Raw genomic sequence first — 137,937 nt, forward strand, 5'->3', positions numbered from 1 at the left:
AGAATGGCCAGACAATAGGAGTGAAACCTCACTGTAATAGAATGAAAACAGGATTTTGAGAAAAATTGGACACATTTAGTTTGCCTGTGCAAATGAAGTAACAGGAACATAGGACTAAAATCAGGCCACAAAGTTAATGGGAACAAGGCTTAGACTGCGTTAAAGAAAATACTGATTACAGCCAACATTCAAATACTGAAAAACAAAATAGATAACTTGTTCTGCCATTAGGCTTAACACTGTTGTGAGCTCTGAATTGCTACAACAACATTTATATGGATCTATTTACTATCTAGACAGCCATAAAACATTTTTACACCATATTTTGCTGAGTAACACAGTTTAGATTATTTACATTTTCAAAAAGATACTGAAATTTTATGTGTTCTGCTAGAGAAAGTCAGGGTAGGCTTTTCAGAACTCTTTTGTCCCAACAACGCTGAAAATACTTATTTGACAGAGATTCTGAAAATCAAGCATCTTCAGTCAGCAGCCTGACATATGAATTACCTCAAATTAGTTGCTCCTTTGAAGTATGAGATTTTTGTTTGTTTGTTTGTTTTAGTTTGTTTAATTTTTTTTTCCTGTTTTCTTCTGTGCCTTCTTTAAAAAACTGAAGACTTCATGATTGGGCAACTGGCAGAACAGAGAAGAATCTTATTCTTCTGAACACTTCGGAATAATATTATCATGTAAGTTAATACAAGCATTTCTTGTATGATCTTTACCACACTGTCGGTATTTAGAAGGTCACAATACAGCTCTTTGATAATAAAAAATGCAGTTCCTTCTGTGACAGCTGGGATATTTCCTATGTATTATGCCCCATACCGTACTTGCATGACAGGTTGAAATTAGCGAAGATTTTTGCTCTCAAAATCATCAGGTAATGCAAATAAATACTGCTAGAAATAGCATGCAATTCTGAATTTGCAGAATAAAATATGTATTTAAGAACAATGTATGATTAACAACCTAGAGCCATAACAATGTGCATAAAAGACGAGATTAGGGTTGCACCTACAAAAGTACTTACTGCAGCTGATTATTGCTTGGATACGCAATAATCAATTTTTCTAATTTTTTTATGTCAAAATTTTATTTTGTCATTTGGAATAAAAATAAGTGCTTATCTTATCACATTTATTCACGTTAAAATAAGATTTAGGATTGGAAGATACACATAAATACACATATATACACACAGATCTCATAGATACATATAAATACTTAAAAATGAGATATGATACATTATAGGAATAATTTGTTTTTATTCACTACAGGTTATTAAAAAAAGAAGTCATCTCACTAAAGCTGATTTCAAAGCACTATTCGCATAGATTGCTGCAGAAGAAGTCACAAATGACATGATATACAGAAGAACAGACACTAAATTACATTCTCTTTGGCCGAAAAGCGTCACCATTTAATTTACTCAAAGCAGTTTTAAGTCCACTGACACTGAGACACAAATTGCGCTTTAATAAAGTATTTTCTGCTCCCAGGAATATAGATGTTCTAGAAAAAGAAGTGTGAGCATGAGTATAAGTGTTAGATTCAGCTATGAGAATGCAAGTATGCACAATGAGTGATATAAGGTGAGTCAGGGTATTCAAATACTACTTAGATTGATTTATAGCCAGGCAGCATACCAGTAATTTCAATGAACACGCAGTGGAAGCTACATGGGCATAATACTGTTGAAAATGAGGCCTTCTATCTCCACCTTATCACCCAGAAACTGAACTTGGTTGACTTATCTATGCCCATATTGTCTCTTATTTATTCTTTTATTCATATAATTTTCATGTAAAATTTGTAGCAGACAGGAATGTACTCTTTTGAAATAGCCAGCAAATGCCAGACCCTGAAATGCAATCACTCAATTCCAGTTCTTTAGTAACATAGAAATACATTGCCCATTTTAAATATGTAATTAAAATAGCAACATTTATAGTTTTCATAGGTCGTCTTTCTACTTCTCACTGTGTTTGCAGACTATAAAGCCTTTTCCTAAGTACAATGGGAGTTTTCTGGCAAAAGCACGAGAAACTCCCACTCTTTAACTGGTGTCTCCATATGGCCTTATTTTTCATCCTTTAAAATAATATTACTACTAAAGTGGATGGAAGAGTTTCTGTGCAGACTTGTGATTAAGCTAGAAAGTGGTGACTGCCACCGTGTCCAGGACTAGGCTGTTAAAATCTCGCACTCTGCAGTAAGAAAGAATATTCTTGTTGTTCTTCAGAATGAACAAGTTTGGTAATTCTTCTAAAAGCACTGGCATAATTCACATTTAAGATCCTTTCCCTTATTGACACGATTCACATTTAAGCGTCTCTCCCTCATTGCAGGCTGCCTCCAAAACCTGCCTGAAGTCAGAAAAACAGTATCTGGAGGCGTTCCTCCACCTCTGGATGCCCAGGTATGTGGTCTAGTTGCCTCCCCCACGTATCCATACAGCTGAGATGACACATGGGCCCGAGGAACGTGGCAGTGCAGCCCAGCACCAAACCTGCATGGTGCATTGAAGTGAGTCCACAGAGTTTAGAAACAGGTTCAGGTACTCATGGAAATGTAGTCATCCCGTCTAACTAGCTTGTGTTTGTTGTGATTGAATCCCAAAGGCAACACAGCATGGCTCCTTTCCATCAGCTGGTAGAGCTTGCAGGGAGCATGTATCTTGGTCGTGCTGATGTGCAGTGTGTACGCACAGTGACTGGTCCAGCCTGCACAGAAGCATCATTATGTTTGGATCACACTGCTCATGTTGTTTACCCTTTTGCTGGCAGAGCCTAACAATTGTTCTGCTACCTCCAGTGATGGTGACTCAACCACCTCCCTGGGCAGCCTCTGCCAGTGCCCAATGACCCTTTCTGTGAAAAATTTCTTCCTGATGTCCAGCCTGAACCTCCTCTGGTGCAGCTTGAGGCCATTCCCCCTTGTCCTGTCCCCTGTCATTTGGGAGAAGAGGCCAGCTCCCTCCTCTCCACAACCTCCTTTCAGGTAGTTGTAGAGAGCAATAAGGTCTCCCCTCAGCCTCCTCTTCTCCAGACTAAACAACCCCAGCTCCCTCAACCTCTCCTCATAAGTCTTGTTCTCCAGCCCCCTCACCAGCTTCATTGCTCTTCTCTGGACACGCTCCAGAGCCTCAACATCCTTCTTGTGGTGAGGGGCCCAGAACTGAACACAGTATTCGAGGTGGGGTCTCACCAGTGCCGAGTACAGGGGGAGAATCACCTCCCTGGACCTGCTGGTCACACCGTTTCTGATACCAGACAAGATGCAGGCTTGTATCACGCCAGCAGCATGGAGCGGGCAGGTTTTAGACCTGCTTCTCAAGACATTCTTGACACTGCGAACGCGTCTCGGGAATCTCGACCGCTACCACTTTACTCCCTCCTCCGCCCGCCCGCCACTCCTCCCCTCCGGGAGAGAACGACCCCGGGGCTGCACCGGGTCCGCTGCGCGGCGAGCAGGGGGCGGGGCTCCCCGCGCTGACGTCACGGCGCCCCCTCCCGGCAGCCCTCGCCCAGCGTTGGGTGCGAGCCGCGCATCGCCCTCGGGCTCCGCTCCGCTGCAGCGCTCGCCATGTCGGTAGCCGGGCTCAAGAAGCAGTTCCACAAGGCGACACAGGTACCGCGGCTCTGCACGGCGAAGGGGGGGGAAGCGGCGCCGGGCTGCGCGCTAGCGGCGCTCGCTCCGGGGTGCCGGGCTGTGGCCGGCGGTGGGGAGTGCGCCCGTCTGCGCGGCTCTGCGCCGGGGTGCGTAGTGCACGGGGTTGTGCGAGTGTGTGTAGTGCATGGGTTTGCGCGGCTGTGCGCCGGTGTGCATGGCTGTGCATGGGTGTGCATAGTGCACGGGTGTGCGTGAGTGTGCATAGTGCGCGGCTGTGCACAGTGTGCATGGTGCGTGGGTGTGCGTGTGTGTAGTGCGTGAGTGTGCATAGTGCATGCGTGTGCATGAGCGTGCACAGGTGTACAGGGGTGTGCATAGTGCATGCGTGTGCATGACTGTGTATGGCTGTGCGTAGTGCACGTGTGTGCATGGCTGTGTGTGGGGGTGTGTTGTGTACGGGTGTGCATGGCTGTGCGTAGTGCATGGGTGTGCGTGAGTGTGCACAGGTGTGCATGACTGTACAGATGTGCGTAGTGCCCAGGTGTGCATGGATGTGCATGAGCATGCGTGAGTTTGCACGGGTGTATGACATGAGTGGGTTTGCTCTGGTGCTGTGCATTGGTGTGTGTGGTGCATGAGTGTGCGCCGGTGACCACGAGACACAGGTGTGTGTGATGTAGGGGTGCTTCACAGGGGCAGGAGCATGCGTGGTGTGTAAATGATGCCCAGTCGTGGGTGGGTCTGCACGAGTGTCCACCAGTTTGCAGGATTGCATGAATGCATGCGCTGTGTGGTGCAGGCATGCATGGGGCCAGGGGTGGCTGTCCGTCTTCATTCCCCCTTCTCTCGGTTCCCCCTCTCTGGGTCCCCGGCTGTGGCTGCCGGACAGGGGCTTCCAGAGTATGGGGAACACTGTGGACACGCAGGGGGCTTCCAAACAGTGCGGGTGACTGCTGAGACAGATACCCGCTGTGGGACTTTATTTAACGTTTGCTAGACCCCGTGTTTCCATTGGTGGTTCCTTAGCTTGGCTTTATAAATGCGCAATGGACTTTTTTTTTTTTTTAATTCTTTTGTTTGTTTGTTTTCTGGTTCCAGAATACAGCTGAAATCTGAATAATGAGGTTTGATCCTGTTGCTTTAGGCATAGTGTGATATTGCAGGAAGGTCAGGATGGATGTTTAACCAAGCTTTCAGTTGTTTTGTAATACAAAATCTGTGTGTTATGCTCCAGGAGGGTACAGTTTCTGAATCCAGTTCCAACTCAGCGTGCTTTGGGGTTAAATCTAAACTGCTTTCATGGAAATCAGGGGAATTTCTTTGTATTTACAAACATATGACCAAGACTGGTGTAATGTGCCTTTTCTTTTTCATTTGCAACTAAATGCAAAATCTGCAGTTATTCCCTACTTGTCGTCATTGCAGGCATCTCCAGGTAACAGTTACTGTAAGCGATTAGTAGCTGCAGGCGTGCAATGTACATCGGCCTTTATGCTTTCCATCACCTGTTTTTTTCCCTTTCTCATCCATCTCATCTCTTTCATCTCATCTCTTATTGCACTGCAGGGACATGTCTGAAAGAATGATCCCTTATGTAAGAGTTCATCCAAATTCTGATTCTCAGTGCCTTGCGGTTACATCAATACCTGTTATGACTCTGAATGCAATGGGATACATCAAGTCCTGCAAGGGCCCATTCAGGCATCAGATGACATTGTGTCTCACCTTTCATACCACATTGTGCTGCATCGTTGGTAAAACAAGTTACAGAGAAATCTGCTGTACTCATGACAGACGTGGTAAGGAGAAGTTAAGGGTGTCTGAGCCCATCCTGCAGCCACCGTCTGCTGCTGCAGCTTTGTTATATCTCTCACTGCTACCTATGGTGCTATCAGAAGCTCAGAAATCATCATTGCTGCAGTGGGTGCTGGTACTGAAAATAAGAATTATGTTGTCTGTGTCATCTTTATTTAAGAAATAGGCAAGCTGTAGTTCACTTTCTAATAATAGAAGTCTCAGTTCTCCGTTATTGCAAGTTAATGAGTATGTCTTTGTAGCAGTAAAGGTAAACATCTTTTGTGGAGGGAGCGTGGTGTGAAAGGTCTGTGCATACTGTTCTGTCCTTCAGATGACACTTTCACACTCATTGTCAGCAATACTGAATTTAGAAGGAAGGATTTTAGCTGACTGGAAACAAATGTTAAGTTCCTAGTGCCAGATTTAGCAGCCTGACATCAGATGACCCAGGGATTTTTGGGCCCAGCCTTAACTTTCGTAGATTGTATGCAGGCCGCAAAGACACATTCATGTATGAAAATGACTCACAAGTAGGTTTCACCACTGGTCTGCTTATGGGCTTGTTTTCAGTATGAGTGAGAAATCTAGGACTTAGTCGTGCCAGCCTCACTCTAGGGAGTAATCATTTTGACTGGGGATTAATCCCCAGGTGAAATGTGGATTGATGTTGCCAGAATAAATGAAGCTTCCTGGACTGGACGAAGCAAATTGGAAGTTTTAAAAATTCTGAATTATTTCTTTGGTTCTTATTCATGTGACAACTTATGATATGGTATTGTAATAGATTCCTAAATTGTAACAGAAATAATTTCAAGTTACTTCTCAGATTGCTGTGTTTCGTAACCTAGTTTAGCTGTATGAAGTCTTGAAGTCTCTGGCATAGTTTCTCTCTATCTGTAATGCTAGTGTTCTTGTTGTATCATTAGTATTCTTTGTAAACAGAGAGATTATGATTATGAGCATGCAATATTGTTAATACAAAATACAGTTCTAGTTAGAAGCATAAAGATTTGTGGCACAATTTAGATGTTGTAAAAAGTTTTTCTTTTATCCAGAAGAAGTCTGCTTTCCATAGCAGACATCCAAGTCTGGATTGTTTTATACAATTTAAGGTTTTGTTTCCATTCATCATTTTTTGACTTGCAAAGCGTCAAACTAACCTGCATGACATACTGTCATTGTGTTTTTTACTAGAAGTCACGATGAAGAACTTAGTGCCTGTCAAATTCCGTGTACAAACTGCCACAGCAGTGTATCATTGAAAAGTATAAGGAAACTTTGCTCCTTCTAGAATGAATGGAGTGTTCACCCCTTTGCCTTTCAGAAAAACTTTTTAACGGTTTTACCATCTGTGCAGCAACACAAAGTTTAGAAGAAATATTTCTGAGTTTGTAAAAAGAGTGAGCCTGGCAGTTGTGACATTTATGCAGTATTACAAGAGGATAGGTTGACAAGTAGGGAGCAGGTTAGATTATGGAGCAGGTTAGATTATTTGTTTACTGCTGTTACTCACAGAGCACCCGAGAAAAGAATTAACCCCATTTGAATGTTAATCATGCTGCTGCAAATTCATCAGACATCTTGGAGCTAAGAAGATTGCTCCAAAGAGTGTTTTGCCAGGAATGGGCAACTCAGTGATGTGCCACCAAATGATCCCTTTTAATTTAAGCATGCACACTCATCTACTGTTATTGCTTTGACTATTGCTTCCTGCAGGTTTGTGTATAGTTTTAAAACCACGAGAATAATTTTGGGTGATGCAGATTTGACAGTCTTGGGCATTTGAACAGTTATTTTAAAATAGCCGGAGCTTTGTTTCCACATGACTGGATTCATTGCATAATATGGCTCTTGTGAGGCACAGTCAAAACTAAGCTTTCAGAAAGTAATAATTTCACAAGGGAAGAAATGAACAAAAATGGTGGGAATGGCTGTATCCGAGGTTACCCTGGGAACTACTGAATAGACGTAACTGGCATTTAAAAAGCAGTCTGAATGTGGTGATTTGAAGCAAAAGATATGTAATATGATTTATTTTCTACCACTGTATTCTGGTTTTATCATACAACATGATTTAATTTGTCTTAACACCAGGACTGAAGTCACCAGTTTATACAGTTTTATAGAAATGGAGGTTTAATGCTGAAAGAAACAGATGAAGAAACTACTTCCACTTCACTCATAGTTGTTAGTCGCATGTCATGTACCCTGACTTTTAGGTGGAAAGTACCATGCTTCACTCTTTAACAAGATAGCCCGTGATGTGCATAGTAGGAGATTTACCCTAGTGCTTAATAAGAAGGAAATGAGACTCCTGACTTGTTTTGCTATTACTACCCATGTAGCACAAAGTCCTGTGGGCTTTGTAGGGATTCTGCATTGATTCAATCTGTTTACTTAGGGTCATTTGCAAAAAAGAATACAGTAGGGTTGAGGCAGAGTTTGAAAACACTTATAGTCTATTTTGAAAGCGTCCTGAAATAGTGTCTGCTTATTAGTATGGGTCCAGCAAACCTTCTGAGTGTGCAGCCCCATAAACTTGTGAGCAATTCCATTGAGATCGGTGGGAATATGATTATGATTTACATTGTGGTTATCTAGCTGAAAGTTTTTTAAATTCCTTGGTCAGAGGTGTGTAAGTTATTTTTCACTGAAATGGGTAAAGCAATCCTCTTTTATACACAATATGTTTTCTACACTTGCTAAACTCTCAAACTGCAACTAACCAATTGTTACCATTCCTTTCATATTGATAGAGGATGTGGCCAGTGATGTGTTGATATCAATATTTTACTAAATACCTGTTAAGCCCTATTTTCATAATATGTTCCTGACCGTCCTGCAGTGTTGCATGGGACCTGGTCATGCTGGTACCTAGGCTTTTCCAGCTAGCTGTGATTGAAGCTTGACACACACTTTGGGTCCGCTCATATCCTTCTGTGTTTCCTCTACGCCTTACCCAAAAAGTTATAGTCAGTTCCTATGTATGTAAGGGTATGTGTGTGAGCTGCTCTGGGAAGTTGGACAATGCTATATTTTTCCTAATGTGGCTTCTGCACTGTGTGTTGCTTATGTTGGTCTTACAGAGATCCCTACTCCTGTGGAAACTTGTGAGCAGGTGGAAGAAAGAGGAAAGAGCTGTTTGCAGGGTGGTATAGCTCTGAGGATAGCGCCCAAACTGGCTATTAGAAACATCACTTCAAGAGCCATGTGCCATTGGCATTCTGTTGGTTTCTGTCAGCATGGAGTGGTACATTGTGAGGCAAAGGAAAGTGAGCAAATTTTTGATCTGGGAATAAAGGCTCGTTTTACAAAAAAATATTTACTTAGCTGCGGAGGGGATTATTTCCACAGCAGGTAGGGAAATTCCTTCTGTGTGTGCAGTTTAGCTTGATTGCCAGACACAGTATTCACATTTAGCACTGTTCCCACGTGTCCTTTTATTGATATTACATAATTGAAAGGGTGAAAAATTGACCTTAATCTAAATTGCCCTTTTGTTGGGTACTGTGTAGCCCTTCCGAGATGTTGATGGTTTAAACAGTCTGCGCCAGTTTCTAATCCTGTTTCTAAATCTAATTGCTGCTTTGTGTACAAAAAAGATAATGACTTGTTTTTGGGGGAGGATTTCTCAAGCATCTGTCACTGCAGTATCTTTCCACCTGATATATACAGTTTCCATTTTTGTATATGCATGTATATTGAAAGCTGGAGCACTCATAGACACCAGTCTGCATTTTTTTTCTCCCAACGATCTGTGGAGGCGGAGAATATATGTGGATGTTATGTGCAAAACACAGCCTGTATCAGATTTTTGTTTGTATCTTGACTTCCATCTTCTTTAATACTGGAAGTATTATGCAGCAAGGAAGAACTAGCTGCTCTTGGTCATCCATGCAAAACTGTGTCTTTGAGATTTAAATATGCCCTCATGACTCGCATGCTGATTAATATCACGCTTCATAAAAGTGTTGAAGCAGCATAAACAGGTTTAACCAAAGCAGATTTTGCAGAGGTTACTGTGCGGAAGTCCCTGTAGTTCTATGTCATTGTCAAGTACAAGTGAAAGGCAGGTGCTGGAGTAGTCTTACGTATTTGTTCTTAAGGGTGGAGGGTTGAGGAACTTGAACACTGACTGTAATGACCTAGTAGTGTGCCAGCGAAGTGTTTGACTTTTAAAAGCTCACTAGGAGGGAATGGGTTGAAAATCTGCTTTGCAGGCCACAAGGACCTGTTGCCACTCTGTGACTACATCTGTAGAGAAAGGCACTTGGTGGGAAGTGCCCAGATGAAGCAGGCCTATGGCCCTCTTCTCAGTGAAGGTCTCTGTTACCTTCAGGGGCAGCCAAGGCATCCTTCCAACAACTTTTTTGTCTGGAACTAAACAATCTTGCTTTGTGCTGGTTTCTGGCATCTTTTGTGACTCTGGCCCTCTTTTGTATTTCACTTAGCGGTCACTGATGGGCAATGGTGGTGCCAATCCTCTGTTCAGTGTATGGAGGTATGAGGTATGCAGATGAAAGAAAACTGAGCTACAACATGGTGTTATTGTGGTGATTTTTGCCACAGCAGAATTACCTAGCCTTCTGGGCTTATCTAATCCTGCACTTAATCTTGGAGACAAAATAGTAGCTTTTTTAAACCTGAGGTTATAGGATGTGTCACAAGAATCCATCCAACCTGTCATAGAAGTGATAGGAATTAAAATAACTATTTTTTTCTCGTGAAGTGGAGAAAAAGGATGGAGATTTCTATTTACTGGCTAATTTTTTTCACAAGCTTTCCCTTTATGGAGGCTCTATAGACCTGCATGGTAGAAAATTAAAAATAAGAAGTGGCCATTTGAAGTTCAGCATAATTTCAATTTGTCTGTCGATGGAAATGACTATGGCAGACCTGGACAGAATGATTCATGGATATGTAGTTGTAATTGATGTAGTACTGATGACGCTTTTGTGCCCATGATGGAAGCCATAGCTATAGAACTAAATAGTGTTTTTTATAAAATTCCTATTATGTAGATTGAATTGGGGCTGAAGTAGTTATTGCAGCATCACATGGGTCACACTTAGGGGCAGACATGCCCTTCTTTCCCCGTTACCATGTCATTTGATCCCAGCAAAGGGGATGCTGAGACTGCAGCAGTGTAGCCTTGCTAGTGGCAGCTTGTAAAGGTGGCTTGGTGTGATAGCAGAGGGCCTCCTGAAAGAACAAGAAATTCAGCCTCTGTTTTGGTTAAAAGGCCTGGCACCAGAGATGGTGAAATGAATTCACATCATTTTCAGAATAGATAAAGGCCAGTAGCTGGGTTCATTGTCAGCAAAACAGCAGTTATCACACTGATATAATGTGCATTGAGCTGTGTTTTGGTAGTATGTCCCTTGCGTTTGTTATCATATTGTCAAATCAGGATACTGTACTGAATCCACTTTAAGCAGTAGTTCTAAAATTAAAAAAAAATGTTGGCTTTTAACCCCTTTTTCCCCTTACTTTGATGGCAGAAATGTGCTTCACACTGTTAAAAAGTTTACATGCTGCTCTGCCTTCTTAATCTTTTGGTGGATTTCAGTTTGAATTTTTAATGATTTGTCTTATTTACTTATCTATCAATATTATTTTTTTGATTGCCTAAATTACCATTCGTGTTGGCTGCAGAAGTATTGAAATGTGAAAACAGTTTGTCTAAACATTTTGTAATAGGGCTTTTTCACCTTTGTATTAAGATATTTGGTCAGTGTTGTGCAGTAAAACTGAGCATAGTATTGTAGAGTATCCTAAAGTATCCTAGAGCACTGGGAATCCCTTCTGTTCTGCTTCTGTGGGAAAGACTGCTACAACAAAATAGAATGAAAACAACATGTTACAAAAGAGGTGAAATTTTGGGGTTTTTTTTTTCCTAGAAAGAAAATTCTCCTGAAAATTATTCTTGATTTCATGTCTTATGACTTTCAGTAGAATAATAGAACTTGCTCTTTTAAGCAGCTCCAACCCATTAGATATTTTTGCTGACTTCTTTTCCAATCTGCACAGTTTTCATCGTTCAAGGTATGTGCCAAAATTTCTTTTTCATGCAAAATTGCTCTAGATGCAGCGAGTCAGTTAATAATTCATAAGGTATAAATTTCAAAAATAGTATTTGTCTCTCTAGAGATGAGTCACTCAAAGCTTGGAAAAGTCTGTCTTGGAAAGTTATGGCATCATAATCTAAAAGCTAAATTTTCAGTACTGCAATTTCACAAGTATAATTCTACAATGGATGGATTTCTTTCTGCCAGTAGAAGACGGTCTTTTCAACTTAATTGATTTTGTTTGGAAATAGATCTGAGGACAGCAGGCTAAATCCCGTCCTTCCATTGGAATGAAGGTGTTTGCTAAAACTGGCCAAGGCATTAAGTATGCCTTGTTGGTGTACTTTTTTTTAACTAATGCACCAGTGGAGTTTGTGTTTCACTAGGAGTTCTATCTTTGGCATCACAAGAGTTTGTTAAACCTGTGTTTTGCTCCACTTCAAGTGAAAGGAGATTTCAGTTCTTAGGAGCAGGTCTTAATACATTGGTTTTAATTCTTTTGGTTGCCTCATCTCGTTCCTTGCGTTGGCCAGGACTGCCTGGAATTTGATTTTACTTTCCACTGTTATGAATGGAAGTAAGAACTTTTAAAACAGAGCTGAGACATGAGGAAGATTCAGTGATACACAGATATTTTTAGGAATCAAAATGGTTGAATGTGGAAAAATACCTTGATGTGCAGAATAACGACACATGTACATGGTTTCCTGATAAGACTCCATCATTCAAGGAGCATTCCTCTAACACTGAGCAACTGAAGTTTATCTCTCAGGAAGGATGGCTGGATCTTATGGTATGCCTGTTATATATGGTCTAAATTTGTTTTTTAAAACATGACAAGATTGCTCTGAGGCTGGTGAGGAAATTTCCCTCATTTTCCACAGAAGTGCTGAAAAACATCTTACTACCTGTGAGGCAAAATCATGTGCATTTCTGGAGGAGAGGAAGACTTAGTTGCTGAAGGCAGAGGTAAGCTTAGATAAATAATATTGATCTTTAACTTTTTTTATACAGGAATTAAAATTCTTCTTTCAATTTTCTTTGGTTATCTTCGCCAATGTAAACTGCTACAAAAAGGGCACATGGCAACAAAAGTTATGCTTTGTATGGTAGGAATGTGAATCTCTTACTAAAGTAAGAGCCACAAATACCTGATATCAAAAGACATGTAACATCTTCATCATTCTTGCAATGTTGTAATTAAAAATAATTTAAGTGAGGTGATTTAGGACCTGTGATTTTCACAAATGTTACATCCCTCCTGACGGATCAGGTTAGGCATGTTTCAGATGCATTTTGATGGCCAAAAGACCTGTAATGCTTGAAATGGACTGTAGAACTACTAGTGTTCCCTGGAGAGTATTCTGGTTTCTATTTAACTGTAAAGATGGTTAGAGGTAAGGTACCTGAAAAGAAGATTAATGAGTTTGAAAGATTGAGAATGTCTTCCACAGAAATCCTTGAAAATTGAGCAGGGACAGATTCAGTGCTCCAGTAATATGGATAACTCTAACTAGGGGCAGAAGAAATGACAGACATTGGTGGATAAAGCCAGCACTTGCTGTTTCCTGCTTCATTAGCATACTGTGGCCAGGTTCCTCAGTTCCTGATCTGGACACTGTGATACTGTGTATTGTTCCAGCCCAGGAGAAGACAACCAGAGTTCATAGAATTCATACAGCCTAAATTACACCAGTGGGTAAGGGAGATTGGCATGGATTTGATGGTGTTGACGGTATGGGTGGAATCAAATGTGAATAAAGATGGAATAAGTCAACATTGTTTCTAAGACAAGGACCCCATCTGTTGCACATATCCTGTCTCTTGGGGACAAAGAATAAGGAAAAGGAAGTACTTTTCTGCTGCTCTGATTTGGGGATAGTCTTTTAACCAAAACTACTGGAAAATAAGCTTTCTATGTCTCAGATGCTTGCTCCTTCTCTTAGGGGGAGAAAGGTTTCCTAGGTTTTGATCAGCAAAGTGTGGGCCTCAAATCTTTGACTCACTCAAACAGCTCAGTGAAGTTCAGAACTGTCCTGGGCGGAAGGTGAGCTCTGTGTTAGCCTATTCCTGCAACGCTGTGATGTCTGTGCTAGGTCCTGAGCTGCTATCAGTGACTGAAAGTACTGGGCTAGGTTGCAAAGGCAAAACGCAGTAACAGATTTACCAGCTGTATAGGTGATGGCTTTTCATGATTAAAGGCAAGATTGCCCCAGTTTGTCTTCAGTCTCCGTAACCCTGATGTAGAGGGAAGACTTTTACTTTAATGTGAGAAAGCAGACTAGGATAAGAGTCTTAGTATCTTTAGAAAAGGAACTATCCTTCTGCGCTGTGCTGCTCAGTGCTTAGCATTAAGTGACTAAATCGTATATCCTCCTCCATATCACCATCAATCTCTGGAAATACGTGTGTTTGTGGTGCTTAAGGTCTAGAAAGCCTTAGCTCCTGGACCTGAAGTTTTGACTGTTGTATTTCTTGATGCAAATCTGGCCAATGGAGCAGATAAGCATGCTTGGGTTGAACTTTTGACTGGGGCCTGCTAGTACCACTGCATAATCCATTTTAATAATAAAATAGGTTCCTGAGGAAAAATAAACCAAACAAACAACAAACAAATTGGAATAGAGATGGACTTGAATATCTCTTAGACTATAGATGAAAATTCAGTCATGTCTAAGGGCTACCCTTACTCTCATTTCTGTTGCTGTAATTTTGGCTCTGGTAGGTTAATTGCTGATTTACTCCTCTAATCTTGAGAACAAGATTAGTTCCCAGATCATACATTAAAATCAGCTATATGTGATTTCTAGCACCTTTTATAAAAAGCAGGCGGTCTTCCTGAGTGAATTTGGAAGATACTCTAGAACATACAGGCATGGTGCTGTTATATCTTGTTCACTTGTATTCTGTGAAGGACTTATTCTGTCTCTTCTTGCACAGGAAGAAACTATATATGAAAATTTGATGAAGCTGCAATAAAACAGATTATTCTAGTTCCATATTTTTCTCATTTGTATTTTCAGATTAACTATACCTGAGTCCAGAGAAACTTCTAAATCCAGAAGATTTTAAAGAGATTCGCTGCTGTACACTTTTTTTTTTCTGATTTCCTCCTAGTATGTCTTTCAAACCTTTGTAAAATATTATTACTGAGAATTGAATTTTCTTTAAATGCTATATTCATTTCCTGGCAATAAAATTAAATTTTAGAAGGTAAATTAAGCAGCTGCAGGAGAAGCCATGCTTATCAAATGAGCTTTTTTTGTTAAAAGAGAATGAAGACCAGATCAGAGTAGCAACCTTGTGGATGGCCGAGCCAGAAGTGATACCTGCTTGAATCTTAGGGCTTTTGAGAGCATGTGAAGGAGCTGGTAGCAGAGAGCCAGCAAGAGAGAAGAGTGGGACCAGTTGTTGGCTTTGTGTACTGTGTTTTAGGATTTTTATTAGCACTACACTGAGGACTTAGTAGAAGAGCATATGAGGAAGGTTATGACTCAGTGTTTTTTTCTGTTCTCTAATGCGATGTCATGCAAGTAGTTATGGTGCGACAGCACACTGTCGGTATCACTGCAGAAGTCAGCAGCTGGTTACGGTGTCCATTTTCTGCCTAAAGTCCGCACTGTTCCCTTTGAACGTGACTGGGTTTTTGGTTAGAGGTTTAAGATTTGCAGTATTGAAAATTAGTGATGTGAATAACGTGGATGAACTAATGCCAACTTTCTCCTTAGTATTCCCAGGTGAGAGCTAAGCGTGCTTTGTTGTGTTGTTGCCCCATTTTTGCTTGCATGGGCTTACCCTGGAGGTTACCTTCTATATGCCGAAGAAGGAAGCAATAACTATTTCTGGCTGCCCTGTACTAAGGTGTAGGGAAGCCTTTTGGGAAAGATATAGAGACTCAGTCCTATCCTGTCCTAAATGAACCTAGCTCCCTGACAAAAAAGTCTAGGGATGGACTGGGGGGAGAAGGTGGAGATGATTATGGGGGTGGTGTTGCAGGGGGAGAAATCAAAGCATAGTTACAGGAATTTTGTTTCCTGTTGCAATCTTTCCCAACCTGTGCCAACAGGAAAAGCTCTGCACTGCACTCTTCTGGAATGATTTCTTTTCCCACATCTCTGCTGCAAAATCACTGAGAGGGAGCAAAAAGTGACTTTTACCTCTTTTTCAGTGCTCTCCTTTGACATCTGAGGAATTTCTGGCTGGGTTAGTGGGCTTAGTTTCCTCTGCACCATCTCAGTGTAGCCAGGGAGTCGAGACTTAAGCAATTAATTCGTTGTGACTATGATTGTGACTGCTTGGCTCTACTGAAATAGTGAGTTGGGTTTGCAGGCTGGAAAAATTTGGGTTAGTTCTGATACCTTGTTTATTCTTAAAAAACAAGAGTGCTGCTTTTAACTGTGACTCTAAATTACAAAACACCATAGTATGTCTCTTAAATATAATATTTAAAAGGTAGACAAATTAATGCACAAAAGCACAAAGTGTTCTTGTAATATCAAAGCTTTTGCAACCAAGCAGTGCATAAACAAGGCTTTCAAATTTTTTCCTGGAATTTTGTCTCCTACTGAGACTTCTTGTGAATGAACAATGGCGGTGAGGTGACCTGGTTGCTGTTAGGAGACATTCATTAGTATGTGTGCTATATGTCTTTACTCAGCAGCAAGAAAATATTCTGCAGACTAAATTCTGCTGATTTGGGGTATTTTGCTGATTTTATTTTAAGTGTTCAGAGGTCATATTTAACAAAGATTTTTTTTTTTTTTAGCAAGCATTTTTCAGAATATAATCCCAAACATTACAGAATCAAAATGTTTTAAAAAAGCAATGATGCTGTCCCCTTTTTCTTCTTTTCTGAATTGTCTTTACTGCAGGATTTAAGTTTTCAGTTCTTTTGAGAGTAAGAGATGATGTTTTCTTATAACCATATAAGACTTCAGAGTATTGAGGGAAAAACAACATATAGCAGAAGACATATGACAGCTATTGCAAAGACCTGGCAATAGTTCCTCTGAGCTATTGCAACTTACCTCCTCTGGGAGCTGTTCCAGTTTAAAATGTATGCCGTATCTTTGATAGATGCATGGTTGTGCCCCTCCTTCTTGCTTTCTTTCAGGTTTAGTGTTTTAGCAGCTGACCTGAACTTCTGAGGCTATGTATACGTTGGAAAGTCATACAGTACAAAAGGCATGGGTTTGTGAAACAAAAAAAATTGGCACAGAGAATGCAGTGTTCCCTGCTGGAGATTTATTATTTATTTATAGTTTAATTTTTGGACTAACTCTATTCTTGTCCTGTGGACTGAATGCCTGCTAGTGATTGTAGTACATCAGATAAGCCCTTGGAGAGAAATTTGTGCTTCCGTTTCATTCAAAAGTAATTCAGTTCACATGTTACAAGACCACTCTGCAGTCAGAATCATAGTGGAGTGAGTGGGAATGACTATGAGATTTATTTTAATAATTTAACTTCTGATCTACACTGAAATGCTAGTGCACCTGTGATCTGGAAAACATACTTGGTAGCTACTAGGCATTTATCTTTTCAATTTATTAGCGTTACTTAAAATGCTTTCACAAGCCAAATGCTTGTGTAAACTGCAGGAAATAATCCAAGTCCAGGAGTGGTTTTCTATGTAATGTGAATATTTGAAGTCTTGTTTTCGCATAGCTGTGAAAAGCTCTCTGTTCAGCTGATGGGTTGACTTGAGCTTTAAATTTAGTAAATTGCTTGGCTACTACTAACTTCCTTTGCAAGCAATGGTGTAAGTTGATACAAGAAGAAAAGCAGCATAATCCACTGGGAAAATAATACAATAATATAGATAGAGAGGGCTGTATTTTAAGGAACCATGTGATGATATTGAACAGATGTAGCAGAGCAGGTTTCTTTACCTTGAGTGCATTTTAAAGAACTAGATTGTATCTTCTGAGGAAAGAGACCGTTGACTCCTGAGAAGCAGTGTATCTCACAGCGATCTCTGGTGCTCTGGGTAATATTGCCATGTTGCCATTAAGGAACTCAAAGCTGAGGTAGTGGATGCCACGCTACAGCACCAATTGTTCACACAGAATCACAGAATGGTTAGAGTTGCAAGGGACCTTAAGAATCATTAGTTCCAAGCCCCATGCAGGGACACCTTCCATTCAGTCAGGTTTCTCCAAGCCTCATCCAACCTGGTGGCCTTGAACACCTCCAGGTATTGCACATCCATGCAAACCCAGGAGGCTGGTTAGGAACCTTTTCTGTGCTCTGTTGTGAGCTAAGATACCTGCCTTAATTGCCTTAGGAGGGAAAGGATCCTTAACCACTGTTTTTCTGTTCACCCATATAAAAGCTGGACAGTAACTAAGGGATTCCCACTGGCAGTGCAAGCTTTGCTGGGAATTCCTGTCCTTGTTCTGCATCACTTCTGTCTCACCAATATAACAAAGATGTGACACTGAAAGAAAAGCAGCAAGCTAGGGAGGAAACTGAATTCTTGATCTCTTGGTATGCCAGCAAGGATGGCTGTTGGAAATGTGGCCCAAAGGGCAAATGTCTCTTTGTCCTTATTTATCTCTCTGTTTATCTGTGGTGGGTGCCATTGCTCTTATGCAACCAGAGCCCAGTGAGTAGAGTGATCTTGCCTTATGCTGGTCTTGCTGCAGAGGTGTGCTGTGCAATTCCCAACTTGCTAAATTGCCCAGATGTAAAGTGCTGATGAGTAATGGTACTGAAATACCTGTCTCTTGTCAGTGATATGAAATATGTTGTTTTAAAACAACGTTTTTCAGCTGGAGATAGACCTAACTACTGTCCATGAGACGCCAGCTGAGATTTTGCTGTTGATCAAATATTTAGTGGGGCTGGAAGACCTGATGGATTTAATCTACACTCAATATGCAAAGCCTCTTGAAGGAATTGGAACATCTTGAGTGAGTATAGGAGGTCCTTGGACTCTGCATTCCTCTGAAGAGTCAAGAGCTTGATGCCTTCTGGCTTCTGGTGATGTAATCTTTCCAGATACTTCCAGTCAAGCAGTGCACTTCATCAGAGCCGCATGGCATTCATTTTAGCTACCTTCCCATCTTTCATTTGCACTGTAGCTAATTTGTTGTGTGTGGTTGGAGAAAGATGGAGACATCCTGTGCGGTTACATTATTTTTAAGTCCTTATATTTGATTTCCTTGTAGAGTTGAAGATTCAGATGAAGAGAGTTTATTTGGAGATGTAACTTTTCCGCATTGAGAATAAGTTGATCATAATTCATAATCTTTGTAAAATTTGGGCTGTCTGGCTACACTTTCTGAAAGTTCTCACAGAAGATTGACATTTCCCATGAATAATACTTTAATTTATCAAGGAATTTATAGTTTTGTTCATATGGGTGGTGAGAACCATTCTCTTTTTAAACAGCGTAGCTCCTATTTAATCATATTTTGCTCAAGACGTCGAGGTTAAAACATATTCCACACATACACTCCCTGAATTTGTTTTTATGTGTGGACTTTCTTAGCTTGCTAGACATATAGATGGAGCAGACTTGGCCCTGAGATGTACAAATGTGGCTTTCATGTTTAAAAACAGAGAAAATAGTACTTTAGGGTGTCTTCTGTTTTGTCCATGCCAAAGCTACATGTCAGCCAGCAAGCAAGCTGTGTTCTTGATGAAAGAGTGGGAGATGCTTCAGAGCACTGCTAGATGTGTTTGTTAGCTGTGGGGCTTGGAGAAACCCTAAGTAGTGAGGCTGTGGTTTACAGTATTGGATACAATGAAAAGAACGAATTGTTCCTCGGTATGTAACCTTTTGAGCCAATTTTGCACTATAAAGAGGACTATGACCTCTCACAGAAATGAAGTTGTGGAAAGGCTGTGAGGTATTTTCTGTATGTCTATGCTGGCTGTAGCAGCTCAAGAGCAGAAGTCCTATTGTTATGTAAGCAAAGCAGTGTCAATCTGTGCAATTTTAACCATTGTACCTGCTCACAAGTATATTGTTCCTTGACTTGTGGATTTCAAAAGGTTTGAAAAGTAGCTAGTGAGAGAGCAGTTTGAACAAACTTAGTATTGTGTGTTTAGATCATGCAATTTTGGAGAGCTATTTCTTTTTTGATTATGAATTGTGTTGTGGATTTAAAGAAGATTAAATGATTTTTAGTGTCAGAACTTATTCTAACGCATGCAAGGTCTAAATGGTACTCTGGAAATAATTTTGAGACCAAAAAAAGCCGAAATTCAGGAGGAAAAAAATCATTACCTTTTCCTTTTTTTTTAGAGCACCATCAGCATTGAACTCTACAGAAGTTAAAGGAAAAAAATCCCTTAAAACCCCAGTAATGGTTTTCTACAGTGTCTCAAATGGATTAAAAAGAGACACTCCTACTGCCAGTTCCATGAATAGTGTTAGAACTATGCTGCTTTCTTGCTGTTATCTTCTGTATCTGTGCTCCTTAGAGATAGGTTTTATTAGGTTTCAATTTTTTGGCTTTTGTACTTTCATTGAGACATGAGAATGGAATGGTCATGCCAACACATAGGTAGCTAACACTTCGCATGGATCACTTAGATATCTTGTGTTTGGTTTAGTCTGTATTTGCTATTGATAGTAGCGGTTCACAGAACTCAGTATGCATTGAAGTCTGAAAATATTGGTAAGTGGGGTGAAGAAACCATTAACACTACTCTGATTCCTTTTCGTTGTGTGATGAGACATTTATATCCCTATGAGAAAATGGTACAATGTGTAGGAGTAACTACAGCAAACACATTATTGTACTATATCTCTCATTATGTATCTCCTTGGTTCTGCAGAGTCGTTATGATCTATGTCATCTTGCTTGGTAACAGTATAGGTGTGGGAACAATGCCAAGTATATGGAAGATTAATTGGGACTAAGATAAAGCATGAAGCTGGTACCAAGCATATTAGAATAAACATTATTTAAAATAGCAGGTGTTCTGAACTAGACACACAGGATGATGCATCTTGAATGTGTTAGAAGGCCAGGCTGGAAAAAAAAACGCCTGGGCATAAGTGAATTGGAGATAAGGCTGAGAACAGTCATGAGAGTGTGTAATAGACAAAACCAAAACCATCCTGTTCGTCTGAAAGTCGGAGAACCGAGGAACTTTATAAAGATCTGCCTGAATAAGAGAAGCAAATGGTAGTAGTAGTACTTTCTTAATGTGACTTCTGTATGCCATGCTGATTAAAAGAATATAGTTAAAGAATGCTGCGAGGTCTGTGTCTCCTTCAGCACCGCATATACAGATGTCAAACTTTTAAAGGCTACATGGATCTCTGAAGTTTTCAGGAAGCACTTTTTGTTGCAAAATACGTTCATGTAAAGTAGATAGATAGGGATTTTAAAAAATCTTTCTAAATCAAATGTTAGCTCTGTGGTGTACTTTAGTATTATACTGCAGAATGGATACTTATCTGTACTTACGCAAATAGTCTTCATGAGAGCTCTATCCCTTCTGTTTAGTTGTGGTTTCTAGGGCTATTGTAATTTTCTGTGCCTAAGACTTAGTAGAATCACTAAGTAGCATTGCAAGTGATCTTGGTTCCTTAATATGAACTAATCACTTGCAAGGAATTTTCCAAGCAGTGGACTTCAACCTGAATAACTTGCATTGTACTCTTTCAGTGGATTGTTCAAAGTAGCTTCACACAGCAGAAGTCCAGGAGGGCATGGGTTTAGGTAACAACACAGATATTCCTTAGACCTCAGAGTGCTATAGCTCATGCTGCAAAAAACTAAGTATAGGTGTATCCCAGTGGCATCCTCCATATGCACCCAATCCTCTGCCTGTGTCCTGGCTGCTTTGATGACAAAACCAGACAAAAACAGAGTGTGACAGACACATCCTTTATGCACCTTCCCAGACATTAACTTGGCATACACAGTTTTACAGCTCTATTGCTTGAGTCACATCATCAAAAGTGGCTGTGCTACTGAGTCTAACCGAGCTATGTCTATTTTCAGATGCCTTGGCAGTTTACTGTTTTAGGGTGGTGCGATATGTGCCAATTAGTCTTCCTCTGTTCTCATCCTGGTCCTCTCTTTAGGAGCTATGAAGCTCTTAGGATCCATGTAAATAGATTACTTGTACTTGCTTTTTTTACGCTACAGGTATGTGGTTTTATAGGAGCTCTTCTGCCCACATAACCCTCATCTTCCCTGCTAATTTCACCTCTGCATACTCTGTGGAAAGGCCTGTGAGTCACTCTCTGCTTCTCCGCATTTGGAGATAGCTTTAAAATTCTTGAATCCAATTAGAGCCCTCCTGTAGCACGCAAGCCTTAATCATTGCATGTTCGTCTGCTTTACTCGTCTTTGTGGAACTAGCAGTGAAATTACTGCAATGCATCCCCTATTCACTGCACTGTATATGATTATGTATCAAGCACTCCCTGCCACAAGGATGTGCACATAATACTCAGACAAAGGAGATACGTGCATTTGTGTATGTATTAATTTTTTTTCATGTGTCAGCATAAGAGATATTTAGATGTATACATCCTACCCCTGGTAACCTTCAATACCTCTTTGCACTGACTTTAGAATGAAGCGGAGATCAAAGAAAATGGCAAGCTACTGCTGCCATCTGACCAGTGCAAAATAACTAAAAATTATGCTTCTGTTTTATATGTGTCTGCTGCAAACACAGGAAAAGGACAAAATGTGGATACTAGCAGAAAAGACATTAGGAAGCTTTCTGGAGCAGTCTTAAGGAGAGCATTATCATGTTACAAATTAAGGCACGAAAGTGGCTTCCAAAGTGGTGATTAATATTTTATGTTGTATATCCCAGTTGCAAATTAATAAGACAAACAGTATTATTTTGATATATAGCATAGTCAGCTGCAAATGTTTAAAAATCATGAGGTGGGCCATTATGATACTGAGAGGCTGGATGAAAAACATGAGTATAAAAAAATACTTCCGGACTGGTTTTGTATTGTTCTTGATTTGAAGCTTTCAGTGTTGATGTTTCCAAACCTTCCAACAAGTGCAGGCACTCAAAAGAGTACCTGAGGTGGGGCCACACCAGTGCTGTCTAGAGTGGGCCAATTGCCTCTCTCAGATGGCTAGTGATGCTGTGCTTGATGTATCCTGGGACACGACCCGTTTGACTGCCAGGACACACTGCTGACTCATATTGAACTTATTGTCAACCCAAACCCCCACATCTCTTTCTGCAGGGCTGTCTCTAGCCTCTTGTCCCCGAGTTTGTAAATATAAGCAGGATTACCCTGTCCCAGATACAGAATCTTGAACATGCTTTTATTGAATTTTGTATGATTGGTGATTTCCCAGCTCTCTAGTCTAGCCGGATCTCTCTGCCCTCAAGGGAGTCCACAGGTCCTCCTAATTTAGTATCATAGGCAAACTTAATGTAAATTCAATTCATAGAATCATATAATAGTTAGGGTTGGAAGGGACCTTAAAGATCATCTAGTTCCAACCCCCCCTGCAATGGGCAGGGACGTCCCACTAAATCAGGCTGCCCAAGGTCCCATCCAACCTGGCCTTGAACATCTCTAGGGATGGGGCTGCCACAGCTTCCCTGGGCAACCTTTGCCAGTGTCTCACTACTCTCATGGTGAAGAAATTCTTCCTAATATCCAGTCTAAATCTGTCCCTCTCCTGTTTATACCCGTTCCCCCTGATCCTATCCCCACAAGCCTTTATGAAAAGCCCCTCTCCAGCTTTCTTGTAGCCCCTTCAGGTACTGGACGGTCACTATAAGGTCTCCTCAGAGCCTTCTCTCCTCCAGGCTGAACAACCCCAACGCTCTCAGCCTGTCCTCATAGGGAAGGTGCTCCAGCCCTCCGATCATATTTGTAGCCTCCTCTGGACCTGTTCCAACAGCTCCATATCCTTCTTATGTTGAGGATTCCAGAACTGGACACAATATTCCAGATGAGGTCTCAATTCTTGCATCCAGATAATTTATAAAAACATTAAAGAGCACTGGCCCAAAAATTGAGCCCTGGGAAACCCCACTGGTGGCTGGCCACCAGCCTGGTGTGACCTTATTTACTATGTAACTCGTTGAGTCCCACTTGTCAGGCAGTTGCTCACCCAGCTTATTATGGACTTGTCTAGCTGTATGCTGGCCGTTTTGTCCAGAAGAATTCTGAGAGACAGTATCAAAATCATGGATAATGATGATTTAATTAAGTACTAAACATCCTCTCCATTGCATAATATATTTTTAACTATTTATGCTAACATCAAAAAATGTGAAGCCAATCCTTAAGACTGTCAACAAAATTATTCTTGAGTCCCTGTTAAAGTTTGCTTTAAATCTCAGCTCCTCCAGTTCTATTTTGTGAGTTGTTTTCCCATGCATAGAACTGCAGAGATGACTCACCTGCACAGAATGATGTCTTGACCACAGTGGAGTAGTTTTATAAAACCAGCAGGATTGCTGCTTGGTTCTTCTGCACTGAGTAGAGGGAGTCAGCTACAGGGAAATTTAAAAAAAAAAATGAGCCCTGCGTGTAAGAGACTCTGCCTCTAAGGTGTTGTTCAGTGGCAGTGGAAAAGGAAGGCTCTAGCTAAATGAGGATCACCATGCTAATGTCGAAATATTAGTATATCATCCTGGGAAATACCCCTGATTAAGAATACCATTGTGATTAAAGCCACTATGAAGCCCATACAAGTAAAAGAAACTATAGAAGGAAAAAATTGCTTTGCCACTTACCTGCAAATGGCTGCTTTTGGCAGAGATCTGGCAGAGTCAGTTCCCAGCCAACACTTAGATGTCAGGGCAAGCATGCAGTCACCTGAAGTGATGGTTGAGAAAAAGGAAAATGGGAGGATGCTCACGTAGTGCCGCTCATGCTGGACAAGGAGCCTGAAGCAATGAGTTATGGCTAGCTTGAAGATAGACTAGACTGCAGAATGCTGCTCAAGGCTACAGTGTGTACATAAGTCATGGAGATGAACCCAGATGTGGAGCCTGGTCGTCAGGCACTGTGCAGATAATGAAAATGTTGTGCTTCCCCAATCATTCAGTTGTGCTTTCAAATTTTTTATGTAGGCTCAAGATTTTGTTTAAGGCTAGGAAGGCAGATTTTGATATGTTGAAGTAAATGCGAATTTGTGACATAGGTATTTATACTTAACATATCAAACATTTTTGTATAGATAATTTCTTTAGCTTAATGAATTTCAACTACAGAAGATATATGGAAATCTCACGCTCTAAAAATCCTAGTAATTACTATTACCTTATTTTAATTTGTTATAGAGTTTTTGTTCTGTGTGTTTTGGGAAAGGAAATAGATTATTTTTCTGCTTCCAGTTCTGCACAGTCATTTTCTTTGAAATTGAATTCTCAAATAAGTGGTTCTTCCTTGAGCTACTTTTGTTATGTTGGAGAATATTGAAAACACAAAATACTGCAAAAGTTTGGTGAGGACATGAAAAAATATACCCAGTGATAATGCCAGCTGCTGTGGTGATAGTGGGAAGAGCTGTGTGTGATTCTGAGGAAAGAGCTAAGTCAAACTGAGAGGTTTTATGGCACCTTCTTTCACTAGGAAACAAAAACTGAAGAATAGTTAAGGCCCAGTTAGGCTTGTGATTTATTTAAAGCACAGATAAGTGCATGGGTGTAAGTATTCTCTATATGGCTAAATGAAATGTAAGAAAATAATTTGTGACTCTGTGTCTTGCAAGACACTCTTTGCTTACTGACTTTCCACCCTGATCCTCATTGACAAATTCCAAGTGGAGTGTTTCTTGTTTTTGCTGGTGAGGCATTAGTTGATTTGCCCTACAGAGGTGGTTCTTGCTAATGAGTAATCACATGATAAAGGAGCAATTCTTTAACATGAGCTATAGAATGGAGCAGTTTTTGCTGAGAACTACAAATTTTCACAAATTTTTTGTCAAGTGTTGATACACTGCAACATTTATCTGTGGGATGTAGAGGTTCTAGACAGAAAAATCCTTATAGACATTTGATTGGGGCACAGAAGTTTCAGTTTATGTTTGGAAACATTTTTTTAAGCCAGGGCTTCATTGATTGCTGTTCTTTCTTAAGCTGCTCCAGTTTTTTAGAGTAGAAGAAGTTGTTTAGAAGTGAATTGTCTTTCTCAAATCAAAGAAAGACATCTAGTGACACTGCAAACCACAGCCTACGTGTAAGCAAGTAGAGTGTAGTGTTGTAAGAGCATTTCTGTCCTTCCTTTCATAATGGCAGAGAGGATCACATCCCCTGAAGCTCTGATGTTGCCTGAGTGATCAAAGTCAGTTTTGATTCAGAAGGCTGAGTGAGCGACCCCTCAGCATCAGAGATGCAAATAGTAGCAGTAGTAGCTGTTTTAGGGGCCAGGGGAAAGGAGGCGGCTTCAGTGGAGTATCACTCTGGAAAACACTGTGTTTAGGAGACTAAAAAAACGTCGATGAAGATGAGTGCAACAGTGAGGCTTAGTGAGCAGGACTGGTAGATGCAATCTCACTGGCATTCTAAACCAAGTCAAGTATTTATTATCGTTCTTCTTAGGACATCCTGTAGGAGCTCTCTAGTTGTACAAATATGAGAACTGGGGATTTAATTTTCCTAAGAAGTGGATATTGTAAGTCCTTTCATATAAATAATGGCTTTTATATAGGAACAGAGAAAATGACCTCTTGAAAATTGAATTTTCCATTGTAAGCTGTCTGAAAGGGAAAACCACAAACATTCAAACCACAAATGCTGGGATTAAAGACCACACGTTTTTAGAGCTGGTCTGAGGGACAAAAAATGCTGATGCATTTCCAGATGGAGTGTAGTCTTTATTGGAAGTGCTGACATACCACAATAATCCCCTTCATGTTCACACAAGTAACTTTAGGAAATGGTGGTGGTGGTTAATGATTAGTTAAGGAATTACTTGTGAATGGTAATACAGAAATACTTTTGACTGTACATTCCAAATTGTACCAACAGTTGTTCTTTCAGTCTTGTTTTGTGCTAACAGACCCAGACCGTCTTTATGATGCGATGGTGGCTAAAGTTCTGACACATTTCAGGCACTGATATATTCAGTGATGCTCATTATGAAAGTGCCACAGCACAACTCAACCATAGTAACTGTTGAATGTTTTTAGTCTGCAGCATGTACAAATTCAACTTAATTTAGCAAATAATTGTAAACTTCTTTTGAATGCTAATTTCTGCAGAATCTAGGAATATTGTCTGATTAAGACAGAAAGAGAATTTGGAAGTTCAACAGCATCAGTAAAATAGTGACTTTGTAACTTAAGTTTATATATAAACATTTGAGATTTTGATAATGTTAAAAATATCCAAATATCAGTATTCTTGCTTCAGATTTAAGTACTTGCAAAGTCAAGTGTATACGTTACCAGTGAACTAAGGATTAAATGGCTTCTGATTTATTGAAGTCCATAGGTAGGTGAAAAGAAAGAAAGTTTACTCCATTTATCAAGGGAACTTTCAAATGAGATAGTAAAAATAAGTACATTGTCGTAGCCAGACCAAAGGCCTGGCACTGTGGTGCCACTTCTAGCATCTTGTCTCACTAGGAAGGACGTGGAACTCTGATGTGATAGGAAAGGGAAGAGGCTGTTCTCAGTGTTCGTGATATATATATTAATTTAGTTACCTGTGTAGACTGTTGCCAGAAGTTCCAAGAAAATTGAGTTCACAGAGAACAGCCTGTTCTCTGCTTTGTTACCATGCAGCAGCTGGTTTAGGAGCGAGCTGAAAGCATCGATGCCTTGCACACATCTCTCAGGATTTCTCTGCTGAAAGACTACAGGGATGGTTGAGGCAAGTTGGATGATTTCAGTCATAAAGGTGCCTCTGTCATTCTAGATCCTGCTGTCTCTATTCGACAGAGGTAAGTTGTCATTAGGACTTATCGGAAATTCATAATGAGTGTTAGGCTGCTGACTTGAATTTTAAGCTGCAGACGAATTGAAGTGCTAGAACACAGCAGTGAGAATTTCTCACTTGTGGAAATCCTGTACTTGTACACACTGTGCAAGGCACCAAACAGGTTTTTGTAGATGGCCCCTAGAAAGCTGCACATTTGGCTTAGTATGATGTCTTAGGATAATTCAGAGTTAAGCTGTGGTTCAACAACCATCAATTCTGGAAGATCCTTTCTGTAACTGGTGGGGAAAATGTCATTTGTCTTCAGTAGCGATGAGATCAGTCTTAGACCAAGTGTAGACTGGTGAGAAATGAAGGAGTTTTTATTTCATTACCAACTTCCTTCAGTGTCTCATGCCATGGTCTCTCTGTCTCTTGTAACTTGAGAGCCTGGTAGCACAGACACACAGTGTGGAAATCTGGATATCCACTGGAAGTGCTGGAAAATGCCTTAGGGACGAAGTTATTTGACTGGCATTTTATTACATTAAAAATGTGTCGTATTTTGCACATTCTCTGTGCTGACTAGAAGACTAGCTAGTGCTTTGAATAGTGATGTGGATTGAGGCTTATTGAGGGGAACAGTGACATCAGTGTGTTTTGTTCAATGTTATTTTCTATATAAACCTCACGGTATTCCGAAGAAATAAAAAGTTAGCAACATTTGCTGTTCAAGCATGCCATTTTTAGGGTACAGAGAGCACAGCTACAATTTCTTATGCTTGCTGTTCCTCTACTTTCTCACTATTTATAGCTTGGAAGCAGAAGCACTTGGAAATTTGCAATCAGATAAACACTTGTTCCTACCAAGGAAAAACTAGATCTCCTTAACACTTTTCCTGTCTTTTACAGTTCTGGCTATAAATGAATGAACTGCACATTCAAGACCATCTTGACATGAAAAGTTCACTTTTCATTGTAAAGTAATCAGTTAATTTTTGTGTGCATATAGATGGAGGAAAACTTGTTACAGTCTCAGACAGACCTTAGCTCTAGCTCCTGCTTAACAGATGGTTGCTATTGTGACTGACTGCTGGGTGCTAAATGAGGAACATCCATGACTACAAGTGCAAGATGGTTCAGGTTAATCTTGGATCCAGAGGCTTCCTGGCTGGGGTTGTGGTTGACCTGCTGCAGAGGATAGGAAGGATCTGTCATTAGTTGACCAGAGCTGAATAATTCTGTCCATTTTGTCAATAAAATCTTTCTCTTTTCATCAGTGGTTGATTTAAACATGAATAAACCCTCAGACAATGGCAGCAGAAAAAAATCCCTGTTGTTTTTCTAAGAGACACAAGTCACTCAATTCCCAATGAGCTGTATTTAGAACACATTTCTGTTGTAAAGGATTTTCCCCTGTCTTTGTCTCCAAATAATCAAATACGCTGTTGAGGCTGAGTCAGTAGGACTAATTACCAACTTCTCTCCTGCTAGGAGTTAAAGCAACTATGTGGAACTCTTCTAAAATTATTCTTCATAAAACAACATTGGTTCTTTGCTTCAGTCTGGTTCTGGGGTATAGATCAGCATGTCAGCATAAGTTTCAGCAGTTGTTAAGAAAATGTTAAAAGATGGCACCTTTGAAACATGCAACACCTGTGCCTGTATGCAGTTTATCGCTTGTGTCTTGGACTGGAAGCATCCCCTTTGCCTGTGTTTAGTGTGGTTTGGGGTGGCTCAGGGCAGAGGCTTATCATTGGGAAGTGCCACTGTGTCTTCCTGTGTGAGAGCAGTGTGCCCTGGGAGCTGTTGAGTCAGACCTTGAGCCCTGGGCAGGCAGCGGGGAGCTGATTAGTAAATTCAGTGTAGCTTTAGGTCAGGCCCTCTCTTAATAAATTCTAGTTACCATCAATTATAAGCACTGAGGGGGGCGGTGAGCAAGGGGGCAGTGCTTTACCCCATGTCTGGCCTTTTCCAATTGATTTAAGAGTATTACAGTGGTTACGTAACAGCAATATAGCAATGTCCCAGGAGGCATGGGCAGCAGATCACGTGCCGGAGGTCACCCGATTAGAGAAATTATGGGTTATGAGTCCTTGTCAGATAGTTTTGCCCCTATCCTTCTGAACCGGTTTATTGCCAGCTCGTGAAGCAGTGCACAAGCTACTTTTATGCTCTGCTAGGAAGTAAAACTGTATTTAGTCATGGGGTATGATAAGCTGTATACGGCTTATGCATAGGTTACGTAATGTCCTGCGAACACAGACTAGGGGCTCAGTTGGTCTTGGGCTGGCTGTGCTGTGCTTGTACTGTGGCGCTACTGTCATGACCTATATTTATCCATTTATTTAGAAACAGCTCTTCCATTCCATGTGGCCTTTTATAAAGGATGTTAAGGACAGCTTTTAAGAAGCCAAGGCGTCTAAAATAAAGTCCAGGGTTTTGTGTTATTATTTTTTCTTTACAGTGTGGCATACATGAAAAGTTTCCACTGTCTTGAATTTAGTTACTGAAACGATACTTTGAAATAGTTTTTGTCAATGTTTTGCTGTTTCTAAAATTTCATGTACCTTGGTGAAACCCAGATTTTGTCTGAAATGTCTCTAATTCTGTTTTCTTAAATACTAAATGCTAATAGTTTATATTGTAATTTAGAAGTATTTAAGGGCATTGTTACTAAAGGCTGACATGATATTCTAAAAATGAAGACTCTTTAATTCATGAATGTTTGATTAAAAGTCATCATTAAATTTTAACCCTGTAAGGAGTTTAAAACTATTTTCTTTGTGCTTTATGAGCACTGGTGTTTGATGTTCTAAAAGTCCTTTTAATAATAGTGAATTTGAATTGAGTAGTACTCCAGGTGTTTGTGAACTTTGTGTTTCTTCTGCTGTTTGTGTACCTTATTTCTCTTATTAAGCACTGGGGCTTTTTTTTTAAGGCAACTTCAGTATTTCAGTGTTCAAAGGCTGCTAACAGGACTTGCTCTTAATTAAAAGAGCGTAACAATAGAGGTTGAAAGAGTCTCACAAGGGGATATTATACTGCTTGGATGTTGCTTAAAGACATCTTTCCTACAAGAAAATTTACATGAAAACTTTTTTTTCTACATATTTATTTGTCCAAGTTGGTATATGTTGGCTTATGATAGTAGACCTGCTTGCAAAATGCTGTGTTACTCACAACTATAGCATCCTATGATGTAGTGCTACTGTAATGATAGTACAAAGCAAGGAACTACGTTTGAGCTTATCAGCCGTGACAACATCCCTTTAAATCTGCAGGCTCTTGCTATTCCCTTGAGTAATTTCTCCTGGTTCCTAATCTACTAGAAAATGGTGCTTCAGAGACACATTATAATACCAGTGTGAATACTGTGAAAGATCAAGGAGTCTGAGAATATACTACAGTAAAACAACCAGTTAACCGGTAGTCAGCAAGTTACCAGTGCACAGCAAATGTTGCTTTCTCCTAGGATTATTTCCATTGCAATCATAAGCCAGGACAGAGTTGTGGCCCTCTTATAACTACTTATCAATGGTGAATAATGTTCCAAAAGCTTTCAGATCTTGTAGAAATTCTTTTCATAGTGTTTTAACTGATGAATTTCTGTGGCTGTAATACTAATGTGCATTGGGAAAGGACAATATTTAGATGGATGTGGATTACTTATCTTTGAAGGCTTACCTGTGAGCTTTCACAGATGTGAATTTAACTGCTTATTTAGATCATGAATAAACTTGCTTCTGTATGGAAGAGGAAGCCTCTACGTTGAAAAGCTTCTGTTGTGCAGATGCTGCTAAATATACTGTGTTTCCAGGGAAATGCCTCTAGAACTTAAAACATGAAAAATTAAGAACTTAAGAAAAATTAAGTTCTTAAGAATTAAGAACTTTTACTTATGGTAAAAAATTTTTATCATACTGCAGTTTAAATGATTCTCAGTTTCAGATGCAGAACCTTTTAATATTAGAAAGATTACTTTTTCCATTTCTTAATATTGGAAACTTTGCAAGTCACAATTGCACTACAGTTGTATTCTATCTTGTCATAGGTGGACATAGGGCACTCTGATTCATAAGATACTGACCTGTTGCTTCGAATGCAAATCATCAGTGTACAATTATTGAGATACATAGTTTATGGATAAGATATACCAAAAGTAACTGTCATGACTACATGAAGAAATAAAAGATAAGTAAGTAGTGAAGATATGAAAACTCTGAAAGAAGTTCAAGTTGTCACAAAACTGTCTGTCCATATTGGGAAATATGTCATCACTTAGATGTTGATCTAGCAAGGAAATTTTTCAAGGCAAGATTCAGGTTTCAGTCAAAAATATATAGTAGTATAGGTGCCCCATTTCTGTGTGAAACTAGAGCTTTAGCTTTTGAATAGTTTTAGTCAGTCACTCCAAAATTGGTTACTATGTTCTACAAATAAATAAATAAATAAATAAAATGGCAGTAAAGCGTTTGTATACTCTTGCAACAGTATTGGTCTTTTTCCTCTCTCTGCCTTGTCAAGAGTTTTTGAGGAGTTATCTTTGATTGGATGATCCTTGATAAATTAAAACATCTAGTAAAGTCATGTGTTAGGCATGTGGGAAATGTTTTGAGTTAAATGCGAGTAATCGATAAACACATTTCACCATAGGCTTTATTTAAGTATTTCAGCAGAATATGATAGCCAGTTCTTAGATGGAAGAACAAGAAAAATCACTAAAATCAGAAATTGCCAAGTGATTACTTTATACTAAAAATTAGATAGAGATTTTGATTTTAAGCCTATATGGTATCATGTAAAACCCTTGGATTTGTACTTTGAACAAAGATTTCTCCAAATATCCCATAAAGAATATGGAACGTGATCTTTTAGTGCCTTTGCGCAAGTCAATGTATAACCAGTTGAGATTTCTGACAGGAAAGGAGTAGATAGAAATTGAAAATGAGACAGCTGGAAAATGGAAATATATAGACTGAGATGTTACACCCACTTTCAAGTAACCTTGCTGTTTCCTACTAAAGTGCATTTATGAGCTAAATAAGAAAAAAATTGTACCATCATCTCTTAACAACATTCCCTTCCCAAACACCTTTCCCCAAATGCAAAGATTTTAGGCATAAAGTGGAAAATCAGTTATGGAGTAAAACATAGGAGATGTATGCAAAGTGTTCTCGCAAAAGTTGAAAATGTCTAATTCCTATGCTTTTAATCTCTTTAATGTATTTTAATCTGGACTGTTAAGAACAGTAGTTATTCTTGAGAAAGAATTGTTATTGTTTAATAATTAATTTTGGGGGAGGGGTGTGTCTGGAAATATTCCTTAATGTCCTAAATAGGAAAAAGCTGGACATAGCAACAATATTCGTTAATAGCAGCAGTGCTAGCTTACAGCAGCCTGACAGCAGTTATCTTCTTGAGTGAATGAGTAATCTGCAACCTAAACTGAACCCAGCTGTCTTAGCATGTTATTTAACTGCTGCAGCTTCTGCAATAAGCATGTGTTCCACAGAAGCTTCCTGGAGATTATCCATGCCAGTGAACAGGAAATTGTAAAACTCTGATATGTACCTAGCAGTACTGGAAAAATTCATTTGTAGTCTGATGATCTGGGCCACATACATAAAGTTGATTCAAATGTCTTCTAATTTTGATGTTAGTAATGACGTCTGATTAGTGATTACTTTGAGTTAGTGGTAGTCTTACTCTTCCACTCTCCTATATAATTTCCAGCTGGCATATGAATCACGGCCCCAAGAAGATGTTTCCCCTCTCATTTTCTTGGATTCTGAGTTGATTTTCATCTTAGTTAAAACCGTAGCTGAAGGAGATGTTAGGAGAAGAAAGAAGACCCATCCAGTCTTGTCAATTCATGATAATACAGCCTTCTGCTTTCTACCATGATGATGGCTGGCATTCTTTACTTGGTGAGAATACATAATGCGCTTGTGGCTTGTATGTATCTCTTGTCCAGACACAAACAACTGCATCCAAAAAAGATTATTTTTATTTTTTTGCAACATTTGGATAGGCTTTTTAAAGGGGTTGTGGGTGTTCTTGTTTTTTTTTTTTTTCCTACTGCAGGTTCAGTGATATTCACTGGAAGTTAATGTGTAGACCATGCAAAACCCATCTTCAGTGGAGCTGATACATGGAAGTAAACAAGGAAGTTTAACAAGTTTTCAGTAAAGCTCCATTTCTACTTATGGTTTTTATTTTTCATAAAAAACTGAACTTTCAGGTGAATTTTCATGAGAATTGTCAGCTCTTTAATTAAAATTTTAACTTCTTTTATTAAATTTTAAAAAAATACAAATAGAAAAAAATTTCTCTGCTTGGGAGATATTTTTCAGTTGTATTTTTCCCTTTACAGGCTAATCTCTCAAGGTCTGTAGATATATGAAAAGGGGTAGAGTCTGGTATGCTCTGATTAACTTTGCTTATAAAGCCTTCCAGGAAAGGATGGGCTGTAGGAGGTTCACTGATTGTAATTATGAAGGGCACCATAATACATTCTCCAAGTCATGTTTTTCTACCCAGCAAAAGGTGGAACATGGGTGAAGATCTGTATTTTCGCTATCTTTGGTTTGATGCTATTAAGAGCATCTTAAGATGAATATCAGACAATAAAACTAGCTTCATTCAGCAAATCTACTAGTACTATTGAATGTAAGATAGATGAAAATGATACCTTGAAAAACTTGTGTGTAAATGTTGCTTCTTAGTGAAGTCTTATGAAATATTACTAATGAAATTAGTCAAAGTACTAATGAAATGTTTTAGTATCTTTTTGTGAAGTAAATCTCGATGCCTTTTTTTTGGTCTTTACATAAGAAATAAATCCATTGGCTTCAGTAAAACCTTACCTGAGTACTAACTGAGCAGAACTGAGGACAATTTATTCAATTGAGGATGGGCAGCTCTGAGTTTAAATCAACTGGTGAAGCGGTGGTGACTCCACTTCTGTGACATAATATTTTACCTGTATTTTCTTTTTCTCCCTGATGATCTGTTTCTGAACATATGAAGACAGGGAAATAATGTTCCTGTCAGCTGTGCTTTCCTACAACATAATAGCTGCTAAAATAGTATGTCCTTTAGATGACTTTCAGTGGCTGCCATCCTATTATTTCTGCACTTATCTTCACAGAGTTAACCCTCTTTGTGTAAGTAGGAACAGAGACTGAAAAAAGCACTCACTAGCCCCTTTTTTTTTTCAGGTGGTTTTAATTATACCAGCAGAAGTCTCGAAGTCAGTTTGTGTTATTGTCGTCTCACTGTCTCCATTCTTAGTTCAGCTGTATTCCCATGCTTGGAAATGTATTCAGTTGTTGGAGCTTGAGTATTTTGAGGGAGTGTGGTGTTATTTTGAGGACAGGATTATTTAAAGTGCCCAGATTTCAGTGATTTGAATGCTACAAGCTACCTATCTCTGTTGCTTTATGCAGATGTATGTAACAAAAAAACCCAGGTAATGAGAAAAAAATTGCTTAACACTTAATATCAGAATTTGTTAATGGCATGCTGCTGACTTTTATGTCCAAGAGCAAACCAAATCATCTGGTTTTTCCCTCTGTTTTCCCACTTGGAAAATGAGTGGGATGTTCATACTGGAATTTGATTTGCACTGATACTTAGATGTCTTCCACCGTGCCCACAAAATGAGTCCTTTACTGCTTTCTGGAAAGAAAAAGTTAGGTAGAAGAAACACTAATGAAATTGCTGATTAATGTGGCAATACTGTGAAACCACCAGAGTGCATGCAGTAAGGAGTATCTGTTATGCGTTGATTACATTCTTATACTGCTAAGTGTATTCTGAGCTTCCCTATCACTCCAGTGAACTATAGAAGAACCTTTTGGTGTTTTTACACAGAATTGTAAAGTTTTGTGATTTTATTCAAGGGTTTATGAAGGCAACTCTTTTGCACAAGCTTTTTATTCAAACTTGAATTGTAGTTGAAAAGCAAGACAAGAAGTACACATTTTAGTTGCAGTAGTGTGGCATTTATGGACACATAGCATCCTAGCATGATCTTCTTATATAGTAATGTTTAGGCCTCTGCGAAGTTTGGACTTTCTGCCATCTAAGGACTTGGCAAAATGTTTATTTTAAATTAAGGACAAGGAGGAACAAATTTAAAACATTGTGGACACTCTAGAACAGATCTCTGTGCTCTAGAGTAAGAATCCTGTTGCTATAGTTATTCTATTAAACTGTATTGCGGCTTACCATACTTCTAAGTAATACCAGAGGATCCGTCATTTTTTATGTAATGGCTAGGTTTTCTGGCGGACTAAAACAAAATGCATTTTTGAGAGGCTTAAAGTTTTACCAAGCAAAATAAGAATGTGATACAAAGGAAGTTATATGGAATTTACTGCTTGCCTGATTGCATATTTCAGCAAATGCAAAATATAATAAAACGTCGGAACTCACAATAAATTATCTCACTACAAACTGTCAAGTTTCTTCTTGGCTGCCAAATTAAGCAGTAACAGCTGCTAGCTGAGAGGTGTATAGGTCTGCAGTCATGTGCTCTTAAGGAGTCATTCTGATTATGCCTACCTTTGTGTTACCTAAAAGAAGTATCTCACCTAGTTATTGCTATATATGACATTTATCTGCTAGATAAATTGCTAGAAAATATGTTATCATGGCCCCTTAGCAATGAATCTTTGTAAGTTATTATATTTGTCATTGCAATGGTAGATGCTTCTGACTTTTTCTCAGAGGGTAAAAATTGTGCTTCTGAACTGCTTACAGGAGCACACCGTCTGTGTAAGCCTCAAGTTTGAGGAAAAATTGAGGTTTTTATTGAAATATGAGAGTTACATAGTGCTTTATAATGTAAATCCAATGTGAACTGGAATGGTAGATAGGCTAGAAGAGCAATATGTTCTGATATTAAGGAATAAGAGCAGAAGAAAAAGTCACAATCACCCCTCCAGTTCTTCCCAATCTGTTTGGATACATTTACACTCGTATTGGACAGCAAGTCATCACTACTTGTGTGTGGACTCATGTAACTTTTTCTTTCTCCAGACTGAAGAAGAATCAGCCAAAGTTCCCTGTCACTTGACTTCAAATAATTCTGCAGGCTAGTCTTATTTTCTTTGACTTGAAGAGCTTTGTGGTCAGGCATTGATGGCAATCAAAAGCAGTAATGAAATAGCTGCCTGATATTTTAATTTCAGGCACATCAGGGAAAGTAGATAATTAATTTGTGAACTATTTTTATTCCTGCATAGGTTTAGCATTCTCTGAGTCTAGGGGAAAGTCTTGAAACATGGTCAATGCCCAAGCGGAGACTGGTGATGAGTGGCATCCCTCAGGGGCTGGTATTGGGACAGGTGTTGTTTAACATCTTTTTGCAGACATTGACAGCAGGATTTGAGGATACCCTCAGCAAGTTTGCTGATAGCATCAGGCTGTGTGGCACAGTCAGCAAGCTGGAAGGAAGAAATGCCATCCAGGAGGGCCTTGACAGACGTGAGAGGTGGGCCTGTGTTAACCTCGCCAAGCACAAATACAGGCTGGATGGAGAATGGATTTAGAGTAGCCCTGAAGAGAAGAACTTGGAGTGCTGGTGGGTGAAAAGCTCAACTTGCACCCCAGAAATCCAACCATATGCTAGAGTCCATCAAAAGAAGTTTGACCAGCAGGTCGAGGGAGGTGATTCTGTCCCTCTGTTTGGCTCTGGTAAGACCTCACTGGGGGTACTGTGTACAGTTCTGGAGTCTTCAGCAAGGGAAATACGTGGATCTCTTAGGGCACATCCAGAGGAAGGTCATATAGATGATCAGTGGTCCGAAGCACTTCCTTATCAGAACAGGCTGAGAGAGTTTGGCTTGTTTAGCCTAGAGAAGACCATATAGCAGCCTTCTGGTAATTAGAGGAGGCCAACAGGAAAGATGGGGAGGAACTCTATCTGGCAATTTAGTGATAAGACAAGGTGTAATAATTTTTAGATTAGATATTGGGAAGAAGTTTTTTACAGTGAAGATGGTGAGGCACTGGCACAGGTTGCCCAGGGAAGCTGTGGGTGCTCCATCTCTGGAGGTGTTCAAGGCTAGGCTGGATGAGGGTTTGGGCAACCTGATGTAGTGGAAGATGTCCCTGCCCATCACAGGGGGGCTGGAACTAAATGATCTTTAAAGTCCCTTCCAACATAAACTATTCTATGAAATTCTCTGTATATTAACAAAGTTTTGTACAGGTACTGCATTTCAGTGTTAGAAGATGCTTACCGTGCAGTTGTGAGTTTTACTTTGGAAGGTAGCTAAAATTGCATTTTGTGAGGGTTTTCTGTTTTTGGCTTCCTAAATGCAATGATTTTTTTACTTAACGTCAGCCTTCAAACTTGACTTGAGAAATAAAAAATGAGGCAGAATCTTTTCTCCAGTGAAAATGATAATAATATATGTTTATCAGGCCATTTGTCCTTACAGCTTGATATAAAAGTAGATTTAGCTGAAATCTGTCTGAAATTCCAAACTTCACATGCTAAAGAATCCTACTCAGCTTATCCCTTGGCCAGAACGCATCCAGACTTCTAGTGGCTTTTAAAATCACTTGTTGACTTTAGTTCTGTTTCTATGGGTAACCAGCTGAATTGTAACCTTCGGTCAATTTAGTAGCTGAGAACCTTGCTTTTGCTTCAGAAGAATTGAGATTAAGAAACTTGATGTTCATCTCTCTGAAGCAGTCAATGCTTCATGACTACCAGCGGTAAGAAGACCTGAACTCATACTCACTTTAGGATCGTCATCTCTTGCAGTGGACTCATTGTACTAGACCTTACAACATTGAGCAAATGGGAGATTTTTTCTGGAGATTTCCAAGATTCAACTTCTGTGTCTCCTATTTTCCTTAACAGTCTTTCACTTATTAAAATGGAGATGTTACACCTTATTCCTGAAGAAGATCTAGCAAAGGAGTAAGTGATCTTTTCAGTGACTGGGAATGTGGCTGAGGTGTAAAGTTCCCCTATCTCGTATTGTATTTGGAAGCTTTTTGTCCAGGGACTGATTGAAAGGGCAGAGTCAAGATTTGTGGCATCTCTTGCATAAATAATTTTACTGCCATATCATTTTCACTATACCTAAGTGTTATTTAATGCTAACCAAGACTCTCCAAATAGCCTTCAATGTTAGTGTTTTAATGAAAACTTAACTGAAACCACAGAATTATGCAGTTACTGAAGGTATTTTTCTCTACTCCTTTCCCATAACTGTTCTCCAAGGGCTTGGAAAACTGCTAATAGAACAAAACCCTGGCTGCGGATGGAAGGTGAAACTCGAAGAAAAACAAACAAGACTGAAAATTGAGCTTGTTCTGATGCATGTGTGTATTAGTGAAACTTTAAATGGACTCCAGATGAGTGGGTTGGTACATTTTCCTTTTCAGCAAAACATGAACAGTTCCTTCCATAGGACACTAGGTCCTGCTGGCATCTGTAGGAGCAAAGCAGGTTTTAGCAATAATTACAGCAAGAAAAGGATAAAAAAAAAAAAGGAAGTCTAGTGTTTTTGCTTCCTCACAAGGTGTTTAAATGCTTACTGTGTTCTTGACCAGCTGGTTACCATTAACTGTGTGTGTTTAGAGCAATCGGTTCAAACAGGTTTTGGAGACATCTGCTGCAGTATTGAAGGAGGGGAGTGGGACTCAGAGGGAAATCAGTTTACAGAATATGCATTGATGTATGCAGATATCATGGCCAAAATGGCACCTGTCTGTCAAATACAGTCAACCAAGTAGTTTTATGTATCTTTTCCTGTGCTCTTTATTATGCTGCTACAGCTGGGCCCCACAAAGCAGAACTCAGCAGCTGTTTGTCTTTTTTGTTTGAGAGGAATGTGTGTAGCAAGGCATCTGTTAAGTCTAACTATACCCACATTTTGCTCTACATTAAGAAGTTGCCCATAATTTCCACAGCTTCCATGAATATTTGTGGATGCAGAGTTCTTCTAGAAATCACATGCAATTATTGTTCTAAAAACTGGGAGACTGAGAGATTTAGCTGAACAAATCCTTTCTCGCACAGCAATAGCACTTTTCACCTACAGTGCCTCCTGTGGAAGTCTCAAAGATTTTTATCTGTTTTTTACAGATGAGGAAACTGAGGCAACAGAATAGGCAATTTACTTGGGTTGATTATCAAGAGAGCTCTCCTGTGAAAGTATATTTGAACGGGATGTACATTTTACATTAGTGAAATTGAAGTGTGTTTTGTTATTGCCTTCGGTGGGGGAGTGGATCACGCAGGAATTTTGGACACAGCATTACTCAGATCGGTTTATATGCAAGTAGAAAAAATCACCCCTTAGCACAGTTTGCTTGGCAAATGCTAGTGATATGCAGGCATAGATCTTTCTTACAGAGTTACTATTCTTACAGCTTCATCTGTAGAATAAAAAAGCAGGATAAGTCCATGACATACAGATTGCTAGCATGTTATTTTTACCCTCCTAGACTTGTGGAGCCCTCAACAGAGAAAAAGATGTTGCTATTAATGTTTCAGCCTTCAGTTTTAAGAGACTATATGTTGAGAAAGAGAGGGCAAAGAGGTACTCTTACTAATTCCTAGTTTTGTTAAAAAGTTGTATAGTTGTATATATACGACATTTTTGTAGTATAGTCGTGATCACGTAGATACGTGCACATTTATTGCTGTTTCAGTTAAGCTGCATAGACTTAACACCAGGCAGGATCACTCTTAGCTAAAGTTTTATTTATAAGGCTGAGTGTGCAGGATAAAATCTCTTTATAGAGGAATGGGGCAGACACGTAAGAATGATAGCAGAGGTTTGATTATCTCACGGCTACTTACATCTTTATTATTCAAAATCTCTGGTAAACTACTGAAATGCACTTGTTTTCAAGTGCAGGTAAGCAGATGCTGCATGTAAGTTAACAGCTCCTGTTGAGAATGTCAGTCTGCTACTTAAACTCTGCATTAGTTTTCACATTTGTTTCATTTAGTTGCTCAGTGGATATAATTCTCGTCAGTATCTTGCAGGAAGGCAGTGTGCTTTGTGTAACTCCAAATCTGTGACAGGCCCAGAACAGTGAACCTTCACATGCAGGTATCTCCCTATCTGGTTTAAGAAAGTGAGTCTGCAAGTGCTTGACCTTATATTTGATTATTCACGTATCATCCATAATGATTGGAAGCAATAAATCATCTCCAGCTCTGATGAGGTCCTTTATAATACTTGTAGATTAAGAAGCAGGTTCCTATCCTAAAACTCTCTAAAAATAACCATTCAACAAGTGACAGAGGGACCTCAGTCTCTTTTTTTTCTCTTTATGATCATCAGCTGTATCAGTGAATTTGATATAAACTAATAGGTAGCGCTGAAAACTCATTAAGAAATCAGTCTTTTGAAAACTGAGCATGAGTGATGTTTCCCCCTTCAGAGCTTTCTTTGTCCCACTTGTACATAGCAATGACGACCACAATCCTAGGAGGTACCCTGTGACGGAGACACAATGCTGTGTAATTAAAGACTGTCTAGATTTCTTCAGATGGCAGACCAGTATCAGCACTTGTCAGCAGAAGCTAATTTATTTTTACTGTTTTTTTTAAAGACACTGAATATTCCCAAACAAGTCTGTCAAGTAACATTACCACATGGAATGTTGCAGGAGTGTGGTGTGTAGCTAATGTTATGCAGATAGGGAGCCTTGAAAAGTATTTAATTTCTTTTGAAGCTGTCTTTAGGGGAAAGATTGCATCTGTTTCATTTCAAGGAAGAACTAAAATGTGTTTTCTGAAAAACATTGGGGTCTAGCAAGTGGTGCTTTTTCACCTCCTGCTCTCATGTTGTGTGTCTTCAGAAGTGAGCGTTTTTGCTCCAGTACACTGTGTTTTGATAGCAATACTCCAGAATAAAAGAAGAATTTAACGTTTATGTGGGAAATTTTAAAAGTGTGTTTGGCCTGATCCTTTAAATGCAAGTGAACAGGTATAGAAAGACCATCTGCTATTATGCTGTATGCATAATACAGCATTGTTTATATGCATCATATGATTAAGGATCACATTTTTATTCTTTTTTGTTTTTTTTTATGATTATAAAGCAGAGGAGTGCACTGTATCGCATGTTATTTTTTAAGTCAATTGTATTTGAACTTCCAGCACTGGCTTCCATTACTGCTGACTGCTGTGGTGGATGGCATTTTTCCTTATGGAACCACTAAGGAAGAGTTACTAAGTGGTAGGTAACTTCATACTTGGTCATTAATCCTTCAAGGAGAAGGTGATGACCTGAGATATCCTTTTCTTCAAGCTCCTCAAGACATCTTTAGGAGCTAAATCACAACAGTCTAAGGTCCCTCTGCAGCCACAAGTCACAGTGCCCTGGACCTTCAGGTTGCAGATGCATGGCCACAAAACATTTCAATATCTATTTCTAATTACTGACCGTGTGAGAACTCAGCTGAAGGGTAGTCAGCGTCCTTGAAGCTGGCTTTTGATTTAAATGTGGAGGACAGCGGTTTGTCTGGTCTGCAGGTTGCTAGATCCTGGCTGGCAGCCTACCTGCTCCTGGCAACGAGTGCCAGCTGCTGCCCTGCTTTGCTTTAGGCTGGCATTTTTCCTTTAATGAGGAAAAGGACTGTGGCCAAAACTATCTTTCTCTGAAACAGTTTGACCTAAGTTGTGTTCTTGGGCATTTCTAATGGAAAATACTGTAGTAGTGTACATAGCATGAAAATACACACTTCGTGGACTAAGTGCTGACCTGTGCACAGCTTTACAGCTATAGTGGCAGGTATAAATTGGCACATTTTTTTTATACTGATGGGTTACATCTAGAAAGAAAAACTGTTGTTGCTGGTGCCTCCTCTTCAGGATTTTCATGCCTAGTAACTGCCAAACACCTCATATCTGTTATGTGATTCTACATATCTGAGTTAGCTTCTGGGTCCCAAAGATGTGCATTTGGCTGTGAGTGCTTTTTTCATGTATACTGGTAGTATCCTGAGAATCCCAATTTCACTGTGTTAATATGTTCTTAACAGCTTTAAAAAGCAGCCAAATTTAATACTGCAGTAGCACATTTGGGATAAAACCTAGTACCTCATATAGCACCTTGCAGTAGCACCAAGCCAGATGTCTAATAGGGCTTTGTAATGCAGATCCTCTTATTAGAACCAGGTGAAGCTGCATAGTCAGATTGCAAGTGCCAAAGGTAACTGCAGTAAAGGCAAATACAAACACCAGAAGTCTTGAGTCCCTATCTCAGTATTCTCATAGAGTCTCCAGACCCACTTTCTCTGGTGTCCTCTTCCTTCTGTAATCTATTCCTCACTTTCTGTGTTGTATGTTCTTAGAGAGAAATGCTTAAGATCAATTTTGTGCCCTTTCTCTAGTATCACTGGGTATTTTACACTGTTGTGAGTAGCAATGGCAAATGGTCATTCAATGTAATGGTTTATCACCAGTTTCTTCCCCTGAAAATCAGTCATGGAAGTGGGGAAACTGTTATGGTCTTTAGAGCATGTTTCAATTAATACAGGTCTCTGAAGGTTAAAGGCATTGTCTTGGATTTTATCTGAAAGAATATGGAACTGAGGTAGATGTTGAAAATAGGCGTCAATCACTTACCGTAGTGTACTCAATTTTTGCACAGGCATTTTAGTAAAAACATGCAATATTCAATTTTTATTAAGCAGTATCCATTTTCAGATACAGATGGGACACGCAACTATGTAAGTCTGTTGTGCCAGCTTCTCTGTCTGCCAGGAGCAGGTCAGTGTAAGGCAATGTCCTGCTTGCTGCCATATCAGTCAGATAATGAGTCTATTTGTAATAAACCAAACACAAGTTTATGTATACATTGAATTTGTTAAGAGACAGTTTGGCTTAGCCATTGATTGTCTCTTTTTAAAAATACTAATCTTCTTTTTATATTGATATTAACAAAAATTGTTCTTCAAATAATTAGTTATAGCCCAAAGATTGCTTAGAAAATATCACTCTCAATCTGCAGAGGAACAACAGAGTCTTGTTCAGCTATTGTAAGTTTTTGTGTTGAACTTCCATTAAACCTCCATTAAGTAATAATTATCCTTATAAGTATGGTTTAAATATAATATTTGTAACTAAGTTGGTTGAAAATCTGCACAGCCGTTAATCCTTTTTCTGCTGGCCACATCTTCAGCAAGTTGAGAGAGGGCCAGCTTCAGCAAGGAACAAAAACAAGTGCAGCAGTGACCATGCTAAACAAAAAGTGGTTTAGTTCTCTCAAGCTGATAGATTTCAGCTGTTATGGAAATGGTGTAGCTTAATTGATATTGCTGGAGATAATATTCTCACTGAACTTCAGCTGGGAATTGAACACTCAGATTCTAAAACTTCTCTTCACTGACTGTATACCCTATCAATACATTAAAAGGAGGGAATGTGAATTGACAGAAAAGTTGAAGGTAGATTAGGGTCAAGTCCTAGGGTGGAGTAGCGTACATCATTGCCGTATTGAGCAGCAAACTTTTATGTACATCATTAAAAAGTAATAAAGGCTCTGAAGTTGGCAGTTTCAGTTGGGAGAAATCCCAATGACTCAGCTTGGTTAAGAACTGAGTCCTTATGCTCAAAATAAAATACTTGCAGTCCTTGAAGTGGAAGCAACATAGTTGTAGAAAAATAATCAGACTTCTATTTTTTTTTTTAACTTTTGTCCTTTAGATTTATTTCAGTCATGATTTTATGGCTCTTAGTAAGACAGACTTTCAAAAATTCATAGTCTCCCTGTGGCATAAAAAAAAAAATAAAGATTAGTCAAATGTGCTTGCAAATGTTGTTACTACAACCAGATAATACAGTGACAACTACTTTAAGCATGATAATTTTTCAAATTTTTGTGCATTTTATTGAAAATGGACTTTACCCTGTGTTCCACCATGCTTTTAGGAATGTTGCCTTTTAAAGATAATAAGGAGTGGTTTTGCTAGATGTATGGAAAAGCAACCTTACGGGGGTTTTTAATCTTTTCTATAGTATGATTGGCCCCAGGAGAGCTCTTTGTGATCAGCACAGAACATCAGATACAGTACTCAAAACAGTTATGTGCTGCATGTTTGTATCTCTCACAACAGTGTGAGCAAGTGGACTAATAAGATGACTACAGTGGTGCAGTTCATATATTAGTTATGTAATAACCCTTATTTCTTTACAGATCTCGGACAGAATCATGTTTTACTATATGTTTGGCTTAACACCTTCAGGACTTATCGGTAACTTCTGTATTTGAAGACAATGCTTCTCTGATGTACTTTAGCATATAGTATGTGAGCATGTGAAAGATGAGCGTGAACTGCATTCTGTTTTACATTAAAGGGTGATACATATCTCCTATTTTGCTTTTGAAGTGTAGCAGATGTGACTGCAATGTTTCTTTCCATTTAGCGTTGACAGAGCTGTAAGTCTGTGACACTCTGCATCTAAATCTATGTGTGATATAGCTATCACTTCTAATACTAAGTTTTGTCAAGAGAACCAGCTTTTGGTGTGTTTTTTGCTGAAACGCTTCTGATGATAAAATTGTATTATTAATATTTTCAGTCCCAAGGCTGTCCCTTTGCCTTCAAAGTCAAACCCAGCTTTGCCAGCATAAAAGAAACCTCTCTCATGTACTACAAAAAACATGAGTTTGGAGGGCAAAAGTGGAGAAAAGATAAGTACAGGCGTATATTGAAATCCTGTACTTTGTGATGGTAAAGGTTTCGTGATTCCTTAAAAGGAATAGCCTAGTCTTTTAGGAACTGTTATTTTCAACTAATTGAGTGAAATAAAATTCACTGACATTTTTCTTGGTATTACAGAATGGCTCAGAAAGCTCATTAAATAGCCTATAACCAATGCTAAGGTACAACCGTCGAAAAAAACCTGCTCATAATAAGCTATATTTACTGACAAGAAGTCAGTGTAGTTCTCTGATAATGGTTCTAAATGTGATAATGCTAAATATCCTGTAATTCTTAAAGGAGAGTGGATTTTCCATTTTTTTATTATGTTTTTTAACTGTTTTGTGGTTTTTTGTGTTTGTATTTAAGGGTTTTTGTGTTTTAACTTATTTTGTTACTTTGAAAGAATTTGCTGTATTTTAACTCTTATCTGAAATCTTTTCAACTTCTACCTCATTGAATACTTATGACAAAGCCACACAGAAAATTTAAGTGACAGATGATTTATTAACAGCAGGTAATGACCTATATTTAAAAACTGCTAAACTTTTTTCATGGCAAAGGTGATAATCTTGAAGTTGTATATTGTTACAGAGATTTGCAATGTGCTGCAGACAGCAATCCCATGTAAATCGCATTATCCATTGTGAAACATTCAGGCAAAATTGTCTGTGAAAATGATTTCCTTTTAATCGCAATTTGATAGAAAAAAGATTGAACATTTCTTATAAAGTAAGGCTAACTGAAAATGAAAATTTACTTTGGGTTGTCCCTGCCTGCTTTCTTACAGTTTTGGAAATACAAAGTATCCATCCTTGGACAATTTTTGCTTCAGAGACTCCCAGTGCCTACCTAAACTCTTTACTTTGTAACTGCGTGTGCAGCACTGCACTACATAGGAAATGCATCACAGATTCACACCTGGGATATTAATTTTCAGCCTTGGTGGCCCAGATTCTGTTTTCACCATTTACTGAGCTCTAGAGTAAGAGCTGTCATAGCTTACTGAGTTCTATGTATTTCTTTAGAGAAACTATTTTCTTGCAAGACACGTGACTCCTATGAACCATGAAAAGTTGTGAGGAAGATCAGAGACCTCCATCACTGATAATCTCATACGACAACAATTTAGTCTTAAAGCTAATTCAAAACTTTAGCAGAAGAGAGGGAACAGAGCTGACCTGCTGCTCCTGGTAAGGAGCTCATAAATTGTATTCTGTGTAACTACCGCTTTGGGGGGTCCCTCTGAGCCTTGCAAATAATGAATTGCCATAGTGAAGCTGAAAAATAGCAGACCCTTAAATCACTGTCTCAGGACTTTCCTGCCAAACAGACACCTCAGCTTGCAAGGTGCCTCAACTCCAGAATTAATTAAAGTGTTTTTCTCAGTGCTGTGTTAGAAAGGCTATGAAAAAGCAGATAGTTCTTGCAGAAAATAAAGCAGAATTTAAAGCCTAGTCAGGGCTGAGAATCCAGTGTCACCATTATTAAAGTCAGAAAGTTTTTGTAAGATGAGAACAAGGTTCTATAGCTTCCTGAAGCAAAATTCTGTTTGGTATAAAGAAAAGAGGATTTAAGACTAAAAGTGTACACTATAAAGAAGCAAAAAAAAAGACTTGTGTGTCTTGGTTTTTGTGTCATCAGCTGTCACAGTGGGTCTCTATGCGCAGAGGACTTGCTGCATAGAATGTGATCATGAAAGTTATTTCTTTCTGCAGGTAGTGGTAGGAACAAATTTTGAGTTGGGTTTTTTTTTTTATTTCCTGCTGTAAGGAAGCACAGGGATTCTAATTCCTACATTGCTGCAAAAGAATGTGAAATAATATAAGCTGTGTACAGGGAACAAAATGGGAAGTCCATCCTTTAATTTGAAGCACTGCTTACATATTTGAAGAAATTGCTTCAGAAAAGCAGTGTTAAAAGACAATCTTTGGATTCTATGAAACAACAAATGGATGTACTACAAACCAATTAAGGTAACCAAGGATAACATAAGATCTGTGAATATATTTTTACATGATTTGTTGAAGTCATTAAGTGAGCTGTCTGAAGATGGTTAAGTAACTCAGCACTGGTAATAAGGTTAACAGTTTGATCTTTAAGTCACCAGCTTGTATCAAGATGAGTTATGTAGGTGGAGCTAAAAGTAATGATGTTCTTGCTGTGCTGCAAAGCATTCTGTTATCTCGCTTATCCTTATTCAGCGAAATGATAAAACAAAACTGGCCACAAACAGGGAATTAATTAGCCTTTTAACTTCCAGGCATGTTGTGAACACAGAGTGAGATAGCAGCTTATAAACAAGCTTCTGCTGTTAACTGTCTGGATATATCTAGACTGTTGAAGGGATTTGTCCTCCCTGAAAAAAAACAGTCTCTGCAACAGTTTATCTGATTCTTTGATCAAAAAGAACAAAGTATTATTTCTAATGGGCCCGTTTGATGTTATGCTTGAGATTGTGTGCTCCGATGTGTCAATAATGTTAGAATGCAATGCATGGGTTTGCCTGTGCAGTGTTAGAAATGGCATCTGGTAATGTAGTCTAATTTCCTGCTGCATTTGGTATTTGTGACATTTGGATTTGTTTATTAGTGTACAATTATATCAAAACCCTGATTGAAAACCTAGAGAACAAGAGTGCTGTTTCTCAAGTTATGTTCCCAGTGGGCCAATTGCATAGATTGAAATTACTTGTTAGTAAACTTGGCTTTTTTCCAACAATATTCCTTGTAGATTCAAGGTTTATTTGATATCCGAGTGGATTGGTTTTGGCAGGTATTCTCATGTTTTGTTTACACTATTCAGAATATGTTCTCTTTTGCATTTTCTACATAGACATTCTGATGTTTCTAGTTTTTGATAGAATTGACCCTGGCTGAATTAATTGGTATGTGAGGCAGCATTTGCTAGACTTTATCAGGGAAGTGTAAAGAACTGTACTAATTATTTTTGTTTCAGCAATCTGCTTTCACAAGACAATTAGTTTCACATTCCTTTTACTCCATTAAGTTACACTGTTTTAACTTTTGGAGAGGAATCCTGCAGTGTTCATTCAGCTGTAAAGATTTTTAGGGTCTTGTTCATGGGAACAGCAAATTTGGGGATTTGGGGATCAGAAATCCCAGACAGAATTTTCAGTTCTATAGAAAATATTCTTGTAACTAGAGAATTAATTCCCATTATTTAATTTAGGAATATGATCCCCCGAATATAATTTAGGAAAATTAATCCAACTTGTATGTTTAGTTACCTAAATACCCAAACAAGTTTTAACCTTAATTTCTATTAAAAAAATCTATAAAAATTAGTTCAGTACTCCTGAAACTGAAGCTATTCAGCTTTGAGTAAAGAGATACCATTAGAGACTTGCTGAGTAGTAGGGAATTGGTACCAAATGCCAACATGAGAGAACTATGAGTTGTGACCTTCTGGTAGCGTTGGTAGATATGATCTGCGGAGGCATTACATCATTTTGTTACAAAGGCATTTTTTTCACCTGTCAGGAGGTAAAGGGATGTTTATTGTTCCCTGCACTTTTCCATCAATCTTTTGCATTTGTGTGGGGAAGTGGAACTGTGATGTTTACTTCAGAACTGAAGCATGGTAGGTTAACAAACTAGCCCAGAGTTTGTAGGTGTTTTCTGCAGGGCATTTTATGCAATATGTCCTGCATGTGGGGTGTGGATCATGGTAGTAAGACCTGTTGTGTAGGTGATGCTTTGGACCTACTTAGTGGGCTGGCAGTCAGCTGACACTGGCTGGAACACTGGCATCATCTAAAGTTTTTTTCTGACATACTCTAGGATTGAAGATACTCCAGAAACAATAGTGGAGTTGTGACATTTCAAGTATGTCATGGAGAGAAATGTATGGAAGTGGTTTTTTACTAGTAACTTTGAGTTGGCATTTTTTCAGTTTTACTTAGAAGCTGTGTACTGCCTTTTTCATCTGGGAGGAAGTATGTGTATTCTGATGAGCAGGTGTTGAACTGGTAGTCTGCCTGGAAAGTTTCTGATCACAATAAACACAAAACCCTAGCGAGAATCGGGAGAGGGTCAGACTGGGCAAAGGAACCCCTGCAACCTAGTGTGAAGTACACTGAATCATGGATCTGTCATCAAAACCCACCAAATAAAATCAAAGACCATTAGAGGTGAATAGTTGGAGCATTGTACTTAGTTCAAAAGCTAAGACGTTTTAAGGAAAAAAACTCTTACCCCACTAACTAATTAAGGGAGGTCCACTTTGTTTGAACTGAAAAGTAGTTTTTGGGGGGAACTGTACTGTTTGGGGGGAGCTCTTGCACAACTTAGTCCATTATTGATCTGTATTCCTTCAAAAGATACATTTTTTTTCTCTCACCCAGGGGCTTTCCATGCATTTAGTGCAAGAATAACAAGTATGAACATAATAACTCCTTTTGCAGGAAGTCTATGAAACAAAACTGATCAGTGTGTTGCTGAGACCACTGCCAAGTGCTTAGCTGAAGGTGTAACCGCAGATATTGCAATGCTCTTCCAGGTCAGGTCTTGCAAAGATTCAGGTTTGCTTTTGTTACCAGAAAGATCTTTTCCACCACAAAAATAAACACAGCAAACATTTTAGGTAGTGAAGAAAAGCTCAATGGATGGTATAAAAAATCAGTTTGTACTATTTCAGCTTCCAGGGGTTACTGTAAATTTCATTTCATGCCTAAAGGAAAGATGTGTTATCTAATGGTTAATTTGAGTTTGCTCCCTGTGCAACTATAGGAAATATTTTGGTAATGTCTCTTCACAAAATCCTAACGTTAGTACTGCAGAAAGACAGTATTATAATCATGCACATCTTTTTTTGCTGTTATACAGCCAGCCAGTGCACAGGGGGATTAATTTGAAGCAGAAACAGATGCTAAATCCATTCAGGATATTGAATATTTGCTTGGGATGTAATCCTTGCTCTGTGCTTTTAGAAAGTGCATGGATAAGGAAAATGTTTTGGGCCTGTGTGAGACTGAGGAAAAATAATAACTTAAAACTAGTTTCAGGTGGTTATTAAAGAGAGGGGGAAAATTAGTTTTATTACTGTCTTTGCTCCTTTTACATCCAAGTTGAAAAAATACCTGCTTATCTAATAAATACTCTGTTGTATGTGACCATTGTAGTAGCACAAAAGGATCCTGTTCCCTGTCTGGAGCTCTAGGGTTATTTTTCAATAAAAATACTTATTCCTGGGTCTGCAGCAGCATATCGCTTTCTTATTTAGTTTCTATTTAACACAGTTATTTTAATTCAGCTGGTGCCTATTTGGAGACCTTAACTCAATCACAAAGTGAAAACCGGAGTGTGGAGCACACGAAGGATTCAGTGGTGCAGAAGACTCTCCCATAAAAAGTAAGAGCAACTCATCTTCCTGTTGGCAGGTCATGTATTTGATACTTCAGGTCTCAGAGCAGGTTGCTTAAACCTAGTGCTGTCTTTCAGTTAGCCAAATTCAAGTCAATCCTTTCTCACTACCCAAGGCATTATGATGCCTGTTATGGATGTGGATTCAGCTCAGTATTGAACCATATGTGGAGTATAGACCATCATTTTATAAAGAAAGGTAAAAATCACCCTAAGAAGAAAGCAATCTAATCTGTTTCAAATAAAAGTACTAGAAATGTTCCCTCCTGCCCAGCTTAGCTGAAATGTAGACCACAGAATACAGATAATTGTGCATAGTCTCTTAATGTATTAGAGATTTTGCTGGTATAATATCCTTACCTGAAAACCACCTGATGGTCTCTTGCTCCCTGAATGGTTTGTGCCTCTTGCACCTTTAAGACTACTTTCTGCTTTTTTCTACCTCTTTTTCTCTTTCTCCTCCTATTCTCTTCCCTTCCCTTTTTTGAAAGGGCTTCCAGGCAGGAAAACCGTAGCAATGTCTGGCAGGTCAGCTTTTACTAACAGTGACCTGAAAAATCTCTGAGTCTTCGGGCTTTCAGATCACACCAGCTGTGCTACGTCAAGGGCGCTGAAAGTAGTAATCATTACATGTGAAGTCTTTTCAATCTTATAACACTAGAGAGCAATGTCATAGCACTTAGCAATGGTTGATAGTGCTAGATCATGAGCAGCAGCAGCAGCCTCTACATCTACATTAATGCATGCCAGCCATTCTGGGAGCATTTCTAGGCAGAGATTATTAACTCTGGATAATTATTTCATTATATGAGCAAGAGGTCTCTAAAAGTAAGCTTCAAACCAAACACATTTTTCTTTTTAGGGTTGTACCAGATGTGAAATTAAGCATTGAAGTAGCAGTATAGTGTGCACACATGGACTCTGCGGAAGGTGAAAGCAGGGAGAATTATTTTTATGCACAAAATCTGCAGATGCTCTTTAATTGTCCTTTACAGAATGACATTTAAGCATCTACTACTGTTTTAAATTTTTTGTTTTAGAGCTACTCTCTGAGAAGTTTTTATATAGCCCTTACAAAAGTTCTAAAAACCCTTTCAGTTTAGTAATGTTAGGTGTTAGCACCATGATGAACTTGCAATAAATCGGTGGCATGTCCAAGAAGAAAAGAAGCCACCACCATCTGTAATGAGGCAAGAGCTGTGTCCTAGTTATGAAATACAGCTCAAAGAAAGCATTCACTGATTCATAGCTCTACCACAATTCATGTAGCCTATATAGGTGAAGCTAAACTGGGTACAAAGGAACATCTTAAAATTTTTCAAAGGAAGGATTAGCCTAACTCAGGGATAGTACCTTGCAAAATGAAGCCGGAGCATGACTGTTCATGCTGAACAGTCTACAGACAAATGTAACTTTTAACTAGTAGCTGCAGCAGACAATAGCATGGTATGTTCTGTGTCTTTAAAATAATTAATGTAGAGCTTCACATAATGGTGACATTCTCCATGAAAATAAGGTTTTCTGTATTATCATCTTGACTATCAAACAGTAGTTATGAGTTATCCCTGTTGTTGGCATTAGCTAGCTAAATTGACAGCAGCAGTTACAGACTGTACACCCTTATTATGTTACTTAAAATTTAATCAGCGTAGAGTTATTTGAAGTAACTGTCTGTAACACAGCTGCCTGGTAATGGTGCCCCTGTAAAGAACAGAGGATCTCAAGAGAATCTCAATGTAAAAAGAAGAGGAAAATATTCTACTGGAAGCTTTATTTTATTTTATTTTTAAATTTTTAAGAATATATGTTGTGAATATACATTGAACATATTTTTCATCTCAAAGTGTAAATAGGTATCCCAAATAAAAGAAGAAACACACTATAAATACCTACATATTTTCTGAAGGAAAGTAGTGGTATTCCGCTTTCTCTGACACACTAATGTACTGATAGGTGAAGTAATGTTCCCAAAACAAGGCAGCACTGATTACTGGCTGAGACTTGAAACAAGTATTCAGATTTTTCATAGCCACTTTATAGTAACTTTCCTGAATTTCCTCTAGTTGCACATCACATGTTTAACGCAAACAACTGTGGTGGCATAATATTGTTAACTAAGGTTCCTGGTTGCAATCACATTTGTTGCCTCAGATCTAGGTAACATTTTCAAATGTAACATTTATGTGTTTGCATGTTAATTTAACCTTCCTTTCCTATGAAAGTTCTCTATTGAGTTCTGGTTCAGTAAAAAGCTTTCTCTCGTGTGTCTTTGTGACTCTATTTTTGGTGCAAATCATGTGTAAAAATGATCAAACTGTGCCTTCAAAAAATCTGCGGGTTTCACTTGATTGTTTCCTTTTGTCTCATCAGAACAGCAAATTGAATACTTTATGTGCAGGAGCTTCAGTGTTTATGATTTTTGTTTCTTTAGTGTCACTGCTGCTGCACGTAGATTGTTCATGTGTAGTTACTAAAACATAGCAATAGCTGGGATCACTGGCAGATAGTTTATCTTCTTTTTACAGATATTAAAGGGAGAAAGCACTGTGAGAGGGTGAGAGAGAAGTGTCTGCAGTACAGAGAAGCTGCATTTGAAGAATGGAAGTCCAAGCATTTGTAATGGCTGAGAAGAGCACTGTGTAACCTCTGGAGAGTAAAAAAGCAGCAGAGAAAACTTAAGGGGACAAATAGAGTGCAATGGCCGTTGGATTATTATTTTACTGTAGGCTAGTGGTAAAACATGGCCAGATAAGGAAACTGTCCGTAGCTGAAAATTTTTAGGTATGGATGGTGTTGAATGTCAGATACTCTTATAGTACCTTCTATCTTGCATCTTCTACAGAGACACCTTTTAAAAATACCCTGTGTCTCCTAGTTGAAGGAAGAAGAGGTCAGGCAGCAATTACTTCAATGGTGGAGAAGTTTGTGCACACAACCCATAGAATCATAGAATCACCAGGTTGGAAAAGACCTCTTGGATCATCGAGTCCAACCATTCCTATCTGCCACTAAACAGAGGTCTCCGAGGACCTCATCTACCCATCTTCTAAATGCCTCCAGGGATGGGGACTCAACCACCTCCCTGAGCAGCCTCTGCCAGTGCCCACTGACCCTTTCTGTGAAAAAAAATTTCCTGATATCCACTCTGAATCTTCCCTGGCGATGCTTGAGGTCATTCCCCCTTGTCCTGTCCCCTGTCACTTGGGAGAAGAGGCCAGCACCCTCGTCTCCACAACCTCCTTTCAGGTAGCTGTAGAGAGCAATAAGGTCTCCCCTCAGCCTCCTCTTGTGCAGGCTAAAAAACCCCAGCTCTCCCAGCTGCTCCTTGTAAGACTTGTTCTCCAGCCCCCTCACCAGCTTTGTTGCTCTTCTCTGGACACGCTCCAGAGCCTCAGCATCCTTCTTGTGGTGAGGGGTCCAGAACTGAACACAGTACTCAAGGTGCGGTCTCACCAGTGCTGAGTACAGAGGGAGAATAACCTCCCTGGACCTGCTGGTCACACCGTTTCTGATACAAGCCAAGATGCCATTGGCCTTCTTGGCCACCTGGGCACACTGCTGGCTTATGTTCAGTCAGCTGTCAATCAACACCCCGAGGTCCTTTTCCTCCAGCCAGCTTTCCAGCCACTCTTCCCTAGTCTGTAACACTGCACAAGGTTGTTGTGCCCGAAGTGCAGGACCCCTTTGGCCTTGTTAGACCTCATGCCCAGTGGTCCAGGCTGTTCAGATCCCTTTGCAGATCCTCCCTACCCTCCAGCAGATCCACACTTCCTCCCAGCTTAGTGTCATCTGCAAACCTGTTGAAGGTGCACTCAGTACCTTCACCCAGGTCAAGATACTGAACAAGACTGGACCCAGTACTGGGTCCTGGGGGACACCACTTGTGACTGTCCTCCAGCTGGAGTTAACTCCATTTACCTCTTTGGGGCCGGCCATCCAACCAGTTTTCCACCCAGGAGAGTGTGTGCACCTGTCCAGGCCAGAGGCAGACAGTTTCCTAAGCAGAATGCTGTGAGAAACTGTGTCAAAGGCTTTGCTGAAGTCCAAGAAGACTACATCCACAGCTTTTTCCCCTTCCAGTAGGTGGGTCACTTCAATGAGGTAATGAGGCACATAGAAATGAAAATGAAGCGTAAGAGCAGGATGTCTAAATACCAAACTTTCACTGGCTGACTTAGGCCTTAAAAAACCTTAAAAATATGACTTGGGGTGAAACTCAGCAATCCTATGCACTGCATTGGAATGTTTGTCTAATATCTCTATAAAGCAGCAAAACCTGTCTGAAAACTCTTTACCATTTGCTGTACTGGGAAGACAGAGAGAAAATGATCGTTCTGCAGTGAATAATTGGCACTTATTTTATGCTTTATAAAAGCTGATGATTTAAAAGTAAAACCTTTTATTAGATGCAGCAGGCTACCATGAAGTAATTCAAGCATCTTATTACAGTGCAGTTGAAATATGTAGTTTGTAACTTGTGTTTACATTTAAAAGAAAGGAAGATGCGTTGTGCCATAGCAGAAGCAGAATCATTATGTGATGAGCGCTAGAATGCCATTACCTGAGTAAGCACAGACGATTGTCTGACTTCTCAAGAGCTGTAGATGGATGGATTTTAAATGAGTAATTAAATTAAGAAATGCTGTATAATTAAGTTCACAGATCATGAAGAATTTTCCTTGCTATTTTTGCTGTGCAAAGAAATTACTTTTCTCTTCTGTATTTAGTTATTATAGCTCTTTCTGGTACCTTTTGAAGTGGGAATAGCCCAATGAAACCTCACTGATGCCATGGTAAAGAAAACCCAGCCTGGTGTTTTTTCATTTACATATATGGAGGGAATCACACGTTCTGCTTTTGTAATGTTACCTTCTACCTTTCTTACCTGTACTTTGTAACCTGTTCTTATTAACTGCTGACTTAGTTCTCAGTGCTGTCAATATCATTATAGAAAAGGTGTTGACGAACCAACTTGTCACCAACCTCCAGAACAAGGTATCTTCCACAGGGTCTGTTAAAACGTACCAAGAAACCCTGTAAGGTACAGGTTCATCAAATAAGGAAGAACGTTATTTTATTGCCCTGTGCAGGTTTTCAAGACTACAGAAATTTTCCTAACCTTCATAACACTGAAAGCAGTTCTTGAGGTAGCAAAGAGTTTTTGTGGAAAGATGCTGAGGGTGGCCTGCATAAATATTTACTGTTCTGTTCATGAAAATTTCTCCTGCAAACTGGATGATCTTAATCTCTCATTTTAGAACTCTTCTACTTTGTGTGAAATCCTTCTCCTCCCCTTCCCTTACCTCCAAATGTTAATTTGGCCAAGCATATTTTTCTTTGCTGAATGTGAGGCTGAGGATGTGAGATGTCAGAAATGTACATTTTTGTCTCTTTTGTAAAAGAGACTCTCTCAGTAAGGTTAGTTGTTATGTCCAGTTTTGAACAGAATTTCTATCATGGCATGGAGAAAACTTTCCTATGCCATAGTAAAACTGGTAGAATCTGCCAGGTTTTTTTTTTTTAAAAAAAAAAAAAAAGTATTTTTGGCCAAATGGCATTCTCTCTCAAACTGTTAAGAAATTCCTAAACATCTCTAAATTGACTCTATAGTGTACGAGCAGTTACTATTTCTGGTTATGATTCACATGCCCTAAACTGTAAAAATATTTCTGCAGTTATTAATGCTATGTATTTTGTGCACTCTCAGCTATCTTTACAGAGGGCATCTGAATGGTCAGAAGCTGTTACATCGAAGAGATTCCAGGGAAGAACAAGACATTATCATGCTGTTTCATTTCAGCTGTTTAAACAGAGCTTGGATCAGTCATCTCCTTGATTGTCTTACATGAGATGCCCAGTGTCATAATAGCTTCAGTTTTATTGCTTTTGTCTGCAGTTTGCAGGAGGCTATGAAGCTCATGTGTAATGAGGAATGTGAGAGGGTTGTGGGTTTCAGACATTTCCTTGGACAGTTTGATGCTGGAAAAGTGTTGTTGCATTTTGCCTGTAAAAATGAAGGTATACGTCTCCTCAGCAGTAGTGCCTAGGGAATGTCAAGCCTATAGTCGTGGTAGGTTGAACTAGCATGATGATGTATACTTTGCATAAAAATAGTTTCAGACTTAACCAGGCACACTTACAGCTCAAATATGCAAGAGAGAGAGAAGTTGAGGAGAAAGTAGATAACTACTCTTTGCACAATGAACAGTGATATAGAAACATTAACAGTCTTATTTCAAAAAATGTCTAGCTCTGTCAGCTTGTGTGGTCAGTACATCTGGTCCCAATCCTGCAGTCTTTTAGAGGTAAAAATTCTCTAAATTTTTTTTGTCAGGACAGCAAAATTGAGACTTCTGGTTTGTGTTTTGTTTATTCTTCAGGCTTCAAATTTTATGATAATCCTAAAGCTTGTTGTTGATAAGGTATTAAGGGCATAATGTCCTGATTTAAAAATGTTTTTTTTTTACTCATACTCCCACAATGTAAGAGGAGGAAACACTCATTGGGAATTCTAATTGCTCATTTTGCTCTGTTTCACAGAAGCATCTTCATATGTTAAAGTGAGATGGAAAAAAATGAGCTTCACAAAACAACATTATACAGCAAATAAGAATAAGAAATTTATCTGTTACTCCTAAAGATAAGTACAATGTATGTTATAAGAGCAAAATACATGCCCTTTTTTCATTACTCACAGTAATTCTTTCTTCAGTTCCTCAGTAATTTTAAGCAGCGTTATCCCTTAGAGTGGCTGTGCTGTGGTAAGATAAGCTTGAGAATGAAATGCGAACTGTAGAGCAGCAAAGGCTTCAAACTCCCCTACTTTATGCTAAATAAAATAGGTCATCAGTCATAAGAGTGGAATGTACTGCCAGGTTATCTCAGCAAACGACTCCAGTTGTACTGATGCTGAAACTGTAAAAAGTCTGGGTGGTTTGTGGTAGAATTGATGCATGACCAGATTTTAGCGTGTCATGCGGTTATTGGAAATGAAAGTAAATGGTTGCATGGCCATCTGGTCACAAGAGCATGTTATGATTTTTCTGACAGCTCCGCCACTAGACACTGACTCGTGTTTGTGGTGAAAAGCAGGAGATATTATACCACTGAGGGTAGCCTTTCTGCCCTTAGAAATAAGAATTTGGCCTGTGCATTTTGACGTCTTCAAAAGCAGATGCTGTTGGCCTTCGTTCTCCTAATTGCTCCCACATGCTAAGCACTATCAGATAGTGGCTGTACCAGTTTCTTACTGAACATTTCTGTGGTGCAGTCTTCTCCAGGCTTGTATTTCTCCGTCAATGCTAAGACCACAGCTTGCTTTCCCGGGTGGCTCTTTTGAAAGTTCTAACACAGACAGGATTCGACGTGTCACGGCCTGTCATATTATGGACCATGTACTGCTAATAGAGAGTCTAATGCTTGAAGAGGTAGAAGTGGGTAATAACTCTTGAGAGCACTAATAGTGTATGTTCTCATACAATTTGTTTAATCTGATTTGTCAGATTGCGTATACTAATTATTTTCATAGTGCTGCTTGAATGTGGCATTCTTTTGGCTTTTAAAAGTGTGGCTATATTTGAATGTCAAGTAACGTGTGATAGGGCAAGAGGAAGTGGCCTCAAGTTGTACCAGGAGAGGTTTAGACTGGATATTAGAAAAAATTTCTTTACCAGAAAGCATTGGAAGCATTGGAAGCGTTGGAACAGGCTGCCCGGGGAAGTGGTGGGGTGTCCTTCCCTGGAGGTGTTCAAAAGACCAGTAGATGTGGCAGTCTGGGACATGGCTTAGTAGGGATTGTCTTGTTGGGTTGATGATTGGACTGGGTGATCTTAGAGGACTTCCAACCTTAGCGAGTCAGTGATTCTATGGTTCTGTTTATATATTTATGTTATGTATAGTTACATATATATGGTTGGAGTGAAGGGTGACGGCAGCAGTTTAAAACCCAGAGTAACTGCCATTTCAGCATAGTCACTGAGGCGAAAGGCTCTGGAGAGTACTGTCACACCAGGGAACCCTTCCTGAAGGTGTCAAAATCACAACCAGAACTGTGAGGGAGTTTTAGAAACCCAGGAGGAGGGAGAGTGCCCCAGCATCCCCCCTGTTTAGTGCAGGTGAAACGTGTGCTCTTGCTGAGCTCTCACTCCGTGCTGACACATCGAAGGCAGCGTGATGGGTGCCGGGGCCAGTCCCCCTGCCCTACAAGAGCCACCCTATGGGAGCATGGTGAACAGGTTCAGGCTAACAGGGGTATGGCTTGTCGGAAGGGTATGGCGAGACAGTTTGCGAGGCAGTTTGAGCAGGCAGGGCGAATGCAGGGGGAGCACAGTCTCTGGGCTCAGGACGTAAGTTCAGTTGGTGAGAGGGGGCCCAGCCATGGTATCCACCCAGTGGGAAGCTGCATCCTCTGCACCTACCAGGACAGGTGCATCAGCTCAAACGGAACTCCCAGGAAAACAAGCAACCATCCAGGTCTCTGGCTGCAGGAAGTGTCACCAGCTTGCACTGGAAACAAGAGGGCAGCAGCATCTTCTCAGCCTGGTGGCAGAGCTGTGAGAGGGAGTAAACAGGCTGAGGAGCGTCAGGTAGTCTGAGCAAGAGATAGACTGGTGGAACCACACCATGAGCTGTCTGAAACGTGGACAAATGCAACCAGCTGAAAAAGCCCCTTATTAAAGGGTTTCAGTATCCTCCCCCCACTAGGATGTAGGCAGGGGCTTAAAGAGAAGTAGTGAGTGGAAACAAGTCCACAGATGGGGCAGCAAGTGAAACCCCTCCTTGCCCCCACCTCCCCAGGTGCCTCTGCACAATAGATACGAGGCTTTAACTGTGGAGGACCAATCAGTGGACAATGTGGAAGCGCAAGAGCGCTCAGTCCCCCAGTGTGGGAAATTGGACAGGGAAGGGAAGAGACCAGCATGGCTGAGTCGAGGAGTGGAGACCAGGGGTGTAAAGCCCCTCCCACTGCTGGGGATGATCAGGTTTGTCACACGCGAGGAACCTGAACATATATAAGTCTACGGGACCGATGAGATGAATTCCAGGGTCCTGAGGGAATTGGCCAATGTGGTAGCCAAGCCACTCTGCATGATATTTGAAAAGTTATGGCAGTCAGGAGAAGTCCCTGGTGCTGGAAGAAGGGTAGTGTTGTGTTCTTTTTTAGAAAGGGTAGAAAAGTTGACCCTGGGAACTACCGACCTGTCAGACTCACCTCACAAGGGTTACTTTTTACCTCAGACAAAGTACACTGCTAAGCAGCTTCAAGGCAGAGTAAGACTGAAATATTTAGTAGCATTTCTGTCTCCCTGTTTCTTTTACAACCAACTACAAGTCCAACTTATTCTTGCCCTCAACCCTCCACAGGGTAAAATCGCTTGTTTATAATGAACACTTTAGTGGCACAGTTGTCTGCGCAGTGGACAGTAACTCTGAACACATGGGTCATTAGGCTAATTAGGCTCACTAACTGATTACATCAAGAGGCTACTGCTGTATTTTTATTTGCGGTTGTGATGTTTGAATTTAGACATTTGAAAATCTCACCTATCTGCATATCTTGTTATATTTTTGCTATTACACCAAGCAGAATAACTTGTAAATTTTGTATTGAATATTAATATACTACTATATATAATTAGCAGATAGACATAGAGGATCATACATGGTTTAATATCCCATGCAGACTGCAAGGTATTTGTGTCCTAAAATTCACTGCCAGTATGGAAAATATGGGGAGGAGGAAAGGAAGAAAAAGCGTTACTTTCTGCTGTAAAGTGATTGTCTTTAAAAACATTTTCCATTACGTTATTTCAAATGAAAGGAAAAATCCTACACATTTACAGGCTTTATTTTACATATCCCTTATATCCCATTCTGTAAAGTACATGGATACCTTTTGACAAATGTGGTACCCCTGGGATACAATCTAGCATAAAACATATCAGCATCTGGTCATTGTGCTGTGCAGTGTGCTCCTACACAGTACAGCATCAGGCTAAGTGGTGCTGTCCTTTTTTCTTGTATCTGCATATGTTTCATCCAGTCCTAACTCATCCAGTCTCTTTTCGCTTCTCTTTTTTTAATTTGCATACATCTCAGAAGCACAAAATGGCACACCACCCTGTCAGTCAATAGAGGGTGTCACCTCAGAAATAACCGGAGTTGTCCGGTTGTCTGAGGGTAATTGCTGTACTGTGGTGCTCTCCTACCCCTAATAGCAGGCAAGTGCTTTGACTCATATTGCTCTCAAACAGTGAGTGTGAGGTGCAGGACGTGAGAAGGAAAGAGCATTGAGATTAATTTATGTAGTACTCACGTAAGGAAGTTAAAGCTTCAGCCATTTCTAAATGTGCTGATATCAAACTGAAAATGGTGGATGACTTTGGAGTGCTCTATATGTAGTTAATAAATTATCAACACTGCCAACAGCATAAGGAATTATACAGAAAGTTTGGACATGGACTTCATGCTGCACAGACTGCAACCTTTTAGACATTGTGGCTGTAGGAACACCAGAACTAAAATGTACATCAGTACCAGCAGCATCTTATATACATTCTTTCCCTCACAAATTCCCTTTAACATCTTGTCTTTAGCAGATAACAACTAATTCAGTGGCACATTCTAGCAAATGCACTTTCAAATGTAGAAGGAATGAGTTCACAGTAGCACCGATTGCACAGCTGTTAAATCAATGAATAATATTCAAGCCATGTTTTGTTCTCTTGGCCTCTAGAAGATTCTGAATGTATCTAGCATGCTCACATTTCCAGATGTTAAGGACAAGGTTGACTTTCATCCAGCAGAAGGCACATAGACTGGCATACATTATGTAGAGTTATAAAATATGGCTTAAATGGATTTAATTGCTGTAAATTTCTTATGCTGTTATTTATTTTTTGGAGGGGCCTGAGTATGTCCTATTTATTTCTGCTAAAATTCAATTCCTTCCTGTACTGAGAGAAAGAAATTTCAAGACTCCCAAAGCTTTAATACTCTAGAACTTAGTAACTAGTTAATTTGCGTAACAAAGTCATGTATGCTGCTTTACCAGTCATCGTTGCATCACTGTTTGCATACTGCTAATCAGGTATTTGGACTCCATATTCCATGGAGATCCTAGGAATGGATCAGCAGACTGTGCCCTAGCACTCATCACCTGCTATACCTGCACATGAAATATTTCAGTGTTTTTCAAAGTTGATGTTTAGTGCGCGCGAGTTAGTTGGATCAGTAGCCGAGACTAAACATGATTTTTCAAAAGGAGCGAATGTGTGCTCTGCCTGGCAGCTTAAACCACTGCTACAGAAAACACAGTTTTGTGCTGAAATGGAGCAGGTAAGCTTAAGCAGCACAGTGAAGTGGTTTAAGAAACCATATGATGGTTTAAGCCACCTATCACCTGTACACAGATTGAGTCTGCTATGTGATGAAGCATGCATGTGCCAAGTGTAGCAGTGGGAGGGAAGAGATCATGTTTTCTGCTGAACTTAGAAGCTGTGTGGACAGAGCAAGTGTGTGATAATGTATGTAGTGGACATCATAAAATGGATCATGATCCATAAACATGCTGTACCTGTGCTCCTGATTAGGATGCTAACTGGATGGATAGATGTGCTGTGTTCTCTCCTTCTTTTTTGCTCTGAGTACTGTCATACTCCTCTGCATATGGTTTTAAGATCCAACACTCACCTGCATAAAAGTGCAGCAACAAAATTTAAGGCTGCAATTCTATCTAGAGGAAGCATTTTTCTCTTAAGGCTTCTAATAATTGCTTTGAAAACATGAGAGAAATATGGAGATTTGAGTGAATGTATAATCTCAGAGCTTACACTCTCCTTCTAAAATATAAACCCATTATTTATTTATGGTTACAGAGCATAATAGGTTAGGAGGTGGCAACTGATGGTGTTCCAGATGGGCAGACTGGTGCCGTGCACCTCTCTAGGCAAAAATATGAAAAGGCGCCATAGAGTCAATGGTCTTCTATTAGCTTTGCTCCTCCCTCAGACTTTCCTTATCCCCACTCAGCTGAGTGATCCGCTTACACTGAAGAAACACTTAGGCCATTACCAAATTTTTTGGCAGTCTTGGAAATAGAGCACAGATGTCCTCTTTTCTCTGTGGCAGCGCAGTGTAGGGCAAGCCTCCCACTACTGCTGCTTGGAGAACTTGTAAGGATTGTGGGTTTGAATCCAGATCTCTTTGCAGAGGAATTAAAAACTTGCGAGCATTTTATTGCACACAGGTCCGCTAAAGAGGTCATGGTACTGCTGTCAACTGAAGTAGAAATACTGTGTCAGAGTAGATAACATACATAAATAGATTATCTGCTCCTTTTCTGTACTGAAAAAAAAGGCAGAGATTGGCACGTCTTCTCAATGCCAATTTCTTTTCTGTTTCTCATACTGGTAGCCCGCAGACAGAGTGTGTTAAAAAAGCACACAGTGTTCTTACTGTCCTCAGCTCTCTCGCGGCTTTTGAGCTTTTGCCAGCTTCTCTTTGCCAGCTCCTGAGGCCACTCTAAACTGCAAAGATGCTGGGGTTGTGACCAGCTTTCTCGCTGAAACTTTGCAGAGAAGTGTGTGGTTAATAAACTAGTGAAACTTCAGTGATACTTAACTGCCTGAAATGGATTCTCTTGGATATCATGGATGCATTGCAGTGTTTCAGCTGTCAGTAGACCTCTGTAACTGGAATCTGTAATATTGATTTGAATTTTTGTTTGCCCTAGGGTACTGCTTACCTCATCTGTTGTGATGGGTGCCTCTGTGCAAGGGCTTTCCATACAAAGATACAACACAGGACACTAGTACACCAGCACTTCCTCAGCAGTTCTTTTCCTGTTCTCACCCTGCTTTATTTCACTTACCAGTGGACAGCCTCCAATGTAATGCAGTGGCATTGCAGCAAAGGCTCTGCAGTACCTCGTGTCAGTGCAGAAGCTTGCGGCATACTTTCATATTGTGCGCTAGTGCTGAGTGTGAATGACTCTTGATGTGATGCTGGAGTTGCAGGAATTCTGCAGTGCGATCCCTGCTAGCAGTCATAAAGCAAACTGCTAGCTCAGATTGGTCAAAGAAGGGCTTGATCCTCTTCCCTCTCCTTTGGCAGCTTTAGCTGAAAAAAACCCAAAACCAAACCACAAATTAGTGATAGATTCTAAAAGAGGAGAGTAGGAGCACAGGACAGGTTCACAATGCTTATTTCTTATTCTACAACAATGCTAGATGTTTGGATCCTGATCTCTTTTTATCCTTCTTGGAGAGAAATAATTCCACTGATCCATTTAGCTTTTTCTCTAGACCATCACTGGTGTTACTGAACATCCTATCCCACAAAGAATTTCCTTCATGGCTTGGTAGGCTTTAGCAACGGCTTGTCTTTAGCATTGCTAGTCCTGTGTCTTATGATGTCACGTCTGTAGCCAATTTCTTTGGCTTTTTGACCTGCCTTCAGACTGCTAGTGGGACTTGTAACAGTGGTAGGGCTATGGGCCGTACTACTAGCAGCTGTGAGGACCAGCAAGGCCAAGCTACTGTATATATAGAGATGCTTTTTATATACTGGGAGATGCTTTTTTAGAGATGAAGCCTTGTAGAGGCTAGTTGTAGTCTTCCCTTTTCTCCTCGAGTTTCCAAAATTCAGTTCACTTCTTGATCAGTAGTGCACTTTATTGTTGACATTCTGCATCCAACAGCAGCGTCAAGGGAACTTGTAAGGGAGGATAAACCTACCCAGCCTGCGGCTGGTATGGTACTGTAGTGGGAACAGGCCAGAGAACAAAGATTTCTATCAGGGAGAGAGTTATTTCAGTGCTGTCAGGGGAAGGAGTATACTATTTCCTGATTAATATATCTGCTGAGTGACAGGAGGGAAAGGAAAAATAATCTCAGGTGTGTCTGGCAGATGCTTACCTTAACTACATCGTGAACGCTTCTGTAAAATATACATCTGATGACAAGCAAAACCAGATGCAAATTAAGGCTCACAATTTTCATGTGTGGTAGGCAAGCGTACTCATTTTGCCAAAGAGAAAGCAAAGCTTCAGTGACATCATCAAAGTCTCAGTGCAAACAGGAGATAAACAATGAAGATCCCTTGAGATTCTTGGATCTCTCAGTTTTTCCCTTTTACCTTTCACACTCTCTTCGTGACCTTTTGTTCTCTGGTAGCAGTGGAATTACTGTGCTCCCCAATTCTGCAAGAGAACGATCTGCTGATGAAGCCCAGCTGGCGTTGTGGACTGCCCTTGTAGTTGTACCATTTGAGGAAGAAACTTTACTAATGAAATGTAAACAGGCATTACTGTAGCTTACATTGAGCTGGGATCCTATTTTCATTTTACTGCTGAAGCAGCTTGTTTTGCACTCTCATGCCATGTCCTATTGACAATCCCTATTTTGCACAGGTGTATACAGATTGAAAGAAAAATAAAATTAAATTAAAATCATATTAAGTGCAAGGGAGAGCATGATAAGTTTTCTTGTCTTGTGAAATCTTTTGTGTTTAATGAAAGTATAAGTTTTACTCAGTTTCTGTAACCAGTGAGTGCCATGTAAGTATAAGGCTAATCAGACGCTTCTGATTTCTGGTGAGATTTATCACATCTGTTGAGTTTCCTGAAGATTTCCAAGACTAATAATATTGGATCGTTTGGGTTGTAATCAGAGCTTGTTGCATCTGGATGGCTCTTCTGGAAAAGCTTGAGCAAGATCACTCTACCTCAGCTGAAATCAGATGTTAATTTCCTTTCCAGTACAAGATAAGGTACTGCTATTTTCTTTACATTTCTGAAGACAAACTCTCATCAGACTAATCTGGAAGAGGTCCTTCTTTTCTTTTATATTCTAATGTCAATTGAAGAAAGAAGAGAAGTCTAAAATATAGCTAATTTACATATATGTTTTAGGTGGTTGTTTTATTTTAATTCCTATTCTAATTTATCCAAAATCACCAGAAAAATCTCCTCTCTTGCTTGCTGTTATTGCTGAGAGTGTAATTTGCCACAAGGAGGTATGCTTTAGTAGCTGCAGAGAACCAGAGCCATGACCATGAAAATGAATTGCACGTCATGTGTTTTCTGTGGTGACAAATACGAGACTGTAAATGCCAAACCCTGCAGGATGAGAGAGACAGAAAGATTAGCCTGCAAGTGGCAGTTTTGTCTTCTTCTAGCATGTGAAGTGACAAAATTTTAAAAAAAATCTTGATTAGAGACTGTGCTTTTTATAAATGTTCTTTTTCAGATGTTTTCTCTTCCTGAAGAGCCTACAGTGTTGACAAATCTTCACCATGTGTAGACAGAGTTCTTCCCATTAAAATGTGTATTTCTCAGTACTTTCATCTGCAAGTCAGCTGTGTCTTCTTTGTGTTTGCAAAGTTAACAGAGCATCACTGCCTTTGAGAGCGTGTTTGAAAATCTTTAATGAACCAGAAGATAATTCTGTTATTGTACTTGCATAGTGACAGGCAAAAGTCAGAAAGGCAAAAACTGCATGAAAGTACTATAAAAACCTGTGGAACACCAAAGAAGGTATCAGGAAAGATAATTCAATAGGGTGATTTGCATTTAACAAGCGCGAACTACAGAGAGTATTATTTTTCTCTGTTGTGAATTTATAAGTCCCATTCGTTACTGTTTCCTGTAGCTTTCAAATTAGTAAAGTTTTTGTTCTTACCACCCTGTCCATTGTGTGGCAATTTGATAGGACTGTAGCATCAACAGCCTTCCTTTTCAGGACTGAGAAGTTCTATCACAGGAACTGAACTATGTAGTAGATAAGGAACAATATGTAAGAACTATCTCCAAAATACCTGAATGGGAAGACTAGTTGAGGATGGCAGTATTGATAAAAGAAGTAGATCAGAGTTTGCAGTATGCTTTGAGTAAAATTGTTGCTGTGCTCCATATTTGGAGCTGTGAATTCGTGCTGTAGAGAAACCGTTACCTCCTCAGTGTGGTGTGACTGCTTTCAAAACAAGTGGTTCAGTTTGCATCGTGGGCAAAGGCAGTATATTGTGGTGATAATCTAGTCAAAGCTGGCTTTCTATTCCTATATAGAAGCAAAGCTGCTTTTTATACATGCTGCTAAACTATTATTTGAGCTGCAGACTTCAGGGAGTACTGTGGTAGGTTAATGCTAATCTTGCCGCATTTTCAAGTTTGGGTAGTGGCGTAACATGCTAGGCTTTCTGGTAGCAGTTATTTGAACTGTGAATTGTTCAGAGCCACTTTAGTATGATGCAGTGTCATGGTACTGAAGAACATAATTCTTATGGAATAGCTATCTAATGCACATTTGATCTAGATTTATATCTTGTCACTCGTGAGAGATGACAGAATAAGATTCATATGACCGTTACTAAAAGGACTGCTGTATGGGATATTGTACAAATGATCCATCACTGTATTCTGTAAAAGGCAACTGGAATTTTCAGCATGTTCATAGTGACTGCACAAGCATTTTCTTATTCTGTGTGGCATGCTGCATCATGACACAGTAACACAAAAACCAGTTAAATTGCACAACTATGTGAAAAATTGGACAAATGCCTCGAGAACTAAGACCCAGTAAGTTTCGTTGTTTCACGTGAAATCTATCGGGCAAACCACATTCCTGTCACTATGGCTGTCCAGATCCTGTCAACATTTACCCAAAAAATGCCTTTTTAATATTATCTGCCTGTAAAAAAAACCAAGTTTACTTTTCCCCCTAAGTGTAGGATTTATGTCACTTTTGTTGTCCCTGCTGAAACCATTCTGGACAGCAGAAGTTAAGTTAATGTTCTGCCTGAGTGGAAATGGGATCTTTATAATATAAATTGGAATTTGCTCTGAGGCACATAGCACTTGTTTTCAGTGTCTGTAATTTAAGTTCTCAACTTTGACTGCTGAGTGGCTGTGGCCTTCAAGAAAATAAATGTTATTTGAACTTTCCAAGTGTGATTTTGGTTCAACTGCTTTTTTCCTGTGGTCTGTCAGTGCTTTTCTAAAACAGACTTTTGTCTGGATGAGGGAGGTAAAGGTACTTCCTTGAAGGACTGTGATGTCTATACCCTGAAAGAGGAGTCACCCATCTCCAGAACAGCTGAAGACTTCACAGCTTATTTCACCTTTCACTGTGTTGTCTGTAACAGTACTTTACCAGGAGCTTTACAAATTAATTTTCTGCTTGGTACATTCTATCACTTTTTGTATTGATGGTGATTGTGAGGCTTATGTTGACACAATGACCAAAAATTGAAAGCATACTTTGAAGAAAGGGAAGACCTGCTGTTTTGGTCTGCAGTGATCACTGCAACAGACTACAGAGCTGTACTATTGAGAGTGTCATACTTTCCTCAGCTAGAGTAATGATGAATATGAACAGAAGGAGCAATTGCTATGGTTTGTAGATGTGAGATGGGATCTTTAGGGAATCCATGAGGATGAAAAGACATGTTTTTGCAAATCCTCATCAATTATGAAAATACCTCAAAGTGATGAAAAGGTAAAGCTACAGCTAGAAAGGGCTGGAACATTAATTGCCTTTGGGTACTTTGTATTCTTAGAGTTGAACTCAAGTTATTCAAAATACGTTTTGAATATTTTAGTACTGGCATATTTGCATACTGTTGTTTTCAGGAATTCAAAATTTTAATGGTAAAAAGCTGTGCAGATTTTGCCATATCATCAGTAGTGGGAGGTCACTTTGCAGAAGATTCATAGCACCTTTTAAAATGTTGAATCTATCCTTTGTCCACTGCAGAATTGTTCCTAACAATGCTGAGTTTGAAATCTTTCGGGATTTTGTGGTGCTTCAATCATCTCTGTAAGGCACAAGTTCAGTATCACAGACCACAAAAACTCATCTGCATTCAAATTACTGGCAAGAGAGTGTCTGCATGGATTTGCACATCTCTTTTGTATAGGGAAGGAGGGCTACGTAAAATTCTTTGGTTTTTTCTGGATGTTTCGTAGTATTGATGTCTCATTAATGTGTCATTTGGTCACTAAATTGCAAGGACCTGACAAAAGACAAACAGAGCTGATAGCCATTTCCTATTGCACAGGTAATTATAGCCTGCATTATTAAGTGCTTGGCCATGCTGCACTTGCAGCTTTGTTGGAGTAAACTGGAGTGAATTTGAAATTAATCAAGTGCCTGGATTTTATTAATCACATTTGAGTGATTGGGTCTGTGTCTTCTTTCTCTTAATATTAAAAGAAAGCTGTAGAAGTGTTAACACAGTGCTTGAAACAAGTGCATTGTTTCTTTCATTTCTCTGTGTTTATTACAGGAGTCACTTCACTGAAATCAGTAGTTATACTTAGTTAAAACAGTCTAAAGATGATTCAGAGACACATAGGAAAGTTTGTTAAAATAAATGGCGTTCAGTTAAAAAACCTAAAAATGGATGGAAAACAGAAAGGTGCGTGTCTTTTGAATTTCTTGTGACAAACACCAGCCCAGTGAAAGATTAGTATACTGACTGAATCAAGGATGTCTTACTTAGTTGTGAAGTTACACCAGTAAAACACTTTGTGACTGACAATGCAATTGCTAAAATCCATTTTGAATGGTGTTGCATAGCAGTTACCATTCAAAGCTGTTACTGTCACTTTTACTATCAGTGAAGGGAAACTCAGTTCAATATATTCCATTGAATCAGGGAAATAAAATGGTAGCAGAAAATCATTTTCTATTTAGTTTTCAAAGTGATTATTTTGTAAAAAACAGAGTATTTGCTGAAGTTACGACACCAAAGTTCCGTTTCATTCTTTCCAATAGATCTGCCAACTGATTATTTTATATATGACTTGTGAACCTCAAGCTCTTTTATGGTGTGAATGTAGGTGGTTTTAAACTATCTATCTATCTATCTATCTATCTATCTATCTATCTATCTATCTACTTACCTCCTTACCTACCCACCCACCCACCTATCACTTTTACGTATAAACTGGATTTTTAATGGTAAAGGCCTGGTTGTGGCTTGAATCAGTATGTTTCTGAGATTTCATAGGCATGGGTGCCTATTGCCTTCTGGGTGGCTAAAGTCAGGCCTTGCGACCTTCTTTTTGCTCTTTATTTAAGCATGATTATGTTCTTTGGTGTTGCGTTGATACACATTGGACAAAGTAGCTGGGGCCATTTTTCATCACTGATGAGAAATTTTTTTAGTGCCTTGGTTCCTTCCTCAGTTCGTTATAAAAAGTAACTTCCTTTTTCATTAGTACACATGACCATGGATTTTTCTGCCTACTGAATACAGATCTATGTTTGTTGATTAATTTCTTGATAAGTTCCAAGATACAGACATTCATTCAGTAGAGAAATAGAGGTATAGTGTTTCACAGACGTGATAGTGTGTAAGTCTGGCACCAGCAGAAGATTGAGTGTCTGAGACTTAAGCTGTTATATATTATTTTCTGATTGTTTAAATTGAAGTGTGTTTGAAATAAGTTTTTTAGACAGAAAATACATCTGAATATTGTACTGACTTACAGGAAAAAAACCCCAAACATTTCTCCAGGAAATCATGGTGACTAAATTTTTTGTTATTGCTGAATCTGTTTGTTGTTCCTTTTTTAACTGCAGAAAGTGAGTGAAAAAGTCGGAGGTGCAGAAGGAACCAAGCTAGATGATGACTTCAAAGAAATGGAACGAGTAAGTCTAAATACAGATGCATATATTCTTTATTACCATTCATTTTTCCTTTCTAGGATAGGAATTTCAAAGCTTTTCTCCCTGAATCACTTGAATAATTCTGAAAAACTTAACTTTTATTCAGCAGGACCGAGCTTTCAGTTTCTTATGGTTTTCTAACCAAGGCATACATAATATATGGCCAATATGATATATGCCAGTATTTCATTCAGAGAATGAGGCTACAAATTAGTTTCATTTGTCTCTGAAAAGAATCACACAATCATAGAATACCAGGTTGGAAGGGATCTAAAGGATCATCTGGTCCAAACCCTCTTGGCAAAAGCACAGTCTAGATGGTCTAGCACCCTGTCCAGCTGAATCTTAGAAGTGTCTAATGTTGAGGAATCCACCACTTCCCTAGGGAGGTTATTTCATTGGTCAGTTGTTCTGATTGTGACATTTTTTTCTCTTGTGTCCAGTTGAAATCTCCCCAGGAATAACTTGTACCCATTACCCCTCATCTTTTCCATGTGACTCTTTGTAAAAGGGGAGTCTCCATCTTCTTTGTAACCACCTTTTAAATAATGAAACATGGTGCTAATGTCTCCCCTAAGCCTTCTTATCTCAAGCCTGAACAAACCCAGTTCTCTCAGCCTTTCCTCATATGGCAGGCTTCCCAGTCCTTTGATTATCTTTGTAGCCCTTCTCTGGACCCTCTCCAGCCTGTCCACATCATTTTTGCATAGCAGAGACCAAAACGGAAAACAGTATTCCAGGTGTGGGCTGACAAGAGCTGAGTACAGGGGGATCTCTTCTTATGTCTGCCCTCAGGTGGTGCCCTTGTTGATGCAACCTAGCATCCTATTGACTTTCTGTGTTGCAGCAGCACACCATCTGCTCCTAATAAGCTTCTTGGACACCCAGGTGCCTTTCCACAGAGCTGCTCTCCAGCTGGATAGGTCCCAGCCTGTTCTGTTCTGCTGGGTTATTTTTTCCTGGGTGCAAAACCTTACACTTGTCTGGATTGAATTTCACAAGGAATTTCTTGTTAGCCCCAATTCCGGCTGACCCAGGTCTCCCTGAAGATCTTTCACCTCCAGAGTATCCACTTCCCCACCCAGTTTAGTATCATCAGCAAATTCATTGGGATGGACTTGATCCCATCATCCGTGTATGGAGTTACTACACAGCATTGAGACCAGTATCGATCCATGGGGGACCCCACTTGTGACAGGTTGCCAGTTTGAAAAGCAGGAATTTACCACCACTCTCTGGGTGCAGCCTCTCAGCCAGTTTTCACACTCCATATAGAGCACTTGTCTCAATTGTAATACATCTGTTTCTGTAGGAGGTGGCCATGGGAAACTAGCAAAAGCCTTGGAGAAATCCAGCTTGATGATGTCCACTGCTCACCCAACATCAGCTGAGCAGGTTTTTTTGTCATAAAAGATGATCAGGTTTGTCAAGCATAGTTTGCCCTTGGTAAATCTGTGCTGGCTGTTCCCAATCACATACTTCATTTGACTTGTGAGAGTCCCCAGGAGGATTCATTCTGTAACCTTGCCAGGGACTGAGGTAAGACTGGTGAGCCTGTAATTTCCTGGATCCTTCTTGTAGTTAGGGGTGACATGAGCCTTCCCTCAGTTTTCTGATACATCCCTTAATCTCCACGACTTCTCAAAGACTATGGGCAGCAGTCTCACAATGACATCAACCAGCCCCTTTTACAGCCTCAGATGGATAACCTAGGGGCCCATTGATTTGTAAGGGTCAAGCTCACGGAGTAGTTCAGATATCCAATCTTCCTTCACTGACAGTGGGTCTATGTTTGCATCAACCTGGCTTTCTGTTCCCAGGGCCTGAGGCCAAACTGTGCTGGTAAAGACAGAGGTGAAGAAAGTATTGAGAGCCTCTGCCTTTTCTGTTTCTGACTAATTCACGTCTCCTGTTTAACAGAGGTCTGTGTTTTCCTTCTGTTTCTGTTTGTTGTTCATGTACCTGAAGAACCTTTTCTTGTACTTTCTGACACCTCTGAGCAATTTCTATTCAACCTGAGATTTTCTTTTCTAACTGCATCTCTGCACACCCTGGCAATGCCCTTGTAGTTCTCAATGGGTATTCATCCACTTTTCCATCTCTTGTATGGTTCTTTTTTGGTTTTGAGCAGACTCAGAAGCTCCCAATTAAGCCAAGAGGGTCTCTTGCTCCTCCTACTTCCCTTACCTGTAAAGAGATGAACTGTGTTTGTGCTTCCAGGAAAGCATGCTTGAAAAAGTCACAGCACTTGCTAGGACTCAGAAGCTCCCAATTAAGCCAAGAGGGTCTCTTGCTCCACCTACTTCCCTTACCTGTAAAGAGATGAACTGTGTTTGTGCTTCCAGGAAAGCATGCTTGAAAAAGTCACAGCACTTGCTAGGTCCTTTATCCTCCATGGAAGCTTCCCATGGAATCCCTCCCAGCTGAGTTCTGATTGAGCTGAACTTTGCTCTTCTGAAATCTAAAACCTTTATCTTAATACTAACCTTCAGTGTGCTCAATAGGGTGCTGAGCTCCACACTACTGTTATCTCTGCAGCAAAGGCTGTCACTAACGGAGACATTAAAACAGCAGAAGTCTGCATACAAGGTGGTAATTTCAATGGCAACTGAAGTTTCAATGGCAATTGGGTGCCTGTGATTCTCAGCTGCTTGAGGATCAGTCAGGAGTGCAAGAGCTATCCTGCTGAAGGGGCTTAGCAGTGAACTGGAATAGCAATTCATGTGTTCAAAGATCTTGTTAGGCAATCTCCAGTGGCAAAGGCTGGCAGTGGTAGAACTGCGTGTTTCTGTGGAGGGTGAAAAAAAAGCTAATATTTCCATTGGAAAGATCAGTAGGGGCAGGGTTATTTCTGCCTTCTGGTACTGACAAATCTTGTAACACAAGCTGCTGCTAGGTCATTTGTAGGATGCTTATCTGCTGTTTAACTCTGATCAAGAGAAACAGAAGCTACTTGTCTGTCCATTTGTATAGTGAGATGGGGAAAAAGCTTTGGCTGAAGAGTAAAGGAAAAGGGCATATCCTTTGTACTTCTTACAATGAAAGTACTGCAGAGTTGGTGTCTGTCTTTCTTCCCAGCTCCTCTTTGAATGTATAGTAAGTATAGGCACTGCTGTCAAAACGGGAAGCGGTTAATGAATATTCAAAAAACTGATGCAAGGTTTGCACTGGAAAATAGGACATTGCAGCAGCAAGGAGTGAGTCCCATGTAGTGCTTGTGGTTGGCATGAGTTGGCAGCCCAGGAGGTAAGAGCACTAAGACTTGAGAAGAGAAAAGAGTAAACACATCAATTGCCTTCATGCTCTGTTCCTGGACCCACGTTCCTTGCCAGCTTTTCTGCAGGTAGTGGACACACTCCTTCTGCCTATCTATCCCCGGCCTTCTGTTTCATTGCCCCTACTCTCCTTTGCAGCTTTCTATCCATTTCTGGGCTCCCAATCAGGCATCTCAGGTACTTATTCACCCAGGGCTGGCAGACCTCCTCTGCTTGTTTGTGTAAAGCACAGGGCAAGACCTGGCAGATGGCTGTGGCAACAGGAAACAGAAGAGAGGTCAGTCACAGTGGGCTACAACCAACCTGTCTCGGGTGTTCTTTTTTAAAATAGGAACTTGTTATTATGGTAAAGGAGTTCACTCAGTGGGACACAAGCTACCCTGCAGAGAAATGCAGTGTGTCATCATAAATGCAGAGTACAGGACAGGTTACATGGATTCCCAAATCTGCCAAAGCAGCATTTTTTTCTTTGACATCTGACTCTGAAAGGGAGAATAGTTGCATACTTAGCTATATACAGCTTTTGAAGCTTATAAGAGTACTTCTTCAGAAAGGAAGAATTCCTGTTACAGGAGAAGAAGGTAATGCTGTTCAGTTCTAGGTATTTTAAATTCCTAAATGTAAAATAATTATTCATGGAGTCAGCTAGGGGACATAAATGGTCAGTGCGTCCACGCTGATAGGTTTGTTGAAATTAGAAACTGATAGCTAGTCTTCCTTACCCCACTTTTACCAGACCTTGCTCTGAAAGAGGTAGGCAGCCCATTCACCATATCACCATATCACTGGTGGCTGGTGTTGATTGATACCTGCTTTCCCCTTATTTTACCAGCTATTAGGTAAAATAGATCTCCACCTATTAGGAGATCAAAGGTGGCTAATTCTTCAAATATATTTCAGTGACAGTTCTATCAAAAATTTTCCCTATCGTGGACGCTTCCCAGGGTGATGTAAAGCATCAACACAGTACAATGAGTCATATCAAATTTGTAACATATGCCGAGGTACTTTGTACTAATGGCCTCACTTGAGAATGGGTCTGCTGTAAACTGAAACAGTGGACTCACACTTTGGTACTTTTTCAGGTATTAACACCATTCTGGTACCAGAGCTGTTCTTAGGGACACAAAAAATAAAGTTAGAGGAAGAGTCAAAAGAATTTATAAGAACACAAAGAAAAGGGGAAAACGTCTTCCTTTTGTCTAATCTTTTTTTCGTGTTTCTTTTTGTTTAACTCTCTTGTTCTTTAGAAAGTGGATGTTACCAGCAGGGCAGTTGTGGAAATAATGGCAAAGACCATAGAGTATCTTCAGCCCAATCCAGGTAATGTAATTTCACAGTCGCATATTACTTGCACAGTAGAGCACTTTTTTAGAATACTCTTTCTCACCAATAAATATAGTCATATAGTCTTAACAGTTTTCATCCTCACTGGCATAAAAATTAACACAGAATCAGTGAAATTACCATGAAGTAAAAGACAGAGATAAGTACAGGCTTCCGTGTTAGGCTGTCAGGAGGAATAGATACTGGCTTTGGGAAGCTGGTTTTACTTCCATGTGTTCTTGCTTTTGGTAAGGGGACAGCATATGCCTAGAAACCAGCTGTATTTACTTGCAGGGATCTGAATGTCATCACTGTGAGCATGGGGAACCCCCTGGGAGTTGGAGATGACTGTGACTCCCCATAGGTGGCAGAGCAGGGCCTGGGAGACAGGGCCCATCCCAATCCTTCAGCCAGGAGCAGGACAGACACAGGGCACTAGGGCAGCAGCAGCCCTGGGCATCACACACCTCCCTGGTTATGGGGATGGGGTCCAAGGCCAGGTAATCAGCCCATGGGTGGAGATCAGGATCAAGCATGGCGAGGCAGTCTGCATGAGATATCTCTCTTCTGCAGTCCCAGTTATTCACCTTGTGTGAGGGAAAAGGACCAGGCAGTCCTTGCAGACCATAGGAAGGAAGACAAAGTTCTGAAGCAACTTCCTCCAGGGCATACAATGAGATGTAACAACACCTTTCACCTGGTCCTCTAGTGGTTTCCCATTAGAGTTACTACAAAAGGGAGGGTGCGGAAGGGCTGTTGATGTTCAATGGGAGAAAAGTGCAGATGAATAGACATAATCAGAGATGACTAAATTGAACCTTGAAAATAGAAGTAAATGGTTGGTTCAATGGGGAGATGAAAGAAAGGTTTTATGATTGCACTGATGGAGAGCTGCATGTTCCTCTCTTGCCAAAATAGCTTCACAAAGAGGAGTGATCTAGAGCTGTTACAATCAAGTAAACCATTAAATTCCAGTACTTGAAGATTTCTGTTTTGATCTAGGAACATAAGGGGTTTGAGACTAGCGTAAGTCAATGCCAGCATCACCAATGGGGTCAACAGAGTTATGCTTGTGCAAAATTAGCATGAAGGTAAAATGAGGCCCTCTACCTACCATAAGTATCTTAGAGGTTTATGGAAGTACAGACCAAATTCCCTCATTCAGTAAGAGGAATTTCTTTCCTAATATCTGGAAACAAATTTGAAATGGTGTGAAATATTTTAACTGCAGTGTGACAGGATGAAGGACTGGTGCTGGTATGGCTTGATTTGTGGTATTTTTCTGTTTAGACTACAGAGGAAAGGATGATAGTTTGATGATTGTGCCAGTGGATTGAAAAAAGCGAAGAATAATATTTACAGGTTCAAGTACTGCCAGAGAGAAAATTATGATGACTAGAATGGTTTCTATGTCAACAGATGAAATACTGGTGGAGTCCACAGCTTCATTACTCATCCTCAACAAGTGCTCTGCAGGAAAAGCAATAGGATTGACAAACATTATGAAGCTAGTGATGGAATTGTTAACTACTGTCAGCTGCTGTTGTGCAACATTGTATAGACTAAGTAATAAACCCTGGCTGTTTAGTTTCTCACTAGTTGTGTTCCTGACACATCTGAGTGATTACTATTGCTGTGAATCATGAAGGAGGCTCCCAGCAACAGCAGAGAACAAAATTTCTGGAAGTTGCTAAGGGTGTGATCTCAGGCACTTCAAGCTATGTAAGTTTGCAATGCTGGAAGAAAGAGCAGTTTCCATACTCTTAGCTACACATCCCTTCATCTGCTTGTGGCAAGGATCAGAAAATTAAAATTGTAATAGGCAGGAGAAAGACTTACTTTCTTGCATATCAAATGTGATCACATTATTCATTCCACAGTAGCAGATGGAGTGAGAGGAAAGGAAGACTGACTTTTTTCAGCTATCATCTGATCTTAGATTGTTTCGTGCCAATTGCAGTAGGGCTTGCTATAGTGAGAAGAGTTGCATAGAAAAATAATTTTTTTCAATAAAATAAAAAATTTACTCTTCAAAATTATCCCTACAACTATATTACTGTTAACTTGGGGCACAAAAAGATGCCAATTTCCACTATTTACCCTTTGCTTTCTCGTTTTCATAAAAAATAGAAACATTACATTGGGAAGAGGGGGGAAATTTAATTAAAAAAAAGTATCTTTAACAGCAATAGTTAACAGAAGATTTTCTTTAAAAGTTTAGCTGGCTTATAATAGGAAGAAGAGAGTTTCAAATGTAACACACAGTCCTTGATGAGTCATATGTGCCCTGTAAACATCAATATGCCTGAATACCATAGCACTGCAGTGCTAGAGATCAGTTGGCTTTGTGGTGTTTTGAGGGATCAATAAATGAAGTATGTAGCATTGTCTAACTTCATTAAACATGCTGGAAGGAAAAAGGAAATTTAAAAAAGAAAAAATGCTGGAAGGAAAAAGGAAAATTAAAAAAGAAGAAAAGAAAAAAGGGAAAAGGAAAGGGAAGGGAAAAGGACGTTAAAGCGAAGGCGAATTTACTGAAAGAGATGTTGGGCTGAAGTTAGTGTGAATGAAAAAGACAGTTTTGTAGACTTCCCAGTTACAAGAAAAATAGCGAAGAATGGCTGAAAATAACTAAAATTGAACATAATGAAGTCTCAGAGATTTTCCATGTAGATATATACATGACCATAATTTCAGGAATACCAGGTGCAGTATGAACGAGACTGAAAGTACAAAGAATGAGCAATTGAGCCTACTGCCCAAGTTTCCTTCAGACTCTTGGTAGTATAAGAATGATTTTCCATAGCTTTGTAGACGTTTAATATTAAGGTGAATCATTAGTCACACCATGAAAGTCAGTGTAAAAGAGAGGGAGTGCAACTGAGAGAAGAATCAAGCATTGAGGTCACTTCCATGTGGTGTTTTGAACATTTCTGCCTGCCCTTGCTCAGAGTGAAACACAACTTAGAGAAGAAAGCATGTGGAACCAGCATAATAAAGCAATAGAAATGAAAGGGCTCAGGGTGGGGTTTTGAGACTGACTGAGCATAAACTTACCTCTGCTTCCTTGGAAGCTACTGGAATCAGCTTTAGAAGAAGTAAAGTGAAATGAGACCACCAGTAGATGTATTCTAAGATTTCCTAATAAACCAGAATTCTGATTTAATCGTTATTGAGTGATTAGATCATTAAAGCATAAATTTTTCATGCTTACCTTTTTTCTCTTCATGATTTATTTCTCGCCCTTCTCTTATTGTTCTTTTATCTTTTGCTTTCTTCTCCAGAATATAGCCACTTAATTTTTTTTATATTTCCTCTTGTATTTTTTTATTTCTGAAAATACTCCCATTTGTTCCTCTTTTAATCCAGCTTGCTGACTCCATTTCCCCGACAGATTTTGTTTGTGCCTTAGTTTCTTCTGTGCTTCTGTATTTTCACATTGTCACCATCATTTCAAAGCCATTTTTAAAGGCCAGACACTTCATTAAAATGCAGGTTTTTATACTGAACAGTCAGCCAGTCTGCTGGCTGTAGTTTTGTAGTGGGTAGAAACAGAAGGCATTAAGAAATTCAGATGCTGAAAAGCGTGATTTGGTGGCCCTCAAGGGTAGTGAGAAAGCTCACAAAAACATGATTTCTATATGTTAAAAATATGTTATCTTTTCATAGCTGCTTCTCAGGCAAAATAAGTACTGTAACACTTGCCTGATCTTCCTCTGTTTCTGTACCACTGCCCATAAATACATTGTAAGTCACAAAGTGAAACATATTCAAGAACAAGAACCAGCTCTTGATACACACTTTCAACAATAAATTAAAAGGAAAACACTTGCTGACTTCAGCCTGCTGATGGTTTGTTTTGTTGCAGAAATGTGTGAAAGGTTGAGTTGTGACCAGTGAAATGGTCACACAACAGTGTAAGCTACTAATGTTTTGTAAACAGAAATGTTAACTTGAAAAACCAGCAAAGTCATGCCTTTGCAGGGGGAAGGTAGAGGCATTCATAGCTGCCCTCCTGTAGCGCACACAGTAATGTAGGTACTGGTACCCACTGAATCAGCCTTGCTCACAGTAGGATTTAGTTGGCAAAATTTAAATTCAGGTGCTGTTGTTAATCAATTCACCCTCTGCAGGCCATTCCTATTCTGTACTTGCAAAAATTCACTAAAGAACAAATCAAACAAATAAGTTCATTTGTGTTTACTGTCTTTTCTGATATCAGTTATGATAATTGTGTGCTTTTCCTGATCTGCAGTAGTGTATCTGAAATAAAATGCAAGCTGAAGTACAGTTGAAAACCATATTGAAGTAGGAGTTTTCCCAAATCTCTATAAAAAGCAAAAAGTGTTATGTTTTGGGACATAGGTTTTATTTAATACTCTATAATAGAAACACTTTAAAAAACTTAAAACATGCAGGGCACCGCAGTTTAATCTTGAGTTTACCTAGTCTAGACTTTTCCTTGAGAGGAGGGCTATCTCAGTCTGGTATCCATCTGGTACCCGAAGATTTTAAGGTTAAGAATTTGGAGATAGCTAAATGATTTTCCTACCTGAGTTGTACATGTCAATCATGCTATCTTGGGAGTGTTCCTGGGCTCTCTTCTGTCCAAGTCACTTCAAGGGAAGCTTTTATATTCAGGACAGAGCCTCCTCTCTGGCCTACCGGCAGAATTAAAAAAGTCAAGTGACCAACAGTATTTCATTGGTTTGCTCTAAAAATAATTTATGAAAACTAGGTCCTAGTTCTAAACTTAGATAATGTTCTTCAAATACATTTTATGTAGCTCAGGTAAATGTAAAGAATGTGTGTGTGGTCAAACTGTTGCATGTTTGTAACCTCTCTCACTTGCCTGCTTCAGCTTCCAGAGCTAAACTCAGCATGATCAACACTATGTCAAAAATTCGAGGCCAGGAAAAGGGACCAGGTTACCCTCAGGCTGAAGCCTTGCTGGCAGATGCAATGCTGAAATTTGGCCGAGAACTTGGAGAAGAATGCAACTTTGGTAACTTACTTCTTTATTAGAATGCTTTAAAAATGGTTGTAAAATTTAATATAACTTTATTATTAAAGTGTTGCAGTCTTATTAAGGAAGAACTTCTGCAAGAAGCATCAGAGTTTTGCTTCATCAGACTTATCCTTTAGGGTTTGTCTAGTCCTGTTGAGTGTCTTTTGCATATTTGGACTAGAGATATTTTTTTCTGCTTAAAGTAAACTTGTTTCCATTTGAACCCATAGCCATATAAGCTTTAGGCTCTTTATCATAGATTATGTTACTGGGGATGTGTTGGGATGAAAGATGTACATGTTCAGAAATTGTATTATTGTCTTTGTGTATGTATGATAAAGCTCTTTTGCCCTCAGAATCCTCATAATAAATGTTACTGTCTTTGCTACAGGCAAGAGATAAAGACTAATAGATTTTTAATATACTTTGACCTTTTTTTCCTGAACAAATTCCACATTTTAAGGCACTAGTGAATACTCCTATCATAACTGTCAGCTGTTCCTCCCTCCAAGCCCCAAATGAGTTTACAGCTGCCTGAGTTAGAAATGTAAAACTGAGACTTAATACTGTATTCTTCGGTAGTAGAAATCTGGCTAAAAGGGCTGACATTAACAACAGGATCCTTTGTCTTTCTGTCCTATTTGTGTGAGCTTCTCTGTGGCCACACACAAGACTCTCAAATAACACGGTGAAAATCCAATTTCCTGTTTGAATCTTTATAAAATGTTGTTCTTGTCATAAAGACTTCTGCATTGAAAAAGGTATTTTCTTCTTTGTTTTATATAATTTACTAATTAGCTTGGCAGATGTAGGTTGATTTGTACTAGACTATTGAATTGCTAAATTTCAAACACATTTGTAAGGGAAAATTAAGAACTAATTTAGTTTGTGCAAATTGCTGATGATTGCAGTAGTGTGCAGCAGAGTAGATATGGCAATTGTTTTCACATTTGCAACTAATGGAAGCTATTATGGCTGTTTGCCACTCTTCGTCTGGGTCTGGCAGGCTCTCTAGGTTTGCAGTGCATTGCTGGCATCCCCTGCTTGGGATGCTTCTTATGATTTCTCACATTTTTAGGTTTTCAGCCTTCTGTATTTTTTGAAAGTGGATTTTTTTCCACAAACCTACACCTCAGACCGGGATGGTATTTTTGAGCTTCGTTTTTTCGTTTTTATGCAGAGGAGATAAACAACAGTGATAATTTTTGTGGCTCTCAAGTTAATCTTGGAGGAAATCTCAGAAGGCAGCTAATTCTAATTGAAGGTGATGAACAGGTTTATGCAGTCAATTATTTAATTAAAAAAATATTTTGTAAAAAATTCTGTGAAATTGTTAAGAATTTTTACTTTTGACACTGTCACCAGTCTCGCTGATACAAATAGGGAGACCTACAATTACATTAGACCTATTTTTTATGCAATGTAGTGTCTTTTGGTGCGACACTGGAGCAAGTACAGGTAAGTCTTTTCCAGCATGCTTGTTTCACCATAGTGAGGAATGAATGGATAATAAGGGATATGCAGGAGGCTGTCTTGACCCAGCATGGATCCTCAAATCCAGCTGTTACAACGTATAAACTCTGGGGGCTTCAGAAATGTGACATCTGCTTTTCCCTTTCACACATTGTATCATACTCTGTTTCTTTCCTAGATTTGAGACTTTAAATGAAATGTTAACTGAAATTTCCATGGCTGAGTTTCATTCTCCAGTGATTTGGAATGAAGTTATTTTGAGATAAACTCGACACCTTTTCTTTCAGGACCCGCACTTGCAGATGTGGGAGAAGCTATGAAGGAGCTTTCTGAGGTCAAGGACTCCTTAGACATGGAAGTGAAACAAAACTTCATTGACCCACTTCAGAATCTCCATGACAAAGATCTGAGAGAAATACAGGTATTGACCTCAATGTGGGATTTTAGTAATGCCAGATGTGCGGCCTGTGTACCGCACATTTTTTTTTGTGTAGCTTAAAATTTTAACTGTGTAGTTTAAAACGAGCTTTCAGGTTCACATATGATGTGATTTTAGTCTCTTGACTTGAGTTCTTTTCAGTTCTGTCTCTCTTGTTGGTGGTTTAGAAAGGGAAAGATCAAAATTCAAATGTTTTTTGATGATGGCATTGTCAGGCTTATGCAGATGTGAACACAGTACTCTAATCCTAACATTTTAAAGCATATTTTATTAAATAAATAAACAGATGTTTACATTCAACTCATATAAGTACGTTTTGATAGTTGCCTCTAGACTGGTCATACTCTTTTGTCTGTGTGAAGACCATGTCTGAGGCATACCCAGGAATTTTGAACACAGTTTGCTTGCACGAACTACCTAATTAGTAATCCAAGAATGAGCCAGTATTTAGAGAGTAAAAACTGTTTGCACACATACTTCTGTGGACACAACCCAGATTTGTAACTGTGGAAATAAAAATGTCTCCCAATTCAACAAATGCTTGTTTGCATAAGTAACTGTTCTTTTGAGCTTTTATTAAGGCTTTCATATTGTTAAATGTGGAAGAAAGGTGTCTTAGGCAGTTTGATATAAGTTACTGAGCTGACAAATTTATAAATATCATTATAGACTGATTTCTAATTGATTCTGCTGAGAGAAAGTAAACACTTTCAAGTATTTATGATCACGTTGGTAGCATTAATTTATGGCCAGCTTGTTTTAGCAGCTGCTAAACAGATTGACGTGAATGTTACTTCAGTTAACAAACTAGAAAATCTTTAGCAAAAGACAAAATTAAGATCCTTTTGTGGTCTGATGGAAATGATAAAAATATTTGTGGTGTTGTTTTGTCTATGAGAACTGTTACACAGGCAAAAATGTACTAACTTGTGCTTTCGATAGAGATTGCTCTTAAATTCCTAGGGAAAAAATACAGTGGTCAGGTAATTCTGTATCAGAGTTGAAAAGCTATAAACTCGCATATCTTTTATACAGGTAACAATTGCAGTTATCCATTCTGTGTGGTCTTTCTTTAACATCAAAGGTCTGTAATTTAGGCAGCAGCATACCATGTCTTCATTGTTTTGTATTTCTCCTCTCTGTGGAGGGACTGATATACAGCAGACAGCACATGCTTGCAAATATGGATGGACTGCCTTATGACAATGCATTATAAGAAGGATTGGGAAACATCCTTTATTCTGTGCTTGCATTTGCATTTTTGTTTTTCAGCATCATCTAAAGAAAATGGAGGGTCGACGCCTGGATTTTGATTATAAAAAGAAAAGACAGGGCAAACTCCCTGATGAAGAACTTCGCCAAGCTCTGGAGAAGTTTGACGAATCGAAAGAAATTGCTGAGTCGAGCATGTTCAACCTTCTGGAGATGGATGTGAGATATCCCTTGTTCATCTGTGAGCTGAATCTTAAAATGAGAAAGATTCAGCAGTGAAGGTGGTCTAAAGCAGTCTAAAACTTGAAAGCCTTATTAAATCCTTGACACCATGGACTCCTGTCACTGTACAATGAGGAAGCTCTTGCCTCCTTGGTAAACTAATGAGGGGCTCACAAGCTATAGTATTGTACAGCTTGCACATGTAGGACTAATTTTATGGGCATTTTATAAGTAACTGAGTTAAAGAACAGGAATCTTCTGTAGCAAACAAAACCAAAAATATCTTCCTTCTTAGAATTATGTAAATGTAAGTCATGACTTGTACGAAGCTGTGGCTTTGGGGTTTGAGACAAGGCTTTTTTTCAAGTGTGTGGGCTGTTGAGAGGATTGGTAAAGATCAGAGATGATCAACTCACAACTCCATGGTCTCTGCTGTAAATCAGTTGCGATAGTGAATAGGAAAGCCAAAGTTAATGTGTTTGCTCAAATCTGACTCTACAGCATATTTTTTCTTAGAAACTGGTTTAAGCTTAATTATCTATTAGGTTTTTCTAATATTCTGTTTATAATAAATTTTGAAACTGTAAAATCATGCAAGAAGAAAAACATTTCTTTCAGAGGGAAAAATGTCATAACTGAAGTTGGTCTTACAGAACATGTGGTCAAAGGAACCTCAGTTTAGATATTTCTGTTGAGCTGAATGATTTAAAATATTAAAATTTTAAATAGACATCTATTTTAGTTCTTTATTTTGTTACTGGATTGCTGTAGAGGGGCTATAACAAACTTGAAAATATTTGCATGTTTGAAATTAAATAAAACTACAAACTCATTTATACTTGTTTCAGTCCTTGCAGTAACTTCCAGCCCTGTGTGGCCAGATAGTGCTGGCCTGCATTACACCATTACAGCATTGTATATTATGGGAACTGCTAGCAATTACATTGCGCATACAAAAGCTTTGGACATTTTTTTCCTCTTGAAATAGAATGATGTCTGCCTTCGCTACAGATATTCTGAATCCAAGAGCACCTAGTATCTTCCTGTTTTGGTCTGCTTTGCAGACCACAATACAACAGAAACATGACCATAATTTCCACCGTTTTGTGCCCCTCAAAGGCAGGGGGGGGGAAAGAGTATAGTGCTGTCACTATAGTCCCATTACTTTCATAGCATTTACTGATGAGTTAGCCTCTGTAAGCTGCTGTTGATGCAAATCAGCCGTGGAGATATCAGTGGAGAAATGTTGCTGTCCGAGATCATGCCATGGTAATGAATACATATGTAACTATTCAGGAACTACAAATATGAATCAAGTTTTTAGATAAGTAGAACTGCCTTTGCAGTGGCAATGTGATAGTAGTGTTTAATCACTATTGCTGTTATTTCTTGCCTAAAATCTGATGTTTTAATGTCAATCCTTAGATTGAACAAGTGAGCCAGCTTTCTGCTCTGGTGCAAGCTCAGCTGGAGTACCACAAGCAGGCCACACAGATCCTACAGCGAGTTACTTCTAAGCTGGAAGATAGGTAATGCACTTTTTGTAAGCTGGTTGAATTGGTTTTTGTTTAAGAGGCAGAAAACCTATGAGTAGAATGCAATGATGTTAAGTTTTGCAAATTGGAAATTGTATGTTTATGAAAATGTGGGCCATTTCATTAGGGAATTTGCAAGCTGAGGTTTATATGTTTTGGAGATGCATATACTTCTAAGTATGACTGTGTGAGGACTGAGTTCAGGAAAGCATGTCAGCTCAGTAAAGCTGTTAAATGTGATTTAACTGAAAGCAAATGTTCATAAATATATGAAGTCAGTGGGACTAACAACTTGGATTCCTTACCATCTCTGCGTCTATTCACAAAGTAGTATTTCTGAGAGATCTTAGTGACTTGTTATTGAAAAGCAGTATCTTGTTACCATCTTATCTACCTAAAAGTCTTCCTGGGCCATGTAGCGAGACCCTCATCATTTACCACTTTATTAAATACTCCTTTTTCCCAGCTGTATTATCAGATCAAACTTGGTACAAGACTTAACTGAGTTTACCTCTTCCATCCCCTTTTCTGTAACTGTGAATGCTATCTCAGAACTGATACAATACCATTTTAACAGAACTTTAGAATTTTTAGTTTAGAATTTTTGTTTTTGTCAACACAAAATGGATTGTGCCTCCTTGAAATGAGGAAAATAGTGTTAGTAGAAGCTTATCCACTACTTCCATGGATGTCCTTCTTCAAGGAAGCTTAACACACAGGAAGGATTTCTTTAGTCCATGTGGTTCTAGAAGATTCTTCCTAAAAGCTGGATGTAATTTGCAAGAGCCAATAATGTTCACATACTGTGTGAGGGCATATTTTAATCTTATGTGATTGTTCGCTGTTTTCTGATGTCACTGGCATAGGTGTAATTTCTGGTAGAACTGAGTCTGTCAGTGTTTGTTTTCTGCATATGGTCTGTAAGTCTCATCTAGTTCTAAGTCAAAAATTTCTTTGTGATTAGGAGCAGCACATTTTTAGTAGGTAGACTGCCCAGCAGGCTGTTACTGGATGCCATTTGCAGTACTGTCTCAACAGTTAACAGAATGATTTCCAGCACTTCCAAATGAATACTGCAATTCTCTTACTTTACAGAAGCATTAAAAAATTCCCAGGAGCAGGTGGGTTATTCTGTAGTCCATAAGTTGCACTATGAAGTAAAGATATCTCTCTCTGCAACAGATTTTTCTTCCTGTGTGAATTCACATAATCCTTTGCCCATTTGAAACTTCTGCAGAATAGTTAATATCTTTACTTTAAGTTTCTCCTGTGAGTGATTTTAGCTTTTCAAGAACCCTATATCAGATTGCTATTATAGATCAGCTCAAGTAGATACTTTGCATAAACTTACTGTGTATCCATAATTGTTAAGAGTCTGTGGGCTGAATCATCCACACTACTGGACACAAATCACCGCACTGTGATATGCTTGTGCCATGGATTGAGAAGGGTTGCAGAGCTGTTACTATGTGAACTACTTGTCTTTTTCTGCTGATGATGTGCAGGTGGCAAAGAATACATGGCACTGGCATTTGAGGTTTGTTTTTTGGACCATATGGGCCAGAAAATAAACAAATGCTTTACTTCTAAGCTGTGAAAATTTGTTACTGTCTATAGTACATACTACTTGTTTTCTAGATATTTTCAAGGGATGTGAATGGAACTTGTTTGTGCTGTTGTTCGGCTTGGAAAATGTCTTCTAGCTGCCAAGACTGTCCTGTTTAACATATTGGCCATAGAATTTAAAAAAAATATGTTAGACTGAAAAAAAAACATGAAGAAATTAAAAATGCACTCAAGTCTTCTTTTTGGATGCTTAAGATTAGGCTTCCAAAATTTCTTCAGGAACTGCAAGTGCAAGAATTTTCATTTTTCTTCTACACATTAATGGAAGGCATAAAATTCCCTAAAATACCATGATTCCATGAACTGGGACTTCAGAAACTTGGCAAACATTGGGAGACTTGTAATAAAATCAGTAGAATCTGGAAAGTCGGCAAAGTTTTTTCCTTTTAAACTCTGTATTTCATCAAGCAACAGGAGGCTTCAACTTTCAAGACACAGTATCATGACAGAGCAGCTGGGAAGCAGGAATGGTTTCCTTGGAGATGTTTCTTTTCTTAAGAAACATATCTCACACTGAGGTTTTGGGTAATTTTTAGCAAATAACTAGAACTGCCGCCTCCTGGTTCATAATCTGTAAAAATTGCATTTGTTTCATCTAAGTATTACATGTAATAGAACTTGTTTAAGTATTTCTTTCTTCAAAACTACCGTTTTGAAAAAGTAACTCTGTTAATGAGAGAAACACAGCAAAGCCTTTTTATCGAAGTTTATTTTGACAACTTCATTAGTTTGCATGTTAATATGCCTATGTTTTTGTTTATGAAGAAGAAAAGCAGTCTCCGGAGACTGACTAATATTGGTAATGTTTTGGAAGGTGAGGAAACCTTTATTATTGCGACCAAAACTGATTAAGTTAGAGCAGATCTTTTCAATAGATAAATCAAAATGTGCTACGAACAGCAAGTCTAGAGAAGGTTAAAGAAACGAACTTGTTCTTTAAATATGGAGGGCTTAACTCAAGTGTTCTGCATAAGCTGCTCTGATTCTGTTGTCATCCCTTCCCTGAATTTTTTCCTGGAGTATGAAAATGCACCCTTTCTAGATTTCTCTATTAGAAGAATAAGCTGAAATGAATTATGCATAATATTTTTATTTTATAAGAGAGTAAGGAAAACTGAAACTGTGTGCCTTTGTGAAACAAGTATTCCAAATTACAAATGAACTAAGTGTATAACAGAAGTCAGTACTTTCCCACGCAGCCTCCTCACAAAATGACAAGAGTCGGCATTGACCAGCTGAATAGTTAAGGCTTGCCAGAGATAGAAGCAAAATTTATGCTAAAAGGCAGAGATGTTTGTACAGCCCTGCTCTAAGTTGCTAATCATATAACAAATTATTCTGCATTAGAAGGATTTTCTTACTGTCAGGCAAAAGGAAGCCAGGCAAAATGCTAGGGTACTAGAGGGAGAGAAAAATTAACAACCTCGTCACATAGTTGAATCAGGTGGGTTTTGGTAATTTAAACTAATCTTTTAAGCGAAAAATTACTCCAAACACAAAAACCTCTTTAGTCTGGGTGATTGGTAGATGGGAACTTAAGGCATGGAAATAAAGATATTTGGTGTAGCTCATCTGTTAAGAAGAACTAACTCTCGACATTTAACTACATGTTTTGGCAGAATAAAAGAGGCGTCATCTCAGCCCAGGAGGGAATACCAGCCCAAACCCCGTATGAGCCTGGACTTCACAACTGGTGACAATACTCAGCACAATGGAGGAATATCCCATGCCACCACACCCAAACCATCAGGTAATGGCAAGAGCAATGTGAAGAGAAAAGCCAGTGCTGTCTGAAGTTTTGCTGCAAGGCAGAAGTACCAGGCTTTCTTCTAAAGATTCATTTTTAGTGAGAGAAAATGAGAATGAGGATAGTATAGGAGAAAGCTGTTTAAACTGTTGTTTCTTTGCAAAGTGTTCACATACCAAGGCAGGAGAACAAGAATGGATCATACACTCCTTTAAATGTGTTTTTGCGTCAAAAATATCCTTAGTCTTGGAAGCTCAAAGAGATGCTGCCATACTAAATTCACCTTGAAATATTGATCTTTACGAAATAGGCATTTAGAAAACTGAAAACACAAGTAGGAGTTTTCCATGAACACGCAGAACCCTGAATGTCCCCCAACCCACTATAACCTTATCCTGGTTTTTAAAACTAGGTATTAAAGCACAAAAAGTCTGAAAGTAGAAAAAAATAAATTAAAAAAAAAAGTCACCAAAAAGACAAATATATAAAGCCATCCAAGTTATTTTCTTTGGGTGCAACAACAGCAAGGTTAAGCATTCATATGACTATGCATAATTATTACCTTAAAGAAACTAAGACAGCTTTATTTGTTTCTCACACTAATGGTCTGTTATCCCATGTTATGGTAAAGGCCATGACCTCAGTTGTTTCAGTTTACCTCAGTGTTCTTTAATCAGGATTTCCTTCCTTCCCATCACGTAATGATGTGAATACTTGATGTTCTTCCTGACATAGGCAGCAACTATATCTTCTTCTGGCACCTGCAGCTGGAAATTGTCTTGCATAGTCTTGCAAACTCCTAGTAATCTCACTATGCTAGCAAGGAGGAGGATACAATGGGGATTCCTTGTGCATGAGTGTGGCTAGAGTCTTGCATGCCAAAGTTCTCCTTGTGTCACCAGTATTTTTTTTCTTCAACTCCTTTTTGTAGTGTCATGAACACTTGTCTGTACTAACGCAGTGCAGACTGGTGTTCCTGTGTCTCTTCAACATTTGTGTTTTCCTCTTCAGAGAGTTGTATTTTCTTCAATGGGGGTTCTTTCTTTTATTGGTTTCAGAGAAATACTGCCTTCTTTGAAAAAAATTTAATGTATGTTTGGGTTGGTTCGTTCAAAGCTTGGATCTTCTGTGTTCTTTGGAGTTTATTTGCTAAGTCTTCCAAATTTCAGCTGGTAGCAGTAAGGATATCAAATGTGTTGTAAGGCTTGTTGATACCAGCAAAACAGCCTTCATGACAAATAAGGCAAAGTACGCTGTGAGCAATATGTGAAGAAATGAAAGAAGATTTCACTATAGAATTTAATAAATTAAATTTTAAAAACTTGCTCTATTGACATCTATAGAAATGGAATATTTTTATCCTAAGATAGCTTAAGCATGAGCCTTCTAGCCATAGCAAGTGAAATGAACATACAAAATGTGATCACGAAACTTATTTATCCTGAGGTCAGCGTACGTGAAAAAAGTGAAATATATTTTCTTAGAAGTGCCATTGTGAAGACAAGGAACTGCTGGAGAGAGTCCAGAAGAGTACCACAAAGATGAGTAGAGGACTGGAGCATCTCTCTTATGAGGAGAGGCTGAGGGAGCTCTGTGTTTAGCCTGGAGAAGAGGAGAATGAGAGGGGATCTTTTCAATGCTTCTAAATATCTAAGGGGCAGGTGTTCAAGAGGCCAGACTCTTCTCAAGTGTGCCCAGCAACAGAGCTAGGGACAACAGGCACAGACTGGAACACAGGAAGTTCCACTTGAAAATGAGGAAAAATTTCTTTGCTTGGAGAGTGACAAAGCACTGGAACAGGCTTCCCAAAGAGGTTGTGGAGTCTCTTTCTCTGGAGATAGTCAAAACCTGCCTGGACACATGCCTGTGCAGCCTGCTGTAGGTGAACCTGATTTAGCAGGGGGTTTGGATTCAGTCTCCAGAGGTCCTTTCCAACCCCTACCATTCTGTGATTCTGTGATTCTGATCACTAGAAGTGCATGAACTTTTACTATGAAAGGTCATGTAGTCATATGTAAGATTTAGTGCTGCTAAAACCAATATATTTTGACGAGTAACAATTTTGCATTTGGCAGACTTGAAGCTATAGAGATTTTTGGGGCAGGGGGAAGAATACAAGGGATGGGAGGAATATTTATTAATTTCATATAATGTTTGAAAATATAATCTAACTAATTAATTAGCTGTCCTGAAGGATTTGTTGTTGGAGGTTCATGGACTAGTATATTAGAAAGCTTTCAATTTCAGACTTGTTCTGAATCTGTCAGGTGTTTTATGTGAATGGGGACAAAATGGCTTTGGAAAACTCATATTAAAATCCAGAGGATTAGGCGCATATATAATGATTTACAGCGTAGCTGTACTAATCAAGTTTCCAAATTAAGGACAAAGACACAGTTATATTTTCACTATTGTTTTAAGCTACCCTTTACTCTACTTACATGACGTAGATAGACAAAGCATCTCTGAGCCAGTAAATCTGTAAATACATTAAGGCTTTTAAGCACAACATTTTTGTTGTGCTTAGAAAAAGAGAAAAATTAGATTCCACACTGATTGTAGCTGTGCGTTGGGGTATGGGCTTAACTGCATTTTGGTTTTTTAGAATTCTCAGGCATTTACTAGCAGTCACATACGAAAACTGAAGGCTGCCAAAACATGATAGGTGTCTTCTAATTGAGTTTAGTAGTCCAAATTTAGATGTTATCAAAGAACTGTCATCAGTGTCTTAAGTGATACCAAACCCAAGGAAATCTGTAGTAGATAAGGTGGTAAAGAGGATACTGTAACTGTTCAGATTTTTAACCACTTTGTTTCTTTATGTTCCTTCTCTGTAGGTGCTCACATGGATCAGCCCTGCTGCCGAGCACTGTATGACTTCGAACCAGAAAATGAAGGGGAGCTGGGATTTAAAGAGGGTGATATCATTACTCTCACTAACCAGATTGATGAAAACTGGTATGAGGGAATGCTTCATGGCCAGTCAGGTTTCTTCCCCATCAATTATGTTGATATTCTAGTTCCGTTACCCAATTAGAATGGCTGATCCACCACTTCTGACCCAGATAGTTGTGTCAGTACCACTGCTTTCAAAATGCTGCTTCTTACACCTTACAAGTGCAACTTGCAGTGGTTAGAGTCATTGATTCCCACTAAGCATCTTTGGTTTACGTGTTGTCATACTACATGGTGATGCGTGTTATCTTCTGAGCCAGCACAGTGTGGGTTAGTTTATTGACCATGCTGGCCTGGTGGTAACCAAAGCCATTATTACTAAGATGAAGCTGGGGAGATGATGGTGAGCAAAGCAGGTGACTCATGAGGAAGTAGCTGGAAGTGAAGGTGGTATTGGGAAGATAATACCTATCACCACTGTATTAGTTTTCAGTCTTAGTTCTTTATAAAAAGAGGGAAAAGTTCTTGCTGTTCCACCTTTCCCTTCTAAATGATACAGTTCACAGGGGTCTAACATTGACTAACCAGAATTGTATCTTCCAACCAAACTGGCTTGCTGTTCTCACAGAGACAGTGTAAATGTAGACCCTCTGGTTTCTCAAGGTGAACCACTGTAATGCGTGTCCTCCTGCTCTCTGCTCCCTTTTAGATAATTATTGTTGAAAGGCCTATTTCCATCCAGAGGTAAACTGTAAACCATAAAATGGGGATTCCTGTAGTAAAAACGTTGGACCACGAAGCACCTGAATTTGCCCTTCAGGGACTTTGAGCATGCTCACCAAAATGCCAGTAAAAGGGCAAGATGGGGAATAAAACTGGCATTTGTTAACTGTTTCTTGTCAAGTCTTGGCACAAAATGTTGCTGCTTAAGCACCAGATATCCTTTGTAAACTTCTTCACTGAGGAATACAATAACCAACCAAACACAACCCTCACTTCATTTGTTTCTGTCTACCATGTGTTCTTCGAACATCATTTGTGCATATTCTGCCCTCAATGAGGACTAAATAAAACTTGTTACCTTTTTGTGTTGAGCAATTGAAGACATGTGGCTGTATATGCAAAAACATTTCCCATGTGATTAGTTGGTTCTCTTGTGTTCCTCCTGCCTGCACTTTGTGTGTACAGTGCTGTGCCTAGCTTCTTGGCATTCTTTTGGTAATAGTTGCAGAAGTTCTGTTAGTTTAGTAATCCAGAGTTCTATTTATCTAAATTGTACAGACTGTTTCAGAGGTTTAATGTGTTGCTTCGAATGTGCCACTTCAGTACTGGATGATGTGAAATAAAGACAATCCCCTGCTGCTTAATGTATAAACTATATCATGGAAAGTATTGATATTTCAAATAAATGCTGAGAGAATAACTAGAATAATGTGGATTATTACTTTGTTGCTTTCAAATCTGTTATGCTAACTTCAGCTAACAAGAATGTTATTTCAGGAGGAATATTGCTCATTTCCTGTAATTGTGAAAAATGCTTTTTCTGTCATTATGATATTGCTTCACTCAATTTAAACTCATACATATAATGGCCCTCATAAATAGGATAAACTGAGCACTGAGCACATTACATTAATGTCATGATGGCCAGAATGCAATCTTGTGGATACAGGTTGTTTTAGTAATGAATGCTGGTGTTCAGAAACCCCTAGTAAAGATTAAAGCATGATAAGTTATAATTCTTTTTTTGTTGAATATGAGATGGCATTTTAATTCATGTTATATTCTTTGTTGTACATATATTGTGGTGGGTTAGCCTTGGCAAACAGCCAAACACCCACCCAGCTGCTTACTCGCTGTGCCTCCTCAGCACAAGGATAAGGAAGCTTGTGGGTTGAGATAAAGATGGGGAGATTGCTTACAAGTCACTACCACAAGAAAAACTGACTTGACCTGGAGAAAACTAATTTATCTAGGAGGCTGAAGGGAGACTTTATTGCTCCCTACAACTGCCAGAAAGGAGGTTGTGGAGAGGAGGGAGCTGGCCTCTTCTCCCAAGTGACTGAGGACAGGACAAGGGGGAGTGGCCTGAAGCTCCACCAGGGGAGGTTCAGGCTGGACATCAGGAAAAAATTTTTCACGGAAAGGGTCATTGGGCACTGGAACAGGCTGCCCAGGGAGGTGGTCGAGTCACCTTCCCTGGAGGTGTTTAAGGAACGGGTGAATGAGGTGCTGAGGGGCATGGTTTAGGGGTTGTTAGGAATGGTTGGACTCGATGATCCAGTGGGTCCTTTCCAACCTGGTGATTCTATGATTCTGTGATTTTATGATTACCAATTAAACGAGATCTCTGTGTGAGAAACAAAAAGTCAAACCTTAAAATAGCACCTTTCCTGCCCCATTTCCCAAGTTCAAATTCATTCCTTCACACCTGACTCCCCACTAGCAGTGCAGGGCGATCTGGAATGAGAAGTTTATGGTCAGTCCATAACAGCTCCTCTGCTGCTCCTACCTCCTCATGGTTTTCTTCTGTTCCAGCGACGGGTCCCTGCACAGACCATGGTGTAAATGTCTGCTGGTGTGTCGTGGACCACCTCCTCCTCCTTCTTTGATCTTGGTGTTCCCTCTGCTTTTTCTCACTTTTATCTTTTCCCCTCCGCCCAGTGTGTTTTGCCCTTCTTCTTAACTATGTTTTCTCTATGGTGCCACTGTCCAGCCTGAGGGGTTGATCTGTGCTTCATGGTGGGTTTGTTGGAGCTGGCTGGAACCAGCAATGTCCAGCATGAGACAGCTCCAGCCTCTCAAAGACTGCCTTGCATCTGATCACATAACCCCAAAGGCATCCATCTAGGGGATGTCCACACACGCATTTACAGAGGCTCTGTCAGAGACAGTCTGACCAAGATGGAGCCTCATTCAAGGCTCAGTTCTAGGTCAGGTCTGATGGGGCTGTGAGCAACCTGATCAAGTTGAAGATGTCCCTGCACTGTGCAGGCACGGGGGTGGTAGTTTGGACTAGATGACTCATAAGGGTCCCTTGCAACCCAAAGGATTAAAATATATATACATGTATCTATATATATACATATAACATGTTACTTTTCATTACAGGTCTGGCCTACACCTTAGCACTGGCCTCCAAGTAAATTTCTGTCAGTGATTGGAAGTAATCGGTTTCAAAATTGAAGGCCTTGAAACTTAATAGATGCATTAATAGTGAGGTACTATAGTTTAAAACTATGTTACGGTTAGTTAACTGTTAGTTACCAAGGCCTAGCAGTCACAAGTAGTGCCACGCCCCCGGCACACCTCTATTTTATCAGATTATTATTATTTTGTAGTGTTTGTGGCAGCATGCAAACACAGGACTGTTATCTTGGAGATACTTCTGCATGGTTTAGAGAAGCAGGATAAGTGATGTGCAGTGCTGTCTCACCCTGCTGAGTGGGCCCAAACTCTTTTTTCTAAAGAGGAAGAACATCCTTTGTTTCCACTGAAAATAGTGAAGTCACAGCACCATGAAAGTTAGCTGGTATATGCTATGCATCAGAACACTTGACTATCCACAGACCTTAGGTGCTTGCTATAGTGGCTGCCTGCAAAGCATGTATGTTATGTGTAGTGAGAAAGAGACTTAGTTATGACTTCCTGTAAGTGTTATGTTTATAATGGTTGACCATATGAAGTACTGGGGCGGGACTGGATCATCTAGCAGTGGCAGTGGCAATACACAGCTTGCATAATTACACTGAGTTAATTGCATAAGGGGAATTCCACAAATAACTTGGCTATGTTTCAAATATTTAACATGCACTCTGAGTGCTTGTGTCTAAGGCATGGTTTTTCAAAGTGCCCATGAGTTGGACTCGGGTCATTACAGGTTTTGTTTGTAAAGTTTCTCAAACGTCTGCATTTCTTACCCAGAAGCACTGATGCCTTGGCATCCCTGTGTCGCTCTTTGCGATGGATGAGCTAGATAACCCTCTGCCAATACTGCAAGCAGAACTCCATCCAGCATGCAGTCATAGTTTCTTATTTATATTAAGATCTGGTAGGTGATTTGATCTTTAAAACCTCTCAGCAAAAATTGTAGCACTGACTCTAGCTGGGCAGCCCTAGTCAAACATTTTGTGTCCCTACCTGCATTGACCTTCCAGAGATCACAAGAACAGGAAGAAACCCAGAAGTTCCTGCAGAAATGCAGAAAGTATCATTCAAGGTCCAACACAAAACCTCCAAGACTAAGCCTGTAGCTCAGGGTTGCAAAAGCAATGGAGATCTCCAACAGCCTTTCAGAAACTGATCTGTGGAACGTTGGCGGCATCATACGCAGCTGCGTGTCAACTCAGAAGAAAATTATTTTACTATGGGCACAGTCTCATTTTTTTTTTTTGTTAGACCTTGGGCGTCTGAAGCTTCAGTCCATGTACAGGGTTGCATGGTGAACAAAGCATATTTCAAAAAGGCAGAAAGGATGTTAAATCTGCTAGTAGGAATTTTCAGACCCAGAACTTTCCCTTCTTATTGCTGACTTTTCAAGTGGTGCAGGAAAATGCATACTTCCTAAATCATGAGAGAAGAGCAGAATACCCAGTAAAAAAAAAGTAGAAGGAATTTTATTTATCTTCTCCTATTCTTCTAAAGATTGGACTTGTGTTCTTGGGACTGCTCTGATTTTAGCCTCTAAATGAAATGTGATCAGAGCTGTTTCTATAACAAATACTGACATGAAAAGAAAAAGCAGAGTGATAAATGGAAAACCTTGCAAGGATACTTTGCTTCATGAGCATGAGAGGAGGAGTTGGTGTCTGCCAGTCCTTTTGCAGTAGGCCTAAGGAGCTTGTTAGCAGCTTGCATCTACCATAATGCAAATTTGAAGCATCAAGAAAAGATACAGTAGGATAATAGATACCAGGAAGCATCAGTGTTGATGTCCAAAGGAAACTGCAGATGAATCAGCTTCATCAATCTTACAGCAGACTTCAGAGCCAGTGTTGTGTCCATTTGCGGTGTGAGGAGTTGGGTGGAAGGAAGAGTAATGCTAAGGTAGCTGACCAGATCCTGCAAATCCTGTAAGCAGGTGCTTTAAAACTTGCACTTCGAAGAGCAGAATTAATTACAGATATAAAGTAAATAGAAGGCAGCTGGACCTCTTATGCCATCATTTTAACTCTTCTGAGCAGGAGGATAAAAACCCTAGTACACCACACTAGAATAACTTAGATTCACAATGTCCATCCCAAATTAGCACCTGCTGCTATGCTTAGCTGTGTGTAAAGCTCAAGTGTCTGTTTGAAACAAGGAAGCTTCCACAGGCATGGGACGCTATAGATCATTCCACTACGAAGTCAACATTCCTTCTTCCAGAAACTGCTTCTTGCTTTCACTTGGAGCATCATGAACTTACTATTTTCTTTGGTGTAGAAGTCTAGTAGGGTCTTATGAGATTCCCAAAGTCACATCATACTTGTTTTCAGATCTGTTTAAAGTCCTAGGATGGGACTCAGCACAGATTTGATCTTTAGTGCTGGCAGGGAACTGTTGCCAGAAAGTGAGCAGTGAATTTAGCTCTAGTTCTCCAGCTGTACATTAGGGCTGATAATAGTTCCATGTTCCACAGAGCTGTTGAGAACACATATTAAAGTGCGTAAAGGTCTCAGACTTTACAATGTAGACTTGAGGAAAAATCTTTTCAGTTTGCTTTGTACAGTTATGGTATTAATCCATCAGAAAATCAGAAATTCTGCTTTTACCTAAGGACAAATGTTTTACTTTTGCAAGTTTAAGGCTATTTACTAAGCATTAATCTCCAGTTGTGAGTCTGAAAATGGAACTAAGCTGAAGGTATCTTCCACTGAATACTGAGATGACGTTTGGCATCTGGAAGCATTAATATGCTGCAATTTCATAAGCAAATGCCTAGAAGTCACAATTTCTGCACTTCACCTGACTGTGAAGTTAACTGTAAATGTGCTCGTCCACACCCTCATGTCAGACGGCCTATCAAGTAATAGTGCAATCAGCATCAATGGTTCTTTTTCTGTCTTCTTCTCAGCATGCAAAGGTAAAAAATAGTCCCATTATATATTTTTAATTTCTTTATGTCTAAACCAAGTTTGTGGAATTCCAAAATTCCATGTAATCCAAGAATAGCTCTCACTTACTGCAGCTTTCTGCAGTATTGTAACACGAAGAAACAAGTCTGCTGATATGGCCTGAAACACTGTATGCACATTTCTAGAGATTACCCCGAGCAGAAACTGGAAGCACAGACAGGTGTGAAAATGCTCCTCCTGTGTGGGACATCACTTGCTGAACATCAGCAGTCACCAGCTGCCACCTCTGAGCGAGGATTTCCAGTTTGTGCTGAGGTGAAGACTTCCCTCTTGATAGTGTGCAACTATCAGTCTTCTTTCTAAACTTAACATGGGCCAGCAGCCCACCTTTGTCTTAGTTCTTACAGGAACCAGAGCAGGGAAGGACTGTGCAATAGCAGGAAGTTCACAGTCCCCGCTGACCTTGTAGGTTCTGATAAGCTGCAGAAAATATAACAGGGCATGCTTTGTGTCTATTTTCATACCGTGAAAAGATTTCCAACTGATGATGCACAACATTGCAACCTCATTGTTGAAATATTAGTACGGTTTGCTCTACCAGGCAGGCAACAGCCACTGGAGAAGCCATTCAGTTTGTTCAAGCCACATCAAGCATATACTGACACCACATTTTCAAGAGGTGGGGGGACCCTAAATACGTTTTTAACAAGTAGAGCATGTTTCAAATTAAATGCAGCCAGCATTGCCATCTTAGATTTTAGACCATGGGCTCCTTCGGGGTTACGATTTTAGTTCTTGTTTGTAGTTAATACTGTGAGCCAGTAGAGAGCGCCCTGGAATTTAATTTTTTATAGTCTCGCCTTTTAAATAGATGCGTTTTCATTCTGAAATTTAACGTTTTAAAGTATACTTTTAACAAATGTAGAGATTCTTACAGATAATGGCCATTGTGCAAATCTAATTGGGAAAACCTGCTGTTTCAATATCACCCAAAGCTGAACGTTACCATTTTAAAAACCCAGACAACCAAAATCCCAAGGGGTGAAAATTATCAAAGCTCACCCTACCTACTTCCATTTATCATATTTTCATAATTCAGGTGGATTTTTTTTTCATGTGGATTTTCAGAATGGGTTAATAAAACACACCTAAGGGCTGGAAAGTCTAGTAAAACAGTTGAATAACACCCACATACGCACATCACCCATCTGTCCTGAATTAAGTTATTTTTAGTTGTCTCCTAGCTACAGATCCTTCCAGCACAAAGCTTTGTAATTTCAATCAGGCACACACATGTTTATGTGTAGCTTTTTTCTCCCCTCTTTCCCTTACAATAATAAAATTGCAGATGATCACCTTCAGAAAACAAAAAATAAAAAATTAGGGTAGCTTCTGAAATTGTTCATTCAAGCACAAGCTGTTCATCATTAAATACATCTGTCAGTCTTTAGTTGGAAGGAGAGTTATGCTTACTTTTGGCCAAATCGTCTCTAAGGATAAACTAGAATACGAATGTTTTGACAGTTCATAGCACCTTTCATCTAAGTTCCCCAAATATTTCGTGTACTAATTCACATTTCTTCCTGTAGCAAAATCATTTTATTATACCCAGGTTACATATGGGACCTTGAGACTTAAGTGATTAAGACCCACTTTTTCCAAAGTGTGTCTTGAAATAGTTGTCTCAGTGCCTGGTTGCTCTTCACTGTAAGATTAGGGTAATTTCGAGTATGTTTTGGTTTGTTTCTTTAAAATTATGTTAGTATTAAGAGAAGGTGTGGGAACTAATGATGTCTAAGAATTTAATTAACCTGTAACTTGACTGTGAGGGATAAAGGAGAGAATAAGGATCAAAAGGTGTTTTCAGGAGTGAATATAGGTTCTCCAGAAACAGTCCAAATGTTATCCTTGCTGATAAACAGCTAAGCTGAAAGTGCCTTTTAAAAATACAGAAGCAAGTACTCTTCGTGTGAAATGTTAAAAGCACTCTCAAAAACAGATTGTAAGAGTACCAAGATTGTGCACACGTGTATGAGGCAAGAGAGTAAAAATCTGAGACATTATGGGCTTAGTATAGACAAGGCAGAAAGAACTCAGATACGGGACCTATGATGGCAAATAATTTCCATGTACGCCATGAACAGCACAACCAGAAAGCTGGGCTGCTGTGAACAGTGCTTTGTAAAATATGGTTTTGCCCAGCCCAACACAAAGACACCTTCTGCTGAGACTTTTGCCATCCCTAGCTATTATTTTGACCCTTTAGAATGAGTTACAAAGAAAATAAAAGAGTATGACAAAAATAAACTAGGTCTTTTTTTGGCCTCTCTGGAATAGAAAAATAAGTAAGAACACAATCATGGTGGTAGAGCTCCACGGATAGAGGCGATAGGGCCCCATGGATACAGACTTCGGCTTCTACCTGTACATTGCTGTTGTAGGAAAGGCTTACAAGCTGTGCTGCAGCCACAACAGTGTCAGCACATTCCTTTCAAGTAATCCTGAATGTGCAAAGTAGAAACGTTTTGTTGACGAGCTCTGGAAAATCCCTTCTAGCAACCAATCTCTGCTGTCTTTATTTCTAGGTCTTTTCAAATCATGGTTAGTGACAGCACTTACCATAGCGAGTACTTTGTTCCTAAAGGCCTAAAAGAATCCTTACAGTTAACCCGTCAGATTATAAAACACAAGGTTTCCAAGGACCACGCAGTCCCAGCTCCTAATTATTTGGATATTCTGTGTTGTGATAGATTTCCAGAACTTTTGGACAGCACAGATGGCAAAATACCTTGTGATGGCTGAAAGCAAATCCTTTTCACAAGTTGTTCCACTTTCATTACTTTCCAACTATTTAATCTGATGTGTTTGTCTAAAAATCCTTTTTATATTTACTGCTGAAATATGACAGCCTTTGCCCTAATCATAAGTAAGTGATTAGGTATAGTCAGACATGGCTGAAAGGCAAGCAAAGAAGCAAGAGCTGAGTGGGATGAGCCATGATATGAACCATGGATCAACAAGTGCCAGGAAAACAACAGCTGAAACTGCTGGAAATGGCAGCATCATCGTGTATTGATTTTAGACAGCATCTGGTTATAACCCCCCAACCCCAGCAACAGAAAAGGAAAGCTGGTCTGTGGACATCTGGCACCATGCAGAAGCAGAGGACCTGACATGGAACTGTTAAAATATTGCCTGCCAAGCCCTCAGGCAGAGCCTACTGTGGAGCAGCTGGAGAGAGTGTCACTTCTTTTGCAGCCTCAACTTTCTGCATGGGAACAGTGGGAGAATTGTGCACACAAACATACGTATGCTAACTGCGTGTGTGTGTCTGTGTCTCTGTGTGTGCACACACACGTGTTTGCATGTGCGTGTAAGTGCACAGTCCTTTACCTGACACAGTCTATCCCACTTTTTTTGGCCCACTTAATAAGCTCAACTGATCAACATCATGTTATTTGTTGTTCCTTTCCCCCTCTACCCCAATGCTATATTATTACCAATGAGTAGAGGTTATCTTGCTTCAAAATACTTTCTCTGTTTTTGTGAGGACCTACAACTTTCTCTTGCTTTCAGCACATTTTCAGTAGATGTGTCAGCATTGGAGAATTTAATTTTTTTGTGAGTTCTTCCTTTTGACCCAACATAGAGAGTGAAAACATTTAATGTTCTGCTCTCTATTTTTAAGTGATACACTTTGGAATAAAATGACTGCTATTTTCTCTCTCTTATAGATTTTATATGCCATTTTTTTTTCTGCAGGTTTCTGAAGAAAAGCAAGCATCTGAAACAAAAATGTTTCTAGCTTTGAAAAAAAGCATTTAAAACTCTTACAGTCCTCAGGTGTCCTACTCTGGGTTGATAGTCTAAGAAAAATGTCACTGAAAAATATTTGTAATAAAAATGTTGTAATTTAAGCTTTGACAAAAAAATTTTCAATCAGCTCTTGAGTATCCCTGTAATTCAGAGATGGCAGATATCTACATGAAAACTTCTTAGGCCAAGATTAAGATACACTGGGTGTCATGTAAGATAGTAACCACAGCTGCTTTGATACGCAACTTGCACCATGTCTTTGCCCTTAGACTAGTTTTCCAGTCTACAGAGTGAAGCAATAGCCTTTTTTTTTTTACATGATTTTATGGAGAACAACTTTTGTTTATGTAGAGAATGCACACATGCTCATTAAGCAGTTTGTCCAGAAGGAGATATTTTTGATAAAGATATACCAACTTCTGAGTCTCTGTTATCAAGATAATTCTACTTATTTTCATTTTTCCTGTCATCACATCTCTCTTATGTATTCACTGTAAACCCTGAGAATCTGTCCCAGATGTTCCAGTACAGACCAAAAGTAGTTATTCCTTCACCTCTGCTTGCTGTGCATCAGAGTAGCCCCTGCAACTCTTTTGCATTTGGCCTTTGTCCTCATCTACCTGACATTCTGTAAATCTTCATGGAGTTTTTTTAATTTTTGTGTTGGATGTTCAGACAGCAGGTATCTAGTTGAAAAGCTCTTTCTAAAATCTCCTAAATTTGCAACTCCTGCTTGCAGTTAGTGGCACACTGCCATGACGCACTTGCCTATGACCAGCAGTTTTCACTCAAGTACTTCAAACAAGGGAAAAGCTTTGAGAACAACTGAGATATTGTTAATGTTTGTCCTTTTTCTTAATACCTGTGGTTCACATTAATTATGCAACATTCATGATCTGAGAGAACTTTTTTATGACTGAAATAAGTAAAAAACTTGAAAAACTAAAGCTAACTTTAATGAAAGAGACACCAGAAATATTTGTATCTAGGTACTATTCTCCTCTTGGAATTTACAGCCAGTTCCTCCTCACTCATATTTGGCTTTTCCTAGTGTTTTTTGAAGCTGAAGATTCACACTTGAGTATTTTTTAACAGATAATATAACCAAGGACCTTTCTAACATCCACAGCTATGTAAAAAATTTTATTTGGCATTGTAGAGTCAAACCCGTCAGCAGTTCACTTCCAAAATTCCTGTATGCAAAATTTATCTTACTTCATCCGTTTCAGTTTAATGGCATATGTAAGTTTCTTATAGTACATAAAGAGTAAGGCAGTTTATATTAATGGTGTTATTTTAAAGATCTTAGTAGATGCTTTAACCTCGGCAAGATCTGAAGAATATTCTTCTACTGTATGACTACTTGTAATTGCATGCTAGAACTACATGGTGCAATAGAAGTGTTATCACATTTAAAATCTCTGCCTATCTGGCATACAAATGATTTTTCTTTTCTATTTTCTGTTACACAAAACATTCCTGATGTCAAGCATTATTAGCACACCTCTGGATTTCCTGAATATTTTCATTTTACAAAAGAAGCTGCATTGTCCTGGGTTGTTTTTACATAACTAGGTAAAGAAATTAATTCCTAGCACAGTATGAAAAAAAAAATAATAATTGTGTAAACTTCAAAATATGTCAAATAACTTCTCAGATACCATAGGTGGTTAAAGTACATCATATAATGTTCATACAGGCCTTTAGCTAGAGATACAAAAGACAAGCTGAAAGATCACAAAAACATTTTAACAAATGATCAATGGACCCTTTTCCATGAAAAACTGGGAAGGCTTTGTCTTACTTCCAGCTCTTCAACAGCTTTGAGCAATTGGCACTAGGCCAAGCAAGAAAAAGGATACCTGCAAGTTCCTCTGATACAGTTAGAAAAGATTGCATACCATCCAGGCAAACTCAGAAGAATCTCAGTGATGAAGAGGAAAACAACATTTTCATTTGGAGTGTTCAATAGGTTGCTTCATTTTTTCATTTGTTCTCAGAAAGCACCCATTATGGAGCTTTGTTTACTTAATCATTAAAACATTGGACTCAGTGCTTCTCTTCCAAGCTTGTTAAAAGTAGTTTATGGAAAGGTGAACTTGTGTCACAAAGAGTAGAGGCAGAGAGCCACACATAAAGTTGAGGAGGAAAATAATGTTCAGAACCTTTTGCCTGATTTAGTGGTTGCACCAAAACCTGTGCTAGAGACTACTCTATAGTATCAGGTATCTAATTATTCAATCTTTCAAGGTCTATCTCTTTGAAAGACTTCTGAGTGTTCCCATGTATTCTATGGATCTTAAAATCAGAATTATCATTCTACTAAATGGATAGTAAACAGTAAAAATCCAAACTTCACAGTGTTTTTATGTTTTATGTATCTTTTAAACTAAAATCAACCCTGAATGGACAACTTCTTCCATCTTCAGAAGCTTTATCAGGAAGAACTGGGTACTGACAATGGAGTCCTCGAAACATATTTAAAAACACCTGAAAAATAGTTGTCCAGAATATGCCTGTCAAAATACTCTTTAATCTTCTTACAGTCTTCCATTGTGGTTAGGGTCATACACAAATTAGTTTAGCTTGCAGATACTTAATTTTTGGTAAATTTGTCCTATCATGTGTTGATTCAGAGTTTGCAGAAACACATGTGCCAAACAGTGGCAGAGGTAAAACTAGGAAATTTTAGCTAATTTCAGGACTACAGAGTAGAAATTTATCCAATTAAGTTAACAGTCATTTGCTATGTGAAACCACCTTGCAAAACTCTAGAATGAAATCCTAGGGGTTTTCAGTCGTCTTCTCATCCAGGGATCAGTATTTTTCTCCTGGTTTTTCCCCTTCATGTGATTTAAAACTGCTATTCATCAAGGTTGTATAATAGTAGATAAATACATGAGTTGAGTCATTTTTATTTCCTGCCTTTTCTGTTGGCCAGGGAAGTACCCACACATAGATCACTGCTTTTCAGGTTTAGCATTACTAATGTAACTCCTCATCAACACTTTGTCTCAGTCCTTAATATTAAGATCAGTTATTCTCAGGGCGTCCAGACCCTAAGCAGGAAGACAGGGAGAGGGACCTGAATGGAACCCCCATAATTTAAGGGGAAATGGTTAGTGATCTTCTACACCACTTAGAGATACACAAGTTTGCAAGCCAAGTTTGGATCCCCCCAAAGGTACCGAGGGAGTTGGCAAAAGTGCTGACCAAGCCACTTTCCATTATTTACTATCAGTCACAGCTAACCACAGAGCTGGCTGGAGGTTAGCAAATGTGATGCCAGTCTACAAAAGGGGCCAGAAGGAGGGTGTGGAGAACTACAGGTCTGTGGGCCTGACCTTGGTGCCGGGGAAGTTTAGGGAGCAGATCATCCTGAGTGCCATCACATGACACTTACAGGATAACTAGGTGATCAAGCCCAGTCTGAGTTTATGAAAGGCAGGTCCTGCTTGACTGATCTCCTTCTATGACAGGATGACCAACTTGGTGGATGAGGGAAGTGCTGTGGATGTTGTTTGCCTAGACTTTAGCAAAGCCTTTGAAGCCATTTCCCACAGCATTCTCCTGGACAAAGTGGCTGCTCTTGCCTCGTATGGGTGTACTCCTTGCTGCATAAAACACTGGCTGGATGGCAGGGCCCAAAGAGTTGTAGTGAATGGAGTGAAATCCATTTGGTGGCCTGTCACAAGTGTTGTCTCCCAGTCTCTGTATTGGCATCAGCCTTGTTTAATATCTTCATTAATTATCTGGATGAGGGGATTGAGTGCAACCTCAGTAAGTTTGCAGAAAACACCAAGTTTGCTGGGAGTAGAAAGGCTCTGCAGAGGGATCTGGATAGGCTGGATTGACAGGCCAAGGCCAATCGTAAGAGGTTCAACAGGCTACGAGCTGGGTCCTGCAGTTGGGCCACATCAACCCCACACAATGCTACAGACTTGGTGAAGAGTGGCTGGAAAGTTGCTTGATGCAAGAGGACCTGGGGATGTTTGTTGATAGCTGCGTGAATATGAGCTGGCAGTGTGCTCAGGTGGCCAAGAAGGTCAATAGCATCCTGGCTTGTATCAGAAAGAATGTGGCCAGCAGAATGAGGGAAGTGATAGTTCCCGTGTACTCAGTGCTGGTGAGGCTGTACCTTGAATACTGTGTTTGATTTTGAGCCCCTTACTGCAAGAAATGCATTGAGGTGCTGGAGCATGTACAAAGAAGGGCAACAAATCTGGTGAAGGGTTTGGAGCACAAGTGTTGTGAGTAACAGATGAGGGAACTGAGGTGGCTTAGTCTGGAGGAAAGGAGGCTGAGGGGAGACCTTATCACTCTATTCATCTGCTTGAGAGGAGGTTGTATTGAGAGGAGTGTTCGTCTCTTTTCCCAGGTAACAAGTGATAAGAAAAGAGGAAATGGTTTCAGGTTGTGTCAGGGAGGTTTAGATAGGGTATTAGGAAAAATTTCTTCACTGAAAGAGTTGTCAAGCATTGGAACAGGCTGCCTAGGGCAGTGGCTGAGTCACTGTCTCTGGAGGTATTTAAAGGTCTGGTAGATGTAGTGCTTAAGGGACATGACTTAGTGATGGATTTGGCAGTGTTAAGTTAAGGGTTGAACTCGATGATCTTAAAGGTCCTTTCCAACCTAAATTATTCTATGAGAATGCTTTACAATGTAAGGATGGAAAATGTCCCTTCACCAGCCTCAGCAAACGTGCTTGTTCCTAGGCAATAATCAATGTTTACTACAACTAGTAAACGGTAAATGGGGTCACTTAATAATAATCCTCTTTTTTGTGTGTGTGTTTCCCATTTCTCCACAAATACAAATGAACATAACATGAAATCTTTATTTTTCGAGGGTTTTATATGTATTTTTGAGGATGTATAGGGCAGATTGAAAGCTGCCAGGCAGCAATTGTTCTTCAGATATTGCCCTGAGACAGAAACTTAATTTACAAGGCTTCCCCGGAGTGAGAAGAAGCAAGGTAAATGCAGGAAAGATAAGAAAAACTAGACTGACACTAACAGTCTCAGTTCCATTATCTTTGGAACAAATAATGGTCAGTTAATTCCAAAGGGGTTCGAAAAAGCTACTGAAATCAACGACTTTTTCAATGAGGACTATTGCGTCTAGCGATGCACCGTCTTGCAAAATATTTAAGGCAAATCTTGCACTTGTACAGGTACTTCCCATGCTTTCTGTATGAGTGTGTGTTTAAATTTATTTGATGAGTTTGTTTTTCACATCATTACAGTATAATTGTTTATGGTATGACTTTGCACACGTAACTAATATTAAAATGATGTTTCAAATTCTTTTAAACCACATCTTATATTGGGTCAAGTAAGAATTAGTGCATTTTACATTGATACACACTTTGGCAAACACAAAATGGTCTTGGTATGAATTCCTAGATGTAAACATCTTTCACTAACCCTGGCTAGCAACAGTTAGAAAAATGTCTCAGCTGGCTAAAATTATTTCAGAAGCGATGACGGACTGCAAAGTCTAAGTTAGGATCCAACTTTCTTTTGGAAATTAGGTAGCATGTTCACTTAACATTTTGTTATCAACGGGATATAGATTTTACTACATGATTTAATAAAAGAGTCTCCTCAGTTAGTTCCATACTGTAATACTACAAACAAAAGACAAGCAGTCTTTATTTTATTCATATAAAAATGTGTTGCTTATAGCTGTGCTGAAAATTCTCTACCTTGCAAATTTTCTTGCAGATTTGTATAGAATTATTCAGAAAATAATTTCTATTTATTTACTGTAAAGACAGCAGAGTTCAGTCCCTAATAGCTCTGTTTCTATTTTGCCTTCATATCCCCTGCAAATGAAATGTTTTATTCTCCCCCTCTGATTTTTTGATGTCAATATTCTTCCTTCAAATCTAGCAAAATAGAATTTTTTTTCAACTCTAGCACTCTCTCAGTCTGGCAGTTTTATGTTTTTCACTTCAAATTTCTTTCACTCATCTAGCAGCTGCACAACCATGCTGTGTCCCTAGGAGTCCTACAGTTGCTTAGGTGTTTACCAGCAACAGCTCAAGACCATATATGCTGAAATATTGTAGGATTTCTGGATCCCAGGGCCTCCAAGAACCCACTGTTCTAGTCCAACTGCTAAAAATCTTCAGAATTCATAATATGTTCATTTCTCTTTTTCAGGGCACATTTGATTTTAACTCCTCGAAGGGCAGGAATAATGAAAATACTGGAAAGTAATATTCCTCAGGATTCACTGTCAGTTCAGTCTGGAAATTACTTAGAAAGCCTACAAGGCTTCTTGCCAAGCTTCTGTTCTTTAGGCATTACCTTCTGGGCTGATTCACTTAAGGAAGCATAAGAGATATCTGGGTCATTTTCAACATAGATACACTGTCAAGCTAACTGCTTCTGAAATAAACAGATCAATTTCTAAGAAAAGATCCTGTTTAAAGAGCTGCCAGTGGGTGCCTTACTGTATGCATGCTTTACAATTCCTTTTTCATTTTAGGTTTTGAGCTTTTCTTCTGCTTGGTCTGGATTCTGCGTTTTTAAAATCATTAGGAGTTTGTGCCATGGGATGAATTCTGTTAAACAGGAGCAATAAGACCTTAAATAATTTTTTAAAGTTCAAAGACAAATAAGTGTACAACCTTGCAAATATTTCTTGAAAGATTTCTTACCCTGTTCACCTATTACTGCACTTAAAAGCTTTGTTCTTTTCAGGTTTGTAGCATCCTCCAATTTGATTCGGTACTGTAAGTCACAATGATGCTAGATTTGTGACACTGTATTTGTTTCTATGGCAATGGAATGCTAAGTCACAAATACGGGATTATAGCTGTCAGCAAAATTATTATTATCCAACCACAAATATGCCAGATAATAAATAACAGAAGAAATGTACAAAACGATGGGCCAAATTAGTTACTCTGCTTAGAAATATAAAATGATCCATCCTAAGAAGCTGTCAAGAGAGCAGCAAAAATTAGTTTCCTAGCATTCATTGTTTTAATTAGAGGTCAAATAAAATTGCATGAGAAAATCTAGAGATCTTTTCAAGTGTGACTAGAGACAGGAAGTTTCTTGCTGGAAACGAGACCCTTATTACAGACAGTATTATATTTAGTATATCATATTAAGGGGTCCTGGTGTTAATAGTAAGACTTCCATCAGGAACAAAACAAGATCACAACCTGTCTGAAAGACAATGCAGGAACCCAATGAGGAACAAGAAGACCCCAGAACCAAAAATTACTACTGGACCAAACAACCATGTGAGGGGATGAGTAAATATTCTGTAAGGGTATAAACATTCAGGGATTTCCTCCATTATGTTGGCCCTCTCTGTGGAGTCAGCCTCTCTCTCTGGAGTTGAACAAGTTGCTGTATTACTCTATTAAATTATTTATTCTATAAAATTCAATCCTGAGAATCTGCTTAGAGAAACCTCAGTTTTGAACTCCAGAGCAAACTCACACTGGATGCCCAGATGGGAATTTAAGTGAATTGGGGATAAGCATTATGAAACTTAAAAATCTTAGCTGTGTGACATAGGGAATTGGGTGTGCGCATACAATCCTTTGGCTATAAGCACATATAATTTTTTAGCTAAAAGCACATATAATCCAATCTTCCCTCATGTATTTCCACCATGTAGTTAGTAACAGCATGATCTAATCAACAAACTCTATTAAGTGGCACTTTTATTTAAATATGAGTTCTATCTAAAAGATTCATTAATGACAGAGAGTGACTAAACCCCAACACACGTTGCCTGAAGAGGTTTTAGAGTGTCCCACCTTGAAGATACCCAAAGGCTGTCTGGACGTGGTTCTAAGCAACTGGTTCTGGGCACGAGCAGTGGACCAGATGACCTGTAGAGATCCCCTCCAGCTCCAGTCAATCTAGTTCTAAGCTTCCAGACATCCACTTGCTGACAGCTGAGCAGATGCTTTTCTTCTAAGCATTTTCTGACAGACTCTTCCAGGAACAATGAAGCTTGCACCAATGTGGTCTTATTTCCTGGTCGATAAAGGACAGCAGCAGCAAAACTGTTGGGCAGCAACCTCTCCCACCCTGACCTGTGAATTAACTTGGTAACAGTGTAATTGTCTACCTGAAATTGCCTGTTCCAGTATTAGTTCGGAAGTAAATGAGGAAAGCAAATTGGAAGGAGAGCAGAAGTGCACAAGCTGTAGCTACTGGAGTGAGAAGGAGATTATACTGGGTTTTAGGCCTTCTGTCCTTAGCAGAATAGTAGGGATGATGGTGGAACCATTTGGTTTACGTTTCAGAGCTTACATCAGTGTGAGATGTGTGGGTGTACGTCCGTACACTTTTGCATTTGTTGTTGACATGTAGAACTGAACTAGGCAAATTCTCTATGACAAAGACAGAAGTTTCTATGTACAGCAGTCGGCTGGGAGCTGACTATGTTTTGATGTTTCCAGAGTGAGGGAACCATGGTTCTCTTAAGTATAAGCAGAAGGCAGAAGCAGAGGTCTGTGCCTGGGAGCACACATGGGCATAGGGGAGTTCAGCCAGGACCAAGATCAAGCAGTCAGGCTGCTCAGGCCTCCTTTCAGACCTCAGACACCCCTCATGGGTCCAAGACATGGCTGCATCCCATGTGAGCCCTCCCTAGACACTGTTCCCAGAGACAATATGCTGTCTGAATGGAATAGGTAAGTATTTTGGGGATCATAATCCCCCAAACGATGCCAGGCTCAGATGACTCCTTCCTAGCATGAGATTATGCTCTTTGTGCTGAAGTATTTTGTCAAGGAAATTATACAAAGAAAGACTGGGGAGCATTGTCTCTTTTTGCTCTTTTAGGAATCATCACAGCAGTGGAGAGAAAGAAGAAACGCTGAGGAAGAAAGGCAGAAGTTGGAAAGGCAGTTGGAAGAAAGGCAGAAGTTGGAAGCTATGAGACGGTCTCTGAAACGACATTGCTCTGCACCAGACCAACAGCCACATCCCTCTGACCTGTTTCTTCATTTGCCTTTTTAATTCTTATCAAGGGAGAGTCTTCATATGGGTCTGGCCGATGGCATTTTTCCCAACAATCTTCCCATAGACCTGCACTCAATAAATGCAGGTATATCCTCATTTTCCCCAGACACTCTGTATGACAAACTTCAAAACCAGAAAGGCTCTGGGGATCTTTTAAGAAACCATGGCTAAAACCAGCTTCACTCCAGGTGTGTAAAGAGTAAGAGCAGTCTTCATGTGCCGTATTCTGACAGCCTGGCCCTGCTCCAGCACCAGCTCCTGCCCTCACTGAGGCAGCAGCTTCTCCCTCCTTCCCTTCTCCCAACCAGGCAGAAAAAGACCCTTGTGCCTCTGCAGACCAAATGCCTGGCTGTGGGAGTGGCACCAGCAAGGTGTCTGATGGGGTGGGGGGGTTCAACCCAAGTCATAATCATGTTTTTGGGCACTGTGTTTTCATCCATCAGCTGTTGCATCTCTTGCGATTGTTTCACCAAAATATCGAGCATGTTCCTTCAGTCACCAGGAAAGCGGATATTGTCAGAGAGCTCTCCAGCCCCTCCTGGAGCCTCTAAGCTTAGGAGGAGCAGAGACAGAAGTGCTTAAGCCAATTCTTCTTTCCCCAGTTTGCAAATGCTTCACTGCTCTTCCGGTTTTAGCAGGTCCAGGCAGGAATGAAAGGTATGAGCCCTGAGCACTGTGCAAGTGAGTGCAAATAGCACCAGGCTCATCTGCTGCCACCCCACTGAATGTGCTGCTGGTCAGAAGACAGGAGAAAGCTCCTACTGCAGAAATCTCAGGTCAGCTGCAGCCTGCCCCAGTAGCACCTGAAAGCGAAAGGCTCTCTGTTTGAGTCCCACAGCCTCTGGGTCTTTCTAGAGACAGCACCCCTAGGAAGACATGGCAGAAGATGCTGCTGATTTTCCTGGCCACTACCTAGAATTGGAGGGACTGGGTGATTTATCCATGCACCTCCAGGAGTGTGTCTTTGAGGAACTTTCCTTTCTCACAGCAACAGTCACTGCCCTTTGCCAAATCCTTTGTCCACAGCATCCACATCAGCATCAATGCCCTGCAGCAGGCACCAGCTGCAATTCACGTCACCAAGAGTGAGTTATTTTATTAGGATTTCTAATGATCCTTGTAGTCACATGGTCTCTTCCCACATCAAAGTGGCAAGAGTATGGCTGAGGACGTGAGGAAGGAGTGCAGAGAGAGGTTGCAACAGATGTTAACTGCTTCTGTGTGCAGTGATAAGAGTGGCATAGAGCAGGATTTGTTAGTGCAAGTGTAAAACCATGGAATCAGATGCTTCTATAGAAATAATATGCAAATAGAAATAATATAGAAATAATCATATGATGTTGGGGGGAACCAAATAACTAGAGACAGTTGAAGAAGAAAGTGATCACAGTGTTCTGGTCAATAGCAATTTGGTTTTTAGAGGTCAATGTGTCACAGCTGAAAAAAACTCTTCACAATTCTATCAACAGATATTTTTGTAAAGTCGGGGAAGCAAAAGTATTATTTTATATCACACAGTTGTCATCATGTATGTTGAAGAAAAATGAACTTAAAGTGGAACAGGTGCACAGAAGGGCTACTACGAAGATTTGCACAATACCATATGTAGGGAAGATGAAATGTTTAAGTTAAAGGATAACAAGATTGTATATTCAAACGGTTACACATTCATAATGCAGAAATTAAATGTAACCGAACACTAAAATACTAACCAAAATAGTGTTGCAACAGTATTTCCAACCATTTAAGGAGAAATCCTATAGTACTCTTTGAAATAAGATAAATGGTCAATAACTTCAGCTTATTTAATATGAAGCTTGAAAAACTTAGGAGGTTTTAATGTTTAAAATAAGATCATTTGTAGGATATCAGGAATGAAGTTTTGGATACGTAAGTACATTATATTCCAAAAGAAGTTTGAACAGAGCCTGAATTACTGTTTGTTTGCAGTCTGGCTTTGCTTTATTAATATGTGCTTTGACTCTTCTGCTAGTTGCTATGGAGTATACTAGTTGTTATTTCCTTGCCAAAGAAAGAAGACTCACTTCTCCTCCTTTCCACTCTTCCTCCCTCCTTTGCGCCCCTCAGTAAGTGCTTAACAGATCAGCTTCTGGGCATTGACATCTTCCTCTGAAGCACTGCACTGAAAATAAAGTAAATCCAGATAAAGTGTGGTTACTGGTGGTGATATTTATCTGGTGTCTGACTGGTGTGACTAATTAATATGCTCAGGATTTAACCAGCTGCCAGGTTTGGGGTACAGAGGCAATTTTCCTTTAGATAAATTGGAAGAAAAATTAGAATTTTATTCGTTCTCTTCAGTAACATAAGGCATGGTTTCCTGTTGAGGATCAGCTGCAAGGTCCACCAAAGGGCGTTCCTGCTAGATCAGAAAGCTATGAGATTTGTGAGACCTTCTGTCCTTTCTGCTCACTTCCTATGTTTCTCCACATTGTTTGATTTTCTTCATTCGGCTTTCACTTTTCTGTAAGCTATTGAGAAGTGCTGGGGGTTCTGTAATGAAACCCAGAAGGTAAGTCCTATAGACAGTTATCTAAGCTGAGCTTTTTTACACTGCTTTTTTCATCTCTAATCTTATTTTTCTAAAACAAACTTTTAATTCTCTTACTGACTTGCTGTAACCATGGACTCTAGGGTTATACCTAAGAGTATCATTAAGTCCTCAGTTACTCATCTTAAATTTCCAGAAAAAGTGGTGACTAAATTTGATTGTTATATTAACCTCAGAATAGCACTTTTGTTTAGTTATAGTAAACACTGTATCTTATTGCCAGGCCTGTGAGATTTGAATCTTTCATTTGAAATGAAGAACTTATTCCTGCTGCTTTCTTAACAGTTTCCTGTGATTCATTTTAATAGCTTTTATTCCTCTTTTAAACTAAATGGCTGCAGAAATGAGAGACATCCACTGTCTCACCATCCTTCTCCCTTCTGCATCTCCCATGAAGCCAAAGCTAGGTAGAACTGTAGGGTGATTTAACGGCTAGATATAGCACAGTAACTACCTGTTTTACCAGTTGCTTTAATGGGTAAATGAGAGGTGATCCCTGCCAGTGTAGATGCCTTCTGTCCTCTTACTTTGATTATGATTGCTGATGATCTGGATTTCACTTATCTAACTAAAACTTCAGAGCAATGAGTGCAAGTGATGCCCCATTTCCATTTCAGTGTGGATATCATCCAGTCTCTTTGTGCTGACTGACTGAAAATCCTTGGAGCCTAACAAGCTGGTTCATTGCTTCTTCTTAAGTTCCAGGACTGTGATTTCAGTTGCTCACCCCAGCTCCCACAAAATCTTCAGTCAATATAAGTCTGTGTTCATATAGAACTCCTTAGTGCTGTTTTTGAATATAATTCACATATGGGTGAGGAAGGATGGAAGAAGGTGGAGAAGGCAGTCATGTGTTTAGGATCTGATTTTGAATCGTCGGTCAAGATGTCATTTCCATGCAATTATTCTGATAGCAGGCACACAGGAGTGAAAACAAGGATGAAGTTATATTCATGGCTCCTTACATGGCATTGTTCTACCTCTCTTGGTCAGTGCAGTAGGAAGGGAAAACTCATCACAACTATTTCTACAATAACTCCAGTTTTATTTAAAAAGATACAACATATTGACATGACTGGATACATAAGAAAACTTTTAAGTATGTTCCTTACTTTCTCACTTATAAGTCCTCCAAATGCTTTCTAGAGTTTAAAAAAAAATGGGGACAGCTAAAAAGGGCATTTACAATAATTTTCATCTAACAATTTTTAAGAACCTTTTGTTTTGAATGACGTTGTGACTGTAATCTTCATGGTGTTAGTAGTGCAGTTTGATACATGTTTCTCTGAAAAGTCATAAAAGACAAGAAATGTCCTGGAAAAAATGGAACTACTACTTCCCTAAATTCTCCACTGAGAAAAAAAAATAATAGTGTTTCAAAGGTGGTTTTCTTACCCTGCTGCTGTTCTAACCTTCTGGGTGAAGAACTCCATAAAAACACAGGCACTCTGGGCTTTTAATAGCAGCTGACTAGTCTTTGCAGTCTTTGCAATTGATCTCCTCAGTGAAGGTGTAATTCCGTCCCTTGCAGAGCAGGAGATAAAGGTACAGTTTAACTTTTATTTCTGCTAGATTTTCAGGCACACTACTTCTGAAACTCAGCTTCTGGCTGCGATGAGGTGCTTGTACAATACGAGCAGTTCCTGCGGAATGAGGACAGGGCCCCTGCAGCCCAGGGAATACCAAGCATCTTCCAGATACCAGAACTACTTGGCAGATTCCTGGGGTTTGACAGATTTTTTTTTTTTTTTCTTTTGAGAGACTGAATCAGGGAATGGACAAGTCAGGCAGATTTCTTATGGCAAGGATCGGAGAGAGGGTGTGGGCAGGGAAGGGAAGAGAGAGAAACAGAAGCTACTACTATCAGCAGATGCTGAGGAGCTCCCTGTCTTGTGGCAAAAGCTTAACCTTTCAAACAGTAGTTTTCCTGGACAGAAGTTTAGATCAAGTCCCTGGGTGCATGTCCAGGTAACGCATTTGTTATAGTGGGACTTAGAATCTGTAGTCAGGTCTCTGGCTTGCAATAATTATTCTCTGAAAAACTGCTTTCACGGGCTTCTTGTATAAGTATTTCTATCCCACATGATTGTGTGAAATAATTAAAATAACTACCTTTGAAAGCAACAGCATTTGAAGAAAATAATTCATCTCTCTATGGTACAAAATGAATTAAGCTATGTAATGACAAACAATGAAATAAAGAAGTGTTATTTACTTGTATTTCTATTTAAACAAAAAAGCTTCTTATCTTGAAAGAGAAAATATTCTTGGTGAATATCAAAGATCTTCAAGATTTCTAAGTGACCTACGAAAAATGTTAAGAATTCTGACTGACACGTGAGAAACCATGTTACAAAGAAGTGAGCAGTTCAATAGATGGTGAATTGTGCTTACCAAGCAAAGTAATCCTGTATGCAAACAAAACTGATAAAAAGCATTAGCTGCCTCTTAAATATCCAGTACTTCTTTGTAAGGTAAAAGATGGCACTTATGGACACATAATGCATGTACATTTCATAGGACTAGTACAACGTGCACAGTTAAAATTTTACTCAAGTGAATATGTCAATAGGTTACAAATAAGAAAATTAAAAATTAATTAATCCACTTTCTTGATGTGATAAAGCATGTCTTAACACATATATTTCAAAATGTTTGGGGTTTTGTAGAGCTCAGTCATTTTAGTGGCTCAGATACATCCAAAATGCATGTGTTGTAACTGGGCCAGAGCTACAAACTAAGGTCCAAATGCAAACATCTTTAAAACTCAGATATGATCAGATCCAAGGTTTTGGTTCAGCTCATTACAAGACAGCTGCAAAATCTGGATTCTTATGCAGTAACTTCCTCAGAGTTTGCAGTGTCCAGATGTTTGGTGGGGAGTACTGCCTGCTTGGGCCATTCTATCTGTCTGGTTTTTGCTTTACTTTTTAAAAATATTCTTATATTTTAATTTTCATTCATATCTGATATCTATCTTTTGAGACAGCAACCTTTATGTTGACTGCATTTGACTCCTTTAATTCTATTTTTTTGTTGTTGTTTTAATGCAGTAGAAACAGAAGATAAGCATGATATTGCACAGAGACTATTCTGCATTAATTCACTGTGAGATTCTGCTACTGGCTACTATCTTAAGTTCAGTTTTAGAGTGATCCAATCTATCATTTCAGGGGTTGGAAATCTTCCGGATATTGCTACTGCCTTGTAAGACTAGTTAAGCTGATCTAAACACTGCAAATTTTAAAAATTGAGAAAAAATATTTTTCAAAAGTGAGTTTTCAATTAAAAAGGTTTCTTGCTAACATAGTTGTGCCATGTTCATAGTCAGTTAAAAATCCAAGTTGTTTTCAAACCAGAGCCATACAGATAATGAAGACCACATGGTTTGTAGTACACTGGTAGATCTAGAATTTTCGTTTATTATTTTGAAGATTTTGTTTCTCATTTTGAAATTGTTTAACTCCAACATGTAAGCTCCACTCTACATTTGTTACTGATTTGTTGCTTCTTTTACATGTCAAAATCATTCCAATGAGTTGAAAAGTGCCATTGTTCTTGAATGACTGTACCTTCTCTGAACTGTTAATGGAAAAGAACCTGGAAGGATAATTCTTTGTGATTTAAGCTAATGATACCACTGAGGTAAGTACCTTAACCATAGCAGACTACACCTCAAGAAACTTTATTTTACTTTCTGATGAAATTAAGCCCAGAGGCCAAAACGAGGGATGAACTCCGAAGTCAACTTACCTAAGTTAGGAAACAAGTACACTGAGATGGTAAATAGTGAATATTCTACTATGTGTTGTAGGTTGTGGAGGATGCAACAAAAAAACCAAAACCAAACAAATCCCAAAATACAAACCACCTACATCTAGGAGGGGCTGTATTTGAAAAGAATGTGTTCTGTGGCATCTTGACAAAAGGAGCAAATTAATTTCCTGCCTCATAAACATACTCCTATTCTACAGAAGTGTACTGCAGGTGGTGACCATGCAGAGTCAAATCTGGGAGCACCTCTCAGCAGAGAGCTGGAAAGATGTGACACTTCTGCATTCTCTCCCAGCTAGAAAGCCACGGGCTGTAAAATGGTGCGTGTAGGGGTGGGAAGGGCAGTGTTAGTCTTTGTGTGTCTCCCGTGCCCTACGATCAGCGTTCACTTGGAGCATGCTACATTCAGTCAGTATGACTTCATTAACAGGGGACAGTTTCCACATGTGAGGCAAGGAGGAGCAGAGCCTTATAAGTCACAGGGATGCTGACAAAGCTGAGCCTAAGCTGCAAAGGAACAGTGTGCAGACAAATGTTTGGCATCAGAATTACACTTGGGGTCCAGGAGTTTAGCTGCTCAAGTCCAGTGAGGCTCCGCAGCCAAAATCACAATGCTCTGGCTTCTCACTTATAGAGACCAATTTTATATTAGGCATCAATATCCGCTCAGTTTAACCTACCTCACAGGGCATTAGAAGGAACTATTTGCAGCACCCTGCAAAGGTGTAAATATTTACTTACAAAGGCAGCATGAAATGTGTATCTTTCCTTGAAAAGGAATGACAAAATCACTGCATCAGGAGCTGAGCAGAACTTCCAGCTTCTGCAACGGGATAGTCTGAAAGAATGTATACTGCCTAAGTTACTTCTGAGCTGTGTAATAACAAGGATTTTAAAAGGAAGGTTCAGGGGCTATTTTGTTTGCCATCTTTACTGACAATGGAACACCATTTTACTTCCTAAGTAGCCTTACTGACCTCTGAGGGAATACTTCAATGGCAAATTACTGTTTAAAATACATAAGAAAACCAAAAGTAGATAATGAAGCAGAGCTACCTTTACAGTCTGGGGGAATTCAAAGCAAGAGGCCTTGCATTGGGCCAAGGAATTGCTGGCCTTTTTTTTAGAGCTCTGCTCATCTAATACATCTCAACAAGCAGGGCTCAGTCTCTGGCATTTAGCAACAGCATCAGGGAGTGTACAGAGTGTACTTCCAGCACCAGAAAATAAGTATGAGGCTCTTCATTTGCTTTCTTTATGGTTCCCCTTTAAAGAGTGCCTCCAGTGTATCTGGCAGTCTCCATTCACCTACATGTAGGGGCAGGAGCACATTGTACTTCTTCACGTACTTTTTCCTGGCAACCTGCTTAATAAGAATTTTTGTACTCCTTTTAGCACATAAGCAAGATGAAAGGTGACATTTTGCTTATTTCTTACATTAACTTTAACTCTTATAATAATAAATGTTGAACATCTTGCAGAACAATCAGATATGCATAAGTTAGGGCTATGAAAAGAGGGTCCTTCCTTTTCCTGAAACACAGCAGTTACACACAAATAAAGGATGGAGAATTTGGGTATCACTGTGGAGTAGAGCTGGAAGTACTGGAGTCAGATGGTAATAAAGAGAAATCAGCATAGGTTGAGCAATCAGAAAAAGTTCTTAATGAGCTAGCATCCCAAGAGGCATAGGGAAAACCCTGTCATATGGAATGCTTAAAATTTCATGTTTAGCGTTAGACTGCAAAATGCATTGAATGATGGAATAATCCTGCTCTGGCAGAGGAAGGCACTTACAATGCAACTAATAATTTCAGGGCCAAATTCTCTGCTTAGCATAAATAAGGCAAACTCTGCTGAAGTCAAAGGAGACCCACCCTTTCATGCCAACAAAAGATAGTCTTCCCTGCTACTCTGAATGTAGCACAGTTTTGAATGGGGATCATTAATCCCCATGAAGCAGAGGCCTGTGTGAGCACTTGGCTTTCCAAGACGGTTTCCTTTTTCTTTTTTTCCTTAACTATGATGAAAGCCTGAATAAGAAAAAGCAAACTGTGGAATGCTTTCTTTAACCTTCAATGTGTGGTGTTTGTTGACCCTCATAGTTGTCTTTGTCCTAGTTGAGTCTCATGAGGCTGTGCGATTTTTTCCAATCAGGTACTGCAAAGAGAATTGTATTGAACGAAATCTTTAATTTATGTAATGAATACGCTTGACACAGCTAAGGACATAAAAACGAGGAACCAGCATTATAACTGCCTGCATGTTACTAAATTCCCTTTGGGTTTTTTTGCGGTCCTTCTACCTTACTACTTATTTCTTAGTTTAAACAGCTAAATCTCTCTTCCTTCTGCTTCCACAGCTTCATTCCAATAAATAATGGGCTGAAATGTGGGCTTAAGATGTATCCTGGGAGATCATCTAACCTCGCACTTTCAGACCTCCATGTTTTACATGCCTAGCAGCAATTCACAATTTATTTGTTCTTCTTGCTAGCTCCTTTGCAAGGCTTGAGGGAATTATCAAGACTTACTAGCAACTGCAGGGGAGAACTTTTCAGCCAGCAATGAAAGTTGCTGTCATCAGGTAAAAAAATCTGATGAGATTGAGTCAGAAATAAAAATTAAGCCAGCATAAACCTGATGGACTGTGACCCCCATCTATTAAGAATGCCCACAGGAATTTGATTGAGTAGGCCCAAGGAGAGAGCATTGCTTGAAAACCCAAAGGGAAAGAACGAAGTGTGATTCAGTGAGTTATGCAGGCTGAGGCAGCACACAGATTTTACAAGCATATTAGAAAATCTTTAACTCCAGGTTTGGGATCTGAATAGGCTTGACTCTTCTGTCAGTTTCCCCTCAGTCTGGGTGGGATGACTATGTTTAAAAAATTAAGAACTGTCTTGCCATCAATACCAGCAGAAATACATGGAAGTACTCTGCAGAGATAGTATCCCACTTAATCTGACCTGATCCTCATGCTGACTAATGGCATGCCTATGCTAATTTGACATGATTAATATTTATTTAATTATTACAGGAAAAAGCATTTTTTCTGAATTTTCAGCAAGTTTAAGAAAAATGTCTTGCTTTTAGGGAGTATAGGAAAGAGACAAATTTTAAGTCCTTAGTGCTATCTATTTTTTCTACCCAAATGAGGCAACGATGCCAAAATGTCAATATATTGAAAGGGCACGACCAAAAAGCACTCCATACCCATTCAACCCATCTAGAACCCATCCATCCTACTAAACAAAGGCCTCCTTTCTGATTTCACCTTGAGGTCTGATAGACTGTAGATTTTATTCCAGACTGATAAGGGTGGAAATAACCTTATTCAGTGCAGTGTAGACTTGGATGGAGACATGCCCATGGTCGCCTTGCAGGAAGAGGGTTTTGAAGTTCCCATTTCTACTACTCAAGCTTTTAATGAATTTGAAAGACTTTTTCATGTGTATCTCTTGAATTGTTAATGCAACGCTCCTCTTCAAATATTCTGGGCAATTTCAGAAACGGCCTTTATCAGGTCACCAGACGCAGTGCAGTGTATTGCTTTCCTCTGCCAGAGGAGGACTGATCATCTGCTCCAGGAGGGATAGACATTGGGACACTGTGTTCCTAAGTGCACTGATATCAATGTCAGTTCAGATCCTCTCAATTTACTGTTGAATAACAGTCTTTTTTTTATTATTATTTTCAGTGTGTAAAGAGCCTCCAAAAACCAGTTCTTGTCTCAAAAGCCTCTGGGGTAGAATAATATAAACCAGCAACCAGATACCCATGTGGTACATACGTAAGTTCTTCAAACACTTCAAACACTTCTTCAAACACTTCAGACACTTCAAACACAAAGAATAGGGCCTTGCAGAACACATCTGCCTGGCTAGGGATGCAACTTTGAGGTTGTGTCAGGGATTCTCAAATAATACCATATATTTTGTATTGAGACTGACATTTATTATTCTGGAAAAAAAAAAAACCTTTCTGGAGACTGAGATTCCTATGGTACACATACTTAGTAGAAGTTTTCTCATTTTCATTGTTTTCAGAAGTGGAGTCCATCAAACCACAGCCCTCAACAGTGTATATATATATATATAAATATATGTATATATGTATATACCAGAGAGAAACAAATGTTTATCATTCAGACCTCCAGATGAGTCCTCCACAAATGTGATAAGAGAATATTTACAGACCAGTTCCTGTCAGTAAGTCAGACCGTGCATTATTCTCAGGCATTACAGAGAGGTAGGTAGTAGTGGGCATTCTCCAAGAGTTTACAAAGTAAACTTTCCCACAGTCACCAGGCCATGCCAGAATAGCAGAAGAAGGCTGCTTTCAGTACATGCCTATGATCAAACACTGTAGGGGAGGCTTTTAAAATTTTGGTCAGTACTCCTTACCATAGACTATCTTCCATGTGTTCTGAAGGGTTGTGGTTTCTATTGCCCACTTCTTCCCATTCCTGATGATAGAGCATGGCTCTATCACTCTCTTCTTAAGGTAATCACTGGCTGGATTTATGATACAGTCCAACAGGAGACCCCCTTAGTGCCTTGAAATAGGTATTTTCTCTGTTTCTTGCGTTTATAGTGCTACATTTATTTAGTTATTTATTTAGTTATAGTTATTTAGTGCTTTAAATAACAGTTGCCTCCAGACTGCAAGTAGCCTGATAACATAAACTCCAAAATGTCAAGCAGCAAATTGCCTGTGAACTCAGCTAGATAGTCCCTGAGCAGTGGCATCCAGAGTCTGCGTCACAATAAAGGCAACAGTCTTGCAGGGCATGTAAGAAATAGTAAAGCCCGCGTCTGGGTATGTTGTGGTGAAGCACACTATGAAGATGTTAGCGTTATACTCCAGGGTCACACATCCTTCGGCATGCTTCCACGACACAGTGGCTGCATCCTTATCAATACAATCACAGGAGGATATGTCATAAGCCAGAGAAAAGAGGTAACCCCAGAACTCACCTGGTTCTTTCACAATGTTGTTATGGTGTAGACTGGATCTCTGTATTAATTTTCCCTATGGAGAATTTTAAAACAGTTTTGCTATTTGGTGTTTGGCAGGGCTTTTCTTAATATGCTCAGGCCGCACAATGACAGCTTCTTTCTGCATGTAATCTTCAACATATTAGCTTTTCCGTTGCCATCTGTGTACCAGTTTGAGTAGCCTGAACCTTCCTGCTTCTGGTAGAGGAGTTTTATATAATCTGAGAAAAGATTTCTACCCTCTTTTCAAAATGTTAAACCTCATAAATGTCACATACCCTGTAGCCCTCCTCCAGAGCTTTGTTCAGTTTGAGGGAATACCAAGTACTCACAAGGGTTCCTTCTTCATTGCTGTAGATCCACAGGGACTGTGAGCTTTCTGCACAAGCACGGAACAAGGGAAACAGTAGCTTGCAATTTGCTCCCACGGATAGCACAGGGACAAAGAGTCTGTCAGGTGGGTAGATCTTTACTTTGAACATCACAGGGTGTCACAATTCTTGAAAATAATGCCGGGGTGTCCAAGAGAATAATATTTACCTTGTTGATGAAGGAATAGGATAGAGGCTAGCAAATCATACTAATGTGTTTTTCTTGGTTTGTGATACTCGCAAATAGCATTTGTCCTGCCATCAAAAGGCACATCTCTGGGGACCAGCAGTGTGAGCATTTTGTCTGTGAGACCGACATCTGATTTTGTCATAGTGACTCGTTCATGAAGCTATCTAGATCTGAAGTTAAAACCTGCTCTTTTCAGGTGGTCCATCGTTTGTTGTGTTCTGTAATACACATATCCAAAGCTGGTTGCTGCCAGAAGGTTCCAGTCTTTTATTGGTAGCATTTGGTGTAGCCGTGGAAAAAGCACCCATTAAATTAAAAAGCTGTTGGCATCCTGCCAACGACTGCAGGGTCATCTAAGAAGTAGGATTCTACATGATATTCATCACCTTGTAGCACATGACGGATTTTACTGTTTTCATTTTTGGCCACATACATAAGCCACTGAGTAGAAAGAGATTAATCTCTTTTTCTTCTGATGATAACTCTCCAGAGAGAGGAGTATAACTGTTCTAGGTTTAATGAAAATTGACTGGTACATGAACATGCAAGTAGAGGCCAGCATAACATACTGCAGATGATCTTGACAGCAATGAACTTTTACCTTTTCACTATGCTTTTTTCTCAGAATGTGTGATAGGTCATTGCTATAATTTCTTTCTTGTATGATCTGCAGGCCTCCCTCCAAATTTTGGCATCTTGTTGCAACAGTAACTCTCTTCATTTTGCAAGACAAAAATCTCCTTGTAGCGCCATGCCAAGATCTGTTTTTTTTCCTTCAAGTATCATGCTGTTCACTCAATAACATTCCAGTGATCACTTTGTGTCTCTCTGTAACCACTCCCCAGGCTGCAGCTTGGGCATCTTATACTTCTCCGCAAGAATGCATGGTCATGAGATAAGTAGAGCTGGCAATAATAATAATAACAGCTATGGCCATGATTACACAATGTATGACAAACCTCACAAATGTTCCTCACCTGAAGTATCTTCCTGACCTCCTCAACATCATACAAATGATGTTCATACAAATTTGTATGAACATCATACAAGTGTTCATTGTGTAAAAGAAGAAACAGGTTTTGGGGTATTTAAGACTGTGGTTTACCTTAAAATTATGCAACTTTTTATCACTTAGATAGGAGAATGATAGATATATTAGCATGTGTCATATTCTCTTGCAATGGTATGTCACTTGACGTGACCTTTCCATGCTCAGACCACCACAGTTTGTCATGTAGCTCTTTTGCTTTGCTTAACAGTTCTGTACCTGTCAGGTCTCTCTTGGCAGTGAGTGCTGTTAAGACCTGCAGTAAAACAGAGATTACTGTCACTGTTACTTAGAACAAGTAGATATTTCTGGGTTTTGTCTGTAATTTTGGATTAGGCGCCAGGTTACAGGGTCCTGCAAACCCTGACCCCTGTGGCTTTCACAATGACAGCCAGAATTAAAGTGTTCTCTTATTTTTCATGAGAGTACTCATCTAATCTAAAAACCTGGTCACATTCACATTGTTCAAATGAATAGTGGGAGAACAAGAAGTCATGCAAGCTGCTGCTTCCTCCACCTCTGCTGCAATAACTGATAAGTCCCTTCCAGGGGGTTATCTCTAGTAGTAGTATCGCTAACTGACCCATGCTTTCAGAAAAGTAGTTTGCACCTGAGGGCTCTTATTGGTTTCCCCTTGCCAGTAAGACACTTACAGAATCATTGAATTGTTTGGTTGGAAAAGACCTTTGAGATCATCGATTCCAACCATATCTGTTCACTACCATATCTGTAAGCACCTCGTTTACCAGACTTTTAAATATCTCCAGGCGTGGTGACTCAACCACCTTCCTGGGCAGCATGTTCTAGTGTGTAATAACATTTTGGTGAAGAAATTTTTCCTGACACCTAATCTGAACCTCCCTTGGTGCAACTTGAGGCCACTTCTTCTCATCTTATCACTAGTTACTTGGGAGAAGAGACCAACAGCCACCTTGCTACAACTTTATTTCAGGTGGGAAACTGTGTCAAAGGCTTTACTAGAGTACAGATACACTACATCTACATTCTTTCACATGTCCACTAAGTAAGTAATCTTGTCATAGAAAGAGACCAGGTTAGTTTGGCAGCACCTGCCATTCATAAACCAGTGTTGACTGGGCCTCCTCACCTCATTGTCCTCTGTGTGTGATAGCATTCAAGATGATCTGCACCATGACCTTCCCTGGCACCAAGGTCAGACTGCCAGGCCTGTGGTTCCCCAGATCCTCTCTCTGTATGGGCATAACATTTGCCAGCCTCCAGTTAAGCATAACTTCCCCAGTCAGTTAGGACTGCTGGTAAATGATGGAACGGGGTTTGGTGACCACTTCCGCCAGCTCTGACAATACTCTTGGGTGGATCCCTTCTGGCCCCATACACTTGTGAATGTCTAATTGGCCAAGCAGGTCTCTAACCATTTCCTCTTGCATCATGGGAGCTTTGTTCTGCTCTCCTTCCGTGTCTTCTGTCTCAGGGGGCTCGGTGCCCAGGGAACGGCTGATCTTACTGTTAAAGACTGAGACAAAGTAGGCATTAAGTACCTCAGCTTTATCCCCATCCTTTTTCACTGTTGTTTCCCCTACATCACAGTAAAAGGTGGAATTCTCCTTGGTCCTCCTTTCATTGCTAATATATCTGTAGAAACATTTATTTATTATCTTTCACAGAATTGGCCAATTTAAAATCTAGTTGGGCTTTAGCTCTCTTGATTTTCTCTCTGCATGATCTCACTTCATCCTTGTAGTCCTCCTGAGATGCCTGCCCCTCCTTCCAAAGCTCATAGACTCCTCTTTTTTTCTGAGATCCACCCAAAGCTCTCTGCTCAGCCAAGCAGGTTTTCTTCCCCACCAGCTCATTTTTCATCACATGGGGATGGTCTGCTCTCATACCATCCAGATTTCCTTCTTGAAGTGTCAAGACTTCTTGGGCTCCTTTGCCCTTTAGGACTGCCTCCCAAGCGACTTTGTCAACCAGCTTTCTAAACAGTCCAAAATCTGCCCTCTGGAAGTCCAAGGTGGCAGTTCTACTGACCGCTCTCCTTACTTCACCAAAAACTGAGAATTCTATCATTTTGTGATGATTTCATCACTTGCAGTGATGCAAACTCTATTTGGTTTGCCTAATCAGCAGTCTCCATTCTAACATATTTTTCCTATTTTGCTGGCCTTAAAGCCAAAAGCTCAGAACTACAAGCCCCACAAGCCCTTTCATTAAACCAAACCACTTGCTTCTGTGCTAGCTCTGCATTTGAAAATAAGCAATCATGGTTTGTGAGTGCTAAAACTTTTCCTACTGTTTACTGTTACATCTTCCAAAAAGTGGCTTAGCTGTACTAATTAATGACCTTGTTTGTAACACTGTGTTTTGGTTTTATGTCCTGTGAACAATAGCCACAGTAGAGCTAACATTTGTACGACCACCCTCCTGACTTCTTCTGCCTCTGTCATAGCACCACCACCTGCCCTTTTATCAACAGCATCCTGCTGATGTTCTCAAGCCTGTCTCTTGTCGATTTTGCAGTTACCAGGATGTGCTACCAGGACAGTCTTGATGGCACGCTCCATCCTTCACTTCTTCTTTGCAGGGTTGACCTAAGGATATGGAGACACATATAGCACCAGCCTGCAGCCCAAAATGGTGTTACAGGTAACAAGGAAAGAGAGATTCCCATCAGTACCTGTGTTCTCTGTGTGACACTGACCTTGAACTCTAGTTTGTGGCTCATGGGAATTAGCCTGTTCTTCCTTTCTGTGATCCCCTTTGTGTCTTTTCCTTATTGCCCCTAGATACATGTTCTTCTGAAGTTAGCATTTTGCCCTGGTTTTCCACTTCTGCAGACTCTCAACTCGCCCGTCTGCTTTCACTCATCACAGACAGCATCGTCTCTGTCTTGCAGCAATGAGAAAAGCGCCAAGCCTGCTTCAGTTGCCCTGTGCGGCCATCCTGCTGCACTGAGTGTGCACGGGGGGCCCTCTTCTTCTGGCTTATGGATCAACCTCTTATTTGTACGCAACAGGGTCTGCACATAGGCCTCCAAGGGAGGGTCCATAGCCCTTGGGAATGTTCCCCCACCCTTTTGGCACCATTCAGCCCTCTTGAAGTCATCCTCCCTCAACGTGTTGGGCTTATATTACAGCCCGGTGAAGAAGAGGACTCAAACCCAGCCCCAACTTCTGCTTAATTGCTTTTTAGTCACATTTAAATTTAATTAGTAATCTGATTAGCTCTTATTAAATAATGCTTTATCCACTTTATACCTATGTTTTCATGGATGATATGTATTTATTTTCTATAATAACTGGAGAGGGGCAGATTTACACTAGACATAAGGAAGAATTTCTTCACCATGAGAGTGGGGAGGCACTGGAAGAAGTTGCCCGGGGGAGTTGTGTCTGCCCCATCCCTGGAGGTGTTCAGGGCCAGGTTGGATGGGATCTTTAGCACCATGGTGTAGTGGGACATGTCCCTTCCCATGGCAGGGGGGTTGGAACTAGATGATCTTTAAGGTTCCTTCCAACCCAAACTATTCTAGGATTCTATTATTTTAATAAATGCATTTATATATAACTTAATATATCATACTGTATCTACATATATAATACCCTACACATATATAAATATATATGCATATAATTTTCACACTCCTTTATACATACGTATTTCTATGTATGTATATATTGGATTAAAATGTTAATGTTTCTATATCTGAGCTCTTCCTGGTCTAAAGGACACATGCAGCCAATGACAGGGCTGCCTGAGAACATGCGAGTATGACTGTATCAAGAAATGGACATCAGCCAACCCTAGTACAGTATGAAAACACGTAGGTTATTGTCCTTAACTATAAGTACCATAAAATGCATGAAAAAACATGAATTTTCTCTAACTGTTCCTTTACTGTGGATCCCTTTACGCTATATGGTGTCCGTATCTCAGCTCCCTGAATCAGGTGTCGATTTTGTGGAACTTGCCAGATGCACAGATGTCCTCATTGGTTGTTTTTTGTTGTTGGGGGTTTTTAATAATTTCTCTTTGCATTTTTCTTTTTAAGGCTGGAACAAGGAGGAAGAAAGGAAAGGCATTGACCCAAGAAACATCTCTCTTGAATGTTCTACAGCCTCACAAAAAATAGGGTGTAATGGTCGAAACTGCCTCCAGGCATCTTCAAGGTTTAGGATTGGCACTTGCATAACTGATCATACTAGCCCTTACTGAATTTGGCAGCCTTTGTAAGGGTTATGTTTTTCACATGGATGAACTCTTCTTGAACAATTTCTCCAATGTATTAAGCACAAACAGGCTTTTCTTCAACACCAAGCATGCAGGTCTCCTCTCCCTCTTTCTCACCCTTTCATTCTCCCTCCCACCCTCCTAACAACAAACAGAGTTATTGTGGTCACAGTGGCGATGGAATGGATTCTATCTAACAAAAAAAAAAAAAAAAAAACCAAAAACTTCTGATAGCACGGTGCAGTTAAGAATGGGGAACTGGAGAGAAATAAAATCACTTGGGCTGGGTCACCACCCATACGATTGTGCCAGAGAGGGAATGTATAAGGATATTGCCCTTCTGCTCACATGTTCTGCAGATCAGCAATAACCACAGTCCCTGAGGATTAGCAATGATCCAGTACAAATAGCTGAAATCCCTGACAGGGTGGAGGGAATATCATGGGACCCCTGCCTGCCATGCACCGCACCCGCCGGCAGAGAGCATGGAAACTTCTGCTCTTTGCCTTTTTTTCACTTACATCCCAGGATTCAACAGGCATTGGAGAAAGGGGGTAAAATACCCATGATACGATGAGTATACATGACCCCTCACCTTTTGGGCTGTTTTGTTATTTTCTGTAGTTCTCAGTATATGAGCAGCTCAGGGATAAAAAAAAGCTTTCTGAAATTCTGAGAAAAAGGAAACACAGTCACAGTTTGAGAGAGAATATTTTTTCTAAAACCATGCTATATACCGATTCTAGGAGGAATCGGGAAACTGGTATGTTCAGTTTCCAAAACAATGGCATCCAAGTAAATATTCCAAAATATATTTCCATCTTTTTTTTTTTGTTTGTTTCATTTGAGATACTATCAGGAATACTGGGAGACCAGTTAGTCACTTTTTCTGAATTAGACTGAGCTAATCAAAGCTAACAAAAACCTGTATATTACATGAGAGTTAACACTCATGAGAGTGTTACATGAGAGTTACATGAGCGTTACATGAGAGTTAACACATGAGAGTTAAACGGTGAAAACCTGATAGCCCCACCTGGAATTTCCTCTCAGATATTTGTATTCTAATGCTTCACTGCTCAGACATGTATGAATGAAATTTTTGACCTATGGATGTTTTGTTTTGGTTATAGTCAATGTGACTTTTTTTCTCATTTATTGAATTTTCATATTCTCTGATAATTTTCTTATGGCTACTTTTGTTAAAAATTTAACATAATGTTTATTTAAATGTCATGACTTCACTTCCTGCACTTGTGCTAAAAGCAGTAGAGTCTTTGAAGACACACAATGCCTGTGTTTTCTGATCCTAGGAGATTAAGGTACCAAACTACTTTTTAACATATGGAGAATGTATTTTACTAAATATGGCAACCATTTTACATGACTGTTTAATTTCTTGAGCGCCCTAAAATGCTGGAGAATGGGGACTGCAATTATTTATACATTACAGATGAATTAGGGTCTATCTGGGAGGGGAAACATAAATATCACAGGAAGCCCTACACTGTACCATCTGATATACTAAAATCAGTCTCCAAACAGACCTTAAAGTGCTATAAGATCTGGCATGTTCCACCCCCCGCCTGGCTTACCTTCAACCCCCCAGCTTAGCTTGTGTGCTACCACAAAGATAGCCCTGCAGTAAACTGTATTTTCCAGGCAATCAATGTGGTGCTTTAACTCCATGTTCCAAAGTAGTGGGAGAAATTTAAAAATAATAGCAGTGAAACAGTGGTGAATTAATTAGTTGATCATCAGAGATGTTGGGGTCCCCAAACTGCTTACAACAAGAGCAGCAGGTGTTTCTGTACATTTGAAAATCAGACTATAAATGGTGAAGAAATTAAGCACAACAGCTTTAAAGAACATCTGAATGCAAAATGAATACAGGGAGACACTTTCTCAAAAAGGCCTGTGCAGTTGTGCTTAAATAAAACCGCTCCTTGTTGAATAGTGGTTATTCCCCATAGGACATTCTAGCAGGATGATGTAAAGTAGTTCGGGTGTGGGAGGCCATACCATGAAGCACAGGAAATAGTTGAAATCTTTTGATATGCTTATAATACTAAATAAATGGGGAATGGCTACAGCTGAGGTCGTCAACTACTTCACAGTTATTTTTTTTTTCTGGCAGATGGTCACTTTTCACTCTTAACATTTCTCTGAAATTGCATACACAAGTGAGGTTATGTGGGCACTTTCTACAGTTTGTGTTCAGGATGTGCTCTTAAAATAAGTTGCTTTCAGCTTAGAAGTTTTCCTTTGTTATTCCTCATTTCCTCTGTGAGACTCCTGAAGACTCCACATACACTTCAAATGTTTAAATATGGTAGCTTTTTCTTTCCACTGGTGGGGTTTGACTGCACTTTACTATACAGCACATGCTTTTAATGCAGCTTGCAACACCAGCCACGACAATCTTGGAATGGCAGTTATGTTCCCTTTTTCTGCTAATGTAAAACTGATTTCCAAGCCACTGAAAATAGAGCAGAAGATTTTCTTCTTTTCCTTCCTTCCTTCCTTCCTTCCTTCCTTCCTTCCTTCCTTCCTTCCTTCCTTCCTTCCTTCCTTCCTTCCTTCCTTCCTTCCTTCCTTCCTTCCTTCCTTCCTTCCTTCCTTCCTTCCTTCCTTCCTTCCTTCCTTCCTTCCTTCCTTCCTTCCTTCCTTCCTTCTCCCCTGTTTTCCTTTCTCTGTGTCTCTTCCTTTTTTTCTTTTAATTTTCCTGTAAAAAGCCAGCATTACTCTATAGGATGCCTCAGTGCAGATAGGTTTGTGGCTACCTCTCCTGTTTGCCTTTGGAAATCTGGTTGGCAAAGAAGGATTTGTTTATAAAGGCTCAGGATGAAAGGACTGTCTGACAGAAAATGAAAAGCTTTGAGACCATGATCCAGGAAAATGTCTTCATTCAGTGTAGTTTCATCTACTCCTGAAGCCAGTAAGCCTGAATCCAAAGCTTAAAGTTAGGAATTTAAAATTCACACTTCAAAACAAAGTGAGTTTGCTTTGGTTTTGTTTTGTTCTTCTCCAACCATTGTGTAAAATCACCTCTTCATGAGTACAGACCAAAGGAAAGCCTGACCAAAAAAAGGAAGGTTTTTTCACAGTTACGCTTTTTCGATTTCACTGTTAACTTGCACTGTTTCCACACAAAGGACTGACAGTTCTTATTCCTGTACTTCATGGGTAATGTCCTCCATAGTTCTGTCCCCCTTAGTCTCTGGAAGTGCAAAACAACCTGTACCTGCCTGCCCCTGCAGCTTGCTTTCTAAGGAAAACAAGGGCAAGCAAGGGAATGATACACCTGCTGGAATTGGTAGCAGCTGGGAAGCGGCCACAGTATGCATGTGGTTCTAGGAGCCTTTTTCCTTGGTTTAGATGCATTTACTGAGCTAGTGCTCTTCAACCACTAGCCAGAACCCAAACCTACATTTTTCCTAAAAGAATTAGTACATAACGGGCCTTAAGACAACTAAATAAAAAAAACACGTAAATGCTAGGGACCTATTTGATAAACATTAGTTTCAGAGATCTTATGCAACACAGTTGCACACAACAGTTGAATACACCGGAAGAGTTGTTAGGCTGAATAACTTATAACTTCTTTTATATGGAGTAAGCATTTTGATAACGCAAATTATCAATATCTCTAAAAGTCTCTGCTTCTTGTAGGCTATCATCTTTCTTGTTCCTTCCTAAATTTAATTTACAAGCAAGCCACTCCTCATTGTTTCCAACAAATATGATTGTTGTGGCTGGGAGATCAAAATTTGAGCGTTTTGTGAACGAGAGAAAGAAGTGGTCGGTTCCACAAGATTTTGCTCTTTAAACTTCAGGAACTTTAAACACTGCTTAATCCTACAGCAGCTAAAACACAAAAGGCAGTACTGCAAGTTTCACCACAAACACACTGGAGCCCTGAACTGGATGGGTTGTTCTCTATATCCCTTGTGCTGCAGCTACTACAGCTGAACTAAGTGGTGTGTTTTAGTTTTGCTGCAGTTTTCGTCCTATCAAAACTGAAATCCAATTTTGTGAGAATAAATTATTGGAATCGGTAAAAATGTTTTCAGCACAGAGCCTCAGCACTACTTCATTCTGCCTGAAATTTTTATCTATAATACAACACTTGCTCATAAAATAGCCTGCAGTGAAAGGGTAATTCTTTGGGACTTTGAAATCTAGGAAAAATAGGTGGTTATTAAAATATTCTCATAGGAAACTGTAAACAAAACCTATTGATCTGTCTGTCTGTGTGTCTATCTATCCATCTATCCACCTGTCTTCAAATCTACAGTGAGTCCTATTCAATGCATAAAGGAAACACTACTTACTGCGCACAAAAGGTACATTAATTGGCCCAAAATCTGGACATGAAAATGTTCACTGTTTACTGGAATAAGCAAACAACAAAAACTGTTTTTCTCCATTCAAGCAGTTTTATATACAAGAACTTATAGTTCCATCTTAGTTAGGGTAAATGACTATAAAAGAAAATCCCATACAGAGCCTCTAAAAACAAGAATATCTTTCTTGTCACAGAGCTCACAAAATAGCTGTAAGCTTGCCCGTAACACATGGTAGCTTTCAGTATGAGTGTAGCAGTCAGCCACCTACTTAGGCAATTAATTTAATTCTTCATTCAGACTTCCATGGATTACTTCTACCAATGACACTAGCAGGGAGATATAATTCTGATCTGAATAATTATTATGTAACACATGATTTCATTTTGACCAAGTTCTGGCTTTCTGTATCACACACATGTACAGGAATCTTAGGTGCACCTTAGGAGAAGGTAGTTTCAGTCCCACTTGACTACGCATTATGGAAAAACTATTTATCTGAGAAAAATTTACTTATACTTTGGGAGAATGCATATCACAGCTGAAACACAATACGGCTTAAAAGTGGTTGGTTTTTTTTTTAACAATGACTTGCAGAAAACAACACAAAAAAAATTTTAACTAGTTTACTATATTATAAAACAACTGTTCCAAACTTCTGAAAATAGAATCCAAGCCTTTCAGAGGTAAAAGTATCATAGTTTTGCTGGAATGAAAGCTTTGCAACTGACAGGATCTGGTCTTACAGGTAGCCATGCTCCATTTTACACTACCTGGTGTTTACCTTCTTTAATCCTATTATCTGTGACAGTTTCCACCTCATAAGCAAGTTACCATATCTCTATGTACCTTTCTTTCCCACTCGCTGCAGTTGAGCTCTTTATACTTTAGTTTGCAAAGCATATTGAAAAGTACTAATGGAAGAATAGTGCCTAAAACAATATTTTCATTTTGATCCATATAAATGCATTTTTCATGTTTTTTTCTTTTTTTTTTTTCAGCATCTCAGTATTGCCAAATCACTATTAAAAATGCTTGTCTTATTACCTGTTCTTTCTCATCTTGGTTTTGAACATTATGGATTTATTGGCTCAAGTTATTTTCCTCATTATAATTTGAACCACCGGGCTTAACTCAAGAATACCGAATACTGTTCATCGCACGTTCCACATCAACAGCAATGGAAGATACCACATCCACAGAAGAATGGGTAGTACCAGTGTCTACAAACATCAAATCTTGAACCAAACCTGATACATCCACAACAGCATCCTCAACACAACATCTTGGCCTCTGCTCCTACTTAGTCTTCTGTAAAAATACCAAAGCAAAATGCTTCATGGTAAAATTTTTTTGTAATAGTAGACACTATTCTCAGTATTGTCCCAAACTGTTTAAAAAAATGACCTACAGTGCAGCTGTGAATTGCTAATGTGTTCCGTGCTGTACAAATTCAAATGCAATCTTCTGATGTTCCAGAAGTAGGGTCTGAAGTCACAGTGCTGTATTAGAATAGTTTAGCTTCCTGGTATTATATCAGTGTTGAAATATTTCTACACTTCTGTGGAGTGAAACTGTTGAACAGTAAATGACAAAAGAAAATAATGAAATTTAACTATTATATCTATAATCTTTTTTCCTCCCCCACAAGCCTAGCTTTGAATTAAAATTAACTAAAACTTACTGTTGCTGTGATAGTTTGAAATCTTGTGTTCTGCATTTGAGTTGTACCTGGAAAACACTTCAGGAATAAACAGGATCGATTACATATTTTCCTTCTCTTCCAATTTTTCACTGTTGGAAAAGTGTTCCTAAGATGTTTTTTTCTGCAACAGGTTCAAATTCCTAGGGATATCAAATGAATATTGTGAATATGTAATACCTAATACGACCTAAATGTCTAAGACTATGTTTGTTCCCTTACATGTGAAAAATACAGCTTCTGACAAATAAGTTAGTATGATTGATAAAACCTAAAGGAAAAAAAAATCCAATTGAATCTTTCAAATTGTTTTCATCCAGACTGATGGGCTGTAGGCTTTTAATACATTTTGAAGTTAATATTGCTTGGCAATATAATTAAACATGTCTTTCTTGATTCACTCAGTCTGAATGCTAATTTTGATTTAGCCCTGAAGGGATCAGTTCAGAAATAAGTTATGCACCTCTTGCAATATTCATACCCTTTCCTAGGAAAGTGTGGAATGCTGCACAAACAAGTAGAGTCGTAAAGATTCCTTATTTATTTATACTAACTCTCCAAGCAAACTCTGCTCTCATCTTCCCACTAATAAAACATGGAATTCACTTAAAATGGGTGTTAGTTCCAGTATAGTGGCGTGAAATTATTGTTTTAAGCATATGTTAGCTTTTGTGAATAAAAGTAAATTATCTAGGGTAAAATTTCTATGAAAAAAATTTAATTTGCAAAGCTAACAGAATTTTGCAATTAAAGTTCAGTTTCATTACCTATCAATGTATTCACACACAAAGGATTACAGGGTAACTTTTGCAGATCCATTGCACGTGTCAATAAATTGTTTGTGACTTTTATACATCCTCGTATATGTAGTTGCAGTTCTCTATGTGGCACATTTGTGTGTAGGAAGCTGCAAAGCATTAGCCAATTCTAGCTCTAGAAATAGCCTGCTTTCCAAACGCAACTCTCATTGATCCTCTTAGCAACACTTATTAGATAGCAGCAGTTAGATGTCAGCACTGTAGGTTGGAAGTGATCATAAAATCATAGAATCATTTACGTGGGGAAAAACCTTTAAGATCATCTAGTCCAACCCGTAACCTAAGACTGCCATGTTCACCACTAAACCATATCCCTAAGCACCACATCTACGTGACTTTTTAAAACCTGCAGGGATAATGACTCAACCCTGGGCAGCCTGTTCCAAAGCTTGACAAGCCTTTCAGCAAATAAATTTTTCCTAATGTCCAGTCTAAACATCCCCTGGCAGAACTTGAGATTATTTCTTCTTGTTCTATAGATTTCACTTGGAAGAAGTGAGGGATATTCCCCTCAGTATAGCCTCCTTTCAGGTAGTTATAGGGAGTGATAAAGTCTCCCCTGAGCGTCCTTTTCTCCAGACTAAACAGTCCCAGTTCCCTTAGCTGCTCCTCACAGGACTTGTGCTCCAGACCTCTCACCAGCTTCGTTGCGCTTCTTTGCTCAGTGCACAGCACCTCAATGTCTTTGTTGTACTGAGAGGCCCCAAACTGAACACAGTGTTCAAGGTGCAGCCTTACCAGTGCCAAGTAAAGGGGATGATTACTTCCCTAGTTCTGCTGGCTACACTTTTTCTGATACAAGCCAGGATGATATTGGCCTTCCTGGCCACCTGAGCTGGCTGTCAACCAACACTCCCAGGTCCTTTTCTACCAGCCAGCTTTCCATTCACTTTTCCTCAAGCCTGTAGCACTGCATGATGGTACTGTGATGCAGCTGGAGAATCCAGCACTTAGTATTGTTGAACCTCATACAATTGGCCTCAGCCCGTCAATCCAGCCTTTCCAGATCCCTCTGCAGAGCCTTTCTACCCTCAAACATATCAACATTCTTGCCCACCTTGGTGCTGTCTGCAAACTTACTGACAGTGCAGTCAATCCCCTCATCCAGATAATTGATAAAGATATTAAATAGAACCAGATATCACAAAGAGCAGAGGAAAGGAAAAAACCCAAAATTGTTCACTGTCCTATTGGTCCACTGCCTGAAAATGCTCTACATGTACTGTATAACACCTTCACTTGACATCCAAGATTTTTCATGGGGATGCGTGGTGGTGTGCATATGTAGTTGTTGAATGCATGTGATTTTTATTTTCTGCTTAAAAAAGGCAGACTTCCGATTCATGGTTTGACCTGGTGATCTCAAAGGTCTTTTCCAAACAAATGATTCTATGACTCTGTTTTCCCTTTGTAAGGTCCATATTCACTCTTGCTTCACAAAGGAAATCTGATATGGTCATTCTGAAAGTCCGCAGATTGTTTTTAAAGGCAAATGAGCTAATTTGTAATTGTGGTGAAGGCCAAAATGTTCATATGCCTTCAGGTCAGCCATGTTAACCTCAATGCTTTTATGACATGGATTCCTGGTGCAAATCTTGTTCCAAATGTACACATCAAAGAGACTGGTAATATGAACAACTCCTCATAATTAAGGGGCAAAAGGCTACTTCCTTTGCCCAGCAGAAGTTATGTTTCATGGAAAAATTAAATATTAGCAGTATCCATACTTTACTTCATAGTTTAAACTAGAAAGTAGTTTATATATATATGTATATATACCAAACCAACATCACTTATGTAGAAATCAGCATTATAGTATGTAACAGACTTTTATTGTTTGATTATTTTGCGTAAAGTTTCTTAAAAGAATGAATGCAATGTAGAATGCAAGGATGACACTCCTCTAATCTCTAGTGAAGAAATGATTACAACTCGTCTTCAAGACACTAGCAACGGCACTATGATGCAGCCTACCTCTACCTGCGCTCCTGTCCTGCAGACACACATGATAAAGGAGTAGATAGCTGTGTGGATACTGCCTCAAAGGAAGCTGATAAGTTGTAATTATTGGACTTCTGTAAAGCTTAATCGAATTTATTTATTTTAATTTGAAAATCTGAATGGGTGTTAAGGCAGTTCTTAATTCTTCTGTGAAGCAGTATTCAAAACATACATACAGATCATTAAGTAAAGATTTTCTATAACAAAATCCGGGATTTCCATTTTGAAATCTGATTTTCTTCAGTGTCAGGTCTTCGAGTATTTACTCCAGTGAAAGGAGGAATGCTTCTTCATCTACGTTCTTTGCAGTATTGCTCTTAATACCTTTTTTTTCAGTGTAATTACCAAAGTGATTAGCATAAATCAGATCTGTGCTTTTATTATGAGGTATTTTAAAGAGTGTTCAGATGCCTCTGTTTGTTGAATGTGCTATATCACAATTTGCAGATCAAGAATAGGTGGTGACATGGTGACCCGCAATGTATTTTCACCTTGGCCTGGAAGGGAATGAAAGAGGAGTACACTACTGCTACTTAGTGTACTGATTCCTTGGCATTTCTATTGAGACTCTTAAACAGTGGCAGAGACAGCTTTTGTAACATCAGTCCTTTTTGGCTCAAAACATCTCAAAACAGAGCTGTTTAAAATTGGCAGCAATTTTATTTTATTAGTGATATGTGAAGACTTTTTATGTTTAGTTATTCATTCTCTTATTTTTTAACTGCAAGCGAGAAAAAAGGGTAGAACTTGCAAAATGCAGATCTAAAGCCACACCTTCCTCAAACTGGATGATTTGAGTTTATATTTTGATAAAAAATAAAACAGATGCTAGAGCCTGTCTTCAGGTCCACTAAAACTGAATAAAATCACTAAAATCTAGGAGTTCTGGGAAGCATGACTTCAGTCTATAGTCAGCTGTGCTTTGTGCCAAGGCAACCAGGATATATTTACCATAAACACTAGATATTATCTTTTTTTTTAAAAAAAAAGTAAAAAATAAATGTTCAGCTTCTCATAGTCTTTTGTTACACTGGGGTCTCCCAAAGCCTGAGGAGTTTTATTAGAACATGTAAAATTTAACTAATCATTAATACAAGATGATGAATCAGTACAGAGCTGACTATTAGTAGATGTACTTTATTTCAAAAAAGGCATAAGTAGGAGTGGAAGGTGAGTTCTCACCTTCGTTTACACTGTGAGACCTTATCATGATTGATGGGACTTCAGAGCAGAGGAGAAGGAAGCCTGGTTCGCTGTACACTTTCTCCAGGGTAGGAGTTAAGTCTCCAGAATTACTGGAATACAAATCTGTGGAGCCCTAGGAGAAGCTATGCTGAGCTCATCTTTCCTGCTTCTTGTTTTTAGCAGTTTATACAGGAGCTGCCATACTAGGCGAAATCAGTAGCCTGCTTGGCTGAGGCTCTGTCTGCCAGTGTTGGATAGACTGCAGCCGTGCGTGCTAGAATTTAGCCAACTGTGTGCCAAGGCAGTGCATGTTTCTGCCTATTACTCATCAGATAGCTATAGACTGGCACATGTAACTTGTCTCTGATACTTTCTGTATACCATGTTTTAGAACTACAGTTATTTTCCTTGCAATATGTCTAGCCCACCTTGCCTCCTAGTGATTTTCAGCCTCAGTGACATCTTGTGGCTGTAACATGTTCATCTTTCAATTTTCAAAAAGTCAATTTTTTCACCTTGTAAGAGTATCACTTTGAAAACTTTGTGGCAGAAGGTGAAGAGGAAAGTTTTTAGCGATATGGAGCTGTAGACTTGCTCCTTGAATATCAACAAGTTGAATGAAAGTCTTTAAATAAAAACATTAGCTGGGGTTTTATAAAGAGTTTTAGCCTGTGGTAAAAAGGAATGAAAAGTGGCAAGATATTTACATAGATATAGTAAAAAAATTAACATAAGCTAGAACTCATCACAGCTGGGCATGTCTTTTTACATCTCAGATAAGAGGGTATTGCTGGCTTTCTTGTTAGGCTCTCATTACTTCCCCATCAGAAGGACTGAACTTCTCTGCATTCTGAAATATTTCAGAAAACTGCATATGATTCAGAGCTCTTCAATAGGATTGAAGTGCCATGGGATTAACCTGTTAACATTGTCTTATTTATCGCTTTCCAACTGAAAAACATTTCTATTAAGTTCTACCAGTAGCTGTCCCCATTTCTGTCAATCTTATACATGAGCTGATGTAACTTCAA

At 39.4% G+C, this 137,937-nt stretch overlaps 1 protein-coding gene across 1 annotated transcript; it reads left to right on the forward strand.

Moving 5' to 3' along the window:
* The first annotated feature begins 3,484 nt into the window (after positions 1-3,484).
* SH3GL2 (SH3 domain containing GRB2 like 2, endophilin A1) lies at positions 3,485-92,402 on the forward strand. The gene is made up of 9 exons (XM_054053935.1): positions 3,485-3,636; positions 69,973-70,041; positions 74,585-74,657; positions 79,522-79,665; positions 81,429-81,562; positions 82,853-83,011; positions 84,440-84,543; positions 87,795-87,925; positions 90,760-92,402. Exons 1-9 carry the CDS (start codon positions 3,592-3,594, stop codon positions 90,957-90,959), a joined length of 1,059 nt encoding a protein of 352 aa, XP_053909910.1. The 5' UTR covers positions 3,485-3,591; the 3' UTR covers positions 90,960-92,402.
* The last annotated feature ends 45,535 nt before the right edge of the window (positions 92,403-137,937 follow it).

This window comes from Cuculus canorus, chromosome Z, assembly GCF_017976375.1.
Source record: "Cuculus canorus isolate bCucCan1 chromosome Z, bCucCan1.pri, whole genome shotgun sequence".
NCBI classification, from domain to species: Eukaryota; Metazoa; Chordata; class Aves; order Cuculiformes; family Cuculidae; genus Cuculus; species Cuculus canorus.

What these genes read in the sequence shown, in the direction of transcription:
- SH3GL2 (XM_054053935.1), top strand. Translation starts at nt 3,592, where the DNA reads ATGTCGGTAGCCGGGCTCAAGAAGCAGTTCCACAAGGCGACACAG. An exon ending in ACTTCAAAGAAATGGAACGA is followed by an intron (nt 70,042 to 74,584) that starts GTAAGTCTAAAT and finishes CTTGTTCTTTAG; the next exon opens with AAAGTGGATGTTACCAGCAG. An exon ending in CACCACACCCAAACCATCAG is followed by an intron (nt 87,926 to 90,759) that starts GTAATGGCAAGA and finishes CCTTCTCTGTAG; the next exon opens with GTGCTCACATGGATCAGCCC.